At 54.0% G+C, this 134999-nt stretch overlaps 13 protein-coding genes and 1 non-coding gene across 22 annotated transcripts; 6 read left to right on the forward strand and 8 right to left on the reverse strand.

Annotated features, from left to right (window-relative positions):
• The first annotated feature begins 13055 nt into the window (after positions 1-13055).
• On the forward strand, positions 13056-19299 carry LOC114687913 (caseinolytic mitochondrial matrix peptidase proteolytic subunit). The gene is made up of 6 exons (XM_028862536.1): positions 13056-13295; positions 13393-13464; positions 14296-14392; positions 15789-15976; positions 16537-16642; positions 18992-19299. Exons 1-6 carry the CDS (start codon positions 13110-13112, stop codon positions 19159-19161), a joined length of 819 nt encoding a protein of 272 aa, XP_028718369.1. The 5' UTR covers positions 13056-13109; the 3' UTR covers positions 19162-19299.
• A 1256-nt stretch (positions 19300-20555) lies between these two features.
• Alkbh7 (alkB homolog 7) lies at positions 20556-22285 on the forward strand. The gene is given in 5 exon segments (XM_028862538.2): positions 20556-20677; positions 20680-20783; positions 21494-21667; positions 21792-21916; positions 22078-22285. Coding segments are annotated over 5 exon segments (663 nt in total). The 5' UTR covers positions 20556-20580; the 3' UTR covers positions 22241-22285.
• A 95-nt stretch (positions 22286-22380) lies between these two features.
• Positions 22381-25225, reverse strand: Pspn (persephin). Its single transcript, XM_028862539.2, is given in 3 exon segments — positions 22381-22701; positions 22704-22844; positions 22931-25225. Coding segments are annotated over 3 exon segments (471 nt in total). The 5' UTR covers positions 23088-25225; the 3' UTR covers positions 22381-22528.
• Positions 25226-25613: 388 nt separating this feature from the next.
• On the reverse strand, positions 25614-33901 carry Gtf2f1 (general transcription factor IIF subunit 1). Of its 2 annotated transcripts, none has more exons than XM_028862530.2 (13): positions 33620-33901; positions 33488-33534; positions 32430-32502; positions 30443-30636; positions 29804-29974; positions 27785-27969; positions 26860-27013; positions 26716-26774; positions 26517-26639; positions 26363-26436; positions 26153-26291; positions 25935-26025; positions 25614-25846 (listed from the first exon to the last, which is right to left on the reverse strand). In XM_028862530.2, the coding sequence occupies exons 1-13, from the start codon at positions 33629-33631 to the stop codon at positions 25642-25644; spliced, it is 1527 nt and encodes a 508-aa protein (XP_028718363.1). In that variant the 5' UTR covers positions 33632-33901; the 3' UTR covers positions 25614-25641. The 2 variants fall into 2 exon arrangements, with proteins under 2 accessions (XP_028718363.1, XP_028718362.1); XM_028862529.2 differs by having other exon boundaries at positions 26716-26777.
• A 167-nt stretch (positions 33902-34068) lies between these two features.
• LOC114687909 (adenylate kinase isoenzyme 1) lies at positions 34069-44819 on the forward strand. Of its 2 annotated transcripts, XM_028862532.2 has the most exons (6): positions 34069-34393; positions 35097-35296; positions 36433-36546; positions 42130-42324; positions 42837-42962; positions 44385-44471. In XM_028862532.2, exons 1-5 carry the CDS (start codon positions 34333-34335, stop codon positions 42903-42905), a joined length of 639 nt encoding a protein of 212 aa, XP_028718365.1. In that variant the 5' UTR covers positions 34069-34332; the 3' UTR covers positions 42906-42962; positions 44385-44471. The 2 variants fall into 2 exon arrangements, with proteins under 2 accessions (XP_028718365.1, XP_037053751.1); XM_037197856.1 differs by lacking the exon at positions 42837-42962 and having other exon boundaries at positions 44385-44819.
• Positions 43855-54601, reverse strand: LOC114687906 (KH-type splicing regulatory protein). The gene is made up of 18 exons (XM_028862527.2): positions 54206-54601; positions 52158-52254; positions 51617-51655; positions 51285-51324; positions 50086-50135; positions 49877-49948; positions 48657-48714; positions 48282-48456; positions 48092-48190; positions 47780-47878; positions 47588-47690; positions 47014-47259; positions 46779-46939; positions 46589-46698; positions 46325-46413; positions 46039-46239; positions 45892-45969; positions 43855-45797 (listed from the first exon to the last, which is right to left on the reverse strand). The coding sequence occupies exons 1-18, from the start codon at positions 54455-54457 to the stop codon at positions 45520-45522; spliced, it is 2247 nt and encodes a 748-aa protein (XP_028718360.1). The 5' UTR covers positions 54458-54601; the 3' UTR covers positions 43855-45519.
• Positions 54602-55778: 1177 nt separating this feature from the next.
• Positions 55779-64574, reverse strand: Slc25a41 (solute carrier family 25 member 41). The gene is made up of 7 exons (XM_028862531.2): positions 64510-64574; positions 62262-62417; positions 60870-61022; positions 60680-60787; positions 57588-57755; positions 56940-57087; positions 55779-56186 (listed from the first exon to the last, which is right to left on the reverse strand). Exons 1-7 carry the CDS (start codon positions 64525-64527, stop codon positions 55999-56001), a joined length of 939 nt encoding a protein of 312 aa, XP_028718364.1. The 5' UTR covers positions 64528-64574; the 3' UTR covers positions 55779-55998.
• Positions 64575-67411: 2837 nt separating this feature from the next.
• Slc25a23 (solute carrier family 25 member 23) lies at positions 67412-83919 on the reverse strand. Of its 2 annotated transcripts, XM_028862533.2 has the most exons (10): positions 83575-83913; positions 82189-82309; positions 81028-81115; positions 80014-80125; positions 77636-77794; positions 77399-77551; positions 77102-77209; positions 76501-76668; positions 70744-70894; positions 67412-69342 (listed from the first exon to the last, which is right to left on the reverse strand). In XM_028862533.2, exons 1-10 carry the CDS (start codon positions 83725-83727, stop codon positions 69158-69160), a joined length of 1398 nt encoding a protein of 465 aa, XP_028718366.1. In that variant the 5' UTR covers positions 83728-83913; the 3' UTR covers positions 67412-69157. The 2 variants fall into 2 exon arrangements, with proteins under 2 accessions (XP_028718366.1, XP_037053752.1); XM_037197857.1 differs by lacking the exons at positions 67412-69342; positions 70744-70894 and adding an exon at positions 75303-75542 and having other exon boundaries at positions 83575-83919.
• A 2391-nt stretch (positions 83920-86310) lies between these two features.
• Crb3 (crumbs cell polarity complex component 3) lies at positions 86311-90001 on the forward strand. The gene is made up of 5 exons (XM_028862535.2): positions 86311-86416; positions 86634-86819; positions 87730-87794; positions 89157-89300; positions 89696-90001. The coding sequence occupies exons 2-5, from the start codon at positions 86747-86749 to the stop codon at positions 89768-89770; spliced, it is 357 nt and encodes a 118-aa protein (XP_028718368.1). The 5' UTR covers positions 86311-86416; positions 86634-86746; the 3' UTR covers positions 89771-90001.
• A 351-nt stretch (positions 90002-90352) lies between these two features.
• On the reverse strand, positions 90353-102909 carry Dennd1c (DENN domain containing 1C). 6 transcript variants are annotated; one of them, XM_037197861.1, is made up of 23 exons: positions 102785-102909; positions 101459-101523; positions 101322-101365; positions 101153-101202; positions 99366-99485; positions 98193-98262; positions 97991-98071; positions 97832-97897; positions 97675-97728; positions 97466-97576; positions 95581-95681; positions 95273-95318; positions 95066-95143; positions 94832-94957; positions 94375-94479; positions 93863-93956; positions 93743-93783; positions 93435-93506; positions 92243-92287; positions 92047-92154; positions 91400-91467; positions 91084-91291; positions 90353-91002 (listed from the first exon to the last, which is right to left on the reverse strand). In XM_037197861.1, exons 1-23 carry the CDS (start codon positions 102799-102801, stop codon positions 90418-90420), a joined length of 2355 nt encoding a protein of 784 aa, XP_037053756.1. In that variant the 5' UTR covers positions 102802-102909; the 3' UTR covers positions 90353-90417. The 6 variants fall into 6 exon arrangements, with proteins under 6 accessions (XP_037053756.1, XP_028718373.1, XP_037053755.1 ...); XM_028862540.2 differs by having other exon boundaries at positions 95042-95143; XM_037197860.1 differs by having other exon boundaries at positions 90353-90801; positions 90838-91002; positions 94832-95143.
• A 2234-nt stretch (positions 102910-105143) lies between these two features.
• Tubb4a (tubulin beta 4A class IVa) lies at positions 105144-111662 on the reverse strand. The gene is given in 5 exon segments (XM_028862534.2): positions 105144-105458; positions 105461-106375; positions 109892-110002; positions 110141-110249; positions 111433-111662. Coding segments are annotated over 5 exon segments (1332 nt in total). The 5' UTR covers positions 111490-111662; the 3' UTR covers positions 105144-105318.
• A 7946-nt stretch (positions 111663-119608) lies between these two features.
• Positions 119609-121345, forward strand: LOC114687917 (periodic tryptophan protein 1 homolog). Its single transcript, XM_037197864.1, has one exon. It carries the CDS (start codon positions 119642-119644, stop codon positions 121145-121147), a length of 1506 nt encoding a protein of 501 aa, XP_037053759.1. The 5' UTR covers positions 119609-119641; the 3' UTR covers positions 121148-121345.
• A 3067-nt stretch (positions 121346-124412) lies between these two features.
• Positions 124413-124526, reverse strand: LOC114687919. The gene has a single exon (XR_003733728.1). It is a non-coding gene; the product is annotated as a small nucleolar RNA SNORA31 (small nucleolar RNA).
• Positions 124527-131430: 6904 nt separating this feature from the next.
• Tnfsf9 (TNF superfamily member 9) lies at positions 131431-134422 on the forward strand. The gene is made up of 3 exons (XM_028862537.2): positions 131431-132524; positions 132883-132919; positions 133678-134422. The coding sequence occupies exons 1-3, from the start codon at positions 132261-132263 to the stop codon at positions 134154-134156; spliced, it is 780 nt and encodes a 259-aa protein (XP_028718370.1). The 5' UTR covers positions 131431-132260; the 3' UTR covers positions 134157-134422.
• Positions 134423-134999: the final 577 nt, after the last annotated feature.

Below are 134999 nucleotides of genomic sequence, written 5' to 3' on the forward strand. Positions count from 1 at the left end.
CTCTGAGTTCCAGGCCAGCCAGAGGACAGAGGCCAAAGCTACACAGAGAAACCCTGTCTGGGGGGGGAGGGAACAGGCATCCTTACTTCCTCCAGACAACCTCACTGACTCAAAGAGCCTCCTCTGGGAGTCCTAAAGGCTGCCAGTGTACCCACCATCGCAGCACCATCAGAAATTAGTCTAAAAACCTGCATTGATCTCAGTTCTACAAGAAGGTGGATGAATGAATGGATACAAGCTGATCCACTTGGCCACACACAGAGACAGCCAACGGCTCAAACGGATTCCCTGTGGAGGTATGTGTCTTCATCCAGCATTTTGCAAGCCTACCCATCCCACCTTCCCAGAGCCCCTGCCCAGGCCCTCACGTATTGTAAACTCAGCCACCAGCTCCGAGTGCTGGAAATTGCTCTCACACCAATCCACCTCAGAGCTCTGGTAGGCAAAGACGCTGGCATCTTTGCTCTGCTCTGGTGCTGATGCATGTGTCCCGTTGCCTGGCAGAGGCGCGCCAGCTGAAGTGAGCGAGCCTAGGAGTGCCCAGCCCAGGCGAGGTGGGACAGAACAGCTCAGGGCCCCGGAGCAGGCTAAGAGGAAAAACCTGCTGGGCGGCTCCCCTATTGCACCAGGTAGCCTGGCAGATGTGCACGGTAGGGCACCGAGGCCGCCTGGCAGCGGCGGCGGGAGGGTGGTGCTGTTTGGTGACAATGAGAAGGGAGGAGGCCACCCAAGCTGGCACTTGAGGAGCAAGACATGAGGGGAGTGACTGCTGTAATTCTGTGGCAATAAGGGGAGAGCAGCGCCCAGTGGCAGAGCGCTCTGCTATCCCGTGCAAGGCTCCGAGGTCTACCCCAGCACCCACAGAACCAGCTGTGGTGGGGACACTTGTCATCCCAAAGCTCAGCAGGAGGGTGGGGAGCTTAAGGCTGGGCTAGGCTTTGGAGACCTGGTCTCCAAGAGAAGGTAAAAATCCCGCTGGGGCTCTGGAACACCCGGCTGCTCTTCAGAGGAGCTGGTTCAATTCCAGCACCACAACGGTGGCTCACGGCCATCCATAACTCTGGTTCCAGGGAATCCAGCTGCCTTTCTGGCCTCTGTGGGGCACCAGACATATGTGCAAACAAATGCTCGTGCACATAAGGTAAAATAGCACTTAAAAAAAAAGAGGGCCAGGGCTGGACGGACTATGTTGGGAGAGCACTGTCCTGGTGTGCAGGAAGTCCTGGGTTCCAGCCCGCTGTGGCAGGAGACGCCAGCATGCATCTGTCATCCCAGTCTTCAGGAGGTGGAGCAGGATGATTTGCAGTACAAGGCTACATAGCAAGTCTGAGGCCAGTCTGAGCTAATGAGACCTCATCTCAAAGACAGATAAACTGGGAGGTAGAGGCAGGGAGGTCTCTGTGAGTTCAAGGTCAGCCTGGTCTACAGAGTGAGTTCCCGGCAGCCTAGGCTACACAGAGAAACCCCGTCTCGAAAAAAACAAAAGAACCAACCAAATAAACAAACAAAACCACCCAATAAGTCTGCAGAAGGTCAACAGTTCCGTTTCTCAGACAGACAGACGGAGCAATGTCACATGGTGGTAAAAGTCTGAATGGGTTTAAAAAAAAAAAGGTGTTTTGAGACAGGCTGCCATGGTGCAGCTCAAGTTGGCCTGAAACTGGCAATCCTTCTGTCTCAGGTTTTTGTTTGTTTGTTTTTTGTCCCCCCCCCCTTCTACCTGCCTCACTATGTAATGCAGGATGCACTCCAAACATACCATGCCCCTGCCTCAGGCTTCCAAGTACTACCAGGGTAACAGGTTTGGACTGCCACACTCTGCCTTAAATTGTTATCTACCGGTGTGTAAGATCACTCTCTCCTCTCCTCTCCTTACCTCTCTTCCTCTCCTCCTCACCTACGGAATTTCTATGTGAGAATTCTCCACCCTGACCACGCCCCCAGACCCTCACTGGGGGATTTCTAGGCGGGGCTCCACCCTGGCCACGCCCCCAGCCCTCACTGGGATTCTGGCGGGGCTCCACCCGGCCACGCCCCCAGACCCTTCACATGGGCGATTCTAGGCGGGGCTCCACCCTGACCACGCCCCCAGACCCTCAATGGGGATTCTAGACAGACACTTTATGGCCGAGCCATGCCCAACCCGAAAACCATCAGTATTTTGCATGATTCGGCAAATAGAACAGTGCTTAGCACTCAGTAAATGTTCACTGACGGCTGAGGCTGGTTCCGTGGTCAAAGCTTGCCACACATTCACAAGGGCTGTGGTTCCATCTTTACCACAGAAGCAAAATAAAATAAAATGAATGTGATAATGCTGAAAAGAGACTAACAAATTAGTGCTACTTGGGAACGCTCTTTGCACTGGGAGGAGGAGCGGATCTCTTAGTTCTACCAGCTCTCATGACCAGAGCAAAGTAATGAGATGCTACCATTTATAAAATAATAAATTAAATAATGCAAGTGTATGGCCCACATCTATCATCCCAGCACTAAGTTGTCGGGGGTAGGAGGATCAGAAGTTCGAGGTCTGCGGCTGTGGAGACTGTCTCAAAAAATATAAAATAAAATAAAGTCGCAGTCATTGCCTTTAATCCCAGCACTTTAGGAGGCAGAGGCAGGTGGGATTTCTGTGAGTTTGAGACCAGCCTGAGACAGTTCTAGAACAGCCAGGCTACAAAGAAAACTGTCTCAAAAACAAAAACAAAAGAAACAAAAAATAAATTAATTAAAAATAAATTCAGGGCTGGAGAGATGGCTCAACGGTTAAGAGCACTGGCTGTTCTTCCAAAGGTACCATGAGCTTCCCAGCAACCACATGGTGGCTCACAACCATCTGTAAGAGATCTGGCCAGCAGGTATACATCAGGCAGAACACATACATAATAAATAAAAATAAATACTTAAAAAAATAAATTCAAATAAAAAATAAATGAAATACAATAACATAAAGTAAAATCTTAGCCTGGCATGGTAGCACATATATTTGATCTTAACACTTTGGAGGCAGAGGTAGGTGGATTTCTGTGAGTTGTTTTTTTTTGTTTTTTTTTTTTTTTTTTTTTTTTGGTCTTTCGAGACAGGGTTTCTCTGTGTAGCTTTGAGCCTTTCCTGGAACTCACTTGGTAGCCCAGGCTGGCCTCGAAACTCACAGAGAACTGCCTGCCTCTGCCTCCTGAGTGCCGGGATTAAAGGCGTGCGCCACCACCGCCCAGCTTCTGTGAGTTTTTAAAGCCGGCCTGATCTATACACAGAGTTCCAGGCTGGGCTACATAGGGAGACTGCCTCAAAAACACCATAAAAACAAAAATAGAGCTGGGATGCAGCTCAGTAGCAAGACTGTGCCTAGAATCTGCAGAGGCCCTGTGCTCCATCCCAGTACTGAAAAAAAGCATTATGCATGGGTATATGTATGCATCTGTATATATGTATGTGTGTATATGTGTATGTGTATATGTGTGCATGTTATATATGCACTGTGTATGTATGTATATGTATATGTGTGCATATGTATGTATGTGTATATATGTATGTCGTCTTAGTTAGGGTTTCCATTGCTTCAATTGTAGGTAGAGTTTGTTGGGACGACCAGCTCCCAAAATAACCACACAGAGACTTATTATTAATTATAAATGCTTGGCTGATAGCTTAGGCTTGTTGCTAACTAGCTCTTTCAACTTAAATTAATCCATATTTCTTATCTGTGCTCTACTATGTGGTGGTACCTTTTTTTCAGCATGGCAAGTTCATCTCCTGCTTCCTCTGTGTCTGGCTGGTGACTCCGCCCTCCTTCTTCCCAGGATCTGCAGTCTGGCTCTCCCACCTAAATTTTTCGTGCCTAGTTATTGACCAGTTCGCGCTTTATTAAACCAATGAGAGCAAAACATATTCACAATGTACCAAAAGGCTTATTCCACAGCATCAGGGAAACACTGTGACCAAAAAGCAAGTTGGGATGAAAGGGTTTATTCAACTGACACTTCCACATTGCTGTTCACCACTGAAGGAAGTCGGGACAAGAACTCACATGGGGAGGGGGGGGCATGCGTGGTGCATGCCTTTAATTCCAGCACTCAGGAGGCAGAGGCAGGCAGATCTCTGTGAGTTCAAGGCCAGCCTGGTCTACAGAGCAAGTTCGAGGACAGGCTCCAAAGCTCCACATTGAAACCCTGTCTCGAAAAAAAAAAAACAAAAATAAAATAAAATAAACCCTTTAAAGGGCTGGAGCGATGGCTCAGAGGTTAAGAGCCCTGGCTGTTCTTTCAGAAGTCCTGAGTTCAATTCCCAGCAACCACATGGAGACTCACAACCATCTGTAATGGGATCTGGTGCCCTCTTCTGGTGTGTGTATGCATAATAAATAAATTTAAAAAAAAAAAAAAACTCACAAGGGGCAGGAACCTGGAGGCAGGAGCTGATGCAGAGGCCATGGAGGGTGCTGCTTACTGGCTTGCTCCCCATGGCTTGCTCAGCCTGCTTTCTTATAGAACCCAGGACCACCAGCCCAGGGATGGCACCTCCCACAGTGGGATGGGCCCTCCCCATTGATGACTGATTGAGAAAGCACTTACAGCCGGATCTCATGGAGGCGATTCCTCAGCTGAGGCTCCCTCCTCTGATGACTCTAGCTTGTAAAGGTGACACAAAACCAGACAGTGCACATGTATATGCATATATGCATGCGTCTATATATTTATGAATGTATGTGAGCACATGTGTATATATGTGTATGTGTATACATGCATGTGTATATAGATATGTATACATATGCACAGTATATATATATGTGTGTACATATGTGTATGTGTGTATATGTGTTGCCTTAGTTAGGGCTTCTATTGCTGTGAAGAGACACCATGACCATGGCAACTTCTTTGTTTGTTTTGGTTTTTCAAGACAGGGTTTCTCTGTGTCGTTTTGGTGCCTGTCCTGGATCTCACTCTGTAGATCAGGCTGGCCTCGAACTCACAGAGATCTGCCTGACTCTGCCTCCCGAGTGCTGGGATTAAAGGTGTGCACCACCACTGGCCTGATGACCCTGGCAACTCTTATAAGGAAATCATTTAACTGGAGCTCGCTTACATTTCAGAGGTTCAGCCCATTATCATCATGGCAGGGAGCAAGGCGGCATGCAGGCAGATGTGGTGCTGGCTACATCTTTCTCAGAAGGCAACAGGAAGTCAACTGAGACACTGGGTGGTATCTTGAGCATAGGAAACCTCAAAGCCTGTCCGCCTAGTGACACACTTTCTCCAACAAGACCACATCTCCCAATAATGCACTCCCTATGTGCTTATGGAGGCCAATTACATTCAAACTACCACATGTGTATATGTATAAATATGTGTACACCTGTGTATGAATATATGTATATATGTATATGTGTGCATATATGTACATGTATTTATGTGTGCACATATATGTACATGTGTGCATGTGTCTGATGCTCTTTCCCTCTTGTCCCTCTGGGACCGTCTTTGTTCACACTGCCCCTCCTACCTTTTTGAACTCAGAGATCCTCCTGCCTCTGCCTCCCAAATGCTGGGATTAACGGTGTCTTCCTTATTTTTTAAACTTCAGAGTGTGTGTGTGTGTGTGTGTGTGTGTGTGTGTGTGTGTGCGTGCGCGCGCGCGTGTGTTTCTGTGATGCACCTGTGTGGGCCTGCAGAACGCATCTGGAGGTCAAAGGGCAGCTGTGTGCAGTGAGTTCTCTCCTTCCCCTTCACATGGCTTCCAGCGTCCAAACTGGGATGCTGGACTTGAGCCACAAGCACTTCCATGCCATGAGACATACGCTTGCCCCTCTGGGCTTTCACGTTACATTATTTTTTACCGTGTGTGTTGTGTGTGTGTGTGTGTGTGTGTGTGTGTGTGTGTGTGTGTGTGTGTGTGTAGGCCGGTAGGGGGGCGTCCATATCCTCTTCCATCATTCTGTCCTCCCATCCCTCCCTTCCAGAACCTGGGGCTGACGTCTCACCTGCACAGCAGGCCGTCCCCAGCAGTCCCGTCTTTTCCCACTCAGAGCTGGGGTGAGTGGCGTCTGTGGATGCAGCTGGCTTGTTTTATGAGTACCGGGATCTGAACTTTGTCCTCAAGACGACCCAACAGGGTTCTTAACCAAAGCCCTCTCTCTCCGGCTTCCCACCTTGTTTTTCTGAGACAGGGTCTGTCACTGAACCTGGTAACAGGCTGGCTGGCTAGCGAGCCCAGGATCCTCCCTGTCTCCGCCTCCCCAGTGCTGGGGGTACAGCCACCGTGCCCAACATTCACGTGGAACCCTCAGGGCAGGTACCATCTCCCAGCGATGCCCTTGTACTCCTTCCTCATCCTCTTGCCTCCACATCCCAAGTGCTGGGATGATCGGCATGTGCTAGCAGGCCCAAAAAGCCCTTCTCTTTTTTAAAATTTAATTTTATCTTAAAAAAAAAAAAAGACTCTTAAGAATATTATGGATGTGTCTGTGTGTGTCTGTGTGTGTCTGTGTATGTGCACATGAGTACACTGCCCTCAGAGGCCAGAAGGGGACATCTGATTCCCCCTGACACACACACACACACACACACCCGCAGCTGGAGTTACAGGCGACTGAGAGCTGCTGGGTTCAGTTTCCAGATCTTCTGCAAGAGCAGCCAGTGATCTTAACCACTGAGCCATCTCTCAACCCTTAGTTTATTTTTAAGCAGTTCTCTGGGCTGGAGAGATGGCTCAGCGGTTAGGAGCACTGGCTGCTCTTCCAGAGGACCTGGGTTCAATTCCAGGAACCACATGTCAGCTCACAACTGTCTGTAACTCCAGTTGCAGGGGACCCAACACCCTCACACAGACATACATGCAGGCAAAACACCAATGCACGTAAAAGTAAAATCTTAAAAAAAAAAAAAAAAAAAAAAAAAGTTCTTGCTATGTAGCCAGGCTGGCTGGAAACCGCAGTGACCTCCTACCTCATCCTCCTGGGTGCTGACCTGACAGGCAGGTGCCCTCCTGGGACTCAGACATTAGGCAAGAGAGCAGAAAGGGGGCACTGCCCAGCCATTCCTTCCCCGGGCACCAGGCAGCTTGGCTGCAATCAGGCCAACACACCCAGAACCTTTGAACTTGACCACCAGCCAGAAATCCCAGCTGGTACCAGGCGTGGTGACACACACCTGTTCCAACTCTGTAGGTGGAGGCAGGAGGATCAGGAATTCAAGGTCGTCCACAGCTAGGCAGAGTGAGGAGACCCAGCCCAGGTGGCCGGGCTCTATTCGTTTTCTTTGCTTTCCTTCTTTATTCACTAGGTGTGAATAATGCACCAGGACGCGTGTGTGGCAGCCCAAGGACAACTGGTGGAAACTGGTCCTGTCCTTCCACCTCTGAAACCTGGGACAAAAGGCTGAGGTGCCTATTTACCATATCAAAGGCGGACCTGGCCTTCAGTCTCCCAGCATCCCTCAATCCCTGCCTGTTTCAGGTAAGGCTGGCATACCTCACCCTCTACCCTGAACCCTCCTGCCCAGGGACTGGGCTGTCCTTCCCCCAGAGCCTCTCCCATAACCAGTTGAGACATTTTGGTCACCCTTGCCTTTTGGACCTTTGGCCTCCTGGCTGCTGCGCCTGGCTCCCTTCCTCCCTCCTCACCCGGCTCAGGGTCATGTCCACTCTGCAGGTGTCCACCTCCAGCTGTGCTCTCCCACACATCTACAACAAACTTTCTCCTCCGCTGTATCTAGGAGCAGCCATGTCCTTTCCTGTCCTTTTGACTTCTCCCCCCCCCCCCCTCCCTCCCCCCCCCCGTTCAGGTCTCGAGCATGAACTCGGGTCCTCAGGCTTACCAGCTGAGGCCTGTTGCCCAATCTTGGCTAGATTTGATAGGATGGTCTTCTCCAAATAACTCACAAACTGGACACACTTTAGAAGGTGATTCGATGGAACACAGTGCAACGACACACACCTGCCATCCCAGCACTTTAAGGTCATCCCAGGCTATGGAGCCCATAGCAGGCCAGTCTGAGCTACATTAGACTGTCTGCAAAGGGCATAAAAACCAAGGAGAGAGCCAGTGGTGGCACACGCCTTTAATCCCAGCACTCAGGAGGCAGAGGCAGGCGGATCTCTATGAGTTCAAGGCCAGCCTGGGCTACAGAGCAAATTCCAGGACAGGCTACACAAAGAAGCCCTGTCTCAAAAAACCAAACCAACCAAACAGAAACAAAGAACAACCAACCAAACTAGAGGGCGTGGGAGGGTCATAACCATGTGGGGTGGCCGCAGCCTCCCAGCTCCTGCACTGTCTACAACGGCCCAACCTTCTGAACAATCAATCACATGTGGTCTCTGAGTGCAAGGGGGCAGGCAGAAGAGGTCAGAAGTCAAAGTGCTGTGCAGGGCTCCACATGCCAAGTTTTAGGGGGTGGGCACCTGTGTTGTGTGGGGCTCCTGCCACGCTCCTGTGAGTGACCAGGCCAGACTGAGGTGGGGCAGTTCCCAGGTGTCCTGTGCAAGGTGAGTGACATTTGTTCACATCTCACAGAGGAAAGTTCAGGCAACAGCTTCCTTCCTTCTTTCTCTTTCTTCCTTTCCTCTCCCCCACCCTCCTGCTTCTCCTCTTGCCCAGGCTGGCCTCAAACTCACTAAGTAGCTAAGGCTGCCCCTCAGCTCCTGCCCCGCCTGCCTCCACCTCCTGAGGGTGAGGACGGCAGATCTGAGCCGCCGCCGCCACCGGCTTGCCGAGACGGCTGTCTTGCCAGGACGGCTGTTCCCACAGGGACGAGCCAATGCCACGCTGGTGCTGTTTGTTATGTAACTCTACTTTCAAAATCAAAGAGTTGGTGCTTTGACATCTGTAGATTTTAATCTGGTTTAATCTGGTTTGAATAGCCTTGACCTGGATTCCTCGGGGTTTCTCCTCCTTTCCCTGTGTGTAAATCACTCAGCTATCATGGGCTTAGTCACCAGATTCCAAAGGAAAGACAGAAGCTCCTGTCTGTCATCCTAGACCTCAGGAAAGAGGCTCTGGAATTGGAAGCCAGCCTTGGCAACAGTAAATTCCAGGCCAGCCTGGACTACAGGACACCCTGTCTTAGACAAAAATCACCAAATAAGAAAACGTCATAACCCTTTGAAGAGCAGAAGGGGATTCCGACCCCTCCACACCCCTCAGAACTTCAGCTTGTTTGGAAAGGATTATGAGGAAAAGTATGGTTACTGCATTCCAGAAAGGTCCAATGGTCTGACAAAGGCTTTTTGTTTTAAACAATTCATAAGTGAAAAGGAACAAGACCTATTGGCAGCGAGCCTGGCTTGGTGCTGTATGCCCACCACCCCAGTAGTCCTGAGGCTGAGGGAGGTGGATTGCCATGAACTCCGGGCCAGCCTGGGCTACAGAGTGAGACCTTCAGTTCACTGAGGTTTGAATAGGGACATTCGGAGAGTGCAGGGGTGATACAGCAGTTGAGAGCACTTGCTGTTCCCACTTGGGCCTGGGTTTGGTCCCCAGCACCGGCCTCAGGCGGCTCCCAACCATCTGTACTTTCAGCTCCAGGGATCTCACACACCTTTCCGCTCCTTGCACATCCCCACACCCCCAAAATTAAAAATAATAACAATAAACCTTCAAAATCAACAAGATACAGGTGTTTTGTTATTACTTTTTTTTTTTTTTTGAGACTATTTAGCCCTGGCTGTCCTTGAACTCAAGATCCTCCTGCCTCTGCCTCCTGAGTGCTGGGATTAAAGATGTGTTCCACAAATCGGGGTATGGTGGTGCACACCTTTAGTCCTAGCATTTGAAAGGCAGAGCCAGACAGATCTCCAAGTTGAGCACAGCCTGGTCTACATAAGTGAGTTCTAGGGGGGAAAAAAAGCCAGGCCATGTGGCACAGGCCTTTAATCCCAGAAGAGGCAGGCGGATCTGAGTTCAAAGCCAGTCTAGTCTACAGAGTGCGTTCCAGGACAGCCAGGGCTACACATTGAAACCCTGTCTCAACCCCACCCCACCCCCCACCTCACCCCACCCCCGCCAAAAAAAGACTCCAAAACTACACAAAGAAATCCTGTCTCGAAAAAACAAAAGGAAACAAACAAAAAAAGAAAGAAAAGAAAGAGAGAAAGGAAGAAAGAAAGAAAGAAAGAGAGAAAGGAAGAAAGAAAGAAAGAAAGAAAGAAAGAAAGAAAGAAAGAAAGAAAGAAAGAAAGAAAGAAAAAAAACGTGTAGCACCATGCCCTGGCTTGTTTTAACTGTTTTTGTTTTATTCTTTCACAATTCCATACATTTATGTGAAGTGTTTTACTCAGATCCATTCCTGTTCCTCCCAACACTCCAGCAGAGCTCCCTCAACCAGGTTAAAGGCCTGTACCACCACCGCCCGGCTTCAAGTCCTTTTTTGTAACCTACCGAGACCAGTAACTGCGGCCTGCTGGAATACTGACTGATCTCACTGCCCTGATCTTGTCCAGGCAGCCAGGGCTGCTGTGAGGTCAGGAGTGTTCATAGACATCTCCTCACAGCCCTTGTCCCACCCTCCAGCTCTTCTGTGAAGTTCCCTGAGCCTTGAGGGGCCGTGGTGCCCACTGAGGGTCGAGCCCTCGCAGCTGCTGCTTCCCTGCACTGACTTGTGAGTCCCTGAGAACACGAACATCCTGAATTGCTCACGTCCAGCAAGCAATGAGAGGCAAGTTTCTCTCCTTGCCTGTGACTTCGGAGCGTGGGCTCTGGTCCGCTCACAGCACCAAGCATGGTTCCCCTGTAGAGCAACCTTGAACCCAACCAGGAGGCTGCTGGCTGCCCCTGTAGCTCCCACGACACTGCTGCCCAGGGTCGCCATCCTGCCGCGGGGCAGAGTGGCAGCAGTCAGGGTCCACAACTGGATAAGACCACTGATGTCTTCTCTCCCGCAACGGACTGAATGTCACCTTCTGGCACTATGAGATCGGACTGGCAGGGAGGAAGCCCCAGGTCAGTTCCAGCCTGACTTCTCCATCCTGCAACTGAGTCCTGTCACCTGATTACGGTGGGCAACCAAACGCCACGGCAAGAGCCTGTGCTGTTTGGAGAGCTCTGGGAGGAAACATTTCTGGCCTTTGTGCGGAAATTTAAATGCAGGTCTCCAGTTACCAAAATGTATCTTCCTCAGGGAACAAGAGGCTGCCCAGGAAATCTTTCAGGAATCCTGGGACACACCAGAGACTCCTGTTTTACAGGCAAGGACACTGAGATTCAGGAATTCAGCAACTTGCCTCAGTCTATTATTTGCTAGCTATTTCGCCTAGAATAAATTGCTTAACATCTCTGGGCTTCATTTTTCTTTTAGTGACTTGGAGATGAAGTAGTTCCTGTTTCTTGGGGTGGCTTAGCATATTATATAAGATAATATGGGGTTGGCATGGCTCAAAGGTAGAAGCAAGGCCCCACCTAGAATCCCCAGTGAGGGGCTGGGGGCGTGGTCAGGGTAGAGCCCCACCTAGAATCCCCCAGTGAGGGTCTGGGGGCGTGGTCAGGGTGGAGCCCCGCCTAGAATCCCCCAGAGAGGGGGCTGGGGGCGCGGTTAGGGTGGAGCCCTGCCTAGAATCCCCAGTGAGGGTCTGGGGGCGTGGTCAGGGTGGAGCCCCGCCTAGAATCCCCAGTGAAGGGCTGGGGGCCTGGTCAGGGTGGAGCCCCGCCTAGAATCCCCCAGTGAGGGGCTGGGGCGCAAGGTTTGCCTTTGGGAATGGAGATGAACCACTGTGTAGAATGTCTCCCTATGAAGCTCTTGTTCTACACACATAAAAGACAAAACCAAAAAGATCAATCGTGCAACTTCCTTAAGTAATAGTTACATCAGGCAACAGTTAATTGGGAAAGTTCCAGAACGCGCCTGGGGTGGAAGCAAAGGCAGTTTCTGCACACACGATGTCTCAGCCTGATATAGGTGTGTTGTGAAAGAGCCCAGCACAGGGCAGAGGGGAGCCCCATGTAAAAGGAGGTGTGGCTACTGGAGTCAGGTGAATGCGCATAGGTGACTGACAAGGAGCCATGATGTAAGATGCTGGATGGCTCAGCCTCACCTCTTTCAAGGACTTCCCACTGAGTGAGGAAGCAGCGTGGGCACAGGCTAGGCTGGAGAACAATGGAGGTGTGGCCCTGGAGGGAGTTTATGGGACCTGACAGTCTTTCTCAAGGCGGAGGACCGTGCATCTGACTGTCCACCTACCCCCAAGTCCCACTTGGAATGGGACAATAAAGGTGGAAAGTTTCTGCACACCGATAACCCTCTCTGCCGACGCAGCGATCCAAATCAGACCAAATCAGAAAAAGCCCCGGTTTAATGGGTAAAGCACTCCTGGATGATTTCTCCAGCCACCCAGAGAGGAGATGGGGAACAGAGACCAAGAAACCTCGTGTCTGTTTTCCGGGGTGCAGTCTAAATACCCTGTGGGCGTGGCCTTGAGCATCTCTGGGGGAGGAGCTGTGTTTCGGGAGCTTGAGACCGAGCTGGGTTTCGGGAGAAAGAGGTGAGGGAGGGGAGCTGAGGTGGAGCCGCCACCAGAACAAAGGGGACGTTTCTGGAATGCTGAGTACCCTCTGAGGACGAATACTGGTCTAGCGGACATCCGGTGCCTCCGGCAAGACTCAGGCCTCCTGTTCTGGGGTCCCTCGAGGGGTCCAAGAGCCTCACTCCCTAAACTGCATTGTTTAATAAATTCTTCAGCGAACCCTGAGCTCTACTTCCGGCATAAATCCCACTCCCTTTTTTCGAGAGCGCCGATACCCGGGAGTCATGGGCGCAAAGCACCTGGGAATTGTAGTTCCGGAAGACGGACAGGCGGCGGGCCAGCACGAGCACCTGAAGATTGCTGCGGGAGCAATGGTGGCGGACAGGCGTCTCACCTAGGCCTAGCCTCACCCCGCCGTGCGCTGCTTCCACGCGTGGACGCTGGGGAACGGAGAGGCCCCGAGCAGGAACCTGAATGGGACGGAGACGTGGGCATCCCTAGTCATTCGAACGCCTACTTCCGGTGAAGACACCGCCCACAGACTTACTCCCGCCTTCTGCGGCCCCGCCCACTCAGTTCCCGGAAATGGACGAGCGGGCGCTCCCGCAAAGCACGCCGGGACTTGTAGTTCCGGAAGCCGAGTCGGGGCGCGCGGCGGCATGTGGCCCCGAGTGCTGCTGGGGGAGGCCCGGGTGGCTGCGGGCGGATATGGCGCTGTCTTGTCTCGCTTTGCCGTGCGTTTCTCCCCGCCATGTACTGCTGGGAGCGGCTCACCCCTGCAGAGGAATCTGCATGGCACTGCTACGCGAGCTTTCCCGCTCATCCCTATAGTTGTGGAACAGACGGTACGGGGGCCTGGTGGGGACATGGTGTGGAGGCTTGAAGGGCGGAGGGCGGCGTGCAAGGGTCGCTGACCTTTCACCTCCGTTCTTTCCCCACCAGGGGCGAGGCGAGCGCGCTTATGACATATACTCGAGGCTCCTGCGGGAACGCATCGTGTGCGTCATGGGCCCGGTGAGCGACCCCGGTGCGCCCTGGAGACACCTAGCTGTCTCCAGCACTTCCCCCCTTGTCAAGCTCTGTGCCCCACCCCCTTCCCCTCGTCCCTGGTGACCTCCTAGACCCTAGTCCTTGACCTTAAACATTCATTTTCATTGGGGCCAAGCTCCTGCTGTGTAGTCCAGGCCAGTTTCCACCGTGCCGTCTCAGCTTCCCAAATGTGGGGTTTCACGTGTGCATCACCACCGTCGACTGCTGTTGGCAGCCAGTCTTTGTTTTGAAGTTTTCTGAGACAGGGTCTCAGGCTGGCCTTGAATCCCTGTGTAGCTGAGGATGATATTTAGGGCTGGGATGAAGGTGTACCACCACACCAGGTTTATGCAGTGCTGGCACTGGAACTCAGTGCTAACATTCTGCTTACTGAGCCACGGCCCCGGTCAGCTCCTTGGTTTTTTGAGACCCGGTCTTTGAACCCCACCCAATCCTCTTGTCTTAGCTGTGCTACCAGCGTCCCACAAGGTCTGCGTGTGAACAGACTGACTGCTAGGTGTCACTCTGCATGACTACACCATACAGGTCTAGCAGTGCTTGAACCAGGACTTACAGCAGGTGACACTCGCACGGCTGTAGCCAACAGTCTAGGCAGTGCTTGAACTCAGATCCTCGGGCATGCTAGGTGAGCCTCTACCCGCTACACTACATCCCAGCCCTGTCCTCAGCTTATTGGCTTCCAGTGTCTGGGGCTCCCAGACCATCCCTTCCTCTGCTCAAATTCGGGTTCCTGGCTCCTTCAGCCTCCATCTAGCCCACCTTCGCCCTGGGGACAACTGTGCCCTCCCACCACAGATTGATGACAGTGTCGCCAGCCTGGTCATCGCCCAGCTGCTGTTCTTACAGTCTGAAAGCAACAAGAAACCCATTCACATGTACATCAACAGCCCAGGTGAGCAGGGCCTGGCCTGGTTGTGGGGTCGGGAATATCCCCTCTTCTGGAGAATAGATGTGAAGCAGCTTTCCGCAGAATCTAAAACTTAAAATCGCTCCAAGCATGGCAGGGTGGCACCTGCCTTTCATTCTTGCACTTGGGAAGCAGAGGCAGGCAGATCTCTGATTTCTAGGACAGCCAGGGCTACACAGAAATTTAGGATTTTTAGCCAGGTGTGGTGGTGTACACCTTTAATCCCAGCATTAAGTAGGCAGAGACAGGCAGATCTCTAGAGGCCCGCCTCGTCTACAAAGCGAGTTCTAGGACAACCAGGGCTACACAGAGAAGCCCTGTCTTGGGAAAAAACAAAGAACTAATTAACTGATTAATTGAAATCTCTCCAAAAGCGTCTGTCACTGGTGTGGAACTCTCCAAGTACGCTAGTCTAGCTGGTCAGTGAGCCCCGAGTGTCCTCCAGTCTCCACCTCCCCAGTGCAGGGGTCACAGGCATGTGCTGCTTTGTCTATTTTGGGAATCAACGTACAACTTTCACTGGGTAGCCAGATTCTCTACAGTTCTCTCACTTCGGTTGGGATGGCAGGCACGAGCTGCCACACTCTGCAGAAATAGTTGATTTTCAAGAAAAATATTAGGCCAGCGGTGGTGGCACATGCCTTTAATCCCAGCACTCAGAGTGCAGAGCCAGGCGGATCTCTGTGAGTTCAAGGCCAGCCTGGTCTACAGAGCGAGATCCAGGACAGGCACCAAAACTACACAGAGAAAAACCAAAAAAAGAAAAGAAGAACAACATAGGATGACATTTACTTACATGAGTGTGTGGGTAGATGGGCTCGTGCATGCCACTGTGCGCACACAGAGGTCAGAGGACAACCTCTGGGAGTCAGTTCTCCCTTCCATCATGTGGGTCCTGGGAATTGGACTAGGGTTCTCAGACGTGGTGAGGAGCTCTGTTACCGGCTGATCCTTCTCAACAGCCCAAGGATGGGCAGTGTTAATTAGGCTCCTCAGGCCAGGCACCTCTCACAGAATGTTCTACACGGTAGACTCATTTCTCTTCTCACCAAAGCTTCGAGTGGCAGGTAAGGATGCTTACCTCCGATCTACGCAGGGCAAGGGTGCCTTAGAAAGCAGGAGTGGCTGGCCATACATGGGGACATATGGCCTGACCAGGGTTCATAGCCAGGAGGTGACTGGCAGAGCCTTTGGTGTGTGTGTGTGTTTTGTCCCATGTACATATGTAACCATAGCTGATTCTGAAGGAAGGACTCTCCTTGTGACCTGTCTCATTCCCGTCACCCACCTACTCCTGATGGCGTTTGCACCCGTAGCTTGCTGGAACGGTACTGGGGTGGGGGAGGACCCCACTAGGCCTGACTTGCTCCACTGCCTGCAGGTGGCGTGGTGACTGCGGGCCTGGCCATCTACGACACGATGCAGTACATTCTGAACCCCATCTGCACGTGGTGTGTTGGACAGGCTGCCAGCATGGGCTCCCTGCTGCTTGCAGCTGGCAGCCCGGGCATGCGCCACTCGCTGCCCAATTCCAGAATCATGATCCACCAGCCCTCCGGAGGGGCCAGGGTGAGTATGTCCTGCAGGGATGTGGGAGGAAGTCTAGGCCACTGTTCTTTCTTTGTTGGAGACAGGGTCTCACCATGTAGCCACAGCTCACTCTGTAGACCAGGCCGGCCTCTACCCACCGAGATCTGCCTGCCTCTGCCTCCTGACTGCCACTGTTTTCATGGCTGGGAAGCTGCTCCTCAGGTGTAGAATGCCTGCTAAGCACGGAAAGACTCTGGGTTCCATCTCCAGCACCAGAGGAAAGGATAAAAAACAAAAAACAGAGCTGGGTGTGGCGGGAGAATGCCTTTAATCCCAGCACTTGGGAGGCAGAGGCAGGTGGATCTCTTGAGTTTGAGGCCAGCCTGGTCTACAGGGCGAGTTCCAGGATAGCCATTGCTGTAGAGAGAGACTCTGTCACAGAACAAAAGAAAAGTGAAATAAAGCAAAAATAGATCAACAGGATGGAAACACTCAGAAGCTGCAGGGCTGAAGCACGGGATGGCTTCCTCTAGCATCCCGTCAGGGGGACTCCAGTTCTAGGCTCCATCCTCTTCCTCAACTTACCGCTCGCTTCTCAGGGCCAAGCCACAGACATCGCTATCCAGGCGGAGGAGATCATGAAGCTGAAAAAGCAGCTATACAACATCTACGCCAAACATACCAAGCAGAGCCTGCAGGTGATCGGTGAGCACCAGCCTCACAGGGCACACTCCTGTGCGTTGGCATTGTCCTAAACCAGGGCTTCCCTACCTGGACATTCAGAGCCACATTACCGTAGTGGGCTCACCCTGGACCTGGGGTGTTGAGTAGAATCACTAACCTAAAATTCCCTGTGCCTGTGGCCCCTTCCAGTGCTGATAGCCAAGTGTCTCCAAAGGCTAGGGGTGTGGCTGGGGGAGGAGCATCTACCTAGAATCCCCAGTGAGGGGCTGGGGGCGTGGTCAGGGTGGAGCCCCGCCTAGAATCCCCCAGTGAGGGGCTGGGGGCGTGGTCACGGTGGAGCCCGGCCTAGAATCCCCAGTGAGGGGCTGGGGGCGTGGTCACGGTGGAGCCCCGCCTAGAATCCCCCAGTGAGGGCTGGGGCGTGGTCAGGGTGGGCCCGCTAGAATCCCAGTGAGGGCTGGGGGCGTGGTCAGGGTAGAGCCCCACCTAGAATCCGCCAGTGAGGGGCTGGAGGCGTGGTCGGGGTGGAGCCCCGCCTAGAATCCCCCAGTGAGGGGCTGGAGGCGTGGTCAGGGTGGAGCCCCGCCTAGAATCCCCAGTGAGGGCTGGGGGCGTGGTCAGGGTGGAGCCCGCCCAGAATCCCCAGGAGGGCTGGGGGCGTGGTCACGGTGGAGCCCCGCCTAGAATCCCCCAGTGAGGGGCTGGAGCGTGCTTTAAGTATAGATTTCTTGCCAAGTGGTGGTGGTACATGCCTTTAATATAACATGACTCCTTTTTTTTTAATAATTCATTTTATTGTTTATTGTATGTGTATGGGTGTTTCTCCAGCATGTATGTCTGTATTGCATGTGTGCCTGGTGCCTGTGAGGTCACAAGAGGGTGTCAGATCCCCTCGAACCAGAGTTATAAATATTTGTCAGTTGTGTGGGTGTTCAGGATTGGACCTGGGTCCTCTGCCAGAACAAGTTCTCTTAACCTCCGAGCCGTTTCTCCAGCCCTGGGCATAGATTTCTGGACTGGCAAAGTCCCTAGCCTATGGGCAGAATTCCCGCTGGTTAAAACCCCCTCTTCTGACCCTTGAGATCAACTCTGCAAGCTGGGTGTGGTGGCACCTACCAGTCATCCCAGCCCTGGGAGGTGGAGGCAGGAGAAGCGCGAGTTCTAGACTGATGTAGAGACTACTGCAAGATTCAGTCTCAGACCAGAATAAAGATATCAGCCACGAAGACGGGCCCAGCTGGGCCGCGCTGTTTTGACAGACGATAGTTTGGGTGGGGGGAAGGTAGCAAGGGTTACTGGTGCCGGTGGGTGCCGGTGAGTGCCGGCAGGGCTTTCCTGGTGCCTGTGGGATTTCAATTTTTAGGGAGCGTGTGCCTGCCACAGTGGACGTGTGGAAATCAGAGGACAGTTTGTAGAAATCGGTGCTCTCCTGACACCTTGTCCATCATGGTGATTGAACTCCAGGCCATTGGTGGCCAGCGCCGCCTCCTGCCAGGCAGTCTTGCCGACCCACACACCATTCCTGCATCTATCTTGGTGCTGGTCACATACGTTCAGCCTAAGATTCACCACATGGCACCACGTGACCTTTCCCTGGGTGTATTTATTGGTGTGTGTGGCATGTGCGTACTGCGACGTGTAGAGGTCAGAGGGCAACGTTCAGGAGGCAGTTCTCTTCCGCCGTGTGGGTCCTAGAACCCGAGTGTATTTGAGTAGTCTGTGAAAATAAAACCAGTGTGGCTCCCCGGTGCACCCGTCGGCCCAGCACTTGTCAGGTGCAGGCGGGAGAGTCAGGAGTCATCCCTTTGAGGCCAGCCTGGGCTACATGAGCTGGCTGAAAAAAAAGAAATGTATTTCTTACTGCTGGGGAAACTGAGACACAGAGAAGTTCCAAGCCCCACGGGGAGGAATTGTCTGAGTGAGTGAGTGTCTTATGTAACTCGGAGCCGGAACAAAAACGTCACGGGCTGGGAGCTAAAATAATAGGAATGTGTATCTGATCCTGGGAGCAGGAAGGTCAGGAGCAGCTGGTGCCTGGAAGGCGACCTCTGACCTTCAGATCCTTTGCTTTGCCGGAATTACAGGTGGTTCTGGGGATGGACCAGGGCCCAGTGTAGGCTAGACCAGTGCTCTATCAATTGAGCTCCTTTTTTTTTTTTTTTTTTAACTCCTTGGCATGTATCCCTGACTGGCCTTGAACTTTGGGTTCTCCTGCAGAAGCCTCTTTTAATAAGGGCACAGATCCCGGGGTAGGGCTTCCATCCTCACAGCTCCATAAACCATCCTGCTACTGGTGGGGACTTGAACCTGGGAATTTGGGGAAAGCCTCCCAGGTCTCTGCTCTCATCCATGTGTACTGCTTCCCCCCAGAGTCGGCCATGGAGAGGGACCGTTACATGAGCCCCATGGAGGCCCAAGAGTTCGGCATCTTGGACAAGGTCCTGGTCCACCCACCTCAGGACGGGGAGGATGAGCCAGAACTGGTACAGAAGGAGACTCCCACAGCACCGGCCGATCCTCCTGCCCCGGCGAGTACCTAGGGCCTGACCTCATCTCCAGGAGTGTGGAGACCCAGGACTGCCGAGCCCAGAGGTACCCCTGGAGAAGATGTGGATTGAGGCTGCCCTCCTGCCTGAGACACTGTGACTTTAAATTAAACCTTTATGGTCGCTGTCCCATGTCTGAGGCACCTTCGATCACCTCTCCAAGACCCCAGGCCCCTCTCACCTTGACTCCATGACAGAGCACTTCTTTTGTTTGTTTCTGAGACAGGGTTTCTCTGTGTAGTCCTGGCTGTTCTGGATCTCACTCTCTAGACCAGGCTGGACTCGAACTCAAGAGATCCGCCTGCCTCTGCCTCCTTAGTGCTGGGATTAAAGGTGTGCACCACCGTGTGTGGCTGTTAGCAAACTTTTATGCCGTATACTAGCCCAAAGCCAGCAGGTAGAACTATATGCATTTTCAATTATGTGTGGGTTTGTGCCCATGAGTGCAGTACCCGTGGTGTCCAGAAGAGGGTGTTGGGTCCCCTGGAGCTCCCCTGTGGGTGCTGGAACTTGAGAGAAGTACATCTTACCTGCTGAGCCTGTCTGCACCGCTGGAGAGTTAGGTAGTGTGGTTGGCTGGAGGGTCAACCAGGAGCAACATGGATGAGCCACCAGCGGCTTTGGACTGATCCTCAGATCCATGAGACCTGACACTTTGCCGTAGGGTTCCAAATCGGGCTGGAGCCAGAAAGAATGGTAGGGGAAATTTTGTGGATTTTATACTAAAAATGGAAGCGGAGGATCAGGTATGTAGATGTAGCTTAAAAGGAAAAACTGGAACAGTTTATTTGTGGGAGAGGGGGCAGGTCCAGTGTCCGTCCCTGTGGACGTCAGGGGACGACTTGCAGGAGTGACTTCTCTGCTTCCACTGTGTGTGTGTGTGTGTGGGTCCTGGGGATCAAACCAAAGCCACCAGGCTCGGGGGCCTTTACCTGCTGAGCCCTCTTCGCGGGCCCAGGCGTTACCAGGGTGGTGTGGGCTGTATTAATGGGTCTTCCTTGTTGGAACGTCTTGTTTTTTACTCTTTCTTTGGACGGCATCTCCTGTAGTTCAGGTTGGCCTCGAGCTCAAGTGTAGCCCAAGGCTGACCTTGAAGTTGTCGTCCGTCTCTCTCCACCAGGGTGTGCTGGATGCAAGGCCCCGGGCCTGCGCTAGCAACACCGGTTGAACCTCTAACCTTGACTTTGCCCCACGTGACCCCAAGCCTGGGTTAGCCCAGACCCAGGACCTCAGGCGCGAACCTGAGAGATCGAATCAGGACTCAGGGGCGGGGCCGACACTGGACGGGCTTGGGGCGCAGCCAATGGGATGGGCGCACTCGCGGCCAATGGCGTGCGGTGGAGGGCGGGCTCGGGGCGGGCCCCAGCCAATGGCCCGCGGGGGCGCGGCCCGTCTCCAGGCGGCCGTCTGAAGATGGCGGGCCCCGGGCGGCTGGCGTTGCGGGCGCTCTCCGGTTGCGGCTGGGTTCGCGGCTCGGACCCCGCCGTGCTCAGCCGCCTGCGTGACGAGGCCGTGTGCGGCCCGGCTTCCTGAGCCAGGCCGAGGAGGACACGCTGACCCGCGAGCTGGAGCCCCAGCTGCGGCGCCGGCGCTACGAGTACGACCACTGGGATGCGGTGAGGGGCTCAGCCGCGTCGGGGAGGGCGAGCGAGCGAGCGCGGGGCGGGGCTCGGCCCGGCTAGGGGCGGTGTGCTTTGAGCAGGGCCCCCGTGTGGATCGGGCGGCAGCGTGCGACGGGCTGCTCCGGTGTGGGACGAGGCGGGTGCTGGGCGTCTCGGGAGGGACAGAGTTCGGACGTCCTATGGGACAGGACTGACCTTGATGCCGGAGCTGGGGAGGGGGAAGGCCTGCAGCTGGGGGGTGTGGGGAGAGGGGCCTGAGCTGGGGAAGGTGAACCGGGAGGGTTGGGCTCACAGGGGGGTAGAGCGGTGCAGTATTCACTCGTGGGCTCGGAATCAGAAGGGAGGGCCTTGGTGGGCACCAAGGAATGGGCTGCAAGGGCAAGATCGCTTTAGACTTGAGGTTCTGCAGCTCAGGGTGTTGACAAAGTTAAGGGTAGAAGACTCGGGTGAGGGGGTGCCAGCAGTTGGGGTCTCACTGGGCTCGAGTGGGACTGAGTTGAGCCCAGAGACACAGACACTGAATACTGGGATGGCCAGCACCAGGGACAGGGAATTGGAGCCTGGAGACCAGATGCAGTGTTGAGACCTCGCTGAGCCGCTTAAAGTCCGAATTGTGAGTTAAAGCTGGAAAACTACTTGCCTGTGGACTCTGCCTCATTTCCCTATCCTGAAGTTCCCAGTTAAGACCTGAGCTCTCTGTGCAGGCCATCCACGGCTTCAGGGAGACGGAGAAATCCCGCTGGTCTGATGCAAGCCAGGCTATCCTGCAGCGGGTTCAGGCGGCTGCCTTTGGCCCTGACCAGACCTTGCTGTCGTTGGTCCACGTATTAGACCTGGAACCTCGGGGCTACATAAAGCCCCATGTTGACAGTGTCAAGGTGGGCAGAAGGCAGAGCCTCAGAACTCCCAGCTGGGATGTGGGTGGGCAGGAGGGCAGATCTGAGCCTGACCCACCCACACCCACACCCACACCCACACCCACACACTGTACTCCTCTTCCAGTTCTGTGGATCCACCATCGCTGGTCTTTCTCTGCTGTCCCCAAGTGTTATGAAGCTGGTGCACACTCAGAAGCCTGAGCAGTGGCTAGAACTGTTGCTGGAGCCTGGCTCCCTCTACATTCTGAGGTAATGCCTTGCCGAGAAGCCCCAAATGAGGCCAAGAGCTTATAACACCTCTTTGTGCTCTCATAGCAGAGGAAGCTGCTGCCACCACTCAGAAAAAGTATAGACATGCTGAAGGGGCAGGATCTCCCTCCACCCACCCCTCAGCCTGTCTCTTCTTGCAGGGGTTCAGCCCGATACGACTTCACCCATGAAATCCTTCGAGATGAAGAATCATTTTTTGGGGAGCACCGGGTCCCCCGGGGCCGACGCATCTCAGTGATTTGCCGCTCCCTCCCTGAGGGAGTGGGGCCAGGGAGGCCAGGAGAGCCACCCCTAGCCTGCTGACTCTACGCCTAATCTCTGGACTTGTGAATAAAGTTGGAAAAAGAATATCATGGGCATCTTCAAATTATCATCTGCCAGGGCTAGGGCCCTCAAGAGACAGCCTGGTGGCTGCTGGGGTACCCCATCACACACACTCTAAGGCCATTAGAACATTTCTTTTATTGCATTAATTGCTGATACCCAGTCCCAGGTCCCCTTCTCATCTTCACTTATGCAAGTTTCTAATAAATGTCATCTGATCCATTCAAAGCCCAGGCTGTCTCACGCTCGTGATTCCGAGGCCCAGAGCTAGCCACCACAGCCACAAGCAGCGGCTGAGAGCTGAGGCAGCTGCCGCCAACGGTGACGATCGTCGAGGAAGGTCACATCAGCGTAGCTGGTGGGCTGGCAGCAGGGCTGACCGTGGGCTCGACCCTGCCCTCGCAGCCGGGCCAGCACCAGGCTGTGCTGGGTACGGGCCTCCGGGGACAGCTGCCAGCACAGTACCGGAAGATGACCTTCTCCTCTGAGGCATAACCCAGACCCAGCTCAGCCACCGGCAGGGTCAGGCTCCACAGCTGGCATGGCCCAGCCAGGGCTCTTGGAAGGCGGACGTGGTTGTTACCTAGCACAGGGTAGAACAGAGTGTGAGGCAAAATGAGGGCTTTAAGAGAAGGAACTAGGAGTCATGAGGCGCCCAGGAATTCTTACCCTGATGGGGCTTCCAGGTCTCTCCGGTCTCTGCCATCTCCTCAGATGAGATCTCATCTTCTGCCGCTGGAGCCCCTTGAGGACCAGGGCTCCAGCCGAGGCCCAGGTACAAGAACAGCAGCAGCAGAAACACGAGCATCAGTCTCCCCGCAGCCATTGTGACAGGGAGGTCCCAGGATGCCGAGAGACCCTGGGGCCCTCAATTTATTCTCTGCCTGCCCTGGGGACTAAACTCACTGCCAGCACTCTGGCTCAGGGAAGCCACTAGGGTCCCACCCACCTTGTCCCCACTTCCTCACCCCTAAGAATTGATGGCTCACCCGCCCAGACATTCCATAGACCCATTTCTGGTTCCCCTGATTTATGAGTGTCCTACCATTAGCCAGAAGCAAGCCTAGAGCTGGCCACCAATCTGTCCCCACCCCACCTGCTTTTGGTGGGAAGTGCAGGGAGGCCGGGAGGCCTGCTGTAGGTCTTGTACTGGAGTGTGGGCCGTGTGGGGCCATAGGGACTGGAAAGGGCACATGGCAGATGGAAGAGTCAGTGGGCATCCGTCCATCTCGGCTTTAGCCAGGATTAAGACATCGTACCCCTGTCTCCGGGCCTGGCTGAGCCAGCATCAAAACAGGAAAAGGGAGCCTAGGTGATACCCAAGGGCTGGGACTCCCGTTCTTGGAAGGCCAACCTGAAAAGCCACAGCTATAGCCAATCTGGGTTTTGGTGCATCAGAGCCCAAGGGAGGCTGGGGCTTGCTGGGTCCCATCATTCCCAAGAAGGAACAGGTTCTGCCGACTTCTGAACCCATGAGACCCAGCTAGCGGACATGGTCAACAACAAACCAAGGACTTTGGAGACAGGAATAAAACTGATGTTGGGTATGGCAGTGCATGCTGCTCACTCCTGGTCACTCAGGAGGCCGGGGCAGGATTGCTGCAGGTTGTGGCCAGCACAAGCTAGAGTGAGACCGTCTCAAAACACAGTAAGTGGTGGTGAGAGCTTGGCAGGGTAAAGCCCTTGCCACACCACCTGACCTGAGAGTTGCAGAAGCCACATGGAGACCTGATTCCAGAGTTTTGCATGCGCATACACACAGACAGACATACAGACAGACACACACACACACACACAGAGCTAGAGCTGTTTGTAGGATGCTTGCTGAGCATGTTGGGAGCCCTGGGGTCCACACAAAGCACAGCATAAAATGACATGATGGTGCAGGCCTGTCATTTCAGCACTGGGGAGGCTGAGGCAGGAGCATCATTAGCTCAAGGCCAGCCTGGGCTACATGAGACTTACAAAAAGGAGAAGAAACAGCAATGACTCTCAGAACTGAAAGCAGTTGTCGAGTGCAGAATTCAGTCTGAAATAGGTCCCCGAACGTAAGGCTCTGCCCTGACTACACAGCTCTGCATACCTGCCTGCCCTGGGGTGGGTGGTGCCTTAGACCCAGGCCAAAGGGCCAGCAGAAGGTGGGGCAGGGATGCCCAGTGAGCAGGGACATTCCTAGGGATTAGCCCCTTTTCTCAGCCACTCCCCATCACCAGCCAGGGGCGGTAGGTGTGGGAGTGGGTTTTCCACTGGTGTCCAGCTGCCAGTGAGAGGAAGCCCTCCCTGCACCCAGGCTGCTCAGGACCCAGCTTTCAAGGTAGCGGCTGAGGCCAAGGACCAATCAGCCATGTCACCACCCAAGAATGTGAAGCACTCTGCCTGAGCTACGCCCGGCTGGCCTGGACAAGATATATCTCTGGGCCTGTCAGGAGATAAGGGGGACCCCAGGAATGTCCCTTGGAAATGGAAAACAGCATCCAGGTGCCAACACCACGAATAGGTTTGGATTCCAGTGGCCATGAGAGGAAGTGCCTGAGCCAAGAACCGCAAACTGGGCTGTATGCAGGGGCCATGACTGCCATCCTAGCATTTGGGACTACACAGCAGCGCCTTCTCAGCTACAAAGTAAGAGAGCCGTGCCTGTCCGCGGTGCACACCTGTGATCCTAACACTCCAGAGGTGGAGGTGGGAGGGTCAGGAGTTCGAGGCCAGCCTCAACTACAACAGTAAAGAGGACTGGCACGTAGCTCACTCAAGAGTGCTGGAGTAACAAGTCTGGGTCCCACGTTTTATCACCTGTGCTGCAGCGACAGCAGATCTCAGGCCTGCACTCCTGAAGGACTGAGAAGCCGAGCCCTCCCAGACAAGGTCTACCATAAACCCTACACAACACAATGATACAGGGTAGGCAGGTCAGGGTGGAGCCCCGCCTAGAATCCCCAGTGAGGGGCTGGGGGCGTGGTCAGGGTGGAGCCCCGCCTAGAATCCCCAGTGAGGGGCTAGGGGGCATGGTCAGGGTGGAGCCCCGCCCAGAATCCCCAGTGAGGGGCTGGGGGCTTGGTCAGGGTGGAGCCCCGCCTAGAATCCCCGGTGAGGGGCTGGGGGCGTGGTCAGGGTGGAGCCCCGCCTAGAATCCCCAGTGAGGGGCCGGGGGCGTGGTCAGGGTGGAGCCCCGCCTAGAATCCCCCAGTGAGGACCTGGGGGCGTGGTCGGAATCTGCTAGTAAAATTAAACTTGTGAAGATTGCACAGGGCACAAGCCCTGGCCATGGATTGAGCTCTGTGGCAGGAAGGCTGTATCCTATAAACAATGGAGCTTAGGGCCCTAAGAGGAAGGCCGGGGTGGCAATGAGGACTCTGGGTCAGCTCTCTATTTTATTAGCGTCACTCTTTGAGGGAGAAGTGCATCTTATCACCGATCATCTTGCGCTCAGGGTTGAGGCGCTTGAGGATCTGGGCCAGCACATTCACGGTCTGCTCGCTGCTCAGCCCTGTCTTCTTGGTCTGGAACTTTTTCAACAGGTCCTTTGTGGTCATGGGCTTGCGGGTCAGGTAGCGGCGCACAGCATCCTCTGTCACCTGGACATCACTGTGGGAGGTGGAGGGAGAGGCTCTGGTCATAAAAGAGTCCCTTGGGGCCAAGTCCCGCCTGTGGTCCTACTTGGGTCTGAACCTACCCGCTGCTGGGGGTGGACTTCCCAGACAGGCTCTGGGGCGCCGTGTCCATCCGCAGGCGCTTGGCTGCTGGAGTCTCAGCGGTCCGCTTCCCTGGTGGAGAGACTAATGTCAGGTGTGTGTGCGGGAGGGCGCAGATGGGGCATCTGGTGTAGAGGATGGATACGGGCAGGCGGACAGCGGCTCTCGGTCCCCCAGGGCGGCCCCTCCCAGCACTCACCCTGCTCCAGCTTGCTGGCTGCAGCCCGCAGAGTGGAAGAGGTGCTGGCTGCTTCCACACTGGGAGTTCCTGGCCGACTGGTGCCCTTAGAACTGCCTCCTGATGGCTTCCGCTCCCTCTTGGGGGGTGTCTTCTTCTTCTGCAGAGATTGGGATGTGAGTCTGAGGGCCGGACCACCACTCCCGTCCCAGCCGGTCGGCTCTGCCTTACCGCCATGAAGAGTGCAGAGGAGGTCTCGCTGTCAATGTCGCTGTCCTCAGAGCTGTCCGACTCATCGCTGCTGTCTGCGGGGCGGAGGAGGGGCCTAAGCAGAGACCCTAGACCCACACCACCCCCCACCCCCCGTGAGCGAGACCCCACGAACCTTTCCTGCGTTTCTTCTCCTGTGGGGTGGGGGCCTTCTTCTCCTCCTCCTCCTCCTTGTCCTCCTCAGGGGGCTTCTCCTCCTCCTCACTCTCCTCGCTGCTCTCACTCTGCTCATCCACACCTGGGGACAGTGTGAGCAGGGCTGCCCAGTGGACCCCCCACCCCCACCACACACCCGGTCCCCAACTGACACCTACCCTTGGGGCCATCCTCCTGCTGCGGCACTTTGGGCTTGCCCTCTGTCTCATCTGGGGAGCTGCTGTGGGGCAGGCAAGGGCAAACGTGAAGATGGCTGACCACAGGCCTGGCCCGCGCCCCGCCCCCTGCGCCCTGCGCCTCACCTGGAGCCGTCTGACATGTAGTCCACCTCCTGGCCCTCGAAGTCCCCGTCGTCGCTGTCCTCAAAGGCCTCGTCATCCGAGTCCTTCTTCTTCTTCTTCTTCCTGCCTGCCTTGGTCAGTGGGGCCTTCTTCTTAGCCTTGGAGGCTCTGCTGCCTGAGAAGGGAAAGAAGATTTAGGAGGGGCTCAGCCTGGATAAGCACTGCGCACAGCTGGGGGGGGCTCCACCCACTCTTCCCTGCAGGATTCTAGGCGGGGGCTCCACCCCAACCATGCCACCAGCCCGCCTTGGATCACCGTGTTGTGTGGAGTTTGGGGAAAGAGCTCTCCATCCCTGTCATCCAACTAACCCCTTTTGGATGTGTGTGTGCGTGTGCGTGTGCGTGCGTGCGAGTGCGTGTGCCTGTGTGTGTGTGTGTGTGTGTGTGTGTGTGTGTGTGTGTGTGTGAGTGTGTGTGTGTGGAGGTGGATTGAGACAGGGTTTCTCTGTGTAGCCCTGGGTGTCCTGGAACTTGCTCCGCAGACCAGCTGGCCTTAACTCAGAGATCGGCCTGCCTCTGCCTCCCAGTGCTGGGATTAAAGGTGTGCCCTTTAAGATGGGGTCCATGTAGCCAGGCAGGGCTGGCTGTGAACTCTGGATCCTCTTGCCTCGGCCTGAGATCTGGGATTGTGGCCTGTACAGCACGTGTGGTGTGTCTTTATGTGTCATGTGCCCTGACAAGGAGACCGCACCCCATGCTAGGCCAGTTCGTAGAGGAAGGAGAAGGCTAGCCCGGGCACTTATCCCTCCTGCCCCACAGCACCCCTGGAACACTCAAACTGAACCCACGGAAATTGTCACGGTGCCATTCATTTCTAGAGGGACCCCGTGTCATGAGCTTCCCTGTGGCCCTGTCCTTGAACTAGGGCCTCTGGGTCCCCGCTCACCTTCCTCGCCACTGGCATCGCTGGCATCGGAGGACATCTCCAGGTCGTCCTCCAGGTCATGGATGCGCAGCTCGCTCGGCTTCTTTCGGCTGCGCTTCTCCTTCTCCTCCTCCTCCTCGTCCTGGTCCTGGTCCTTGAGCCGCCGCTGCTGCATGATGCTGAAGTGATTCAGGACCTTGTTCCTCCTACACGAGGGGACAGTGACTGAGCACTCTGGGGCAGCACAGGAGCTGCTTGGGTGAGGAGGATGGTGGGGCATGGTGACCAGGCCACTGAAGTGGGCGTGACAGGGTGACCTCTATGGAGGAGCGACGGCAGGAAGGTCCCCCAAGGTTGTTAACATGAGCCACACAGCATGCTCCAGACAGCCCTGTCTCCACTCAGCATGCTCCAGACAACCCTGTCTCCACTCAGCATGCTCCAGGCAACCCTGTCTCCACACAGCATGCTCCAGGCAGCCCTGTCTCCACTCAGCATGCTCCAGACAGCCCTGTCTCCACTCAGCATGCTCCAGACAACCCTGTCTCCACACAGCGATGCTCCAGAGCAAGCCCTGTCTCCACTCAGCATGCTCCAGGCAGCCCAGTCTCCACTCAGCATGCTCCAGCAGCTCACAGCATGCTCCAGACCCTCTCCACTCAGCATGCTCCAGACAACCCTGTCTCCACTCAGCATGCTCCAGACAACTGTCTCCACTCAGCATGCTCCAGACAACTGTCTCCACTCAGCATGCTCCAGACAACCCTGTCTCCACACAGCATGCTCCAGACAACCCTGTCTCCACTCAGCATGCTCCAGACAACCCTGTCTCCACTCAGCATGCTCCAGACAACCTGTCTCCACTCAGCATGCTCCAGACAACTCTGTCTCCACACAGCATGCTCCAGACAACCCTGTCTCCACTCAGCATGCTCCAGACAACTCTGTCTCCACTCAGCATGCTCCAGGCAGCCCTGTCTCCACTCAGCATGCTCCAGGCAGCCCAGTCTCCACACAGCATGCTCCAGACAACTGTCTCCACTCAGCATGCTCCAGACAACCCTGTCTCCACACAGCATGCTCCAGACAACCCTGTCTCCACTCAGCATGCTCCAGGCAGCCCAGTCTCCTGGCCCACCAACCAACAACAAAAAAGAAAGGGGCAGACCAGGCAAATGAAGTCATTTCAGACCCCCAAATCTTGAAATCATACAGAGTGAGCACCGAGATGCCTCAGGTCCATGTGCAACTGAGTGCCTAGGGAGCCCCACATCTTAGCTCCTCCAACCAAGCTCCGGGTCTGTCCAGACAGATCCAGCTATCACATTGGTTAGCTAATTAATAATCCTTTATGTTTCTTTGTTTCATTTTTTGAGACAGGGTCTCTCTATATAGTCCTGGCTGTCTTGGAACTCCCTCTGTGGACCAGGCTGACCTTGAACTCACAGAGATCCTCTTGCCTCTGCCTCCTGAGTGCTGGGATTAAAGGCATGCACCACCATGCCTGACCTCAAACTTAATAAGCAGAGGCTGGACTTCAACTCCTGATCCTTTTGCTTCCTCCTTCTGGGTGCTAGGGTAACTGGTGTGCCTGTGCATCACCCCATACCACATCCCCACAATTATTTTATCTCATGAAGTACTGATAGAGCAGGAGTCCCCCTGGACAAGGCTGTTGTGGACACATCTACACATGCCTGGAATAAGCCTACACATCGGGAAGGGGCTGCTTTTGAAACCGGCCCCTTGAGAATATGCACTGGTCCAGGCTTGCAGGCAGGTACAGGCCAACCCCACACATCACATGAATGCCCGCAGCCCTTTCTGGGCACCTATGCTGGGCATCCCCAGTCCTCTGTCCCAGCTTCCCTTCCTGGCACCCATCTTGACTCTCCCTCCCAGGTTAGAACTGAAGCGGCTGCCATCGGCAGGCTGTGCCCATCGGCCCTGCCAGCCCTCACGCAGTCCCCAGGGCAGCCAGCTGCCTGTGCTGGGTGGGCTTGCTCCGAGGGTGTCCCCAGTGTGACCCCCGGGGCTCACCTCTCCCACTCCTCCTCGGCCTCCTCAGCAGTGAGTGTGCGGTGTCGGGCCAGCGGCGTGAAATTGTACCAGTTCTGCACAGGGAAGGCCTCAAAGGCGCCATCAGCACACTGTGTGAAGATGTAGTAGGCTGTGTTCTCTGTCACTCCGCCCTTCTTTATGCCCTTGAACCTGTGGAAAGCCTAGGTCAGGTCACAGCCCTACCCACAAGGCCCGCCTGCACCCCATCTACCCCTCATCAGCACCCATCTGGGCTCTCCTAGGCATGCCCGGGACAGAAAGCACCAGGCCACCATCTCCTGAGCTCGGATCATCACTCAGCCACCTTGTGGCCACCGTCCTCAACGCTACTGCCAGCATTTGGGCCATGTAGCACTGATGGCCCTGCGCCCAGCCTACAGCCCACCATAGCGACTGTGCACACAACATGGTCATTGGCTCCATCAGACTTCACCTCTACCCCAGGGTCACCCCAAGTGTACCGGCCTCACCTCCAGGCCACTCTCAGGCTGCTGAGCCAGGCCAACAACACCTAGTTGGCTCGTCTTAAGATTAAAGTTTTGAAAGAGCAGTGGTACCGGCCCCCTCCTGCTGAGAGCACACTCAGGGAAGGTGCTCCTCACCCCCAGCACCACTCACTTCCTGCCCGATTTGCCGTTGACCCGGAGCAGCCAGGGCTGGTCCTCAGGCCGGAACTCCTTCAGGACGATGCCGTACTTCTTCCGTCGTGCCTCCTCCCGGAGCTTTCGGTTGAATTCGCTGCCTGCTCCAGACTCTGGCATCTCCTCCTCCTGGTAGATCTTCTTGTTGCTCAAATCTCGCTCCAGCCGGGCCTGGGGGAGCAGCAAGGACGGCCTCTCAGCCCCCCACAGGCCCACCCTCTGTCTCCCTGTGCTGGGTTCCACTGCTCCCAGCATGAGGAGTGGGAGTTCGGATCTCCAATACCCACAAAGGAAGCTGGGCATGGCGTGTATGAGACCCAGCAAGGAGGGACAAACAGGAGGGTCCCTGGAACTCACTGGTCAACAAGCCCCAGGTTCAGTGAGATACCCTGACTCAAAACCTAATGCAGGCAGAGGGTGAAAACTGACTCCTGAAAACTGCCCTCTGACCTCCCAACTGTGACACACACACACACACACACCTGTGCCCCAACAGATGTCATCAAAATAATAGCGTGGAAAGTGACTAAAGAAGACACCCTGATGGGGCTGGAGAGATGGCTCAGTGGTTAGGAGCACTGGCTGCTCTTCCCACGAGGACCCAGGTTCAATTCCCAGCACCCACATGGCAGCTCACAATTCTCTGTGTAACTCCTGTTCCAGATGAGCCAGCACCCTCACACAGGCATAGATGAAGGCAAAAACCAATGTACATAAAATACAAATTAAAAAAAAAAAAAAAAAACACTGATGTCAACCTCTGGCCCTGACATGCGCAGCATGCCCACGAGCACATGCACACGCACACATCCCATATATCCCCATATACTGAATCCCAGAGATTCAGGATAGAGACTAAAGACAGACAGTGTCCACCTGGGGATGGCTCAGTAGCAACCCAGACAGAATGGAGACAATAACATCTTTTTTTTTTTTTTTTTTTGGTTTTTCGAGACAGGGTTTCTCTGTGCAGTTTTGCGTCGTTCCTGGAACTCGCTTTGGAGACCAGGCTGGCCTCAAACTCACAGAGATCCGCCTGGCTCTGCCTCCCGAGTGCTGGGACTAAAGGCGTGCGCCACCACCGCCCGGCTGACAATAACATCTTAACATGGCACCCAGAATAGTAGACAGTTTAAAACTTTGGCCTTTAAAATTTCCTTATTTATTGGTTTTTCGAGACAGGGTTTCTCTGTGTAGCTCTGGTGTCCTAGAATTTACTCTGTAGACTAGGCTGGCCTCAAACTCACAGAGATCCACCTGGCTCTGCTCCCGAGTACTGGTATTAAAGGCGTGCACCACTACTGCCCAGCTAAAAACTTTTAAAACTGTATTTGTTTGGGAGGTTGTACATGGACTGGCTGTTTGTGAGGTCAGAGGACAAAGCTGAAGAGTCAGATCTTTACTTGATGATCCATCTTGCTATCCCCTACTTTATCGGTTTTTAAGGCATGTTCCACGTGTCCTAGGCTTCCCTTGAGCTCTCTATGTAGCCAAGGATGGTCTTCAATTCAAGACCCTATACTGCATTCCAGTGCTGGGGTATCAGATGTGCACTACCACGCCTATAGTTTTTTTTAGACAGGATTTATGTAGCCAGGCCAGTCTGAAATATTGTTTTTCTGCCTCTGCCTCAGCCTCCAAATGGTCAGAATCACATGTCTGCTGGGTTTTAAGTGTAGCCACCAGTCAGGCACACCTTTAATCCAGCACTCAGGAGGCAGAGCCAGGTGGATCTCTGTGAGTTCCAGGCCAGCCTGGTCTACAGAAGGAGATGCACCTTCAGGACAGGCACCAAAGCTACACAGAAAAATCCTGTCTTGAAAAACCAAAAAAAAAAAAAAAAAAAAAAAAAACCAAAAAAACAAACCAAAAAAAAGTGTAGCACCATCATTTCAGGAAAGTGATTACTGCAACCACCAGCCCAGTTAGGCCCCTACCCTAGTCAGCCAGAATTACAGGCTTACCTGGTTCCAGGTAGTAAAGTTGACTTTATCAGCTGCATTAAAAGCCATTATGTTGTACTTTTTGGTTGTATTCCTGGAATGAGCAAGAGACAATTCAATCTATTGATTATTCATTCAACAAATTCATGATTACACCCTTGGTTGTAGGTGATCCTGGGAACTCATAGAAGACTCCAGAGCAGTGGTTCTCAACCTTCCCAAAGCTGCAGTTCTTTAACTCAGTTCCTCGTGCTGGGGTGACCCCCAACCATACAATTATTTTCATTGCTACTTCATTAACTGTAATTTTGCTGTTGTTATGAATTGCAAATGCCTGTGCTTTCCAATGGTCCTAGGCGACGCCTGTGAAGGGTCATTTGACCCCAAGGGGTTGAGACCTACAGTTTGAGAACCACTGCTCCAGAGTTTCCCAGTTTGTTCTCCTTCAAACCTATCAGACCCACGGGCACCAGACATGCTCACAGTGCATAGTTGTACATGCAGACAAAACATTCATACACGTAAGATAATAAATAAAACTTTAAGTGGGCCGGCCAAAGGTGCAGGGGGACCTACTGTAGAGAGGAGGGTAGGCAGGCAAGGGGTGAGGGTGGGTGGGTCTTGGTGGGTTCAAGCCCAACCTGGTCAAACCAGCTAGGACTACACAGTAAGCCTCTGTCTTCAAAATGAAGGGGGCTGGACGTGGCTCAGTGTGGGAGCGCTTGCCTCGCACCCACCCCAGATAGTCAGGAGTTGGGGGACGTGGCACTCTTGGCACAGATGTAGAAAATGGATGTAGAACACTTGTAACCAGTTTGGGATTTCTTTTCCCCCCGAGACAGGGTTTCTCTGTGTAGCCCAGGCTGTCCTGGATCTCACTCTGTAGCCCAGGCTGGCCTCGAACTCACAGAGATCCGCCTGCCCCTGCCTCCCTGTGCCGGGATTAAAGGCGTGCGCCGCCCGGCCTGAGCGTCTGGAACGGACAAAGGCTCCGGCCCTGACTGACATGCACTACCCTGCGGTCCGCGGCCCCGGCGGCCCCACCCCCGGGCCGGGAGCGCGTGCTGGGGGTGACTTACTTGGGCACTCGGACGACGTACTCGGTGACATTCTGGCTGCCGGGGCCCTGCAGAGGGAGCACGGGTCTGTGAGGCGCGGAGAGGCCGCGGGTCTGCCCTGCGACCCCCCATCCCCGCCGCATTCATACTCACTAGAGCCGCCATGGCCGTTGCTCAAGCGGTTCCGGGTCGCCCCGGCCCGGATGCTCTCCGTGGTGTCCCTCGGTCCCGGGGAAGGCACCTTGCCCGGATGTCTCGTTAATATGATCCTGGGTGTTGGATCTCCAAACCCTTAAGTCTCAGAAAACACTGGGAGAGTTTTCACAAAAAGGCAAAAACAAACCAACAAAATCCTAACTCTCTGCGCGTGCGTCACGGTTTAACCCGGAAGTAGAGCTGCCACACCGGGATGGCAGCCGCCGCAGCGCCCAGCCGAGGTCGCCTGCAGCTCCCGAGAGCGATGGAGCCGCGCTCGGCCGGCGTCCTCTTTTATGGCACCGATGATTTAATCACGGCGCGCGGGCACGCCCCTCCGTGACGTCACGGCTCAGGTCCCGCGGTGCGTCCTGGGTAGGGTGGGAACGGAGTCTTCTGGCGGGCGCGTCCTCGGCACTCTTGCGCATGCGTCGGCGGGCTCGGGAAGCGGGCGCGGAGGCCGCGTTGCCGTAGCAACCGAGGCGGGCTCCGCGGGAGGATTCCCGGGCTGCTCCCGGGCGGGGCCTGGGGTTCCGTTTCCTCTGCGCCCCGGTGCCTGGGAAATCCCGGGCATCTTGCAAAAAAATGAGCCCCTTGTGACGTAGAGTGGAGCCCGGGGGATCGGGGCCGGGCGGGGACCGGGTCCCCGCGTCCCCCGGCATGCGGGCGGGATGGGTCTGTGCGAGTCCACGCTGCCCCAGATGGGCAGAGCTCTGAGGCCGCAGGAGAAGGGTAACGTGGGTTTACTGGGCTAACGGGAGGGGGCGTGGGGCCAGGCATCCCCACTGTCGGGGTGCGCACACCAGCCCAGCACGGCGGGAACGCAGCTGCGCAGCCCCACCGTGGACGATGACGAGTAGTGGAGCCAGTCTCCGAAAATGGAAATTACGGCTTTAGAGGAAGGTCTCGGAGACAGGCGGCCCGCGGGACGCCCAGGAGTTGGTTAAGCGGAGGGCCAGGGGAGACGCAGACACTGAACCATAAACTGCTGAGCCCACAGACGTGCGTGGTAGCTGAGACATTCATTTCTTCACCATCCGGGGCCGTGCGCCCTGCCTTACAGAGGCTGGCTAGGAGGACCAAAGCGAGTTGAAAGGGAGGGAGAGCCAGGGCTGACGACGGAAGACACGGGGGTCTGAGGCAGGGAGAGGAAAGGGCAGAGGCTTTACCCCAACGTGCGGGAGGTATGACTGGAGGCACCAGCAGGCAGGAGGAACAGGACCGCACGGTGGGCGGAGCAGAGTGAGTGCGGCTGGCTGACTTTGAGGGCTTTTCCCCTTCGTTATCTGTAAAATGGGGCGGTGGAGTTACTGAGGTGCTCCAAGGAGGTCTGTGCACACGGCTCAAGAGAATCCCAGCAGTGGGATCCTTGGATGCGAGACCAGGGTACCCTAAAGACACGCACTAGGACCCACTGTGTCTTTCCTGAACCTAGATGTCCTGAAGTCCCCCCTGATCATCTTCGTGGTGGGCGGCCCTGGCTGTGGGAAAGGCACCCAGTGCAGAAACATGGCCAGCAAGTACGGCTTCTGCCACGTGGGGCTGGGCCAGCTGCTGCGGGAGGAGGCTCAGAGGAGGACCCCGCGGGGCCGCCAGATCCGGGACATCATGCAGCAGGGACGCCTGGTGCCCACGGTGAGAGTTCACGGGAGAGGAGGCAGGCCAGGACCGAGTCCCCAGGGAGCCAGGGTGTCCTGGCCGGGCCACCGCCTCGTCCTGCTCACACTCATGAGAAGGCTGTGAGGTGGGGCCGGTTAAGGGCACCTGCTGCTCCGGCCCTCGATCGATCGATCTGGGTTTGGTTCCCAGCACCCACACGGCAACTCTTTGGGCCTCTGAGGGCTCTGCATACACGCACAGTCATCCATGTAGGCAAACACTCATACAAATAAAACTTTACCCCGAAAAGGTCCCAGTGAGGGCAGTGGTGGAGGTCATTTGGTAGAGTACTCATCTAGCATGCACAGTCCTGGGCCCCATCCCCAGCACGGCAGAAACTTGGTGCATCCTGGGAAACCCAGCACTCAGGAGAAGGAGTTTGGTGGTGTCTGTGACCACATGCCAAGGACCGGAGAGACCGAACCTTGGGGAAGGCACTGGCAGCGCAGCCTGACACCCTAGTCAGTCTCTGGGGCCTCTGTGATGGAGAGAACTGACTGCTGCAGGTGCGCCTCCGGCCCCACACCTGCTGCGGCACATGCACCACCCTCCACAACTAGACAAATAATAGAGGTATAATAAACGTGTGTGTGAGTGTGTGTGTATGTGCGCACGTGTGTTTTCTTTTTTCGAGACAGGGTTTCTCTGTGTAGCCCTTGGCTGTCCTGGAACTCACTCTGTAGCCCAGGCTGGTCTAGAACTCACAGAGATCCTCCTGCCTCTGCCTCTGAGTGCACCACCACCATCCAACAAGATCGAATAAACTTTTTTAAGAGTCCAGCCTAGAGCCCCGCGGTGGCACACTCCTCTAATCGCAGATTTGGGAGGCAGAGGCAGTCGGGTCTCTGTGAGTCTGAGGCCAGCCTGGTCTATGAATTCTAAGACACTAAGAATTCTAAGGGCTGCACAGAGAGGCCCTCTTTCAAAAAAAAAAACAAAAACAAAACGAAAACGAAAAGCCTACAAGCAGAAAGGAAGTCACTGAGTCAGGCGCTGCTGGGTCCTGCTTCTGTCCCACGGGAGGTCCAAACCGAATGACCTTCTAGCACCTGGCCCTCCGGGGTGGTGGGTCCCGGGCACTGAGTCCTGAGTCAGTGCCCTTTCCTTCCCAGGGTCTCATTCTAGACATGATCAGTGACAACCTGCTGTCGCGTCCGGAGAGCCGCGGCTTCCTCATCGATGGCTTCCCCAGAGAGCTGGAACAGGCCAAAGAGTTTGAGCGGATTGTGAGTGCCCCACCCGACAGTGTCCTTGGTGTGTGTGCCTGCGTGCAGGTTCCAGACTACCCCTCTCCCAACTCCCCTTAAAGCCTTAGTGGATGATGGGTGAGAGCCTGAGCTGGGAGACCTTCCTTCCTTCAGGCCCAGGCCGGTCTCAAACTCATAACTAGGATAGGCTGACCTTGAAGTCCTAACCTTCCTGCCTCTGCCTTTGGGGTGCCAGGATGGCAGGCCTATGCCACCACACCTGGTTATGTGCCCAGGGTGGAACCCAGGGCTGCGTGCTGGGCGAGCCCTCTGCCCGCCCTGCGCCCCCGCCCCCCACCCCTACCTCGGCCTGCACATGCGCTGTAAGGATTAGAAACAGCGCTTGGAGGCACAGGCCTGTCAGCCCAGCACCGGGAGCCTGTGAGGCAGGAGGATTATGATTTCCAGGCCAGCCTGGGCTACATGTTGAGTTCAGCTGTCTCAAACAAACATTAAAAATTGAACAAAACAGGGGCTGGTGAGGAGCTCAGCGGTTAAGATCGCGGACTGTTCAGTTCCCAGCGCCCACATTGTGGCTCACAACCACCTGTAACTCCAGTTTCAGGGAATCCCATGCCCTCTTCTGTCCGCTACAGGCTTCTGTGTGTCTATGGTACACATAAACTCACCCAGGCAAAAGCTTACACACATACACACTTTTTGTTTGTTTGTTTTTCGAGACAGGCTTTCTCTGTGTACCGCTGGCTGTCCTGGAACTCGCTCTGTAGACCAGGTTGGCCTTGAACTCAGAGATCCACCTGCCTCTGCCTCCCGAGTGCTGGGATTAAAGGCGTGCGTCACCACCACCTGGCTCATACACATTAAAAAATATATTTTTTTAATATTAAAAAAAAACCAAACAAACAAAAAACTAAGGTGGGGAACCAGGGGAAGGTACTGCTGGCCTCCACACTCACAAACACGTGTACAAAAAACAGGGGTGCTGATGGTGAGAGCTGATGGAAGATTCTAGAGGGTGAGTTTATCCATGCAGTGTTGCCAATGGGCTCAGGAAGCATTCCCACCGCTGTTGCCATGGGGACGGACGTGCAGGCCTGCGTTACCAAGCCAGTGGTTTTATGAGAAGCTGGGAGCTGGGCAGCAGAAGCAGCGACTCCCCGCCCCCTTGTTTAAATATCGGTCACAAGTGCTTAAAATGTGAAACTGTGTAACCCAAAGGGAACTGTGGGCTGGGAGTCAGGGTGTCTCATGCAGACTCCAGCTCTCTACCCAAGGATGCTCTTGGTGTTGATGTCCTGCCTCCGCCTCCCAGTGCTGGGTTGACAGTGGGACAGCACTGTCCAGCTGGCTTGTGTTTGCTTTTGCTGTTTCTGGAGACAGTGCCTCTCTGTGTCGCCAGGCTGGCCTGGAAGTCCCTGCAGTCCTGTCTAGGCCCACTGAACGCTAGGGACACAGGCGTGCATCATCACAACAAGCTGTTGACTGGACAGGTAAAAGTTAATTCCTTTTTTGTTTTTAGATATTTAAATTTATGCATATAAGTGTTTTGCTTGCATGTCTGAATGTCCACCACAGATATGGCTGGCTGGCCCCCTTTGAGATTTAGGTCTGAAGATGGTGTTGGGTTCCCTGGATCTGGACTTAGAATGGTTGTGAGCCATCAGGTGAATGCTGGAATCAAACCCGGTCCTCTCCAAGAACAAGTACGCTACCACTGAGCCCTAACTATGCACTGTACATGAGTGCACTCTATAATACACACAGAATAATTTGTCTTTTTTTTTTTTTTTTTGGTTTTTCGAGAGAGGGTTTCTCTGTGTAGCTTTTCGCCTTTCCTGGAACTCACTTTGTAGACCAGGCTGGCCTCGAACTCACAGAGATCCGCCTGGCTCTGCCTCCCAAGTGCTGGGATTAAAGGCGTGCACAGCCATCGCCCAGCAAATCTTTGTCTTAAAGACTTAAGAATGAAGCCTGGTGGTGCTCTAACATCCCCTGAATCCCCTAGTGAGGGGCTGGGGGTGTGGTCAGGGTGGAGCCCCGCCTAGAATCCCCAGTGAGGGGCTGGGGGCGTGGTCAGGGTGGAGCCCTGCCTAGAATCCCCCAGTGAGGGGCTGGGGGCGTGGTCAGGGTGAAGCCCCGCCTAGAATCCCCCCCCCCTGAGAACTGGGAAATGTGCCTTAAGCATAGATTTCTTGCCAAGTGGTGGCAATGCCTTTAATCCTATCACTCGGAGGCAGAGGCAGGTGGATCTCTTGAGTTTGAGGCCAGCTCAGTCTACAAAATTGTAGGACATCCAGGGCTACACGGAGAAGACTCCCTATCTCAAAGTAAGAGAGAAAGAAGAGGGAGGAAGTAGAGATTTTGGCTGGAAAGATGGCTCAGTAGTTAAGAGTACTCAATGATCTTTTAGAGGACCTGAGCTCAGTTCCCAGCACCCACTGCAGGTGGCTCTCAACCGCCTGCAACTCCAGCTCCAGGGCACCTCACGCCTCTGGCCTCTGTGGGTTCCAGCACTCATGCACAGCACACACACATACACATGGGTTTAAACAAATATTTTAAAAAACGATGAAGAGGGACCAGTGAGATGTCTCAGCAGGGGAAGTGCTTGTCACCAAGCCTGACAATCCAAGTTCTCTCCCTGGAATCCACGTAAAGTTGGAAAACAAACTTCACCATGTTGCCATCTGACTCCCACACATGCCTCCCCCTCCTTCCAATAACAGTAAAAGGAAGGAAGGAAGGAGCGAGGGAGGGAGGGAGGGAGGGTGGGAGGGTGGGGAGGGAGGGTGGGAGGGTGGGGAGGGAGGGAGGGAGGGAGGGAGGGTGGGGAGGAAGGGAGGGAGGGAGGGAGGGAGGGAGGGAGGGAGGGAGGGAAGGAAGGAAGGAAGGAAGGAAGGAAGGAAGGAAGGAAGGAAGGAAGGAAGGAAGGAAGGAAGGAAGGAAGGAAGAAAAAGGATGAATTACCAGAACCATACATGCAGGTGCCATGACTGTCAGAAGTCTGGGCAGCAGGTGACTTCATTGCCTACAGGGAGGGGCCAGTGGAGGGACGGGGGCAGAGAGAACCTCACCCTTTTCCATATTTGTCTTACGCACTCTGCACATGCAGTGCCCACCACTGCAAATCAAGCCTTTGGTTGGGAGGAGCTGGGCTTGGAGGGCAGAGCACTGGCTTCCGATATTCCAAGCCCTGCGCTCCATCCCCAGGGCCTGTGTAGAAATAAAACCTCTGGCTGGGCGGTGGCGCACGCCTTTAATCCCAGCACTCGGGAGGCGGAGGCAGAGGCAGGCGGATGTCTGTGAGTTCGAGGCCAGCCTGGGCTACAGAGAGAGTTCCAGGAAAGGTGCAAAGCTACACAGAAAAACCCTGTCTCAAAAAGCCAAAAAAAAAAAAAAAAAAAAAAAAAAAAGGAAGTTTTGGGTTTGCCCAATAACTGGGCAAGCTTTAGTGAAACATTTCACTATTAGGATAAGAATTTGTGCCTTATCAAGCTGATGAAAGAAAATGCTGGCCGTACTTTCAGGAGGGGAGGCTAAAATCTTTTTAGATTATGGATTAGCCTATAGAAAAATGTCTGCCGTAAATCAAACAGTGAAGGGGAAGATGAATAGGAATCTCACTTACACAACTTAAGTAAAACATAGCTCTCTGAACAGATGAAGATAGGTCTCTTCTGTATCCTGGAATCTAATCAATATTTATATAAATAGTTCAGCTATCATTGGGCTTAAAAGGGCTTATTGGGAAATGTTATCATTTTTACTATTTTCTACAGAGAAAATATTTTACTGTTTAAAATAACCCTGGACTTTTGAATTATAACCTGTTTTTATGTTTAAAAAAAAGAAATAAAACAAAAAAGAAATAAACAAACAAATCCCCCCTCCCCCTGGAAAAAAAAATGAACCCCCTGGCTGGGCAGTGGTGGCACACGCCTTTAATTCCAGCACTTGGGAAGCAGAGGCAGGCAGATCTTTGTGAGTTTGAGGCCAGCCTGGTCTACAAAGCGAGTCCCAGGACAGTTAGGACTACACAGAGAAACCCTGTCTTGAAAAAAAAGACATTTCATTAGTGTCAGCTCAAGGATGTGTAGAAGATAAATCACCTTGGTGGTGTCCCTGTCCCTGTGGGAAGCAAGAAAGCAGGCCTGGGGTGCACACCTGTCATCCCAGCACTGAACTGGGGAAGTGGAGAGGATGAATGGGGTTCAGGGTCACCCTAGGTACATAGGGAGTTCAAGGGAAGCTTGAGCTTCATGAGACCCTGTCCAAAAGAAAAGAAACAAAACAAACACAAAAACCCAAACGGCTAGGTGAGGTAGCACACATTCAACCCCAGCACCTGGGGGAACAGAGGTAGGTGGATCTGAATTCGAGGAAAGCCTGGTCTCCATGGCCAGTTCCGGGGCTATATAGTGAGACCCTATCTAAAAAGAAAAAAAGCAAACTGGAATAACTCAATAAGAGGCTTTATGATATCAGCACTCAGGAGGCAGAGGCAGGAGGAATGTACATTCAGCACCAGCTTTGAGTCTATAAAATGATCCTGTCACAAAATAAGTAATTAAAGGAATAACAGTAAATGAAAAAGAACAAACCCAGTGTGGCTGTGCACGCCTGTGATTTCACCACCTGGCATTGGAAGCAGGATCAGAGGTCCATATCAGCTAGGGTGACATGAGCCCGTCTCCAAAAGCAAACCAAGTGCTAGCCTTACAAGTGTGCAGGCCTGAGTTCCATGCCCAGAGCCCACATTAAAAACCTGTGTGTGGGGCTGGAGAGATGGCTCAGAGGTTAAGAGCACTGGTTGCTCTTCCAGAGGTCCTGAGTTCAATTCCCAGCAACCATATAGTGGCTCACAACCATCAATAATGAGATCTGGTGCCCTCTTCTGGCCTGCAGGCATACTATATACATAATAAATAAATTAAAAAAAAAAAATGAGGCCAGCCTGGGCTACAGAGTGAGTTCCAGGAAAGGTGCCAAAGCTACACAGAGAAACCCTGTCTCCAAAAAAACCAAAAAAACCCCTGTGTGTGGGGCTGGAGAGGTGGCTCAGAGGTTGAGAGCACGTTCTATTCTTGCAAAGTTTTAGGCCAGTGAGACACTCATAAATCAATCAATCAATCAATCAATCAATCAATCAATCAATCAATCAAGGTTGCAGGCTGCAGAGATGGCTCAGCTCAGCAGTCAAGAGTGTTTTGGGCCAAGCATGGTGGCATTCACTTTCAACCCCAGCCCTGGGGAGGCAGAAGCAGGAAGGCTCCTGTCTCAAAAAAAGGGGGGGGGTTGTTTTTTCTCCTCCCCCCAAAACTGGGTTTCCTTGTGTAGCCCTGGTTGTCCTGGAACTCGCTCTGTAGATCAGGCTGTCCTCCAACTCAGAGATTCATGTGCCTCTGCCTCCCAGGTGCTGGGATTAAAGGTGTGTGCCACCACCGCCCCACCAAAAACGTTTTTTAAACGTGTATAGTGCTGTCTGCAGAGAACTGAAGTTCAGTTCTTAGCCTCTCTCCCTCTCCTCCCTCCAGGCTCATGGTCTCTTGGGAATCTGTGCAAGCACCCTCTCCTCACCCTGTCCTGTTGGTTACTGCCTAGGTGGGCAGGGCCCCCAACATAGTCATGGGGTTTGACTGCTCCATGGAAACGATGGTGCGGAGGGTCCTGCGCCGTGGACAGGTGGAGCACCGAGCCGATGATTCGGAGCCAGCCATCCGCAAGCGTCTGGAGACACACTACACCCTGTGTGAGCCTGTCCTGACCTTCTACCAGCAAAAGAACCTTCTGCGGAATGTGCGTGCCTGGCAGGGGGCCCCTGGGGCCAGCCTGCATCTGCCACTCACGTGCGGCGGCCCCCCCCGCCCCCCCCGTTTGTAATGAGGGAATTCTGACAGGCCTCATGCAGCCCAGGCTGGCCTAGAACTCACATAATCAACATCAGTCTTCTGGGCACTGACAGGTGTGAGCCACAGGATGCGCTCACAGTTCCCCAAAGCTACAATGGGGTGCCCAATGCTGCCACCCGAGTAGCTGTGAAGTCTGGTGCTGCCCACACGTCTGGCTCAGCACGTGCTGGGGTAGAGTTAGTGTCAGCCCAAGGGTCTATGAGATAAGGGACTGGGGAACAAGCATGGGAGACTGCCTTCTCCTGCTCCCTGGACCCATGGAGTCTCCACCGCCCCCCCCCCATACCCATTGCTGTCACCCAGGCTGCAAACCTGCTCTCACATCAGGGCTTGCCTCAAAGGGGTTATGGGAACTTACCATGGACTGCACCCTTGACCCCACGGCTTCCTCTCCCCTAGATCTTGGCTGAAGAAACCCCTGAGAGCATTTTTACCAAGTGCTGCTCAGTCATTGACAGTCTGCAGTGAGGGGCCGATGTCCGGCCTACCCCACACCCCACAGCACACAGGACCCAGGCCTGTGAGGTGAGACCTTGGTGCTAACAGGGCCCCTTTGTGGGCAGACAGGCAGCTAACACGGTCAGAGAGGAACTACCTACCTAGAGATGGTAGCTGTCACTGCGTCACGTGGACCCTGGTCATTTTTGTAGGTGCCAGGGTTTGTTTGCAGGTGGTCTGAGGGCAGCTTTGGGGAATGGGTTCTTTTGTTCCTGATGCTGTGGCCCCTCCCCGTCTGGCTGGGGTTAGAGGAGCCACTGCACCTGACTTTGGGGCCAGCTCTTTCACCTGCCATCCTCCTGGCCTTGACTTTGATCACAAAAGGTAATTTCACAGGCTGGCACTGCCTCAGGATGCCAAGCATCCCAAGTAACTTCTAGTGCCCTGGGCATCCCTCACCCAGGCTTAGCTCTACTTCAGTGTTAGCCATGCAGTTTTGACCAGTGCTGCTCGCTCACTGACAGTCTGCAGGGAGGAGGCAGGGAGCGGCCATAGGTGTGCAAGTCAAGCCCGTGCCCAATGGGATGCTTGCACAAGGCAACCTTAGTGACAAGTGCAGCCACATCCATGGGAACGTGGCCCCGGGGATCCTCCTCGGTGCCTGCTTTCCCAGCTCCCAGAGGGAGAGTGCAGACAGCTGGGCAGGCTTCCCACAAGGAAGGGGACTGAACAGCACTCCATCCTCTCTGCCCCGCTCATCCTGCTTCCTCTACAAGCACAACCCGTGTACTGAAAAGGAGGTTAGGAAAACTCGCCTGCAGACTGCCTCCTAAAAAACAAAGACAAAATCCCCGCAAGAAGCTGTTCACCTCCAGACACCACCACCAGGGTTATGTTCACAACATCTACACAGGTCATCTGCTTCAGAAGATAACTTGAAGGGTGGGAGACAGACAGACGGCAGCCAGCAAGACACGGGGAGGTTTTGTTACCATTTATTTGTGAAGTTAAAAACGAGCGATAAAAAGTAAAAACTGCCATACAATTTTTTTTTGTTTTGTTCTCATTTTTTTTCTCAGTTTATCTCATCTTTAACAGATGACAACGTACCAGGCCAGTCCTGGGGTTGGGGTGGGTATAGGGTGGAGCCAGGGAAGAGCAGGGGGGAGAGAGAGAAAGGGCAGAGAGGGGGAGACAGAGAGATGGGCAGGGCAGGAGGGGCCTGCGACACCCACACCTGGTCCAAGGAATGTTCCAACTCTAACTAAAAAAAAAAAAAAAAACACGAAAAAAAGAGATAGCAAGAGTGACTTTCTTTCCTTTTAAAAAGTTTATTTAAAAACAAGAATAGGGCCCCGGGCAGTAGGGAGGAAGTGAACCGCTTCCCTCAGAGGGTGGGCTCAGAGGCGGGGATAGAGATTTATATATTTCTATATATATATCACTTTATAGGTTTGTTCTGCTCTTTGTGATTTAATTTTTAAACTTTTTTTTTTTTTTTTTTGGCAGAGGTTAAATTCTCGCTATTTTCTAAGGCTGGCTCAACATGAAGGATCCCGATTTTGGAAGGAAAAAGATGTGAGACACAGAATGAGAGAGGGACTGCCTCAGCATGAGGGGGACCCCTCCACCCCAGGCGGCCGTTGCTCTCTCACCAAACCAATCAAATATAGAAACCAATAAAAGAAGCCCCCAAATGGAACAAAAATGGAGGGAAAATATGTTCACAGATGAAGTTCATATCCATTTGCTTCAATTGCCTGCGGAGAGGGAGAGACAGGGACAGTCATGGCAGGGGGCGGCTGGGCTGCAAGAGGCTGCCACTCAGGCAGCGGGCCAGGAGGCCGGGCCCAAGCCTGCACAGGCCAGGCAGGGGCTGTGACTGTCTGTCTTGGGGACTCCGCTGAAGTCAGACTGCTCCTTGGTGGAGGAGAAGCAGGAGGAGGAGGAAGAGGAGAAGGGGGGTCTGCAGCAGAAGAAGCCAGAGGCATGGAAGGGGCGCACAAGGAAGAAGTGCCAGGGTGGGGGAGGGGCAGAGGAGGGAGGAGGCGGCGGGCGGCTCGGCGGCGTCACAACATTCAGATCACGGTGTCCCCACAACACCCCTGTGAGGTAGGTTGGAAGGTGGCAACGATCGTCATGCCCACTTCACAGACAAGACCAGGACACAGAGGCAAGTGCACAAGAGGTGGCCTCGCCGGGCAGGGAGGGCCCAGTCCCCTCAATGGGCTCCCTTCCATCCCAGCAGAGCCAGGGCCGCCTGCAACACGCAGTTACTTGGACATGGGGGATAAAGATGGTGGTTTTAAAAAAATAAAAGAATAAAAAAGAACAAAACCCAAAATAGTGATGCTGAGAAGGGGAAAAAAAATAGACATTTTCTTCCCAAGTGGCCAGATTTTGAGCGAGCGGGTTCAGCAACCGGCGTGGCGCTCAGCGCAGTCCCCACTTCCTGCCCCCACCCGGGACACCCCAGCAGTTCAGAGTTCCACCTTTTCGGCCGGTGCCCCCAGCACCCGACAACGTTGCACCAACAGCAGCTGCCGGAGGAGCCTCTTCCGTGAGCCTCTGCACCCAGCGGGCGCTTCCCAGCGGCGGGGCTGTGGGGCTCCGGGAGACTCTGGCCACACGCCCGAGGCTGGCATCAAGGGCACACCCCGCAGGGGAAAGGGTTTCCGGCGCTACCCACTAAGGCAGGATGGACGGTGGCCGGGGGTTGGAAGGAGAAAGGAGGAGGAGGAGGGTGGCAGTTCCCACTTGCCTGCTGCTGTCCCTGCTGGGTGGGAGGTGGCTGCGGGCCACCAGGGCCTGGGGTCTGTCCGTAGTAAGCGGCCTGCTGTCTGTAATACTCCGCCCAGGCAGCACTGTAGTCGGGCTGAGAGCCAGGGGGTGCTCCAGGACCCCCACCCGTGGCCACTTGCGCTGTGGGCAGAGGACAATGAGCTGCTGCACAAGCGGCCACTCCCGCCGCCAGCAAGCCCCCCCACCCCCGACCCCCCGGCCCCCAGCAGCTTACCTTGCTTCTTGTAGTACTCCTCCCAGGCCTTGGTGTAGTCCTGCTGGGGGGGTGCTCCGGGCTGCTGGGGCTGCTGGCCTGAGGAACCGGGTGTTAGGGCGCTGACCCTGTGTGGGACACCCCACTGCTCCCTGGCACTGAACTTACCAATTTTCTTGTAATACTCTTCCCAGGCCTTGGTGTAGTCCGACTGGCCAGTGGGTGGGGGCTGGGGGGGCTCCCCCTGCGCAGGTGGGGCTGCGGGGGCTGGGGCAGGGCCTGGCACAGGACCTGGGGGTTGCTGGTAGTAGTGGGAGTAGTAGGCGGCCCAGGCAGCATTGGGGTCTGCAGCCGCTGCGGCAGCTTTGTCTACAGGAAGACATGTCGGTTGAGGGAGGGCACAGCAGTTGGCCCGGGGTCACCCCCCAACTGCCTATGTGGTGCCGACACTTACTTGGGTCGTGGGGGGCAGGCGGTTGCCACTGGGGGTAGGTATTGCCCCAGCCCTGAGGCGGGTACTGGTGAGGAGGGGGGCCACCGGCACTGCAGGAGAGGAGAGGGAGTCAGGAGAGCCGCTCAGGAGCGTGGGAATGGAAGCCCCTAGCAACATGTAGGGCTGGGCTGACACACAGGACGGAGACCCACAGACTCAACACAGCGCCTCCTGTGCTTAGGGCCGGGGCTGAGACAGACCAGCGGCAAGCCAAGGAATACTCACTGTGGGGGTGCTCCCGGGGGCCCCTGGTTGAAGGGTCCAGGGTTGAAAGGCCCCATAGGTCCAGCAGGGCCTGGTCCTCCAGGGCCCGGTCCAACTGGGCAGAGGGGACCCTGAGGGAAAAAGTGGCAGCTGCGGTGAGCTGACCAAGGGGGAGGGGCACCTTCACCAGCACCCCAGGGAACTAACTCACCTCTATCTTCTCTTCAATGAGCTGCTTTGCATGGTCAATCTGCTGGGGTGAGCCCCGGATGACGAACAACTTGAAGTTGGGGTCCCCATTGGGTGGCAGCTGCCGAGATATCTCCACAAAGGCGCCTGTCTGCTGGTTGATGGCCTTCACGTTCTCACCACCTGTGGGATCACAGCTAGTGAAGGGCTGGCAAGCGCAAAACCAGGCAGGGGAAGGGCAGAGTGAGGGGACTCACCTCGGCCAATGACCAACCCACACTTGTGGGTAGGAATGGAGAAGGTCATCTCCCCTCCAGGAGGGCCCCAGTTGCCTTGGCCTCGGCCCCGGCCCCTACCCCCAGGGGGCATGCCAGGTGCCCCTGGAGGACCTGGGGGCCCACTCCGAAGACTCTGGAGGAGGTCATTGATGATCCGGGCTGCATGCTCACACCGATCTGGGGGCCCCATGATGTGAGCAATCTTCTCGGGGCCTGTCCCGTCATCTGACATCCACACCAAGAAACAGTTACTTAAAGCAAAGCCAAGCTCCCGGACTGTGCCTCAGTTGGAGACCAGGTCCCCTGACCTGCTGCTGACATGTGGGCGGGCAAACAGGCAGCTTGTTTCCCACAACATGCCCCCACCCCCTCAGAGCGGCAGCGTGAGTGTCCTCCCACCTTTGGGGTCCACAGAACTAGCTAAGCTTGGGGAGACAATGGTTTCTAAAAAGCAACTGACAGGAACTGGCTATCAGCTTTCTGCAGGCTCTGAGGGCCTGCCAGAGGTGGGGGCAACGGCAGTGCCTGGGCCAAAGTGGCACCCGCCCCTGACCTTGCTTGAACTGGATGCGAACGCCGGCGTCATTCTGGATCTTCTTGATCATCTCTCCACTCCGGCCAATGACTACACCAACTGAATGCCGGGGTACAGGTACCTAGGAAGCCAGGAGGCACAGGGTCACCTGGTGTGCCCCTAGTTCTACCCTGTTCCTGCTGCCCATCTATCTGGAGTGCTTGCACTCACATCAATGCCTCCACCAACTCGAGATCCGTACTCATTGCGGTCCCCAAAGCCACCCTGGTCACGTTCTCGGAGGATGTCCATCACCATTTCACAGGCTTGCTGTAAACACACCACACTGGACAGTGAGCACAAGTAAGTGTACTGCCCCAGCACCCACCACCTGTGGGCATCCCCCACATTCCTGAGAGCTGTTCACCCCAGGAAAAGAGGCTGAAGGGCTAAGGAGAGGCTGCTGCTGGCAGCAGTCAGGCAAGACCCCAGGGCAGGCCTGACAGTGGAGCCTTCTGGAGACCGCGCTGCCTGGGCACTCACCTGCACTTTGTACGGGTCCCCGATGATCCGCAGTGGCTTGTCCACGTTTGTATTCTGGGAGCCATCCTGAATTAAAATCATCTTCACCCCGGCACGCTCCTGCAATGGTAAATGCCTGTCAGAAGTGGGCTCTGGCAGAGGCCCGCTGGGGACTGTGGGGACTAGTGCTCTGGCCTGTGCCGCCCCGCACCTGCAGCTGTTTGATGGTCTCCCCACCCTTGCCAATGACCAGGCCAGCCTTGCCAGCAGGGATCATGATCTCTTGCACTGTGCCATTCTGACCCCCATTGGCATTATCATGGAACTGTCCTGGGGGTCCTCCACGGCCTCTCGATACAATGTCATCTAGCATCATCTTCGCCTTCCTGAGGAGAGAAGAGGGTGACCACTCAGTGTGCATATGGCGCACACTCAGCTCAGGGGAGCTATCCTGCGGGTGCCAAGGACCTGGGGCTGTTCAGGATCGAGAGGGGTGCCAACTCATCCACCAGCTCTCAGGACACGTCAGGTAGGAGGGACACACGAGTGCCACTGACTCCCACAGGAGACCCAGCTGGGAACTTACTGGACAGACTCAGGGGCTCCAGTCAGGGACACACTGCGTTCAGGGAGGCCACCACTATCTGTAGAGAAGAAGAAAGGTTCAGTGCCCAGAGGGCTTCTGTAGGGACAGCACACTTCCAGGACAGCCGGCAACCCTCTCTGACAAATCATTTCACCCCTTGCCAGGAGACACCTGGAAGGCTGCTTTTTTTTTTTTTTTTTTTTTTTTTTTTTGGTTTTTCGAGACAGGGTTTCTCTGTGTAGTTTTGGTGCCTTTCCTGGATCTCACTCTGTAGCCCAGGCTGGCCTTGAACTCAGAGATCCGCCTGCCTCTGCCTCCAGAGTGCTGGGATTAAAGGCGTGCGCCACCACCACCTGGCTTGCTTTGTTTTTTGAGACAAGGTTTCTCTTTATAACAGTCCTGGCGGTCCTGGAACTTGCTTTGTAGACTAGGCTGGCCTCGAACTCACTGAGATCCACCTCCCAAGTGCTAGGATTAAAGCTGCCGCCACCACCCAGCTAGAAGGCTCTTTTTAAAAAACTCAATGGGGAAAGATGAAACTCAGGAGCTAGACTAACAGAACACCACACCCCCATCACCATAGCACCATGAGGTCAGGGCAAGAGGATGGTGAGGGGGAGAGGGAGATTGCGGAAATCAGTGCAGGGGCTCCCTAGCAGCACCCAGGACCCTGGCTCAAGTCTGAAGGGAGAATCCAAAGCACTCCTGTGGAAGAGTGGAGCAGATCCAGGCAGTCTCAGAGCCAGGCTGACTGCTACTCTGTTTTCTATGGCACTAATCTGCATCCCATGACACTGTAGGTGACGGCACAGAGCCTGCCACCTGGAGAGAGGAGCCTTCATGCCTAAGTCCACATTCCCCTAGGCCACCTCACAAGGTTAAGGGACATGGTCAGGGAGCAAAGATGCTCATCGCCAACTCTGATGACCTGAGTTCAATCTCTGGATCCCACCTAATGGAGGGAGCCACATAGCAGCACAGACATACAGGCCGTCACCCTGAGAGCAGCTGAGCAGAGCTGACCTCTGACCTCCACGGGTGCTGTGGCAGGTGCGCCCCCCACATAAAGAATAGATACAACACAACTAGAAAGTAGAGGAGGGCGCCAGCCACTGTGGCACCTGTTGTTGGTGGCAGTGCTGTGCACAGGTGCAGGAAGCACCCACCCAGCGGAGCCGGCTCTGCACCAGTCTCAGGCAACTTTAGATGGAGGGCCATACCTGGTGAGATCTGGACTTTGCAGCCTGAGTCCTGCTGGATTTTGTTAATCTGCTCACCACCTCTGCCAATGACTGGGTGGGAAGAAAAGAAGAAAGGTGAAGGCCGACTGAGGGGCACCCTGGCCAAGGCTCCCCACCAGCAGTCCCCTTGGACACTACCACACAGAAGCCCCTTGGCCCCTACCCTCGTGACAGGGACCCACACTCACTCAAGCCCACCATGCCGTCCGGGACCCTATACTCTTCTGTCATTGAGGTCCTGTGGGAAGAGACACTGACATCAGCCTCCAGCTGAAGAGACCCCAGCTCTCCTGGACATAAAGTCCTGGCCCTCTGAAGCCCGGGGACTTCTGCACACCCTGCTGCTAACCACCTAGGGGCAACGGCTTCAGGGCCAGAGTGAAGACTGAGGATACCTGTCGACAAGTGGCATGGGCTGTCCCATTTCCTCAGGTAGGAACGCGCACTTGAATTTGGTTTTGGAGACCGTGTTCCATGCAGCTCAGGCTGGCTTTGAACTGATCCCTTGCCTCTACTTCCCAAGTGCCAGGATGAGAGGCATCACCTTGCCTGTGGTCTTTTTGTTTGAGACAGGGTTTCTCTGTGTAGACTTGTCTGTCCTAGAGCTAACTCTGTAGACCAGGCTGGCCTCGAACTCGGAGATCTGCCTGCCTCTACTACCCAAGCGCTGGGATTAAAAGGTGTGCACCACTTGGCCTGAACAATTTCCTTTCTTTCTTTTCTTTTTAATTTTATGTGCACTGGTGTTTTGCCATGGGTGTTGGGTGCCCTGGAACTAGAATAACGACAGTTGTGAGTGGCCATTGGGTGCTGGGAATTGAACCCAAGTCCTCTGGAAGAGCAGTCAGTGCTCTAACCGCTGAGCCATCTCTCCAGCCCTGCCTGTGGGTTTTGTTTTTGTTTATTTGAGCAGGGTACTGGGAAGGGAATCCACACTGAGTGCTCTATTGGCTGAGTTACAGCTTCCCTACCTTGGACATTTCCATACCACACTGACAGTCCAGACTTCAGTAAAAAAGGGGCTCATCACAGAGTTCATCTCATTCTCCAGTCAGTGTCTACTGTATTTCAAGAAACTACAGGCTCGTTCAAAGAAAACCAGTAGCCTGTCCCAACAACCTGGTCAGATTCACCCCAGGCAACCTGAGACAGCCAGACAGCAGCAGACACCCACAGGCTCTGACTACCCATCCAGGGAGCATCTCATCAGTCCTAACCAGTGCTTCTGAGCACTCAGCCCAAGGAAGGGATGGAGAGGCAGGGCAGCGAGGAGCCACGTTTCTCCCATGGCCACAATGTCCCCAGCCTGCCAGCACCCCCTGGCTCCACAGATGCCTCCATGCCAGACCCCAAACCAGAGACAGCAGGAGGCCAGGGAACAGCTTACCTGGGGGGAGGATGGATGGGTCCCAGTTGAGAACCAATTGCTGGGGAGAGAAATTCAAAGCAAAGCCTGGCTTAGTGCCTACCTAGGCCCCACAACCCCAACCCATGATGCCCCCTGCTTACACCAGAGGCAAATGGTACCCACGGCATAGTTCTATGTCTAGATCTCATCCTGAGGGCACCATGGCCTCTCCCTATGAAAGCCCGCCTCTAGGGCTTTTATTTCAATTGCCATAGGCTGGAGGACCCTTAAACCTTCTCAGCCACTGCACACAGGCCTCCTGGACACCCAATGCTCCCAATGCCCCCGTGCCCACACACCAGCGGACTTACAGTCTCCCTGGGAAGCCAGTTTCTTGCTGTCTGGCTGGTCTGTGGATGAGAGAGACTGTCAGATGCGACACCACCCACCCGCACCGCCTCAACCCCAAAGCTGGTGCGGCATGTTCCAGGCATAGTCACCACCATCCCGCATGACAGTCGAGATGGAGGGTTAGGAGGTGCTGGTCCAGAAAGGAACTTGCCCAAGTCACTCACCACCCCAGAGTGACAAAGTTTACTTTCAATGTGACCATTAAACATCACGGATCCCTCCAGATTACAGCCCGACCTACCCAGGGGACAAGTGTCCTGCTTAGGAGCACCCTTGGCGATGCTGTGCCCTGCCTGTGTCAGTCTCCCACAGGAAGAACCTACAGCTTTCCCGTCACAATCCACCTGCCCTTCTCTCAGCTACCTGATACCTCAGAGTGGCAGATGGAACAAAAAACTGGGCGACTCCCCTGTCTTGGCGCCCCACTGGGACCAAGCGCTCCTCTCAGCCTCAGGCTTCCCTCTGGGGTCAAAGCCAGCCACCGCCACCACCAGGAGTTACCTCCATCTTCCAGCTGTCTCTTTTGGCCCCCAAAACTGAAATCGGGAGTGTTGTTATTCACGGTGGTAGCAGCATCACCTCCGATTTTGGCTGCAATCTAGGGTGAGGTAGGAAGTACAGATGAGTTACCTACCACCCCCAAGCAACCCTAAAGTTCACCCCTAGCCTTGGCCTGGAGTGGCTCCCCGATTTCAGGAGGAGTTTGGGTATCAACACTCTGGGAGCTTTTAGGAAAGTCTCCCACGTTTTCTAAGAACTGCAGGCTCCCTGTTCTCCCTTACTGGCAAGACTTGTGCTCACAGGCTATTCTAAGTGCAAAGGAAATAGCAGCTCAGGAGGACAGGATTCCTCGGTCACTTCCCACAAGTGGCCTGGGCAGCAAACAGGACTTCAACTTTCCTGTCTCTCACCTTTGACATCTTCAACAACAACAACAACAACAGAAAACAAACCTGAGATACCTCTGTCAAGCTTCTGTCTTCAAGCACCTGACATCCAGATGACCAAAACAAAAGCCCCTTTGGGACACAATGGAGTTCCAAGTGCACAGAGAGCATCTCCACATTATCCCCAAGCCAGCAAACACACACCCCCAAATCCTGAATTCCGGATCCAAACTACTTCACTATGAAAACCAAAAGTGTGCCAGGCAGTGGTGGCGCCCAACTGACAGCACCCACCTCCAGGGTGAGCTGCACCTTAATCAAGGCATTGTGGGGAATGACCAGAAAAAAGGCACGCTAAACCCACCCCACCTTGGAGGAGGGCAAAGACGACAATGGAGAGCAGTAACCCAAAGGTTCCTCCCACCTCGGGAGGAACCAGTCCTTAGCCCTGGGACAACCCCTGGGCTCCACCATCCATCGTGAGCCTGGGCCATTTAACTTTTAGAACTGACCAGTTGTGAGCAAAGCTGAGCTGGGTCACACCAGCACATGACACTTCTATATGCTGACAACAAAACAAGTCATGTTCCCAAAGGGAGACGGACAATTCTTCTGAACTAATCAAACAGTAAAGAGCAGGCTCCCGTGTCTGCCTTCCCATCTCACTCCAAGGCCCAGGCTCTCCAACAAAGGGTCCTCTCTTTACCATCCAGATCCGAGAGGAAGGGCTTCTCCCCACCCCTCACCATCTGTCCCTTCCTAGGGACAGAAATGGGATGGTTTGGAGCACCTGTCCTGATTGGAAACGGGAGTAGAGGTGTGTAAAGCAAGATCCTCTACCTATAAGGAACTTCTGGAGGGTGCAAGCATGTGCTAAGATGGGTCTCCACCTTCTAAGTATGTGCTCACTCTTGGGAACCCCCGATTCTGAGCCCTCACGTGTCTCAATAGTGGTCTCCTAGCATCCTTGAATGCAACTTCTGCAATAAGATTACAAGCTCTCATGGGTTCCAAGAAGGGGTCTCCTAGCATCCCTGACCTCAGATTCAAAGCCCTCATGAGTCCTAAGAACAGTTCCCTAACAGACTGCAAGTCTTCATGACTCCTAAGAGGGGTCCTCTACTGCAGATCCAGGAGTGGTTCTTGGGGACATCCTCATAATGCCCAAGCTCAGGTCTCTGCAAAACCAGAGGACCTCTTCAAATCAGAAGCCCACCCGGACTCTGGAGTGGTCCCCCAGAATACAGCTCTTGTTTCCTGAATGGAAATGCTGAGTGCAGGCTCGAGGGTGACTCTTGGGGACACTGACCAAGACTGCAACCTTTGTGGGTCCTAAGAGGAATCTTCCCAGGAATGGTTCCCGGGAACGCCAAGGCTGCTACCCTCCTAAGAGAGACCTGATGCAAGTTCAGGAACGGGTCTCGGAGATCCCCAAGGCTGCAATTCCTCGTGTCCTAAGCGGGATCGCCCAGTGCAAAGTCTGGTTCTCGGGGACCCCCCTCCTAGCGCACCCCTAACTCGAAGCACCCAGAGGGTCATCCTCACACCGTGGCGGCCCCAGACTCCCCGCCCAGAGCCCGCCGCCCACGTGACCCTCCCGCGACCCCGCGCGCGCCGCCGCCCCCTCCCCCGCGCGCGCACGCGCCTTCGCGGCCTCCTCACCTGGCGGGCCCGCTGCACGGCGTCGGCGAAGGCGTCCTTGCGGATCCCCGGGCCGCCACTACCGGGAGGCTGCGAGGGGCCCCCGGACGCGCCTCCTCCACCCGGGCCGCCGCCGCCGGGGCCTCCGCCGCCCCGGTCTCCCGCGCCCGGCGGGCCCGGCGGAGGGCCTCCTCCCGCACCCGCGGCTCCTCCGCCGCCTCCTGCCGGCGGCGGCGGGCCGGGCGGGGGGCCTCCGGTGCTGTAGTCCGACATGGAGCGGCGCGGACGGGCCTGGCGCGGAGGCTTCAAGCTGAGGAGGCGGCGGCGGCGGCGGCTCAACGCGGGAACAAGGCCTCGCTCCACACGGCCGCGGAGCACGATGGGAAGCCAGCGGCTGGGAAGACGACGAGGGGGGAAGAGGGGCACCACCTCCTCCCGCCGCCGGCGTGACGGACGGCGCGGGGCAGCCAGTTGGATGCGACTGTCGCTCCGCGCCGACCAATCGTGGGCCGTGGATCCGGGCGACCAGTCAGAGTGCCGCAAGACTCAGGGGGCGGGAGGCGCGGAGTGACTGACGACCATAGGGCTCAATAAACTGTGGGCTGCTGGAGCTGGGCGGGCAATTCGAAGTCACGCGAGAATACGGGAGGCCCAATGAAGCGTGAGTTCCAGATTCGCGGGGCGGCTCCAGAAAGAGAGTGACGGCTCTGACGAGTCACGTGGCTCTGGGGGCGGGGCTTAGCGAAAGCGCTCCCGGTTGAGTGGGCGGGCACTCGGCGAGGGGTCAGGAACGCCAGCCAGTGAATGCACGTAGGAGGCGGTGCTTGCCAAGATTGGCAGACATTTAGTCCAGTCCCTGAAGCGTTTTGGGGTGATGTGCTTGGATTAGGACTTGACGGCTTTTCTCAGAATCCGTGTCTCTCGATTTCTGAGCCAATGGCTGAGCGACAGGGGCAAGCGTTGGATGATTGATGCCTCCCTGGACAAATAGCAGCGACGGAAGTCATAGCGCCGTTTTGATGGGAGCGCTCTTGCATTGGGGGTGGAACCCGCTACCAGACGGCGAGAGCGGATTAGCAGGAGCCGGAGTGAATGGCAGCGGACGTGGGCGGTGGTGCCCTGCTGCGGGAATTACGCCCTGACCTCTAGATCAGCGTGCCAGCGGCCTGGCTCTGGAGGCCGTGCACGTGGCCTGCTCGATGCCTTGGGGATCTGTGTTTGTGGGGACTTGGATGGCCTGAGATTGGGTATCTTGAGTCTTCCTTCTCATCCCGAGGACCTAGCGCCTGCATCTCTTCCTACTCCTCAGACTTACTGCAAGCCTGTTTCCAACCTGGACTCAGGTCCCCACAGAGGTCCAGGCCTCCAGTTCCCAACCCAGGACCCAGAAGGGATCCCACTTACCACCCCGGACTAAAACCCTCAGCTGGAGCCAACATTCTCAGGTCCCTACAGGAACTCAAGCCCCTTGCTCCCCAGGTCCTCAGGGTGGGGTCCTCATATATGTTGAGCAAGCTCTCTAACCACTGAGATACGCCCCCAAACTCAGATTCCCCACCCTGAACCAGCTAATCCCAGATAAGAGACAGCCAAAACTATCTTTATTCTTTGTCCACACCTTCTGTTGGACCAGCCTGCAAACACCCGGCTGGAATCTCAACCCGGACTGTATCTTGCAGGAGGGAATCCGAGCACTTCTAACCCTAGTCCTGGACGGTTTTCACAAACCAAAATGGCCCTAAAGCCTGAGCCTTGGTGGGCTTTCTGAGACCCAGGGACCCTGGGTCTTCCATTCTCTTCCTGTTAGGGGCATGTCATCTGCTCAGGACTTGTACACCCAGGGTTTTCTTCATGGCTTCGTACACCAGGTAGCTGATGCCGCCTGCTGGCAACACCTTCAGCAATGTGGGCGTCATGCCTCTGTACAGCCCAGGCCAGCCCTGTTGGCTCAGTATCCGCCTGAAGACTCCCAGCATGGTGGGGTTGGCGCCTTCCACAGTGTCTGGGGATAGACAAAGACAAGTTCACTGGGTCTGATGTGAGATGCCACTGTGGTCAGTGTGGAGGATCTGGATCTCGTTTGGGATTTTGTAGAGATCATTCGGTTATTGCCATATATGTATTTTGAGACGGTCTTATGTAGTGCAGGCTGGCCTAGAATTCCATATATAGCTAAGGCTAGCTTTGAACACCTGATCCTCTTGACTCTGCCTCTTGCTGGAATTGCAGCACTACCACACCAGTTTACATGGTGCTGGGGACTGAGTCCCTGGCTTCATGGATAGGCACACAGTACATCCTAGGCTGAGCTACAGCCCCAGACACAAGGCAGCTGAGGCTAGCCTCAAACTCAATATGTCACCAAAGAATTCCTGATCTTTCTGCCTCCACCTCCCAAGTGAGGGGGTGACTGTTAATTTGAGGGCTGGGATTAGATTGGGGAGTAAGCATAAATTTTGGTGGGTTCAGTGCTTAGCAAAGGTGTTGCAGATCAGCCAGGCATTGGTGGCACATGCCTTTATTCCCAGCACTCGGGAGGCAGAGCCAGGTGGATCTCTGTGAGTTTGAGGCCAGCCTGGTCTACAGAGCGAGATCCAGGACAGGCACCAAAACAACACAGAGAAACCCTGTCTGGGAAAAACAAAACAAAGGAGAAAAAGTATTGCAGATGGGTTTATGGAGAGGTGGGAAGCTAGTGGGGGAAGATGAGAAAATTCAGAAAGCCAGTGTGAGGCAGGGAAGGGGCCAGGCTGACCTTGTGCCTGCATCCGTGTGCGCACCAAAGTCAGTGGGTAACTGGCCATCTGGCCACAGGTTGTGGACAGTGTTACAGATGACAAGCTGACCAGGCCACTGGGGTCCGTCATGTCCCTGCCCGACTTCTGCCACAAACGCCGGAGTAGCTGCAAAAGGAGGCAAGAGTGCTGTTGATAACAACTCGGAGTCTAGATGGGCATGGTGGCGCACGCCTTTTCCCACCACTGGGAGGCAGAGGCAGGAGGAAGTTTGAGGCTAGTCAGCCGAGGCTAAGTAATGAGACCGTGTTTAAAAAATAACAGTCTTGCTGGGCGGTGGTGGCGCACGCCTTTAATCCCAGTACTCCGGAGGCAGAGGCAGGCAGATCTCTGTGAGTTCAAGGCCAGCCTGGGCTACAGAGCGAGATCCAGGACAGCCAGGGCTACACAGAGAAACCCTGTGTCCAAAAACAAAAAACAAAACAATGGGCTGGAGAGATGGCTCAGCAGTAAAGAGCATTTGTTGTTCTTGCTGAAGACCCAAGTTCAGTTCCCAGCACCCAAATGCCTGCTTAAATATATCTAAAAAGCAAAATTTGAGAGAAGGAGGCAGGGAGAAAGCTATGGGCTGACCTGAAGCCAATGCTCTCTCCTCTGGGGACACACACCTCATAGACAGCCAGGTCAGTGCAAGCATAAGGTATGATGCCCAGCATATTGGGCAGATAGCCTCGGTACAGGGCTCGGGTGCCTTCCCGTTCTAAGATCTGCCTGGCACAGTCCAGAAGTCCTTTATACTGTCCGGTAAAGCGAAGGATCAGCCGAGTCTTGAGTACCTGGAGACGGGGAGAAGGTCCATTTGGTTAAATACTCTCAGGCGGGCTTGTCTCCCCAGCCTGGCATCGCTAGGTGGAGATACTGTCTAGGATCTCAGGGTTCAGTTATGCATATGTAGCATTAGATCGGCACCTATATGGGAAGAGGGAGCCTTAGAGGAGTGTGCTAGACTGGCTGTTCTCGACGTAACATAATACTGGAAGCTGTTGAGCCTTTTCAAGCAAAGTTTAAACCCAGGTGTGGTTAACACACTCTTATCCCAGCACTGGGGGGCGTGGGGGGGGGGGCTGAAACAAGAGGACTGCAAACTTCAGGCCAGCCTGGGCTACACAGCAAGACCCTTTCACAAGACAACAGGCTGAGGCTGTGGCTCATTTGGTAGAGGCTGTGCCTAGTACAAAGCCTTGAGTTTCATCCTAGCACCCCCAAAACTGGGTGTGGTGGCACACACCTGTGATCTCAGCTCTCGAAAGTAGAGACGGGACAGGAAGTTTAAAGTCATCCTGCTACACAGCGAGTTCCAGTCCATCCAGGGCTACAGTGAAACCCTGCCCCCCAACTCCTTTTTGAGACAGGGTCTCACTATGTAGTTGCTGGAACACTATGTAGACCAGGCTGGCCTTGAACTCACACAGATTCTCCTGTCTCTGCCTCCAGAGTTCTGGAATTAAAGGTGTGCACCACCACCGTACCCAACCTGGAACCTTGTCTTAAAAACAAAACAAACACTCAAGCCAGCAGGAACCAATCATGCCACACCAAGATGTCATCCAACCATAATCAATGCCCAAGACCCAACCAAATTTCCACTTTGTGTATTTGTTTGAGACTGGGTCTGAAGTAGCCCTGGCTAGCCTCTAGTTTGCTGCAAAGCTGAGGAGGATGGAGAGTTCAAGGCCAGCCTGGGCTACATTAGACTTCATTTCAAAAACAGAAGAAGAGGGCAACAAGACACCACAATGCAGTAAGGCATTTGCTGCTAAGCTTGATCCTGGGACCCACGTGGTAAGTCCAGTTCCTGGGGATGGGAGGAGCTCTTCTGACCTCTGCAGGCCCTGCATGCACACACACACACACACACACACACACACACACACACACACACACACACAAACAAAATCTTGAAAAAACAGGTGGGTAGTGGGATGTAGCTCAGTGGTTGAGTGCTTGCCTCCTATGTGCAAAAACCCTGAACTCAGTCCTCATTGGTGTTCCTGGACCCCAAGAAAAGAGGCATCACATACACACCAACACACACACACACACACACACACACACACACACACACACACGAACATACACACCAGGCATGCACATATACATCCACACACACATACATAGACAACCTGAAACACAAAAAATGTCTCCCCAAATTTTTTTGCACAGGGTCTTACTCTGTAGGTCTGGCTGTCCTAGAACTCTAGACCAAGCTGGCCCTCAACTCACAGAGATCTGCCTGCCTCTGCCTCTGGAGTGCTGAGATGAGATTAAGGACGTGGCCACCACGCCAGTCCTAAAAGTCTACTGGGGACTGTAGAGGTGGGTGGTTTGGGTGCTGCGAACCTTGAGAATCAGCGGGACACGTACATCATCACATATCTGTCACAGTTTGGGAGAAGGGACACAAAGCCACACTAAGCTGTGTCCTGCGTTGGTAGTAAAGGCAGCCTTGGGAGGGTCCTGAAGGAGCGTGTGGCCTGATGTCACACAGCAGAGCGATCCTGGCAAACTGTAGGGAGAGCTGAGGCTGACCTGACTTCCGAAAAATCCCCAGTTTCTGTAAAAAGTAGATCTGCTGGTTGCTGTGGGCACACCTGTCACCCCAGCACTCAGGAGGTGGAGGAAGGAGGATCAGAAATTTGGGGTCATTTTGGCTACATGGCATGACCAAGGTCAGCCTAGGCTACACTTTAAAAAACAAAACAAGGGGGCTGGAGAGATGGCTCAGAGGTTAAAAGCACTGGCTGTTCTTCCAGAGGTCCTGAGTTCAATTCCCAGCAACCACATGGTGGCTCACAACCATCTGTAATGAGATCTGGTGCCCTCTTCTGTGTACATAATAAATAAATCTTAAAAAAACAAAACAAAAAACAAACAAACAAACAAACAAACAAGGGGGCAAAGGACCCGGGGTTCAATTCCCAGCATACACAGGGCAGCTCACAGCTGTCTGTAACTCCTGTTCCGGGGGATCTGACACCTTGACATACATGCAAGCAAAACCCCAATGCGCAATAAATAAATAAACAAACAAATCTTTAAAAACAAAACAAAAAATCATATCGCATTCCTCTCTCTCTCTCTCTGAGTGTGTGTGTGTGTGTGTGTGTGTGTGTGTGTGTCAGAATTTGAAATCTATGTTTGTAAGTAAACATGTTAGAAGGTACATGGCAGCTCTCTGAGGTTGTCAGAGACAAGGGAGGGGACATCCGGAGTGACAGCGCAGCATGTGGCACACAGGAAGGAAGAGAAGGGGCCGAGCTGGCTCAGTGGTGAGAGCTTGGGAGGCCCCAGGTTCCATCGCCAGCATCAGAGAAAGAAAGAAGTGAAGGAGAAAGCTGGGTTTACTGTCTGTGATTCCAGCACTTGGGGGACCCAGGCAGGGCGCCGGCTGGTGTTGTAGGCTGTCCTGTGCTACAGTTTGAAAATCTCCGTCAAACAAAATCAAGCCAGGCGGCGGTGGTGCACACCTTTAATCCCAGCACTCAGGAGGCAGAGGCAGGCGGATCTCTGTGAGTTCGAGGCCAGCCTGGTCTACAGAGTGAGTTCCAGAAACCCAAAACAAAACGAGAGAGGGGGTGGGGGGCGGCAGGAGGGTGGAGGACAGTGAGGAAGGAACCAGGAAGATGAAGAGGGGAAGAGAGGAGGGAGAAGAGGTGGTGCCCCAGAACCAGCCCTGGCCACACGGGTCCTCCGGTCTTACCTCCATGGGGTTGATGAGAGTTTGGGAGATGGCCACAGCCAGGGAGCCCGAGAGCACCCGCTCCTGGAAGGGCGGGGAGCCCTGCATACCGCAGAAGAAATTCTTACACTGCAAAGGGAGGGGGTATGAGAGAAGCCGCCTGCCACTGTGCGCCGGGAGGGGAGGGCTGCCATGCACTCTGGAGGCTCACCTGCTCAAACACAGAGAACTTGATGGCATATTCCGGGGCGATCTTGAGCACGTTGATGCCATTGCCCCGCCAGAGCGAACGGACACCGCCCTCCTGAACCAGGCTCTGCAGGCCACTCAGCAGGTGCCTGAAGTTACTCTTGGAAGAGTACACCTGGGGAGGGGAGGGGTGAGCAGCCCTGAGACCCCACCAGGTATCCCCTGCCCCTCCACTGGGGGTGGGGAGGGTCTAGGCGGGGCTCCACCCTGACCACGCCCCTAGCCCCTCACTGGGGAATTCTAGGAGGGACTCCATCCTGACCACGCCCCCAGCCCCTCACTGGGCATTCTAGGTGGGGCTTCACCTCTGACCACGCCCTCAGCCCCTCACTGGGGGGTTCTAGGCGGGGCTCCACCCCAACCACGCCCCCAGCCCCTTACTGGGGATTCTAGGCGGGGCTCCACCCTGGCCACGCCCCTAGCCCCTCACTGGGGGATTCTCACCCCTGTACCGTGTATCTTACCCTCTTTTTATTTTATATTTTGACACACGGTCTTTTCACTAAAATTGTCTGAGCTGGCCTTGAAGTGGAGATCCTCCCGCTTTAGTCTCCAGAACAGCTGGCATCATAGACCTGTGCCACTGGGTAGATCCACCTGTCTAAACACATTTATCTAAAAACCCACTGTGGCCAGGTCTGGCGAGGCTGGTCTGCGATCTCAACTATTTGGGAGCCTGAGTCAGGAACATTGTAGTTTAAGTCCTTTCTGGGATACAGAGTGAGTTCAGAGCCAACCTGGGTGCTTACTGAGATGCATGAAAATAAAAAATGACAAGAGTTGGCCCAGTGGTTAGAGCATTTGGCTGGCAGCCGGAGAGACGGCTCAGGGGTCAAGAGCACTTGCTGCTTTTGCCAAGGAACCTGGTTCGATTCCCAGCACCCATGTGGAGGCTCACAACCGTCTGTAACTCCAGTTCTAGGAGGTCCACCGCCTCCTTGTGGCTCCCAGTGGCACTGCATGGGAACAAACGGGGGTAAACTCTCACACACATAAAATAAATCTGTTCTCAAAAAGAGAGAAAGGAGGGCTGGGGATGTTGCTCAGCAGTGGGTGCTCCTCTGCGTGTGTGACGCCTTGGGGTCCATCCTCAGTTCCTTCCATCCCTGCAAACACCTCAAAGACCACCCACAGCCCGCAGACCTCCAAACCTTTTACCTTGGTCTCCTGTTGTTCTCTGTGCCTGGAGTTCTCCAAACCCAGCCCCAGCATGACTCTCCTTCCTGTCCTCAGCACCAACCTTTACAAGACTTCTATGTCCAGTCCCTGGCCATCCCGAGCTCCATCGGCTCCATCTCTTCCGCCCCTCTGCGCCCATACTGTGCCCCAAAGGGCTCCAGCTCCGAGGACAAACCTGCATGTATACCCTGGCTCGGTCCAGAGGGGCTGTCCCCGTGCGAGACACTGCCCCAGCCATGGCTCCTGAGAGCAGAAACTTCCACAGGGCCCCTTTGTTTTCCTCTTCCAAGACATCCACAGGGACCATCAGCTGCTCTCCTGTGTCCAGAACCTGCAAGAACATCCGCTGCTTGGCCACACTCAGCCCTGAAGGAGCTTGCAGAGAGGCCCCTCTCGCTTTCCTTCGCTGCCTCGATGTGGACAGTTCTTTGGAGGGGCTGATTTGATGGCTTTGTTTGTTTGTTTGTTTGAGACAGGGTTTCTCTGTGTAGCCCTGGCTGTCCTGGAACTCTCTGTATAGACCAGGCTGACACCAAACTCAGAGATCTGCCTGCCTCTGTCTCCCGATTATTGGGATTAAAGGCGTGCACCACCATGCCCGACTGATTTCTTTCTTTCTTAATGATTAACTTATTTTTATTTGTGTGTGTGTGTGTGTGTGTGTGTGTGTTCGTGTGTGCATGCATATGAATGAAGGTGCCCAAGAGGGCCAGAAAAAAACCACTGGTTTCACTGGCACTGGAATTACAGACAGTTGTGGGCCTCCATGTGGGTGCTGGGGCCTGAGCTCTCGTCCTCTGCAAGAGCTCTTCACTGCTGCAGTCTGTCTTCCACCTTTGTGTGTGTGTGAGTGTGAGAGAGCATGCACAGGTGTGTGCAGTGGTGTGTGTGAGAGTATGTGTGTGATGAGTGTATCAAGGCATGAGAGCGAAAGCATGTGAGTATATGTGCAGTGGTGTGTGTGAGAGTATGTGATGTGTGTATAATGTGTGTGTGATCGTGAGAGTGAATGCATGTGAGTGCATGTACAATGGTTGTATGTGTGTGTGAGTGAGAATATGTATGTGAGTGTGTTTAAAGTGATATATGTGTGTGTGCAGTGATATGTGTATGTGAGTGTGTGTGTGCAATGATGTGTGTGCAGTGACATGTGTGTGTGCAGTGACGTGTTTGCAATATGTGTATGTGAGTGTGTGTGCAGTGATATGTGTGTGTGCAATGATGTGTGTGCAATGATGTGCGTGAGAGTGTATGAAGTGATGTGTGTGAGAGTGTGTGTGTGTTTGTGCAGTGATATGTGTGTGTGCAATGATGTGTGTGAGAGTGTGTGCAGTATGTGTGTGTGCAGTGATATGTGTGTGTGTGCAGTGATATGTGTGCAGTGATGTGTGTGAGAGTGTGTGCAGTGATGTGTTTGTGCAGTGATATGTGTGCAGTGATGTGTGTGAGAGTGTGTGCAGTGATGTGTTTGTGCAGTGATATGTGTGTGTGAATGATGTGTGTGCAGTGATGTGTGTGTGAATTTATGTAGGCCAGAAGCTCAGGTCCAGTGTCCTCCTCCACCACTGTCTACCTTATATGTGGAGGCGAGTCTTTCAAGCCCAGAGCTCACCAGTTCATCTGGTCTAGCCAGCAGCTTGTCCCCATCTCTGTCTCCACCTCTGGGCTGTTGGGGTCACAGGTGGATGTCAGGCCTGCCCAGCATTTACACAGGTTCTATTACACAGTTTCTTATGCTTATGCAGTGGAGGAAGACACTGCAATCAACTTCTGGCCTACACACATTCACACGCACATCACTGCACACACACTCACACACACATCACTGCACAGGTTCTAGTGACATTATGCTTGCCTGAGTGCCAACACTTCATCCTGAGCCAGCTGCTCAGCACCCTTCCTTCCCTCCCTCCCTCCCTCCCTCCCTCCTCCCTCCCTCCCTTCTTCCTTCCTTCCTTCCTTCCTTCCTTTATTTTGAGACAGGGTCTCATCTAGCCCAGACTGGCCTCTAACTCACTAAACAGCCAAGGATGACCTTGAACTTCTGATGTCCTGCTGCACCCTCTGAGCGCTGGGATAACGGGTGTGCACCACTCACGGTCTGTTTCAGTGTGGATTAGTCTACTCTGCGTGGGGGAGAAGGTGCTTCGTGCCATACGGGCAGCATGGCTGGGCTTCTCTTTGGTCCAGCCTGAGGTTGTGGACCACCTAGCTCCTCAGACTTACCTGCTACAATGGAGGATGTTCAGGGTTGTTTTCACCCACGTGTCCAAACACATACTCATACACATGTGTGCACCCTGGGTTCCAGGATGCAGGTGGGGGTGGGGATGGGTTGGGGGGGATCAGGGTGGAGCTTTTCTAAATAAGGCCCTGACCCTCTTAAGCAAGATCTGGACCCTCAAACAAGGCTTCTGCGTTACCTCGGGATGAACTCCCATAGCTGCCGAAGGATTAGGGCCTCGGTCTCAGTGTTCCTGGGGCGTCTATCTGGCTCCCAGCTAAGAGTGGCTTGTGAATTTAGGGGCAAGGGAGGATGAGGTCACAAGAGTGCTTGTGAGCTCACGGGCGTGATGGCCAGGCAGTGTGGTTGACCCTTGTCTCCCACAGCCCAGGAAGAGCTGGTAGGGTCCTCTGAATGGCGCCTAAACAATATTTATTATTCATTTGTTTTGTTTTGAGACAGGTCGGCATGAAGCCCAGGCTCATCTCACACTCACCAATGGATGACTTTAAATTCCTGATCCTCTTGCCTCTACCTCCCAAGGTAGGAAGCAGAATGGATTTAGTGTTGAAGGGAGACAGCTTTAGTGTGAACAGAGGGGGAGTTCTGGAGATGAATGGTGGGGATAGCTGTGTAGCACAGCAAACGAGCTCTGTGCTGCCACATCTGCGGATGATAATTTTTTTTTTTTCCTGAGACAGCATTTCTTTGTGTAGCCCTGGCTGTTCTGAAACTTGCTTTGTAGACCAGGCTGGCCATGAACTCAGAGATCTGCCTGCCTCCGCCTCCCAAATGCTGAGATTAAAGATGTGTGCCACCACTGCCCAGAATATTAAAAAGTTTTTAAAATTCTTTTTTTGGGGGTGGAGTGGGGATCAGTGAGACAGGATCTCATGTAGCCCAGGCTAGCTCCAAATTTGCTTGCAATGACTCTGAACTCCTGATCTTCTTGTCTTCACCAGTCCAAGTGCTGAGATGACATGTTTGTGCCACTTCACCCAGATTTAAAGCCCCTTTCCTCTGTGTGCATGCGTGCGTGCGTGCGTGCGTGCGTGCGTGTGTGTGTGTGTGTGTGTGTGTGTGTGTGTGTGTTTTAATTGGAGCTGAGAGATGGTTCAGTGGCTAAGAATGCATACTGCTCTTGAAGAGGATCTGGGTTCAGTTCCCAGCACCACTGTACCTCCAGCTCCAGATCAGAGGACTCTGACTGTCTCTCTCTCACACACACACCAGATACACACGACACAAATCAAATCTTTAAAATGTATTGTTTTGTGCGGCGCGCTCCTCGGTCAGCGAGGAAGAACGACCACCATGCGAGGATTCTTCTCAGAACACACTTTATTGAAGCACCTCTTGGTTAAGGGAGAGCGGGAGGTGAGGGGCCCCGAGGACTAAACTGCAGCTGCTTATATAGGGAATCAGGCAAACGTGCCGTACTGTGATTGGGTCCCGCCAGAATTCGAACACGGGGAGCCACGGGATAGGCTGAGGACATAAGGCCAATTACCATACTCGTGCATCATAGCCAAATATGGAGTTGTTTACAGCTAGGCTACCAGGAAGCCAGCGCCATCTTTGAATAGCGGCTCCCTACAGTTTTGGGGTGTGTGTGTGCGTGCGTGTGTGTGTGTGTGTGTGTGTGTGTGTGTGTGTGTATTCTGGTGCATGTGCAGAGGTCAAACGGCAGCTCTGTGGACTCCACTCCCTCCTTCCATTTGCACGGGAGTCCCAGGGATTGCATTCAGGTGGAAAGGCTTGCGTGGCAAGGGCCCCACTGAGTGTGCGTGCGTGTGAGTGCAGTGTCCTCAGAGGCCAGAAGGGGGCTTCAGATCCTAGAGCTGGAATGACAGGCGACTGGGAGTCACCATGTAGGTGTTGAGACTGCAGCTCAGGTCCTCTGCAGCAGGAGCAGTGTGGGCTCTTAACAGTGGATGAACCACTTCTGCAGCCCCTGGCTGTTTATAAATGGAGTGGAAACTGAGGTTCCGATCTCTTGGAGAAGAGGAAAGAGGAGGAGAGGGGGCAGAGGGGGCGATGGAGGGTCAGAGGAAGCGGGGAAGTGTTGTAGGATATTATTTTAAGGTGAGGTATTTTTGTTTATGCTCTGGAACATTTGTTTAATGATGCAAAGATGTGTTTGATTGAATAAAATTCACCGCGGTCAGGTGGCTGAGTCAGCAACTAGCCGACAGGAAGTGGTAGGGAGGAGCCAGATAAAAGGGGGTTTATAAGGAGGGGCAAGGAGAAGCATGAGGGCTTTTGGGGGGATGCAAGCAAGGAGAGGAGGTGAGCTACTTGCTATTCAACCTCTCTGAGGAGCAGAATTCCACCTTAGCCTTTCAATCTTGAGTTCTTTAGAGGGACAGTGATTTAGTTAAGTTCCCTTCACAGCTTTGAAAGAATCGGTGCCTGAGGGAAATTCCCTCAGGCTGAGGCTGGTAGCGATGGAGTTGTAGTTGCTGATTTGGATGACCATGGCTTAAAAGGCAGCAACAATGTGGAAAAAAAAAAAGAGCTGGGCGGTGGTGCACGCCTTAATCCCAGCACTCAGGAGGCAGAGACAGGCAGATCTCAGTGAGTTCGAGGCCAGCCTGGTCTACAACGTGAGTTTCAGGACAGGCACCAAAACTACAGAGAAATCCTGTCTGGAAAAACCAAAAAAAGAAAAGTAAAAAATAAAAATAATAAAAATAAAAAAAGAACATCAGGGAAGGAAGGAAAGGAGGGGGAGGGGATAGAGGGGAAGCTAGGGAGGAGGGGGGAGGAGAGAGGGGGGAGGAGAGAGGGAGGAAGGTGGGTAAGGGAAGAGGGAAGAGAGGATGAAGGTAGGGGAGAGAGAGGGATGGAGAGACCCATGTCTCATCTCCCTCCTTGTGAGTTCGTCGACGTCGTCCGCACACCATTTCCATAGTTTTTTTAAAAGTCACAAATCTACACTGGAGTCAGCAAAGGTGCTTTCTACCGAACCTGACCGCCAAGTTTGATCCCCGGGCCCCACGTGGTGGAAGGAGAGGGTAGACCCCCACAAGTCTCCTCTGACTTCCACATGCCCCTCCCTCAGACAAACACATTTAATTTGAAAAATTAAAAAGCAACAATGAAAGTGCTTAGAAAATTTATTTTCTTTCCCCTTGAAATGACAGGCATGGGCAGGGAGGTGGGGCTTGGTGTAGGCTGGAGGGAGAGGTGGAAGCCATGGTGGAGTCCTCCTGCCACCCAACACCCCAGTTCCCCTTTCACGGTCCTTTGATGGGGTCCCCAAAGGCTGGGGAGTTCACCAGGGTATCCCCAGTTATCCTAAGCTCAGAACCCAATGTTGAAGTGCGGAGGGTATGGGAATGTGGTGGGGAGCCAGGGGACTTTGTAGAAAAATAGACCCCCGAGTCAGTCTGGGGATGTTTGATTTTGCATACTGAATGCTGGGTTTCAGGAAGGATGCTGTATATTGGTCCTTAATTGTGACTTTCTGAGGCCCGAGCAGGGCTGGCAGTGCTGGGATGCAGAAGGTCCCCTTGGCTGTGTCCCCCGACTTCACCTGGCAGCTCCCGATCCATGAACAAGCAGACCAGGCCCTCCCAGAGGGACCTGGGCTCTGGGAGTTACTAGCCTGGAAGGTGGGCAGGGGTGTGGAAGACATTTTAGAGTGGGAAGACGGGAAGGGGGGTGATTTGGGAGGGGAGGGGAGGTGTGTCGTAGCTGAGGGGAGATCCAGCATTCCTATGGGGTGTGGTGTGGGACATATATCCCATCCCTTGCTGCTTGGTGGGGAGCCACTGGTCTGGGGTCTGGGCTTCCAGAAGGATCCCTGGATGGTGTGGTTCCATGCAGTGGGAATCAGCTCCAGGGTGTCTCTGGGATACTGGGGTGCCTGTGGGATCTGAGATGCTGCCACCGGGCGGTGGGGATCTAGACTTGGGGAGCGGTCTGAGCACTGGGGGTGCAGGAGCGCAGTGTCTGGGAGAGCTCCGCTTCCTACGGATGGTGCCCAGAGAAGGGGTGGAAGGAACCTGGGGTCTGGAATTTCACAGCTGTGGCATCTGGGATCCACCCTGGAGCTCACACCTGTGCTTCCGGGAACCAGAATCTAGTGGGTTGCGACTCTGGGATCCAGTGATGAGACTGAGGGTGGTGCTTGAAGTGTAGACCCAGCAGTCAAGGTGGAAGAGTGCGGACGGAACCCCAAGCCGAGGAACATGATTGTTTGGGGTGAGGGATCTGGGATCCAGTGACCCAGGGGCAGAGCGCCAGGATCTTGGCATTGCTCTGTCAGGACCCTGTGGCTGGGAGTTCTTGGCTTCTAGAATCCAGTGGCCGGACTATGAGGCAGGTGACAGGGTATTCATCAGCAGGTTTGGGAATCTCAGTCCTGTGCGGCAAGAGCGTCTGGTGCTGGAAGGATCTGAGGTCTGGCTATGGGGTACATGGATGTGTGCTCCCATGCTTGGGGCACTGGGCCATCTGCTGCTGCATAGGGAGGCCCAGTGGGTGGTGCAGGGAAAAGCAGGATTCAGCTCCGGGCTCCGGGATAAGGGTTCAGAGCCAGGGCGTGGATGGTTCTGCATTTCAAGCATCAGACTGCTGATGTGTGAGGCACAGCAGTTGGGGTCTGGCTGTGAAGTTGAGGATCCAGCACTGGGATCCAGTGGCCAAAGAGTGGGGTCCAGTGGTGTCAGGGTCAGGACACAGGGCCAAGGATCTGGGATTTGGGTACTGGGATCCAGCGGCTTGGGATGGGGGATTAGGATCCACCGGTCAGGCCATTAGTCTCCGGTGGTCGAGGACGTCAGCCTGGGAGATGCCGTGGTGAAGATGAAGGAATCTCGGGGTGGCAGGTTCCTGGCCCCTCACCTGGATGTGACCCCCAGAGCCTGCTTCATGTTCTCGTAGACCACGTAGGAGATGCTCACGGCTGGAATGACCTTCATGAAGTTGGGGGCAATGCCCCGGTAGAGGCCCCAGACACCCTCCTGGGATAAGATGTGTCGAAGCAGCCCCACCATGGAGACCTGTGGGCTACCCTCCATGGAGGCTGTGGGGGTGGGGCTAGGTAAGACCAAAGCTTCCCCTCTCGTTCCTCCCTCTGTCCCCACACCCAGGGCTGGGCTAGGTGGCCATTTCAAGAGGAGGTGGGGTGGGTGATACAGGAGCAGCCGGCCCTCCCACGAGACTCCGGATATCCGAGGGCCCAGGAACTATCAATCTCAGGGACCACATTTGAGGATGAATGGAAACAGCAGGTGTGTGCAGGTGTGTGTGTCTGTGTGGGAGTGTGTCTGTGTGTGGGAGTGTGTCTGTGTGTGGGAGTGTGTCTGTGTGTGGGAGTGTGTCTGTGTGTGGGAGTGTGTCTGTGTGTGGGAGTGTGTCTGAGTGAGACAAGAGGAGAGAAATCCCCACTTCCTTAAAGTTAATTTTCTCCCTCTCGTCAGGGCTAACTTCTGTTTAGGGGAGCCATCTGTGGTACCCTAGTCTAAGTCAGGTTCCTACCTATCCTCAACCCTAAATCAACCCTCAATCGTGGAATGATTTATGCAGCCTCCTTCCTCCTCCCCAGGGGATGATGAAGTTCATGCATTCATCTCATTCGCCAATCGCTTCTCCAGCAAAAATCAAGGAACACAGACTCTAAGGTTCACGTAAACAGATTCCGGGGAAAGGAACAGGGAGAAAGATACAGAGGAAAAACAACAGCGGAAAAGCTGCGGCAGGAGGATTGTCCTGAGTTCCAGCCCAGCCTGGGACATAGCAATCCTCTGTCTTGAGCTAAACTCAAGGGCTGGAGGGATGTCTCAGCGGGAAAGAGAGCTTCCTGCTCTTCCAGAGGACAGTTTCTGGCACCCATGCACGTGACCCCCTAGCTCCAGGGAGTCTGATGGGCCTTTGTGGGTGTCTGAGACACCACAGCCACACCCGCGCACACACATGCATGCATGTGTGCAGAAATAAAAACAAATCTTAAAAAAAAAAATCTTGAAATAAAAACAAAACACAGCAGCTAGGCTGTCCTTAAGGCTGGGTGTGGGCATGCACACCTTTAGGAGGCGGGGCCAGTGGCAGATCTGTGAGTTCCAGGCCAGCTAGGGTACATAGTTAGACCGTATGCCATAAAATAAGAATAAAGACACAGTCCTCCCTTGACTGGCTAATTTGGGTAATGTTCCCAGCATCCCCCATCCCTTGTTTTCATCCAGCTTTGACTAACAGCTCAGGTTACTGGCAGGCCCAGAAATGCCACAATGTTGTCTGTGGTGAAAGACTGCCTCTTTAGCATCACCATTGGGTAGACTGAAGCCCAGACAATAGGAGGGACTTACAGAGGCCACCCACCCACCCACCCACCCACAGGAACCCAGCCCAGACTCTGCCTACACAGACTTAGGTAGGACCCAAGTGGCAGGCTTTCCTACCCCAGCCTCCCGTCCAGGCCTCTCACCTTGGGCCTGCATTCGGGTCCGGACCAGTGCCAGGGGGTAACTGGCAATCTGGCCACAGGTGCTGGAGATGGTGCCGCAGGCCAGCAGCACAAGAATGCCTGGGTTTGCCGATTCGTGGCTGTACTGCTGAAGCCAGCGATTCTTCAGGGTCTAGAAGAGAAAGGAGCAGGTGGGTTCAGAGCTGCAGACGGGAAGGCCCTGCTGTCAGACCTTGTTACCAGCTCTGGATACCACCGTTGCTGGTACTGGATTAGATGATGAGGTTTGTCTTCCCCACTGGGGCAGTGCCACCCTCTGACTAGGGGATTCTAGGCGGGGCTCTACCCTGACCACGCCCCCAGCCCCTCACTGGGGATTCTAGGCGGGGCTCCACCCTGACCACGCCCCCAGCCCTCACTGGGGATTCTAGGCGGGGCTCCACCCTGACCACGCCCCCAGCCCCTCACTGGGGGATTCTAGGCGGGGCTCTGCCCTGACCACGCCCCCAGCCCCTCACTGGGGGACTCTAGGCGGGCCTCCACCCTGACCATGCCCCCAGCCCCTCACTGGGGATTCTAGGCGGGGCTCCACCATGACCACGCCCCCAGACCCTCACTGGGGATTCTAGGCGGGGCTCTACCCTGACCACGCCCCCAGCCCCTCACTGGGGGATTCTTTTTTTCTTTTAAATAATTTTAAATAATTTATTTTTATTTTATATACTCTGGTGTATTGCCTGCATGAATGAGGGCATTGGATCCCCTGGGAGAGGAGTTACAGACAGTTGTGAACTGCCATGTGGGTGCTGGGAGTTGAACCAGGGTCCTCTGGAAGAGTAGCACTGCTCTTAACCATGGCTGGGGGATTCTAATGGTCACTACTTGAGCTATATCCCTTGCCCTTAAACTTTTTATTTTTCAAGACAGGGTTTCTCTGTGTAGCTTTGCGCCTTTCCTGGATCTCTCTCTGTAGTCTCTGTAGACCAGGCTGGCCTCGAACTCACAAAGATCCACCTGCCTCTGCCTCCCGAGTGCTGAAGGCTGTGCTGCGTGTCTCACAGGTCTGTCTGCACTGCCACCACCTGGCTTCATTTTGAATTTTTTAAAATTTATTTTTATTTTGCCGGGGGGGGGGTGTGTGTGGGGGGGGTGGGGGGGTGGTGGTCGGTGGCTCGGCGGCGGGCGGCGGCGGCGGCGGCAGGCGGCGGCGGCGCACGCCTTTAATCCCAACACTCGGGAGGCAGAGGCAGGCAGATTTCTGTGAGTTCGAGGCCAGCCTGGGCTACCAAGTGAGTTCCAGGAAAAGTGCAAAGCTACACAGAGAAACCCTGTCTCCAAAAACCAAAAAAAGATAAAAAATAAATAAAAATAAATAAATAAATTATTTTTATTTTATGTGCGTTGTTTTGCTTTCATGTATATCTGAGGGTGTTAGGTCCCCTGGAACTGAACTAACAGACAGTTGTGAGCTGTCATGTGGGCCTGGGAATGGAACCCAGGTTCTCTGGAAAGGCAGTCAGTACTCTGAACCACTGAGCCATCTCTCCAGCCCCCGTTTTGGATTTTTAAAGACAATCTCGCAGTGCCCATACAGGTCTCAAACTCACTAAGTAGCTGAGAATGAACCTGAACTCCTGGTCCTCCTGCCTCTACCCCTCCATGATGGGGTGAAAGGGGTGTGTGCCACCTGGTTTATGAGGTACTGGGGATGGACTCCCGAGCTTTGTGCATGCTAGGAGAGTGTTCAACCCCCTGAGCTTCATCCCTCTGAAGAGAAATTAAAGCCCTCATCGCTGTGTCTTAGGGCACATTAGCTGATGAGATTAATGAAGATGACTGGAGTGGGCGGAGCCACAGCTCCTTATATGAAGGGGAGGGACATAAAGGAGAGTCAAGGGACACCAGACACAGAAATGGGACTGATGACTCCACAGCACAGAAGGAATGCTTTAGGAATTGCAGTGACCATCTGTGAATCTAGCTGCCCAAGAGACTGAGGCAGGAGGATTGATTATGCCCAGGAGCTTGTGATTAGCCTAGGCAACAAAGTGAGACACTTGTCTATAAGAAAAATAACTAAAATTTAAAATAAAGGAGGGGCTGGGCAGATGGCTCTGAGGGCAAAGAGATTGCTTCATGAGCAAGAGGACCTGGGTTCAGATCCCAGGGTGCACAAAGGAGCCACATGAGGCTTCGCAGACCTGTAAATAATGCAGCTCTGGGGAGGCAGAGACCAGAGGCTCTCTGTGGCGGGCACCTAGTCAGCCTAGGCATGCCGGTGAGCACCAGAGTCAGTGAGAGACCCTGCCTCCCTCCGATCTCCGGCTCCCTCATTTACACAGGAGCTGCAACCTCAGAATATTTCAACCAACAGAAGATGCCGACTCATATGGTTCCTATGTGGCAGATGAGAAACTGAGGGGGAAGGGAGCCATGTGCCCAAAACTCTGGAATTTTCTGGAACCGTCTTCCAAGATCTTCCTCTCCCCCCTTCTTCCGTTTTCCCTTTTACTTTTTGGGCATATGTGTGTGCTTGTGTATGTGCATGTGTGTGTGCAGGGGTGCACATGAGGACATGTGGGGGCCAGAGGCTGACATAGGTTCGTCACTCAGACCCTCTCACCTTATCTTTGGAGACAGGGTTTCTCACTGAACCCGAAGCTCATTGCATGGCCAATCAGTGAGCTCCAGGATCCTCCCGTCCTGGGGTCCCAGAGGCTCTTCCTGAAGTTTTACTTACGTTCTGGATCAGAACTCACATCCTCTTCCTTGTATGGCAGGCACATTACCAACTCAGCCAGCTCCCTAACTCCCCAACTTCCTTTTTTGAGACAGTGTCTTTCTGTAGCTCTGGTTGGCCTGGAACTTGCTACACAAACCAGACTGGACTCAAAGTCATGGAGATCCTCTTGCCTCTGTTTCCCAAGTGCTGGGATTAAAGGCGTGCGCCACTGTCGCCGCCAGCCCCCCTTTTAATTAATTAATTAATTTTTATTTTATGTGTCTGGGTGTTTTGCTTCCATGTACGTCTGCATACCATAAGCATGCAGTACCTATGGGGGCTAGAAGAGGGCATCTGATCCCCTGGAACTGGAGTTACAGGTGGTTGAGAGCCACTATGTGGGTGCTGAGACTATGTTTTTAATGAGTTATTAAGAACTCTTATGGGCTGGTGAGATGGCTCAGTGATAAGGTGCTTGCAACCAGGCCTGATGACGGTGTTTGATCACTGGAACCCACATAGTGAAAAGAAAGGACCAACTCCTGTGGTACCCTCTGACCTCCACACACACGCTGCGGCACATGGACACACACACAGAGATTAACATAAAATAAAGAGCTGTTCTGGGCTAGCGAGATGGCTCAGTTGGCAAACTTCTTGCCATGCATGAGTTTGATCCCCAGTACCCATGTCAAAGGCCAGGAATGGTTGTATATGCCTATAACCACATTGTCGGGGAGGCAGAGATATTTGGCTCACTAATGAACCCCTCTAGCCTCCTTGATGAACCTCAGGTTCCAGTGAGAGATCCCATGTCAAAAAACAAGGTAGACAGTACCTGAAATATGACCCCTGATGTTGTCTTCTGGCTTTCACACACACACACACACACACACACACACACACACACACACACACACACACACTAGGTGTCCTGTTGCTGGGGATAGTGGTACATGCCTGTAGTGTTAGTACTCAGGAGGCTGAGGCAGGGGGATTACCATGCATTCAGGCCTTCACAGGATGCACTATGTGTGAGCCCCCATCTTTAAAAACAAAAGAGCTGCTGGGCGGTGGTGGCACACACCTTTAAACCAGTGCTAGAGAGGCAGAGGCAGGAGGATCTCTGTGAGTTCAGGCTAGCCTGGTCTACAGAATGAGTTCCAGGACAGGCTCCAAAGATACACAGAGAAACCCTGTCTTGAAAACAAACAAACAAACAAACAAACAAACAAAACAGTAAAAAGAAAAAAGCTGTGCTGCAGTTGGTGGAACACTTGCCTAACACACATGAAGCCCTGGGTTCCACTCAGCACCACATTAACTTGGCCTGGTAGTGTAGACCTGTCATCTCTGCACTCAGGAGTATAGTTAGGAGGGTCAGAAGTTCAAAGCCATCCTCAGCTACGTAGCAAGTTTGAGGCCAACCAAGGCTACATAAGACCCCGTCTTAAGAAAAAAGAAAAAGAAGAGGGGTACTGAAGAGATGGCTCAGTGGTCATTCTTGGCACTGGCTACTCTTGAAGAGGATCCAGTTTTAATACCCAGCACCCACGTGGTGGCTCACAACCATCTGTAACTCCAGTTCCTGGGTGATCTGACACCCTCTTCTGGCCTCCAGGGCACCACATGCAATGTGCAGGCAGGCAGACACCCATACACCATGACATTTGAAAATAACAAATAATTGAAGAATAAAGGAAGGAAGAGAATGTGTTGGCCTGGAGACCAGGCCGGAACCCACACATGCTTTGGGGAAGATGGGCGTCTGAGGCTTGTTTTACACTGTGTTCACACTCAGGAGTAAGGGCCCCGATTCCTACAAAGCTAAACCTTCTGTAACCCCAGGAGGCAAATGTGAACCCCTAGGTTTCATCTGCAGCACCATAGGGGGGAAATGGTTTTATTATTATTGTTGTTTTGAGAAAGGACATTACTTTGTGACCCAGGCTGTCCTTGTGTTCACAAAGATCCATCTGTCCCTGCTCCCAAGGCATGGGATTAAAGGCATGCATCACCATGCCTAGTTGCTGTGGTAATCCTCCTCCTGCATCAGCCTTCTGAGTGTTGGATGACAGGCACCAGTCTCCATTTCTGGCTAAATTTATGAAAATATATTTTTTTTTATTTATGTGTGCCTATGTGAGTGTATGTGCACTGTGAGAGTGCAGTACTTCTAGAGGCCAGAAGAGGGCATAGAATTCCCTGGAGCTGGATTTATAGGGTGCTGTTAAACCTGATGTTGGTGTTGGGAACTAAATTCAGGTCCTCTGCCAAAGCAACAAGCTCTCTTAATGGTTGAGCTATCTCTTTAGTCCCATTTTTCTATTTGGTTGTTGTTGATCTCTTTTAATTTTTGTTTTTCTTTTTTCTTTCTTTCTTTAATAATTTATTTTTATTTTATATGCATTAGGGTTTTGTATGCATGTATGTCTGTGTGAGAGAATCAGATCTTAGAGTTACCTTTAGCTGTTATGTGGGTGCTTGGAATTGAACCCAGGTCCTCTGGAAGAGCAATTAGTATTCTTAACACCCCCCACCCCCTGGCATCCAAGGTTTCTCTGTGTAACAGCACTGGCTGACCTGGAACTCACTCTGCAGACCAGGCTGGCCTTGAACTGGTAGAAATGCGCTGCCTCTGCCTCCCAGTGCTGGGATTAAAGGCGTGCACCACCAGGCCCAGCTTAAATTTTGTTTTTCAAGACAGTGTCTCTTCACATAACTAGGCTGTCTTGGAACTGACTACCTAGTGCAGGCCAGTCTTGAACTCCAGATCCTCCGACCTCACTCTCCTAAGTTCTGGGACATCAAGTGTGCGCCATCACGTGGAACTGGGAACAAGGTTTTTGCATCAATGAGTGACAGAAGAAGGGTGGTACAACGTCCAGAGGGACCCTCCAGGGTTCCAAGACACCCCCCTACCTCCCCCACCCCTGTTTTCAAGTCCACGATTGCCCTTCCTAGCTATGAGAAGTCTACTGGATTAGCATGGAGTGTCCTAGGCCAGATCCCAGAAGGAGAAAGAAGAGAGGGAAGGACAGTAGTTATCCACAGACCTCGTAGACGGCTAGATCGATTCCAGCATAGGGGATGATGCCCAGCACGTTAGGCAGGTAGCCACGGTAGAAGGCGCGGGGCCCTTCACGCTCCAGGATCCGCTGAGCGCAGTCCAGGAGCCCTTTGTACTGGCCAGTTCTGCGTAGAGTCAGCCTTGTCTTCAGTACCTGGGTGAGAACTCTGTCAACCCCTTGAAAAACTGCTTCCAAAAATCATCATGCTCAGGAGTGATGTCATCTAGAAGTGGCTACTCCTGAAAGCAGATGTCTTGAGGACCCAGCTAGGGCTGAGTAGGTAGAGTGACCACTTAGTGTACACAAAGGTCTGATTTCCATCCCCAGCACCAGTATGGTGGCTCAGGCCGGCATCCTTACACTTGGCAGGCCTATCCATAAATGGCCAGTTACTATGACTACCAAGTCTCTCGGAGTTACATCTCAAATTGAGATACCCAGACAAGCTAGACAGGAAACGGCTCCTGGTCCCAAGTCAGGCAGTTAGGGTTCCAGTTAGCTCCACACACAGTGTGGAGCAGGAATGAAGCAGTATGGTAGGCCCCCACTCCCCATGCTTGGTCTTTCCCCGCCCCCTCCTTCTCACCTCCATGGGATAGATGATGGTTTGAGCTGTGGCCCCGGCCAGGGAGCCAGCCACGAAGCGTTCCTGAACGTGCAGCGTCTCTTGCTGCCCCCGGATGGCCCGCTTGATCTGAGGGTGGAACACGGGGGTGGTGTGGGGTGCACAGGAACCTTGGGGATTCCTGAGCTATTCGTGCATTCCACTGTTCTCCAGCTGGCACGGAGCTGGCCAATAGGGGGCGTGGCGCAAGCCAGGCCCTTGATCCCTTGTGCTTAGTTTCTGCTTCCCGAGGCTGAATAGACTCTCTCCTGAACCAACCTGTTCGTAAGCCATGAACTTGATGGCCGATTCAGGGGCAATCTTGAGCACGTTGATGCCGTTGCCCCTCCAGAGGGACAAGATGCCCCCTTCTTGAACCATGTTTCGCAGGCCCCCTAGGATGTTGAGCCGGTTGGACTTAGAGGCGTGGACCTGAGTGGGGAGAGAAGGTGAACTGGCGGTGCCCTCTTACTTCCGGGACCTGGATGATGGGGTGGATCCCTTTGGTCCTCTCACCTGCATGAAGACCTTGAGACGGTCCAGAGGAGCTGTGCCTGTCCGCGACACAGCCCCCGCCACGGCACCAGCCACCAGCTGCTTCCACCACATGCCCGTAAGTTTCTCCTGCTTGGAGAACTCATCGGGCACCGTCAGGCATTCGCCAATGTCCAGGACCTGAGGATGGGGGTTGCAGGTGTCATGTCCCAGCAGAAGTGGGGGGATGTACCTGGGTCCTAAGTGGGGAAGGCTCATTGATGAATTCCAGGACACCCCAGAGTTAACCAAAGGACCTTGCTTGGAGAGCCTAGCAGATCCCTTTTGGATCCTGCCACGTGCCGCGAAAACACCCAACTAGCAGTCCGCTATGACACCCAAGGATTCCTCTGAGAGATCAACACCGAGTTCCACTGCCGCAGTGGTTCTCGACCTTCCTAACGCCGCGACCCTTTAATACAGTTCTTCACATTGTGGTGGAGAACACAACTATTTCCCTAAGCACACAATTATTTCCGCTGCTAATGCGTAACTGTAATTTTGCTACTGTTATGAATTGTAATGTAAATACCTGTGTCTTCCGAATGGTCTTAGGTGACCTCTCTGAAAGGGCTGTTTGACCCCCAAAGGGGTCGCAACCCATGGGTTGAGAACCACTGCACTAAAGGCTCCATTAAGTCCCCCAAATAATTCAGTCCACTGACTCCCACAAAAGAGCCCACTGAGGGGTCTGTGAGAAGGCTCATTAGGTCAAGGTATGTGTGGCCAAGTCTGAAGACATGAGTTCATTCTCTGGGACCTATGTGATAGAAGGAGAAAACAGACTTCCCCAAAGTTGTCTTCTGACCACACATGTGCCCCTCACACAACATAAGTAATGGTTAAAAGCAGAATCCAGCTGGGTGGAGGTGGCACACACCTTGGATCCCAGCACTCAGGAGGCAGAGAGGCAGGGGGATCTCTGTGAGCTCAAGGCCAGTCTGGTCTACAGAGCGAGTTTCAGGACAGCCAGGGCTACACAGAGAAACCCTGTCTTGAAAAGCAAAGCAAAACAACAACAACAACAACAACAAAAGAAAGAAAAAGAAAAAGAAAGGGGCCACTGAATTTCACCAGAGGATCCCCTGATCCCACCAAAGGAGCTACCGATTCTTACCAAAAGATCCACTGAGTCCCACCAAAGGATCTATTGAATCCTACTGAAGAATCTACCAGATCCCACCACAGGATCCACTGATCCCACCAAAAGAGCCACTGAGTCCTACCAAAGGATCTGCTCTCACAGTAATCTCCTCCATGGGGAGGCCTCTCCTAGAAGTCTTCCATAAGCCCCCCCCCATTCCCCTAGGAGTCTTTCCTTAGATGTCCTCCCCCAAGAGTGCTCTCCCAGGAATCCTCCAAGAGTCTTCCCCAAAAAACTTTCCCCTAGAAACCCTTTCCCAGGAGTCCTCCCGAGGAGTGCTCTCCATCCTAGAGTCCAGCATAGACTTCCCAACTGTGCATCTTTGGGGATGGACATCTCTGGATCCCCAAGAGGACTGTAATACGGCTATTTCCTCAGCACGGCATCATCACCCCGTTGCCATTTTAAGGCAGTGATTACCTTGGCCTGGTAGCCATGGCAACGAACCGAGCAGAGCAAGCCGGTGATAACTGGGTCTGTGATAATGGAGCCATTGCACCCCCTGCTAGGGAGAGGACAGTCACTGTCCCACCCCAGCTGCAAGGAATCCTGGGAAACATGAACTATATAGGAAGCAGAAGGCTAACTGAAAGATTCCACGGTGCGTTTTCCACAGAGTCCCCATGCAGTGATGGGGTGGGACTCGGGCAGTGGTGCAGCTGCTGTTTGGGGGTCACCCAGGTCCTGTAAATGACCCCTCACTGTGCTCTGTCATGAAGCTCAAACTCACGGGCTTAGCAGATCAGACCTCGGTGGGATCCTTCCTGTCACCTCACCCGGGGTGAACAGACGCTGGTTCACACCTCCTCCGGACAAGCCAATGCAAGGAGGATCCTTAGTGATCCCCACCTTGGGGACCTCCCTCCCCACCCCCAGTGGACTCCTCTGGACCCTCCAAAGACAGTGTCCGCCTACATCTTCCCCTCAGCCGCAGCGTGAGCCTTAGAGCAGGCGACGAGCACCCGGCAGGCAGCTGGCAGTTGTGTGGGTCGAGCGTGGGAACACCATTTGGTGTATTTTTCTCCCCCATAACTCCAGTTCCTACCAACTGGCCCTGGAGTCTGAGCAGATAGCGGAGCTGTCCATTGGGGTTACCAGGCTCCTGAACCCAAGATGTAGGGATAAAGGAACAGAGCTCCCAGAGTCCTGGCCCAGCCCTTCTGAGCCCCAGGGAAGTTGGAGCTAGCCTCCACCTAGTAGGCGGCCCCCAACTTACCGTAGAATGCTTCCAGAAATATAGGACATCCTCCACATTCTCCAGGGAGTGCAGCAGAAAGTGGTCTCGCCATTCCTGCCAGTCAATGGTCATGGTGCCATCGCGGTCCATGCTGGAGGTGGGGTGGGCACAGGCTCAGTGTGTGGACTGGCGGGGTGGGTGCTACTAGCCTTCATAGATTTGGGGAGCACAGTGTGCATTGCCTCTCTGCAGCACTGGTTTATTTATTTATTTATTTTTTGAGATAGGGTCTCACTCTATAGTCCAGACTGGCTTGGATTTCATAGCAATCCTCCTGCCTGTGTACCTGAGGCTAGAACAACACCCCATGCCTGCATTTTTTTTTTTAAGACAGAATCTTACCCTGGAGACCAGGCTGGCCTCAAACTCATGGCGATCCTCCTGCCTTAGCTTTCTGAGTGTTGATATGACAGCGCACACACATGAGCTCGCATGTCCCATGGCTTGCACAAAGAGGTCAGGGGACAACTTGCTGGGTTAATGCTCTCCTTCCATCACGTGAGTATTGGGGCCCCACCTGTCCTCATCAGGCTTGTGGGGCAAGTGCCCTTACCTACTGAGCCATCTTGCCAGATTCACATGCCTGGCTTTGGGGAGTTATTTATAAGGGAAGTCTCAGTCTGAAGTCCAAGTTGGCCTCAAACTCATGGCAACCGTCCTGCCGTGGCCTCCCAAGTGCTGGGAGGACAGGTTCAGGCCCCAGGTGTGATCTAGTCACATTGTCTGTCTGACTTGCCTGTGTAAATCCTTCAGACCAACCCTATGTTGGTTGCTGTAGTACCCACCAGGCCTTTTCAGGGCCCGACAGGGACTTCAGTCCACTGGCCTAAGATCTGTTTGACTCCAAAGTCCAACTTTTCATCTTTGCCCTCCCTGGAACAGGGTCTGGGGCTCAGAGGACGGAACTGTCTGGCAGGGGAGGGGAGAGGGTGGGGGTGAGGAGGGAGTGGGGGTGAGGCCAGGTCTCAAGGGCCTGAGACTCCAGTAACCCACCTGTGTAGAATTTTCTCTGCCTGCTCCAGCGAGATGGAGATGCCCAGTGCTCGGAAGCTCTGCTGAATCTCAGAGACATCAATGTGACCTGGAAAGGGTGCCCCAGGAGACGCCCAAACCAAGACTGGACCCGGGTGGGAGATCCAGAAGCCCTTGTGTGTGTGTGTGTGTGTGTGTGTGTGTGTGTGTGTGTGTGTGTGTCAGAGATCAATGGTCATGTCTTCCTCAGTCTCTCTTCATACTCCTTTTGAGACAAGGTCTCTCACTGAATCTGGCTAGGGGTCACTGACTCAGCTAGGCCAGCTGGACAGTGAGCCCCAAGATCCTCCAGTCTCCACCTCACCACCCCACCCAGCTTTTTAACATGGGTGCTGGGGACTGAACTCAGGTCCTTGTGTTTGCAGAGTAGACACTGACTGAGTCAGCCCCTCAGCCTCAGGGGAGAGGTTTTCATACAGGTTGTGGGGGCTTCTCAGAGCTGGAACTGGGCAGTACTGGGCAGTCCTCCATTCCATGAATGAGTTCAGGGGTGATTGCAGAAGTGCCTATGCTAGAAAAGACTAAAGCAATATTTGCTTATTTATTCATTTTTCAGTTCTCCCTGCCCAGCATAGGTTCTAGGGATTGAACTCAGGACCTTGTGGGTTTTTTTTTTTTTTTTTTGCACTGGTGTTCCGTCTGCATGTGTGTCTGTGAGGGTGTAAGATGTCCTGGAACAGGGGTTACAGACAGTTGAGCTGCCATGTGGGTGGTAGGAATTGAACCCAGGTCTTCTGGAAGAGCAGCCAATGCTCTCAACCTCTGAGCCATCTCTCCAGCCTGACCTTGTGGTTTTGGGAAAGTACTTTACCCTCTGAGCCATGTCTCCAACCTTAAGGCAATACTTAAGGAACCTAGAAGACACTTGATCAAGGGGCTGTCCCTGGATCCCAGCCCCTGAAGCTATTATACTGTGCAAAAAGAAACATCTGAGGGTAGAGACGGGGGTCCTCCGCTAAAAGGGAACAGGAGGTGGAATGGGCTGGTTTGGGCTCAGATCACCTAGTTGGGGCTGAGAAGAACTCCCGAAATAGCCCATGAGTCAGAGGCAGCCCTCCCCTTCTCCCCAGCGCTGCGGGTTCTAACCCATCTGCCCATCCCCCAGCCTGGAGCCCATCTCACCATCCTGGTTCCGGTCAAGGCTGTGAAACATGAGCAGAAGCCGCTGCTCCCGTTCCTGCAGGTAGCGAGTGAATTCCTCCAGGCTGAGGCCACCATCTGGATCCCCCTCAGAGGAGATGCCCTGGAAGAGAGAAAAGGGGACACAGGGGACTCAGCACACTGTACCCCCACAGTGTGTGTGTTATAATATGCCTTATGCCTCAGGAACCCAGAGCCCCAGCACCTCAATGAAAGGGGACAGGGGCCATCACCCCAGCTCCTCAATCTTTTCAGATTTCAAGATGCCCCAAGCCACAATAAGGGTCTGGTTGCTGCCCAGTTTTCCTGGTAGGCAGACTGAGACGCTTCCAAGTCACAGAAGCGGTTCAAGGTCATAGAACTGTGAAGTGGCAACCTTGAGCACATTTTTTTTGCTTTTAGACAGGGTCTCACATAGCCCAGGCTAGCCTCATTCTCTCTGTATTGGAGAATGACCTTGAACTCTGATTCTTCTGCACCACTCTGTCTCCCAAACCTCCCACTTAGCTTTTTCTTATACAACCCGTTTCCTTGGCAGGCTGGAGGTGGAGGGTGTCCCGTTAGAAACAGTCCTGGTTCCTATAGGGCCCAACATGTCAAAGCCAATAGATACGGGGCCTCTATATTCCCACCAGAGAAGTGGGACCTCAGACTCAAGGTCAACAAAGATGCAACAGGTCTGATTCGGGGACATCTAGGGGCTCAGGTGTGAGGGATACCTGTGACACAAGGGGGAAGGGCCACCTCCCATGCTGGGGCTGAAACCCAGGACCTTTACACATGCTAGAAAAGCGCTTTACCACAGAGCTGCACCCAGGCTCAAATTCCCTCCTAGATAGATCGGACCCCAGTAGAGGCAGGGTGGCCTCAGACGGACTGAATCTCTGGCTGGAGCAGCCTGGGGCAACCAGCCAGGTCCCGGAAAGCGCCGGCGGGGAATGTAAATAAGAAACTAGGGTAGCTGGCTAGGGGCTCAGTGGGTGCCCCAGCAGGGTGGGGAAGTTGTGTTCACCGCAGGTGGGAGCAGGTCACCCCTGGATCACGCGGAGAACAGCGGAGGGCGTGTCTCCGGGCAGTGGACGGGAAAGCCTCCCGCTGTACGGTCCGTTCTCCAGCAAGCAAGAGCCTGGGGGTGGGGTGGGGGTGGGGGCACTGGGTCCTGGCAGCCGTAGGCGCTGCAGGCCCAGGGCCTTGGCAGTCTTGTCTCGCGACGCCGTTAGGCCAGACGCGAGTGGGCAGGGGATAGAAGGGAGGTGACAGGTGGTGGGTCCAGCCAACAGGTAGCGTGCGGCTGCTGCAGCCGCCGCGTTCCGGGGCACGGGTTACGGCGCGGGCGGGCCCTGCAGCGGTGGTCACTGCCCGTGGTACCTGCTGTGCACGGTCGGGATCGCCCCCTCCCAGCCTGGCCAGCCCCTGGCGCAACTCATGCACGTCCACGCGGCCGTCCTTGTTGCTGTCCAGCTCCTCGAACAGGCGACCCCAGCGCTGCCGCCGCTCCGCGTCGCCAGAGCCCCCCCGCATGGCGCCCGCCCGGGGGGGAGGGGAGGCCCCGCAGCGATGGCCTCGGCGGGGGCTTTCCGGCTCCCCCTCCCCCCCCGGGGCCCCCACAGGGTCAGCTCCCGCGACCACCCGCACCGCAGCCTCTGCGCTGCGGGGCCGAGCTCCGGCACTTGCTGGAAGTGATAAATGCTAGTCGTCCCCGCCCGCTCCAGAACTTGCGTCTCCTCCTCCGACCCGCATTACTGGGGGGAGGGGGCCGGGGGCGGAGCAGGGGGCGTGGGGAAGGATTCGAGGAGGCTCTGGTATTGCACATCTGACAGTGCCCGCATTCCTGGGGCGGCAGAAAGGCAACCGTCTAGGTACTCTGCTTGCCTCAGTTTACCCCTTTTCCTTAAATGGTTTTGGCAGGGACCTGTCAGGGACTGGATTTTGTAATCTCGTTCCTTTCGACCTCCCTCTCCTACGGACCCTTATCAGGAATTCAAGTTTTTGCCTCTCCCAGGCTTACGCAAGAACTCGGAACCAGTATAAGCGTTTCTTTTGCCCGCCCGCTCTCGTCAGATTCCCCAATCGATGACGGAAACAGAAGACCAACAAAGGGGAGAGCTCCCTCCCCAACACTTCATCCCGCCCGCGCGCCTCCATTTCTCGGTGACACTCCAAGAGAGAAACGCAAGGTCAACGCGCGGCGCGGCTGCAAAGTCAAATCCCTATTGGTCAGAGCCGCCTGAGCTGCGCCCGTCCGCTCCACGTAGGCGGGGCTTCCCGATTGACCCACCGCGGCCTCCAGCCCCGCAGCCCGCAGCCCGCCAGGCGTTCTTAAAGGGGCTGCGCCCCCATCTAGACTCGCAGAAGGCTGCTCTTTGCAGACCTGCCTGGGCAGGGAGTCCCGGGCCAGAGTCTCCGACGCCACTGAGGATAAAGATCAGGAGGTGGCCGGGCGCTGGAGGCGGGGCCTCAGCCAGGGACCGTGGTTGCACCTGCTGAAGTCCCTCCCAACAAGTTTCGGGTGCAGTTTCTGGTCTCACCGTCAGGGGGAAGGGAGCCCGCTTGACCGCGAATAATAAATAATAGCTAACGTTGAATGCGCTGCGCATGCCAACCTTCCACTCGCTGCTCAGCACCGTCCCTGCCCAAACCCTGTGAGGTGGGCAGGTGGCACTCGTTTTTCCCACGCTACAGAGAAGGAAAGAAGAAGTTAAAATTCCCAGCCGGGATTCCCACTTAGGGCCAGAGCAGAGATTTAAACAGATTTTAAACCACCACTCCTAGAAGGGACGAAGCCTCTTTTATTTATTCTTTAGGGTTTTTGCTTGTTTTGTTTTTGTTTTTCAGACACGGTCTCGCTATGTAGCCCTGGAAGTCTCTATGTAAACCAGGCTGATCTGGAACTTGCAGAGATCCACCTGCTTCTGCTCTGTTTAAAAAGTGTACCTCGCCGGGCATTGGTGGCGCACGCCTCTGATCCCAGCACTTGGGAGGCAGAGCCAGGTGGATCTCTGTGAATTCGAGGCCAGCCTGGTCTCCAAAGCGAGTTCCAGGAAACCAGGAAAGGCGCAAAGCTACACAGAGAAACCCTGTCTCCAAAAAACAAAAACCAAAAACAAAAAAAACAAAACAAACAAACAAAAACAAACAAAAAAAACAAAAAAAAAAAGTGCACCTCTACAGTGGGTGTCGTAGGGCTTTGTTACGTACTAGAGGAGCACTCTGGCCAGTGGACCCCAGCTTCAGCTCTATGACCATTTGTTGTTTTACTCTTGTTTTGAGTCAGAGCCTCATTCTGTAGGCCTAGAGCGTGCAGCAGCTCTGCTGCTTCAGATTCCCAATTGCTGGGATGTAATCGTGTGCCGCCATATCCTGTTCATGACTACCTTTTACCCAAAAATACGCCCAGAGGTTATGTGGTTCCCACGCAGGCTGTGCCCATACATGTGTGGTGAGTGGGTGAGAGTCCCACACAACCCCCCCCCAGCTACCAGATGTTTCCACGCACAGGTGTGTCTTTGCGTGCCATGGGGACGTAGGTGTTTTCTCGGACACTTCCCTGACAGGTGGACCTCATACACAATAAGCCAGTGTGTGGAGCCCCCTCTGCGGATGTCCTTCAGGGTGGCTGTAAGGCCTTCAAGAGCCAAATTCTGCAAGGTGCTCTTTGTCCAGGTGTCTTTGCCGTGCAGGTGTGACTCGAAGCAGGGGTTTATACATTGCATCCAGGTCCGCATGTGTCTCTCGACAGAACTAGTCCCACACAGGTTGGCTGGCCGACTGAGCATCGCCAGGTCTGACTTCAGGTGCGAATTCTTCAGCGTTAGGCATCGGAGCCCGCCCCTTACAGGTGTGTATCTTCCTGGCGTGTCGCCACGCCCCCTGCGTCTGCATCCCTGCGCTACCGAGGAACCCCGAGGTGCTGTCCTTACACCTGCTCGCTTCCGCCTCTCGCGCGGCTCCCGGTCGCCATCGGGTTCCCGTTACAGGTGCTCCGGCGGCGCGGCCCCGCCCCCTCGGCCCCGCCCCTCTCAGCCAGGCTCAGGTGCACAAGCCGGAAGTGCGCTCCCTGCCTAGGTGGGTGACTAAACTTTCCGGGTCACGTGAGCGGGCGGGGCGGGTGGGATCCGGAGCGACAGGGTGAAGGACAGCGATTCGGGGTTCCAGCCGGGGACCCGGGATTGGGAACCTGCGCCAAGTCCCTCTCGGACGCCTGGGCCAGGTAGGGAGGCAGGGCGCGCAGCCTGGCCTGTCCCCACCTCCTCCTTCGCTTTCCCTGGCTCAGGAACGCCGCCCGAGAGTTAATCTTTAATCTCTGACCCTTGGCGCCGAGGGCGGGGAGCGCACTCCCAGCTTGGTCGCCTGTCGCTGGGGCCTGAGCCCAGCTCGGTCCAGCCCCCAACCCCAGGCTGCGGCCTCTCCTTTGGTCTGGTCCCCAGGTGCCGAGTCGCAGGTGCCGAGTCGCAGGTGCCGTCCTCGACCCAAGATGCGGTAGGAATTGGAGCCCTGGGGAAGTCCTGCCCTTGGCGCCACCAACTCGTCGCCCAAACTCATGGCGACTCCAGGCCTGGGGCTGCTCTTGGCATTTGGCCTGCCGATGCTGCCCGCCAGATGGAGTCAAGCAAGTAGGTACCGTCCCGGGCGGCGCTGGGGTGGGAGGAGGGGTCCCGGGTAGAGCTCAGAAGGGCCGGGCATTTGCTACCCGGAGAGGGTGAAAGGTCTGAGGAATGGGCTTGGAATGTGTTTGGGGACCGGGTCCAAAAGCGTCAGGCCTGAACCACAAGTTAGTTTAGTCCACCTCGGAACTTTTCTCCCCCACCCCCTTTTTTTGAGTTGCTGGGGCTCGAACCCACGGTTTCTTGCACGTTGGGCAAGCACTTTACCATCAAGCAGACCCCGCACCCGCAGCCCAGAATTCCTGAGTCCTTAAGTCTTGTGGAATTTGGGAGCTGGGGGTTGCTGGGCAGAGCCCGGAGGTGGAGGAGGGGAGGAGAGTCAGGGCACCTGAGTCTGCATAGTTGAGAGTCTTAAGCAGCCAGGGGACCTGGAGGAGGCCTGAAGGCCAGCTGACAGGGCTGGCCCTTCGTAGGTGTGGACCCAGGCAGACCTTCCCTCTGTCTCTCTGGTTCCAGTTTCGGGAGCCTGGGGGTGGGGGGGCTGTGTGAGTCACTCACTCCAGGGAAAGACTGAGCCCCGCCCAGGTCCTTCAGAGCCCTGGGCCAGAGTGATGGGGGTGGTGGTGGGGACACTGTTCTGGAAGCCATCTAGTCTAATGGTCTGGCTAACCGTGGTGACCTTGGCCAGCTTATTTTCTGCTGGGCTGAGGGTGGCTGGAGGAACCAATGCCACACCTGCGGGTGGAGTGGGTGGCCTGGCTGTACCAGCAGTCTCTATTCCAACTGGAGACTTGGAAGGAGTTTACAAGGTCTGGCCGAGTGGTGTGTGTGTGTGTGTGTGTGTGTGTGTGTGTGTGTGTGTGTGTGTGTGATTAATGAAGAGCCTGGCATGGATTTGTTTTCTCTTTCTGTCCCACAGCCCCAGCACCAGATCCTTCCAATAGCACAACTCCATTCCCAGACCCTGGTTCCAGTGGGGGCCTGGTGAGTTGGGAGGGTGCAAGCAGCTAGGGCAGGTGTGTGAGAGACCAGAACACTGGCAATGTAGAGAGACATTATTATTGTTAAGGCTTACACATTCTAGGCATGTCTCCAACCAGGTTACTCCCGGCCCTAGCCCTGGATTTCCTTCCTTCCTTCCTTCCTTCCTTCCTTCCTTCCTTCCTTCCTTCCTTCCTTCCTTTTCTTCTTCTTCTTCTTCTTCTTCTTCTTCTTCTTCTTCTTCTTCTTCTTCTTCTTCTTCCTCTTTTAAGTGGGGTCTGGTGTAGCTCAGGCTGGCCTCCAAGTTCCTCTGTAGCCACATGACCTTGAATTCCAGATCCTTCTGCCTTTACCTCCTCATTGCTGAGTTGACGTGTGCACCATCATGCTGGGTCTGTGGGGTGCTGGGAGTCAAAACCAGGGTCTTATACATTCCAGGCAAGCACTCTACCCACGAAATTGGACCACTTAGAGTCCCAGACAGAGTGCTGGGTGGTGGTGGCCCAGGCCTTCAATCTCAGCACACAGGAGACAGATGCAGGAGGATCTCTGTGAGTTAGAGGCCAACTTGGTCTACAGAGTGAGTTCCAGGACGTCAGAGCTGTTACACATAGAAACCCTGTTTTACAAACAAACAAACAAACAAACAAACAAACAAACAAACAAAGTCCCAGACAGAGGTATCAAGACCTCTCCGTGTAAGGATGAACAAGAATATTGCGTCCTGCTGGGTGTGGTGGCCCACACACTCTGGAGAGACAGGCAGGTGGAGCTCTGAGTTCAAAGCCAGCCTGGTCTACATAGAGAGTTCCTGTACTGTGTCTTGCCTGGTGGGCATGGTGATACGCACTTGTCATCCCAGCTCTTAGGAGGCTGAGGCAGGAGGATTGCCACAATTCAAGGCCAGCCTGGGGTAGATGAGACCTATCAAAAGGCCATAAAAGGGCAGGGTGTGGTGACACAAGCCTGTTGTCCCAGAGCTGGCATTGTGGAAGAGGAGGAGGCAGGAAGCTCAGAGTTATTTTTAGCTATATATATAGCAAGGTCGAGGCCAGCCTGGGTCACCTGAGACTCTGAAGAAACAGACAGAGAACACAAAAGAAAGGAAAGAAGGGAGGACAAGACAATTATATCTGTCCAGAAGCCAAGCACTCACATGTAGCCCAGATCAGGCAGGTGTGAAGGGGACAGGGACAGAGGTACCAGTGTGGGAGGTGCTGGGGCGCTGTTTCTAGGTCTGAGCAAAGCCTTGGAACCCCAGAAAGCAGAAAGCACCCTGCCAGGTGACTTAGGTGTGTCGGGGGGGGGGGGGCGTAGGGTCCACATGCAGTTAGTCACGCCTGTCCCCTCTCCCGCTCTCTGCAGTCCCCAGAGGGCCTCGTGGCCATCATCGTGGTCTTTTCCATCCTGGGAGCCATCCTCCTAGCGGTGGGACTATTCCTGCTGATGCGGAAACTTCGAGAAAAGCGCCAGACGGAGGGCACCTACCGGCCCAGCAGCGAGGAGCAGGTGGGTGCCCGTGCTCCGCCACCCCCCAACCTCAAGCTGCCCCCAGAAGAGCGGCTCATCTGAACGCCGGGGTGTCGGCCATAGGCTGCCGCCGCCGCCGCCACCGCCGCCACCGCCACCGCCACCACCCAGGACTGCCTTGGCACACCCGGCCCACAGCAGCCATCTCGGAGACATGCCAGCCTCTGGTGGCTCAGGAGGACTTGGGGTGGGGAACCCTGGGAGCGCCCGGCTGGTGGGCAATGCAGCATGCTGCCTCTGCTTGGCTCTGCATGAAGCTGGGGGTGCCAGGCCCGGGGATCTCACCTCCTCACCGTTTACCTCACGTGATCTTGCCTCTGCTGTGTCTCCTACCATGACTGCAGGCCCAACAAACTTCCTGTCCTTTCTTTCAGTTTTCCCACGCAGCAGCGGAGGCCCGGGCCCCCCAGGACTCCAAGGAGCCAGTGCGGGGCTGCCTGCCCATCTAGCTCCTTCCCTCCTTCCCTGTCAGCCGTCTTCCCTACCTTGCTGTGTGACCTTGGGGGAAGGCAGCACCCTCTCTGAGCGGTCAGACTCACCCAATGCTTAAGAATAGAAGGGAAGAAAGTTCTTCAAAGACCTTGACTTTGAGGGCAAAGGAGAATTGGGGCTGCTCACTTTTTATATATTTATATGAAATTAATAGTAAGGTATAATAAAGGTTTCTTTTTTTTTCTTTTCTTTCTTTTCTTTTTTTTTTTTTTTTTGGTTTTTCGAGACAGGGTTTGCCTGTGTAGCTTTGTGCCTTTCTCGCTTTGTAGACCAGGCTGGCCTCGAACTCACAGAGATCCGCCTGGCTCTGCCTCCCGAGTGCGGGGTTAAAGGCGTGTGCGCCACCACCACCCGGCTCTATTTTTTTTTAAAGCTTGTGGGAATATCAGCTTAGATGAGTTCGGTTTGAATTGTAAGCTCTTCAGGATCCTAACAGACTGGAAATGGCGGGGAAGGGCCTTCAGATGAACCTTAAAGGTGGTTAGAGGTCGCTTCTGGTGGTGGGTGAGGTAGGTTTCTGAGCTGACAGAGGCCCCAGATAAATTTGCCAAGGGAAAAAAAATCAGCTTTATTGAGAGCTGGGGTCCCCTCCACACCCCGGCTCTTAGTTTTCAAAACACTTTTTCAGGTCAGCAACGCGAGGCTGCCTGGCGGCGGGCCCTTGCGGGTTGCTGACTCCTCGCTCCTTGAGGGGTGGCACTCGAGCCTGATGCCGCAGGACCTGGGGAGGCTGCTTTCTGGGGATCTCTGGAGAATTGGAGTGTGAGGGAGACCGAATGGATTGTAATGTTCCAACAGTGTCACAGCTGAGCTTTGTGGGGGCAAGAAGTTGGGGGCTCTTTGGCGGGCTGGGCTGAGTGGGCACTGGGGGGAGCCTGGAGCAAGGGCTTTGTGGGACTCTAGGATCCGGCTCGGTGGGAGCAGAGAGCTCGGGGTCCCCTTGGCAGCTGGGGTCTGCTGAAGTGGCTGAAGATGCTTGCGGAGAGATGTCTGAGGGCGGAGAGATGTCTGAGGGCGGAGAGATGTCTGAGGGCGGCTGCGAACAGTTCATGGAGCAGCTTGCAACCTCTGAAGATGGAGTGCCCTGCAGAGCCGCCAGGTCCCCTGGCAAGGACCAGGGCTGGGGTTCCGGGGATCGCTCATGCTCATCCTCTTCCAGTTGCCATGGTGACCTCGCTGGGATGTCAGGCTGGGCAGAGGTGGGGGGCAGAGGTCAGGTGAGCATGGGACTGACAGGTTGGGAGGGCACCGGGAGGGTCTTGGGTCTTACCAGACTGAAGCAGCTCTCCGACGCCCCCTGCTGGCAGCAGTTCAAGCTCTGGCTGGCCCTCAGCCGGCCGCCACTCTTGGTTTCCACGCTCAGACTGTCGAGAATCTCGCTCAACAGATCCAGTTCTCCTCCGGACCCCAGAAAGCTGCCGTCTAGCGTTTCCTCTGCCCAGGGACTCTGGGTGTCCTCGGGGCTCAAGGCAGGGCTCCTGGAATGAGGATGGACACCCTGAACTTCATTGGGCTGCACCAGGGTCTGGAGGCACCCTCCTCATCAGTCCCCTGTACCTCCAACCTTGACCTGCTTCATTTCTTACCTCTCGCCAAGGGGTTCAGAAGGTCCCTCTTCTCGCCTGAGTCTCCTGCTAGGGCGGAGGGGCCTGTTCTGAAAAAGATAAGGGAGGAAGAATGGGGAGGGGCCCAGGAACTGCAGAATTCAGGGCTGGGGCTTTCCAGCTTGAATTGGAAAGAGCTAGGCATGTTGCTGCGCGTCTGTCCTCTTAGTCTGCAGCCTGAGGCAGGAGCATCATTGCAAGTTTGAGCCCTGACTGGCTACATAGGGAGACTCCTCTAAAAACAGAACAAGGGCTGGGGTGAATCTCTGAGTTTGAGACGAGTGTGGTCTACAAACAAACAAACCCCCAAACCAGGGAGCTGAGAGAATGCAACTCAGTTGGTAGAGGTTCGCCTAACATGCACAGGGTTTGATCTCTAGTTTAAACTGGATGTGGCGGATCAGGAGTTCAAAGTCATACTTGGCTGTATAGTGAGTTTGAGACTAGCCTGAGCTACGCTGGAGCCTCAACAAAGGGAAATGGTTTGGTGGAGCCTGGGTATGAGTGGGGGATGTGGGGAGAATCCGTGTGTGCGTCTGTGGTGTGTGTGTGTGTGTGATGGGGGAGAGCAGACGTCCTCACTCTGTGCGTGCATGTGTGCATGCAGTGGTGGAGATGCGCATCCTCACCTGCCCAAAGTGCTGGCTGATAGGCAGGCGCTGTTGTAGGCGATCTGAGCGGCTGGTGAGGCTTGGGGTTCTCAGGGAGCCCCCCCTCTGCAGGCCAGAGTCTCCGTCCTGTGAAGGGATGCACATGTGGGCCCGGGTACCATCCCCACTCCCCTGAATTCCCTGTGGGTGGGGAGCTCACCCTGGGTCTTCTCACCTTAGTCATAAGCAGGTTCTGCATTCCCTTGAAGCCGCTCTTCGCCTAGGATGATGACCCGATACGTTAGACCTGACACAGGCAGACAGACTGGGCTTCCCAGGATGGCTGTTTCCTGCCGTCCACCCATCCTTGTGTCTTCCAAGCTATGTCTGTACCTTTGACTAATGCACAATGTTCCTGGAGGGAGTCACCCTGCCATCAACCAAAGGTTTGACCATCGTGTGTCAGGGTTAAAATCAAATGGATGGGAGACACTGCCAGCCGCCGCCATGAGTACCAACATGTAAGATACTGGTCAGCCACGAGCCATGTGGCAAGGTATAGATTTATAGAGAAGGGTTAATTTAAGATATAAGAACTAGATAACAAGAAGCCTGCTACGGCCATACAGTTCATAAGAAAAAAAAAATCAAATGGATGGATCTGAACTGTAAAAGCAGGTCTGAGGGAAATTTTGAGTTCCAGAATGCCCCTCCCTCCCCCTGAAAAAAAAATCAAGAATGGAAGCTAAGTAACAAAGGTAGTGAAATGATCTGGCTGTTGGTGTGTGTGTGTGTGTATGTGTGTGTGTGTGTGTGTGTGTGTGTGTGTTTTATTGGGAGGAGAGGGAACATGAGTCATGGTACAACTATGGAGGACAGTATACAACTCAGGTGTCAGTTCTCTGTGGATTCTAGGGAAGCCCTAAAGTTTACCAGCCCTAAAGTTTATTATTAAAATTTTTCTATTTATTTATTTTTTGAGACAGGGTTTTTCTGTGTAGCCCTGGAACTAGCTCTATAGACCAGGCTGGCCTCGAACTCATAGAGATCTGCCTGCCTCTGCCTCCGAGTGCTGGGATTAAAGGCGTGCGCCATCACTGCTGGGCTAACACAACCAACTTCTACAAGTTGTCCTCTGCCCTCCACACATGCACGATGGCACAAACAAATACCCAAGTTTATTGGGTGTGGTGGGGCGTGACAATTCCAGCATTCAGGAGGCAGTGGCAGGTGGCTCTCTGTAAGTTCAAAGCCAGCCAGGGCCACATAGTGAGACCCTCTCTCTAAAACAAACTCCAAAGTGGAAAGTACCTAAGAATGCCAACCTGTTTTCTACATGCACACACACATGTACAACACAGGGGCTCCCTCTGTCCCTTCCCCGTGGTCACCCTAGCCAAGAGGAGCTACCACCCAGCTGCTCTCACCGATCGGTACATGTTCCTGACGGCTGGTCGGGTTTTGGCCTTCATTGAATGCAAGAGGGCGTCACCACCTTTCTGTAGGGGGTTGGGGGAGAAAGCACCAAAGGGGAGAGCCTTGGGCCCCTGAGGTCACCAGGGCTGGACCCCACACTCCACTTCCCACCTCCGGATGTCTTCTGCTGGGCAACCCTGCCCCCCTGTGCCTCCACCCGGCGGGGGGGGGGGTTAACCAAGCCTCTTCCTGGGGCCTGTGGTGAGAGAAGGAGCTGATAAAGTTGGTTACGGACAGGAACAGGGATGGCTGTTGTTACCTTAAGACTATCTACCCAGAGCTGGTAGGATCGGAGGGCGCCTGGAGAGACGGAGAGAACTGTGAGTGCCAGGCAGGCCTAAGCCTGGGGAGTTGATGGGGTGAGAGCCCCAGGGCTTACCTGAGGAAGCCCCACAGCAGGCAATGATCTCTTGCTCGAATTGGTCTGAGAAGCCTTCCCCAGCATTGAGTTTCTCCAGTCGGGTTTCGATGAACTTGGGATAGGGAGGGAGGGTCAGACACAAGCCCTAGGAAGTGCCTGTTGCTCCCTGAAGATGTGGAAGGCAGCCCGGCCAGGTCCCTCCCGAGGCCCCAGGAATCAGGAAACCTAAAGACTAGGCATCCAACTTGGCCCCTGAAGTCAAGATCTGTCCCCAAGTCCATCCTCGCCCCTCCCTCTAGGCCCCTCCCTCTAGGCCCCGCCCTCTAGGCCCCGCCCTCAGGGACGCACAGCCCAGCCTTATTCCTCACGGTAGGCCAGGCCCCCAGGGACCAGCTGCCCGTCTTCACCCGGCCCCTAGGCCCCGCCCCCAGGGTCTGCAGCCCGCCCTTTCCCCTAAGCCCCGCCCTCAGGGATACGCCCCCCTGTTCCTTACCCTAGGTCCCGCCCTCAGCCCCCCATTGGGAGCTCACCTGCTTGAACAGCTGCAGGTGTACCGCCCTCTTGTGGAAGGTCTGCAGCGGCGACCCCGGCTTCTGAGCCAAGAAAGCCTCTTCACTGAAGGTCACCGGCTGACCCTGGAAGAAGGATTCTTTCCAGAGCTGCCCGCGGCTCTTCTGTCTCCCACCGTCTCCTTTTCAACCTCATAATACACCTAGCAAGCACTGGCTGGGCGCCAACTGTGTACTCATGGGGCACCGCATCCTCTTCTGTAATGTGGCTATCAGCATTAAATAATGTTGATAGTGTGGGAGGCTGAGGCAGGAGGATTGCTGCTGGGTGGGCTCCAGGGCAGCCTGGGCTGCATTGAGTTTGAGGCCTGCCTAGGCTACATGAGACCGTAAGCCACCGGGTGCTCTTAATGTTGTGACTTTCCCAGGGTCCTTCAAGAGGCCTGTCCTTGGGCATCTCCCCTCTTCACTTGCTCACCGGGATGCAGACCAGTGCGTCGCGGTACCCTCCGAAGAGCAGGGCCTGGGCTTTTAGGAAGAGTCGGGACACTCCTTCCCCGGGGCTCAGCGCCACCTTCCTCAGTCGAAGCCTCAGCAGGGATACCTGGCAACACAGGAGAGACTCTGAGATGGGCAGAGATGGAGGCTCCACCTTGAGGAGCAGGGCGTGGGGGGCGGCGGCACTAACAACGTCCGGGGGCAGCGCTTGTACGTCGTCAAAGGGCGTCTCCAGCGTGTTAGAGTCGGCGTTCAACACCACGACATCTTCCAGTGCCTTCTCCCGAACTCTCTGCCGGAGGAGACAGATGCGGGCTGTCGTCATTCAGAGCCCCACACAGAGCAGGGGCTCCGAGGAACTGGAGGGAGAGGAGGGAATCCCCCCCACCCCAGCCCCAGCCTTGGGTGTTTCAGCACTCACCTCAGCGAGACTAGCGTGGACTCCGATGAGGTAGGGCATGGGCGCGCTGTGGAGGGGACGGGAGGGAGGTACATGCCTTAAATTCCCAAGCCTTTCGCCTATGATTGCCTTATGCAGCCCAGGCTAGCCTGGAACTCTTTATTTTCTTATTTAACTTTTTGTGATAGGACCTCAATGTAGACCAGGCTGGCCTGGAACACAAAGAGATCCTCTTGCCTCTGTCTCCCAAGTGCTAAGATTAAAGGTTAGCAACACTCTAGGCTTTCCCTGGCCTAATGTTCCTCAGCCCTCACCCCCTCTTTTCTCACCAGCAGTAATCCAGCAGGTGTGGGGGCAGCGTGGGAATCAGGACGTGCTCCCAGTGCATGGGGTAGAGCAAAGCACAGGACGCGTGAACACAGGCTGTCAGCTGGGGGTGAGAAGGAGGGAGGTGGTGGGATTAGGCCTTAGACTCCCCCACCACCTGGGTTGCTGAGATGGGTGGGCGCTTCGACCTCCCCCATCTGTCCTGTCTCCTCCATCCATTGCTGGGGAGCTGGGCGGAACTCAGATCCTCTAAGGAAGAAGAGACCAAAGATTTTGGGCAGTTACAGCTCCATGTGCTCAGATAAAAAATAACTCTAAGTTTCATGCAGGTTCTGTAATCCCGGCACTCAGGAGTCGGAGCAGGGGGATTGAGGTGAGTTTGAGACCAGGCTCAGCTACAGAGCGAGTTCTAGGTCAGTGTGGACTGGAGTGGGACTGTCTCAAAAACAAAATAAAACAAACAAATACCCCAACAGAACAGGGTGGGTGTGAGGGCTCAGAGAGTAAAGGATCCTGTGGCCAAGTCTGAGGACCTGAGTTCGATTCCCAGGGTCCCATATGGCAGAAGGAGAGAACCAACTCTGACCTCCACACTCAGGCTGTGGAACAGAGGCCCCTGACAAGCAAAATCGGTAAGATGTAATTTCACGAAGGAAACAACAAAAGAAACAAGCAAGCCCTCCAAACAGAACCAGTACCAAGGATGCGGCCCTGCAATGAAAGCTTGCCTACCCTGTGCAAAGCCCTGGGTCTCAACCCCAGAACCATAAGAACATAAAACCATAAAAAACTAAAAACCGAGCCGGGCGTTGGTGGCGCACGCCTTTAATCCCAGCACTTGGGAGGCAGAGCCAGGCGGATCTCTATGAGTTCGAGGCCAGCCTGGTCTACGGAGCGAGTTCTAGGAAAGGCGCAAAGCTACACAGAGAAACCTTGTCTCGAAAAGAAAAACAACAACAACAACAACAAAAAAAAACAAAACAAAACTAAAAACCAGCTAGGTGGTGCTGACACAGGCCTTTAATCCCAGCACTCAGGAAGGCAGACAGGTGGATATCTGTGAGTCCCTGGTCTATGGAGAGAGTCCCAGGACAGCTAGGGCTACACAGTGAGACCCTGTCTTGAAAAAAACAATACAAAACGCTGAACACACAGGAACACACTTGAGGGGCAGGAGAGGCAGCTCAGTGGTTAAAGCACCCTCCACTCTTGCTCAGGAACCCGTTCTCAGCAACCACAAGGTTATTCCCAACGGCCTCTAACTCCAGTGCCAGGGGATCTTCTTCCGGCCTCTTCCAGCACCACAGACAGACATACACATTAAAAAAAAAATCTTAAAAAATAATGTAAAACATAAAAGCAGAGCAGGAAATAAAAAAAAAAGGTTCGGCACCTTTTCTCGCCGAACCATATCACTGGCTCTAGAATTTTTTTAAACGTCCTTATTCATTCATTCATTCATTCATTCATTCATTCATTTGTTTACTGAGACCTGGGTCTCATGTATCAGGCTAGCCTCAAGCTAGGTATTTCAGGGTGACCTTGAACTTCTGATTCTCCTGCTTCAGGCAGAGATTACAGGTGTGTTGCACCATGCCTGGCGGCCTGGTTGATGCCAGCTTAGGAATGGAACCCAGGGCTTCATGCTTGCTAGGCGAGCGCACTTTACCCACTGAGCCAAGGCCCCATCTTTGGAGAAGGGGCGGGGCGGGGGCGTCGGAGCTAGCCCAGGTCTGGTCCTCAGTGGATGCGCCTGTCCTAGATCACACTACCAATGAGGAGGAGCCACTGTGGAGCCTCCTCAGATTGTCCCCACAGGGGTGGGGCTGAATGAAGGGGTGTTAGAGTCAACCCTGGGGTCCCATGGGGGCGGAGAGCCCTCCTCACCGTGCTGAGCTTGCTGGCCGTGAGCAAGACCCTCCTCTCAGCCAGCAGCGCCGCGAAGAGCCCCACGATGTTCTCATCCCTCACAGCGACCACCAGCTCCGTGAGATTCCTCTGGGGGATGGAGAGGCACAGCGGCTGGGCGGGGGGCGAACAGCCGAGATTCGCCGTCCCAGTCCCACCTTTCCCCCTTCCCTCTGCGTTCTCCTTACGTTCTCAGGAATAGACGGCAGGCCGGCAGAATCCGGGTCCACAGAACAAGAAAGCTGGTGGGGGCATGGGGAGCAGATTCAACCAGTCTGCACTGGTGATGGTGGCCTCAGCTACGGCTCGGGGGTAGGGTGAGGGTAGGGGGGCGGCTCCACTCACCAGCTTGCTATTCCCCAGGGCAGGAGGCAGGATCCCACACTGGCTCCAGACGGCCAAGCTGCTGCCCTGGGGGACAGGAGTAACTGTGTGGTGCCCCGGCTGGGCTCGCAGCCTCCGCCGCCAGCAAGAAGCCAGAGCCCCAAGCCTGGGGCTACTCACCATCTCTGGTTCCCCTGAAAACCCCGGTCCAGGAAGAGGGTGTTGCTGCAAGTTCTGTAGGAGTTCTTCAGCTTCGGTGACCTGAGGGTCGATTTGGGGTTCTGAGGGTCTCCTCTCAGGCTGTGGGATCCTGAGAACTGCCTCAGCTAGGGTGAGGTGACGCAAGGGCCGGGGTGGGAACTGAGGGCGAGGCTGCTCTCACTTGGTTCTGGGCTAGGAGGTCCCCCACAGTATTGAGGATCTTGTAGAACACTTCAAACCAGGGAAGGTGGCTGGAGAGAGAGAAGGCGGGGAGGGGTCAGGGTCTAGAAAGTGCCCCCGAGGGACCCCGTAATCTTACAAATTTATTGTTTGAGAATTTCATGTGTGCATGAAATCTACCCCCATCAAATGTTACTGGACTGGACATTGTTAATATATATAATGGAGTTTTTATCTGAATCTGTCATATGTTAATGGACTAGGCATCGTTAATGTAATCTTGACTGTATATATTGTATATACTTACTGGATATAATTTTTCTTGTATTAGTTATAAGCTTTCTTTAATTTTAGACAAAAAGAGAGGAAATGTGGTGGTATTGTGTTCCCCAAAATATTGTGTACCTTAATAAACTTAATAAACTTATTCACCCCCATCAAACCCACCCCCATCAAATTCTCCACCCCCATCAAGTCCACCCCCATCTCCACCCCTTTAGTATTCCCCCCAACATTCCCCTTTCAACTTCAGGCAATGTTGTCTTTAAAACCTATTCAGTCAGCCAAGTGTAGTGGCGCACGCCTTTGATCCCAGCTCTCAGGAGTCAGAGGCAGGAGGATCTCTGGGAATTTGAGGCCAGCCTGGTCTATATAATGAGTTCCAGGCCAGCCAGGACTGCATAGTGAGACCCTGTCTCAACCCCCTGCCTCTTCCTCCCTCCAACAACAACGACAACAAAAAGCCTCACTGAGTCCACTTAGTGTTATCTATAAGTACACGGGTGTAGAGCCGTCCACTGGAGACTGCAAGCCTCCCAGGAGAAGAATGCTCTCTACCGCAGGACTTCACCAGCCCTGCCCCCCATGCTGGGGTCTGGGCTGGCTTGAAGGCTTGCAGGTCTTGTGCCTCTGTGCGTTCATGAGCGTGGGTTCTGTACTGTCCAGGAGACACTGTTTCACTCTGGTCCTTCTGGCCTTTATGGTCTCTCTGCCCTCACTTCCGAAATGGTCCCTCAGCCTTGTGTGGAGGGTGGGGATACACACGTCCCGTTTGGGGCTGGACACTCTATGGTCCCTGTACTCTGACCAGTCGTGGGTTTCCGTGTCCGTCACGAGGCCTAGTGTTTGTTCCCATCTGTCCCCACTCGGTCCCCAAGGTCCCCATGTCACCCACCTGAGGATGCAGAGGCAGCTGCACGCACCAGCCCGCAGGCGGCAGAAGCCAAATCTGCGGTTGCCCAGCAGGTCAGTGAGGGCGAAGGTGAAGTGCTGGACAGCAGGGTTGGGCAGCTCCCTGGAGGGGAAAGACTCCGGTGGAGACTGGGCATTTCTCGCCCGACCGACTTCCCCGCTCTTCAGTCCTCCTGTCCCACTCTGCAGACGGCCCGTGAACGCACGGCTTCCTTGTTCGCTTGACGTCTGACCTCTGTTATTTTGTGGGTCCCCTCCAGTCAGGAACTCTGAGTCCTAGAGGCTGTTCTCATAGCTCCATCACTAAGATGTGTGCCCTGTAAGACTGAAGACCTCAGATGGCTCAGGGGTTAAGAGCACCGCCTGCTCTTCCAGAGGTCCTGAGTTCAATTCCCAGCACCCACATGGTGGCTCACAACCATCTGTAATGAGATCTGGCACCCTCTTCTGTGTACATAATAAATAAATAAATCTAAAATTAAGGAAAAAAAGGCTAAAGACCTCAGTTCTAGCCCCTATGCCCATCTTTGAAAAGAAAGAAAATCTGGAGGCCAGGGAGGCGGCTTGTCAGGAAAAGGGGCTTGTCACGTAAGCCTGGTGGCGAGGAGCCACATGGTGGAGGGAGAGAACCAATTCCACAGAGTTATCCTTTGACCTGGGACTCCTGTGGTGCAGGCACACACCCCCCACCACACACACACACACCACACACACACACACACACACACACACACCACACACACACACAGTAATAATAGAATAAAATAAAATCTGGTGTACTGGTGAACACTTATAACCCCGGAGCCAGGGAGGTAAATCATGAAAGCCCTGGGAGCCGATGGCTAGCCTGTCAAGCTTCCTTGAAGACCTCCAAGCCAGTGAGAGGCCCTGTGTCGAAAATCAAGGTGTATAGGGGCTGGAGAGACAGCCCGATGGTTAGAGCGCCAGCCGCTCTCCCAGAGTTTGCTTCCCAGACCCACATGGTGGCTCACAATATCTTTTTTTTTTTTTTTCTGAGACAGGGTTTCTCTGTGTAGCTTTGCGCCTTTCCTTGAACTCACTCTGTAGACCAGACTGGCCTTGAACTCACAGAGATCCACCTGCCTCTGCCTCCCAAGTGCTGGGATTAAAGACGTGTGCCACCACTGCCTGGCCAGGCTCACAATGTCTTAACTCCAGTTCCAGGGGATCTGATGCCCTCTTTTGACCTCCCTGGGCACCAGGCATGCATGTGGCGCACAGACAAGCATGCAGGCAGAAACACAGGAAAGAAACCTAAACACAAAACCAAACCAAACCAGTGTGGGGCTGGTGAGATGGCTCACATTAAAAAAAAGGGAAAGATGGCCATGTGGTGGTGGCAGTGGCAGTAGCAGTGGTGGAGGCATACACCTTTAATCCCAGAGGCTGAGGCAGGCAGATCTCTGAGTTCAAGGTCAACCTGGTTTACATAGTGAGTTCCAGAACAGCCAGGGCTATGTAGAGAGACCCTGTCTCAAAATAAGTAAATAAATAAATAAATAAATAAAAATTAAAAAAAGAAAAGTGTGGCCGGCTTCTGGGAAACGACATGGGATCTGCCTCTGGCCTCCATATGCTGGCGCACACCCACGAACACACACTTATGCTGACACCGAGTCCCCTCTGAGGGACCACCTGGCTTCAGTTCTTGGGTCTCTGGGTCCCTGTGCCTATAATTCTTTAGTTGTCAGGGTCCTTCTTGGGGTCCCCAAGAGCCTGGGAGTCCCCACCTCTCCGCCCCTTCCATACCTTTCTACGTCGAAAGGGAAACAGAACTTGGGCACCATCTGCATGGCCTCCTGGAGAGGGGAAGGAGCATTAACACAGGGCTCATGTCAGCCTCACCCCTCGGTTCAGGGTTCAAGGCCCACCCCTCTGTTGGGCCAGTCCTAGGGTGACAAAGATGCTTTGGGAATACCTGTTCCCGGAAGTCCGGCGGGAACTGCCGCAGGATCTGGGGATCTGCAGGGAGAGCAGCCTCCTGAGCTCGCATCCGTATCCTCAGGGCCTGAGGTCCTCCTTCCCATCCTTCCAGCCCCAGCCCTCTCAACTTACCCTCCTCCAGGGAGTGGGGGCGGCCGGCTTCGAAGAACCAGTCAAACACAGCAGAGGGCTGTTTTCTGTGGGCGTGAGGGGGCTTTACCCGGAGGGAGGGGTTCTGATTCTCGCATCGATGCCTCTCTGTGTGTTCCCTGTTCTGAACATGTGTGTGTAACTAGGTGTGTCAGTGTGGGCACCCTGAGGGCTGGGGCTAAGTGTGAATGCGGCTGAAGGATGTTGGGGGTAGGTAGAGAGGAGAAGGAAAAAGAGAGGAAGCCAGCATGGTGGCCATACCTTTAAGCCCAGGCAGATCTCTGTGGGTTCAAGGCCCGCCTGGTCTATATATGAGTTCCAGGTCAATCAGGGCTACATACTGAGACCCTGTCTCCAAAGAGAGAACTAGAGGCAGAGACAGAGAGAGCAGGGTAAGAGAAAGGAGAGAGAGAGAGAGACTGAGGAGAGAGAGAGAGAGAGAGAGAGAGAGAGAGAGAGAGAGAGAGAGAGAGAAAGAGAGAAAGAGAGAAAAAAGAAGCAAGAGAGATGGAGGAGGGACACCAGTGCCTGGCCTGTGATGGTGTGTCTGAGTGTAAAAAAGCACGTGTGTGTGTGTGTGTGTGTGTGTGGTGCACACTTGTGATTCTGTCTGGTGTCTGTCCCTTAAATCTGCGGGGTAGAACTGCAGGCTGAGGTGTGTGCCCGGTGTCCTGTCTCTTTTCTCTCTGTGCCTTTGAGAATTTTTAAGGCTTGTCCTTGTGTTTCTGAAGGAGATTTTGTGAGGGAGGTCCACACTCCGCCGCAGAGAAAGGAGAGCAAGGGGCCCTGGCACTGACCTGTAAGCCCCGCACCTCCCCTTCCCTGTGCCCGCCTGCCGGCCGCATCTTGAAGAAGATGCTGGGGCCCCAGTTGTCAGAGGCCAACGACACTCTTTCCCATCCTGTTACACCCAGACATGGGCTCCTCCAGCACCTCATCGTCATGTGAACACAAGGCACCCATGAGCCCCCCACTAAAGTTGACATACGGTCTCCCACCATACCCTCTCACACCCATCCCCTCCGGAAACCACCTTCCTAAAACAACGCCCTTACTGGGGCCTCACGCTCCTAAAATCCCTGTCCTCATCACACAGCTCTGGAGGCAGGAAAATTGAAGAGGAATCATGTGCGGCCTGAACAGGTGCCTGAGGGTCCACCCCTGTGGGTGGGTGGCTGTGCCTCTTGGACCCTCCCCTGCCGAAGCCTCAGCTACCATGGATTTTTTTGTTTTTTGTGTCCCCCCCCCCCCCCCCCGTCTGAGGCCTGGCAATCTTGCAGGTGCAGGATAGAGGGAAGCAGCTCTTACTTCTCTGTGGATCCCATGGTCTCCGCAGGGCTGGCCCAGCGGGGCCCTTTCCCCCAGGCTCCTGGGGCCGGGGGAGCCTGTGCTTGCTTGGGGCTGGGCCCCTGATCTGCTCAGCTTCCTGTGTGGCTGAGAGAGGAAGTTTAACAGGGTGACGTTCCAGACGAGGGAGGCCCCCGCCCCCACCCGCTGTGAGCAACTCCGAAGTCCTGGGTTCCTAGCCTAGGTGGGGACAGGGTGGGTGAGAAGCAGGGCCAGGCTGGGAGGTCCCCATGGTCACAGCCGGATCCTTTCTTTCTGAGTCCCCTGAAAATCTGTGAAGACCACCCAGGTAATTTCCTGTTGTTTCATTTCTGGGGGGGCCGCTACCCTGAAGGACAAAAGAGAGCCACAGAGGGTGATGGCTGGGGTCATGCAGGAGTCCTGACGGAGATGCACAGAGGTCCAGACCCAGGTACGGTGATGCATGCGCATGTGCACATACACACAACACATACACATAAATGCACACCCCATCATACACACACGCACCTCTCACACATACACACCTCATATACATACCTTATATGTACACACATATACATGCCTCCCCCTGCCCCCCACACCCTCATACATACACCTCACTGAGAGGGGTCACAGAACTGATGAAAACAGGCCTGGGTGTTACCAAACTTAAGAGTCTCTGTCTGCACCCCAAGATGTTAAGTTTAGAACACTGGAGGTATGGCTCAGTAGTTAAGAGTAAGGACTGCTCTTGCACAAGACATGGGTTCTCTGCACTCACATGGGTGGCTCACAACCTCAGTTCCAGGGGATGTGACGCCTCTGGCTTTCACAAACCCATATACATAATTACAAATAAAATCAACATCATATTTTAAAAAAATATTTAAAAAAAATGATTAAAGAAAAGTAAAGTGTGGCTACCCATCCGTGAGAAACCAATTAAAACACCCCAGTTAGCTACATCTTTAATCCCAGCACTCAGGAGGCAGAGGCAGGCAGAGCTCAGTGACTTTGGGGCCAGCCTGGACTGCATAGTGAGTTCCAGGACAGCCAGGGATATATAGTGAGACCCTGACTCAAGAACACTAAAAACCCAAGCCAAACCAAATACAGAAGAAGAGATGTATTCCGTGTGGCCACATTGGGAGGAGACACAAATCCAGGGACCTCTCAGGCCCACCTTCCCAATGTGGCCACACTGAACAAGTCCTATTTGACTTCTTAGGGTACAGACTGTCGTCCCAACTTTAGCAAGGAGAACAGAGAGTAGACACCATGTTCCTGGTGTACAAAGGACTTATCCTATATCTCGGGGTTGGTCTGGTCTAGCCTGGTCTGTTTGGCTCTGCAATCCCTGTACCCCACCACCCCAAGATCTGGACTTTGTTAAGTTTCAAAGCCAGGACAAATGGCTGAGGTGCCGAGTTAACATATCAGAGTGGACCTGGCCTTCAGGTTCTCCCGGCGTCCCTCAGTCCCTACCTGTTATAGGTAGACATGTATGGCTGGCACACCCTGCCCTCTACCCTGAACTCTCGAGCACAGGGGCTGGGCTGCCCTTCCCCCAGAGCCCCGTCCCTATACAATCCAGACATTTTGGTTACACACCCTTCTTTTGGACCTATGGCCCCCTGGCTGCAGCACCTGGCTTCCCTTCTCCCTTCCCCTTCCTGTCTCCTCACGTGACCCAGCTCAGTCTGGTCATGTCCACTCTGGACTCTGACTGTGCCCTCCCACACATCTACGACAAACCTTCGCCTCCGCCGCTTAGGAGCAGCGGGTCCTTTCCCGCCCCTTTTATTTTTTCTATTCATTCAGTCTTCAGCAGCCCCTTCTCCCCTGTGGGCCACTCCCCTCCCTGGCTGCCCTCCGAGAAGAAAATAAATGGAACAGAAAGCCATATCAAAGCAATGACTCTTTTATTGATGGGGGGGGCGTGGTCAGAGCAGGGTGGGGTGGGCAGCGGGGAGGAGCTCTCTCACCCCAGGCCACGGGCCTCTCTTTCCTCTCCCTCTTCCCTGGGAAAGCCAAGCTGGTGGCAGCAAAACTAAGGCACAAGGGCAGGAACACACTGGGACTCTCGGGGGCCAGAGTGAGGGTGCTGGCTGGGTCGGGAGTGGGGAGCTGTGAGGTCAAGGGTAAGGTGAGAGGTGAAGGGGGCTGGAGGCATGGGTTAAAATGTAAATCAAGATCTAGAGAGACCTCTGGGGATGTCAGAGGTGGGGAATGAATGGTTCAGGAGCGCAGGGGAAGGGATGTGGGATAAAGACACGGTTTTTAAGACCCAAGGAGATGAAGAGTGTGTGTGGGGGCTTATGGGTGTTAGAAGAGGGTTGGAGAGAAGGTGGGGTTCGGGGATTAAAGGTGAAGTTAAGTAGAAGCAACCTGGGCTCTGGGCTTGGACAGTGCTAGCAGGGCCGGTGATGATGCTCTCGGGGTCCAAGGTGGGGAGGCAGCTGCAGGCAGATGTGGAGTGTTCAGGGTCAAAGCTTTGCTGGTGTGCCCCAGGGTCAGGGTGATGGGCAGGAGGCCTAGGCCACCTCCTCTTCGGCCTCCTCCTCGAACTCGCCCTCCTCAGCCGTGGCGTCCTGGTACTGCTGGTACTCGGACACCAGGTCGTTCATGTTGCTCTCGGCCTCGGTGAACTCCATCTCGTCCATGCCTTCGCCGTGTACCAGTGCAGAAAGGCCTTGCGGCGGAACATGGCGGTGAACTGCTCCGAGATGCGCTTGAACAGCTCCTGGATGGCGGTGCTGTTGCCGATGAAGGTGGCTGCCATCTTCAGGCCGCGGGGCGGGATGTCACACACGGCCGTCTTGACGTTGTTGGGGATCCACTCCACGAAGTAGCTGCTGTTTTTGCTCTGCACACTCAGCATCTGCTCGTCCACCTCCTTCATGGACATCCGTCCCCGGAAGACAGCGGCCACGGTCAGGTAGCGGCCGTGTCTCGGGTCACACGCGGCCATCATGTTCTTAGCATCGAACATCTGCTGAGTCAGCTCAGGAACGGTGAGGGCCCGGTACTGCTGGCTGCCCCGGCTGGTCAAGGGTGCGAATCCGGGCATGAAGAAGTGGAGACGAGGGAAGGGTACCATGTTCACCGCCAGCTTGCGAAGATCCGCATTGAGCTGGCCCGGGAAGCGCAGGCAGGTGGTCACCCCACTCATGGTGGCCGACACCAGGTGGTTGAGGTCCCCGTAGGTGGGGGTGGTGAGCTTGAGCGTGCGGAAGCAGATGTCGTACAGGGCTTCGTTGTCGATGCAGTAGGTCTCGTCGGTGTTCTCCACCAGCTGGTGCACAGACAGAGTGGCGTTGTAGGGCTCCACCACCGTGTCCGACACCTTGGGCGATGGCACCACGCTGAACGTGTTCATGATCCTGTCTGGGAACTCCTCCCGGATCTTGCTGATGAGCAGGGTCCCCATGCCCGAGCCGGTGCCACCACCCAGCGAGTGCGTCAGCTGGAAGCCCTGGAGGCAGTCACAGCTTTCCGCCTCTTTGCGCACTACGTCCAGGACCGCATCCACCAACTCCGCGCCCTCCGTGTAGTGACCCTTGGCCCAGTTGTTGCCGGCTCCGGATTGACCTGGGGAAGAGACAGGCTTGGATTCGCAGGTACGGGGAAGGGTGGACCCTCCAAACCGTCAGCGCTGAACCCTAGCGTCTGACTCATTAGACAATCAAGTGACAGGAGTCCCCGGCCAGGCTCGGAGGGTAGAGCCCTGCCCACGAGGCCCTGGGTCCTCCTGCGTTCCCTCCTCACCAGGGCGGAAGCCAGATGTGCTAGCCTCACCTGTCATTCCAGCACTCAGGAGGTGGCAGCAGGAGGATCAGGCATGCAAGACTAGCCACAGCTACATAGTGAGTTGAGGCCAGCCTGGGCTACATGAGACCCTGTCTCAGAAATTAATAAATGACACCGAGAAGGCTGGAAGAATAACGTTAACATTATTGTTATTTTAATTATTGAATTTACTTTTGGGGGCTGTGGTGGTTAATTTAATTTTATTTATTTTTACTTTATTATTATTATTATTATTTTATTTGATAGCTGTATAGCTTTGGAGCCTATCTTGGAATTAGCTCTGTAGACCAGGCTGGCTCAGGTGGTTGTGAGCCACCTGATGTGGGTGCTGGGAACCCTTGGGTCATTTGGAAAACAGCAGTGCTCTTAACCACTGGTCGTCTTTCTACCACTACCCCCCAAACTGTTTTTCTTAGATGGTTTTAATTTATTTATTTATTTATTTATTTAAGACAGGGTTTCTCTGTGTAGCCCCGGCTGTCCTGGAACTCACTCTGTAGACCAGGCTGGCCTTGAACTCACAGAGATCCTTCTGCCTCTGCCTCCGAGCGCTGGGATTAAAGTCATGCGCCACTACTACCCGGCTATTTTATTTTTTATATAGATTCTCATCATGTGGCCCTGGCTGCTCATGGGCTCTGGCTGTCTGCCTGCTAAGGGCTTTGATGACTGCCATGCCAGGCTTGGATTATTTGTTTATTTAATAACAGGGTCTCAAACCCCATGTGTAGCCAAGGATATCCCTGAACTCCTGACCCTCCTGCTCCACTGAGCGCTGAGATGTTGACAGATATCAGGAAGCCCAGTTTCGATGGTGCTGGCTGCGGATCCAGGGCTTTGTGCATGCCTGGTGAGTGCTCACCGGGCCCAGTTCCCTCCGGCCTCTGCCTCCATCTGTGCCCCCCACTCCCTCTGCCCCAGCCACACAGGCCTCCTGGTGGCTCCTTTGTCACACTAGGCTCCAGATTTACTTTTCGGCCAAGACATAAAATTTATACACATTTGTGGGGGGGGCACACTGTATTTTGATGTAGGGCTATACTGTCCAATGTTTGAATTAGGATAAAGATAACCGCTTCCTCAAATGGACATCACTGTTTTATTTATCCTACAAACATTTAAAATCTTTCCCCTCAGCTGCTTGAGATTCTGAATATTGTCACTGTCTGCAGTAACTGTACTGTGTAATAACACAGCAAACTATTATTAACAACAGTCACTTAATATTATAGGCATAAATAGTAACTGATACTTTATTATCAAACAATCATTATTATTAAGATGTAATTAATTTTACTATATAGTTATCTTTCAAATTTTATTTTATTCTTTTATTTACTTAATTTCTCCTCCCCCGTTCCTCCCCCCCAGACAGGGTCTCACTATGCAGCCCTGGCTGTCTTCGAACTCTCTGTAGACCAGGCTGGCCTCAAACTCAGATCCTCTAGCCCTGCCTCTCAAGGGCTGGGATTAAATGTGTGCACCACCATGCCCAGCTTATTTTATTCGTATTTTTTATGTGGGTGAATGTTTTGCCTGCATGTTTGTCTGTGCGCCATGAGTGCAGTGCCCTCAGAGGCCAGAGTTGGAGATGATTGAAGGGTCACCAGGGTCCTAGGGGACAAACAGGGTCCCCTGCTAGAGCAGAGTGCTGTCGACGGTTAAGTCATCTCTCCAGCGCCGATTATTACGTCCTACAATAATTATTATATTTAACTGTAAGTGTTTTAGTTTAGCACACCTTCATCCAGAAGCTAGAAGGCTCCTACAAAAAGCTCAATAAAACCATACCCCCTAAGCTTGAAAAACCTCTGTTCCTCCCTGACACGGCTGCGGCCTTTCACGTCTGTGCTCCCTGCAGCAGCCAGAGGGCGCCCGTGAGCTGAGTCCGTCCCAGCTGTCCCTCCCCCACTCCACTTCCTCCCCACCCTGTAGCCCTCAAGTCCGCTCGCCCTGCCCTGTTCCCTCCTGCCTCGACCTCCATCTCTCCTCATTCTCTCTGCTAGAGTCACGCGGGCCTCCTGGATGCTCCTTCATCAGCTCTGGGACCTTTGCACCAGTGCCTGGAATTCCTTCTCTACCTGTATTCACACGGCCCCTCCCTCACCTCTAGCAGGCCTGGGCTCCACGTCACCTGTGTGTGTGTGTGTGTGTGTGTGTGTGTCTGTGCCTGTGCCTGTGTGTGTGTACATGTGCACATGCAGGCGTGCATGGGCTGTGCCCGTGTATGCACACGTGTAGAAGGCCAGTGTCTGGTGTCTTCCTCTATCTCTCTCCACCTTATTCATTCATTCATTCATTCATTCATTCATTCATTATTTATTTATTTATTTTATTATTAAGGCAGGGTCTCTCACATGGCTAGACTGGCTTGCCAGCGAGCTCCAGGGTTTCACCCGTCACTGTTCTCTCCAGAGCTAGCATTACAGACATGAGTTCTCGTGCTTGTATTTTCAAATGGGTGCTTGGGATTTGAACTCACATCTTCATGCTCGCACACTGAGCACTTGACCAATTGAGTCATCTCCCCAAGCCTCCTTTTAACCTTTTCCTTTCTTTCTTTTCTCTCTGCCTTCCTTTCTTATTTCCTCCTCCTCTCTGCCTCTCTCTGGGACACACACACTCTGTGTGCATGCTCTTGGGCCCACCTCACATTTTTGTATCTTTCTCTCCTCAGCCATTTCCGGAGGACCTTTACGCACCGTACCCACACCGGCACACAGTTATCTTCCACAAACTTTGTATCCACCAGAGAGGGAAACTCCCTTGCCCAGGGTCGCTGGCTGGGGCTGCAGTAGGGAACAGCTGCCTCCTTGCCCCTGCTCTGCCCTGCTGCCATCCCGTGGAGCTGACATTCTAAGGACGACTGGAGATGGATTGCTGAGCACCAGCCCTGTGGTCGTGGACTGACTCCTCTCCTAACTGGAAGATGAGCTCAGAGCCCTTCTAGAAAAGTATGGTGTCTACACAGAACCTGCTCACATCCTTTCTACGTACACCATCTCCAGAGGGCTGGGGCTCAGTCACTACAGTGCTCCTCTGGCATGCAGGAAGCCCTGGGCTCCATCCCCAGCAGCACAGAAACCCACCTGCCATCCCAGAACTGGGAAGGCAGCAGCAGGAGAATCAGGAATTCATGGTCATCTTAAGCCGTGTAAGCTAGTTCAAGGCCAGCCTCAGCTCTATGGCGAGTTGGAGGCTGCCCTGTCCTCTGAGTCTGCAGCAATCACCGTGGGCTCTTTGGTGCTAATTAGAAATGAAAACAAACGTGTGTGCCCACACCGGAGAGGGACTCACCAAACACAAAGTTGTCTGGCCGGAAGATCTGGCCGAAAGGCCCAGAGCGGACGGAGTCCATGGTGCCGGGTTCCAGGTCAACCAGCACGGCTCTGGGAACATAATTTCCACCTGTGGAGACGGCAGATGGATGGAGGCTGGGGTGAGCGCCAGGCCCAGCAGGCTCCTGGGCACATCCTGTCCCTTCCTGCCAGCCCCCCCCTCCCTGCCCCCGCAGAAGGTGTCCACTCCACTGGCTACCCTCCCTACCTGTGGCCTCATTGTAGTAGACATTGATTCTTTCCAGCTGGAGGTCACTATCCCCATGATAGGTCCCGGTGGGGTCGATGCCGTGTTCGTCACTGATAACTTCCCAGAACTAGAGAGAGACGTGTGACGGCAGAGTTGAATAGATTTTCCTCTTGTTATTGTTTAAAAACAGTTTATTTCATGTGGGTGAGCCTCACGCCACATGCTTGAGTGGAGGCCAGAGGACAGCTTGCCCGAGGCCGTTCTTCCTTCCCAGCACATGGAGATCAAACTTGGGTTGCTGAGCTTGGCAATCAGCACTGGAGGAGCCATGTGGCCTGCCCTACTGTCTGTTTGTTTGATGTGGGGATGGGTCACGGGAAGGGTTGGGTAGCTGTTTTGGATTTGCTGTTTTTTTTTTTTTTTAATCGTTGTTTATTATTTTTTAGGCAGGGTCTCCTATAGCCCAGGCTAGCCTGAAAGTCACTAGATAGCCTAGGATGATATTGAACTCCTGTCTCCATCTCCCTAGTGGCTGGGGTGACAGGTATGTACTACGACACCTGGGCAAAGGCTCTACCCACTGAGCGACACCGCCCCTACTTATTTATTTGTTAACACAGGGTTCCACATAGCCCAGGCTGTACCACAACACCTGGGCAAAGGCTCTACCCACTGAGCGACACCGCCCCTATTTATTTATTTATTTATTTATTTATTTATTTATTTATTTACTTACTTATTTATTTATTTGTTAACACAGAGTCTCACATAGCCCAGGCTGACCTCCGACTTACTGTATATGGGAGGCTGTTTTTGGGCTCTCCTGCCTCTATCTCCCAAGTGCTAAGGCTGGGGCGCAATGACAGCCGGGAAGGACGGGCTGAGAGATGCTGTGTCTGGAACACCCTTAAAGCCACCTCTGCAGTTACTGACTGCTCTCCTGCTAGGTGACTGGGGAACTCAAAGCCACAGCTAGCATGAGCCAGCAAGAAGTGGGGGGTAGGGACAGGATGGGCCCCGCCAGAGCCTCTCGGTGCCACCCATCCCGGCGGCAGCCTGGGGAGGAGGGGCCGTGCCTCTTTGTGCCGGCAGCTGAGGGTGACAGTGGCCCAGCTGTGAGGCCAGCTGTGGCCAAGGGACACAAGGCCAGGCCCTGCCCCCATCACCGGCCCCTTTGTTCCCGGCCTGGCTCTGCCTTGGCTCCCCTCCCCCACCACCCTGGGATGCAGACTTCCTGGGTGAGTCTTAGGGGAGCCAGAGACCCCTCTCTGCGCCCGTCCCGTCGCCACCCCTCCCTCAGCCCCGCGCACCTTGGCCCCGATCTGGTTGCCGCACTGCCCGGCTTGCAGGTGCACGATCTCTCGCATGGCGGTGGTGCTGCTGCTGGTAGCAGCTGATGGACTGGTGTCGACGACGGGCCGCTGTGGCTCTGGCTCTGGAGACTGGGTGAGGTGGCGGCTGCGGAGCTGTCTCTGCGCCCCCGGGCGCCTCTATATCAGCGGAGCCGTAACCGCGTCACCGCCCGGGTCACCCGCAAGCTCCGCCTCCTGGGCCCGCCTGGGATGCTCGCAGTGAAGGATGGAGGGAGGATAGGGGGAGTATGGAAGGAGGGGCCTGGGGATGCAGGAATCTCCCCCGGTAAACCCCTTCTCTGAGGAGGCCTCAGGGTCCACTCCAGCTTCCGGGTGCCATCAGCGATTCTCGTTCCTCTCCACTTGGGTTTCATAGAGACTGCTTGGAGAGGTGCCCCGGGGTCTTATAAACACCACCTAGGACAGCGCCCCCACCCCAGCCCCTCCTCGGGGTCTGCTGCTTCTCCCCTCTCCACTCCAGCCGCCCCCTCCTTCCTCAGAACCTTTGTATAGACAGGGAAGGTGGTGGCTCTGAGCCCCAGGATCTCCAGAGGTTTGGTGGCAGGTGTGTGGGGGAGATACTACTGGTTCCTGGGGGTCTCTTCTGGAACCTTCTACAGTTTTCCCTCCGTGTTTGCAAAGGATGCTTGTGCAGGCTGGGGACTGTTCTGAGGATCCATGGAAGGCCCTAGAACTCCCTTGGGTCTCTTGAAAGATGGATATCACCCCCAGGAGGGCTTGGAGACTAATATAAGAGGCCTAAGACTCACAGCTGGACCCCACAAATAAAAGGGTGCTTCCTCCACATCAACATGTCTTTGCTTCAGTGTTGATAATTATTCCTTTAATTACAGGGTTTCCTATGTAGCTCAGGCTGGCTGGAACTCACTGTGTAGCCCAGGCTGGCCTTGAACTCATGAACTTTCTGCCTTCAGCCTTTGGAATCAACAGCATACCTAGCCTTGAAGTGACATCTAAAACATCTGTGAGTTCACGAGTTTGTCCCAGCACATTTGGAAATCAGAGGGCGGCCATTTATCTTCTGCCTGGTTCCAGACAGGGCCTTTCTTCTTGTTGGCCATGGACGCCCAGATTCTAGGGCTCTTCTGCTTTCTCCTCCTACCCTCTGTAAGGTCTCTGGGGTTACACATGCTCCCTGCTGTGTTCCTGGCTTTTATGTAGGTTTGAGGGATTTGAACTCAGGTCCTCAGGCTTGTGAAAGTGCTTTCACCCATCCAGCCCCCTCTCCCTTCTGAGGTAGGGTTTCACGAAGCCCAAGTTGGCCTTCCTCTTGATTAGCAGCCAAGGGTGACCTTGAACTCCTGATCCTTCTACCTCTGGAGTGCGGGAGTGCTGGGATGTCAGGCGTGCACTGCCATGGCCTGGGTTTATTTGGCGTTGGGCATGGGACTTGGCCTCAGGCATGCCGGGCGAGAGTCCGGCCCCCCATGCTCTTTCTCCCTCACTGCAGACCCAACTGTGATATCGCCAGCTGGCCGAAGACTGCAGCTTCTTCCCCTCCTGCCCTCCCTCCCTCCCTCCTGCCCTCCCCTCCCCCTCCCTTCCTTCCTTTAGTCAGACCTTTTTCTCCCAGATCCACCACCACCTCCCCAACCCTCCCAACTTCAAGTCTTCCTGCTTTTTATTTTATTTATTTATTATTTATTTTTTATGTGCATGGGCGTTTTGCCTGCATCTATGTCTGTATATTACGTACATGCAGTGCCAGTAAAGGCCAGAGAGGACATCAGATCCGTTCTGATCCCCTAGGACTGGAGTTACAGACAGTTGTGAGCTGTCATGTAGGTGCTGGGAATCGAACCTGGGTCCTTTGGCAGTCAGTGCTTTTAACCACTGAACCATCTCTATAGCCGCTCCCAGACACTTTTAATTAATTAGCTTTCTTCCTTGACTGTTTATCCCCCACCCACCCGCTCTTTTCTCCCTTCCACTCCTGTCAACACCTGCCCCCTCCTTTCTACATTTCCCTGTCCAACATTTGTCTTGCCACCCAGTGAGATTCACCTGGGTTGTGTGTGTGGCCTTTGGATTTAGCCGTTTGATCCTGGTGTGCATCGATGGGTAGACACTGGAGACAATGATTCCCTCTCCTCCAGAAGCCATCAGAAGCCCATGGTTCAGCAGCCTTGAGCACCCATGAGCTGCTTTTACCACTGTTCCCCGCAGAGAGGAGCTTCTCTGGTCCAGGGTGGGGGTAGCATCTGTCTGGGGGTATAAACACAAACTTTTAGAAGTCAGTCAACTTAGGAAAACAACAGTAATAGGTCCCCCTCCCCTGCCCCTCTCCGGCTCCCAGCTCCCTATGAGCTCCCCAGCTGTGAGATTTTAAACAGTTTGGGATTAAAATTCTGAAATATAAAGCAGTAAAACTGCCTAGAACCCTTGATGAGGGGTCGGGGTCATGTCAGGGTGGAGCCCTGCCTAGAATCCCCCAGTGAGGTACAGCTCATGGGTAGAACCCTGCTTGGAATGTGCATGGCCCTCGGTTCCATCTCCAGTACTGCATAAAAAGGCAAGGCGTGAGCCAGGTGTGGGGTGCACACCTGTAGCTCAGCACTTGGAGGCAGAGGCACGTGGATTTCTGAGTTCAAGGCCAGCCTGGTCTACAGAGAGAGTTCCAGGAAAGCCACGGCTACACAGAAAAACCCGTCTCAAAAACAAAACAAAAAAACCCCACAACAATAACAACAACAAACAAACAAAAGTTAGGAGCGATTTACACTAAATTCAACAGCCACAGTGCATTATGGGTATCTGTTTAGGTTTTAATGCAGTGACTGGAGATGCCAGCACATGCCATTTTTGGAGACAAGAAACAGAGGCTCAAGGAGGGTGGAGCAGCTTGCTGCAGTGTGGTGACATTGTTGGTGCTGGGAAAAGGCCATGAACCAGAACATCCCAAGCCCAGGCTCTTATCACTGTGCGACTCCAGCTACTCTGTTGCTTGGTATTAGACAAAACAAAACAAGCTGGCGGCCACCTGGCTCGTCTCTCAAGAATACAATGTTGCTGGGGTCCAACACCATCCCGTAACCTGCAGCAGGGCCTCCGCCCGTGCCTGTCACATGTCTGCCCCCCCCCCCAAGAGCTGGGTGCGCACTGCTGACTCAGCCCTGGATCTGTGCTGTCTTTGTAAGGGGTGGGGATCTGACTCTAAGGGGTGACTGCAGCAATGCTCTGTCCCCCACATCCCACTCATGGCCTCTCCCCGGAGCATCCTGCCAGTTCCTCACCCCGATCCTAGGCTACAACATAGCTTCTCTGTGTTTCTCTGTGTCCTGGTGGTACTCAGTCCAGTGTGTGGCCCTGGCTTGGCTCTAGTCCTCTGCAGCTGTGGGGCCCGGAGATGCAGGGTTCTGGAGATGATTGTTGTGTGGGGTGTGGGGCAGGGATACTAAGTCCAACCCAAGCCATGCCTGGCACTGCAGAGTGTGTGTATGCACATGGGGGTGTACAGGGGAGGTGTTAGGGCCACACTGTGGAGTGTGTGTGTGTGTGTGTGTGTGTGTGTGTGTGTGTGTAAAGGGGAAGGTGTTAGCAGGGCCACACTTGGGTTGTGTGTGTGTGTGTGTGTGTGTGTGTGTGTGTGTGTAAAGGGGAAGGTGTTAGGCAGGGCCACACTCTGGAGTGTGTGTGTGTGTGTGTGTGTGTGTGTGTGTGTGTGTGTGTGTGTGTGTGTGTAAAGGGGAAGGTGTTAGGCAGGGCCACACTCTGGAGTGTGTGTGTGTGTGTGTGTGTAAAGGGGAAGGTGTTAGGCAGGGACGTGGGTGTGTGGTGTGTGTGTGTGTGTGTGTGTGTAAAGGGGAAGGTGTTAGCCAGGGCCACACTGTGGAGTGTGTGTGTGTGTGTGTGTGTGTAAGGGAGGGTTAGGCAGGGCCACACTCTGGAGTGTGTGTGTGTGTGTGTGTGTGTGTGTGTGTGTGTAAAGGGGAAGGTGTTAGGCAGGGCCACACTCTGGAGTGTGTGTGTGTGTGTGTGTGTGTGTGTGTGTAAAGGGGAAGGTGTTAGGCAGGGCCACACTCTGGAGTGTGTGTGTGTGTGTGTGTGTGTGGACAGGGGAGGTCTTAGGCAGGGCCACACTGTGGAGTGTGTGTGTGTGTGTGTGTGTGTGTGTGTAAAGGGGAAGGTGTTAGGCAGGGCCACACTCTGGAGTGTGTGTGTGTGTGTGTGGTGTGTGTGTGTGTGTGTGTAAAGGGGAAGGTGTTAGGCAGGGCCACACTCTGGAGTGTGTGTGTGTGTGTGTGTGTGTGGTGTAAAGGGGAAGGTGTTAGGCAGGGCCACACTCTGGAGTGGTGTGTGTGTTGTGTGGGGGGGGGGGGGGGGGGGGGGGGGGGGGGGGGGGGGGGGGGGGGGGGTGTGTGTGTGGTGGGGGGGGTGAGGGGGCCACAGGGGGTGTGTGTGGGGGTGTGTGTGTGTGTGTGTGTGTGTAAAGGGGAAGGTGTTAGCCAGGGCCACACTGTGGAGTGTGTGTGTGTGTGTGTGTGTGTAAAGGGAAGGCGTTAGGCAGGGCCACACTCTGGAGTGTGTGTGTGTGTGTGTGTGTAAAGGGAAGGCGTTAGGCAGGGCCACACTGGAGTGGTGTGGTGGGGGGGCAGGGAGGTCCACAACTGTGTGTGTGTGGTGTGTGTGTGTGTATTTGTGTGTGTGTGTGTGTGTGTGTGTATTTGTGTGTGTGTGTGTGTGTGTGTGTGTGTGTGTGGACAGGGGAGGTCTTAGGCAGGGCCATTGCTAAGCTGGGACAATCCCTTGACATAGTAATTTGGTTTTGCAGCTCCAGCGATTTGTTTTAGATTCCTGCCCTTTTCACCCTCATCCGATTCAGACGTCCAGAAGGCCAGCTCCAGCACGTACCATGGCTGTTCCTCAGTCCTGTGACTTAGAGCCTCCCCTCCAGGTTCTAAGGGGAGCCGGACTGTGCCACGTGTCCCTGGTCTCTCCTCAGAGCCTCACTGTTTTGTTGTCTGTCTGTAGAATTAATAACTCTTAATGACTCTCTCACACAGAAAGAACAACCCACCCCCAAACTCTGTCCTGGTTTTATGTCTGCTACTGCAAGAAAATACCCTGGCAAACAACAGCTTATAGGAGAGAGGCGTTAGCATTTAGGGATCTGTACTGGTTGCCCTCAAAGTCCTGACAGGGTCTGTCCTCAGCTGCAGCCACTAAGAGCGCCCGTGCACGGTCACTATGTTTCCTTATAAAAGGCGGGCCTTGCCCACCTCCCGTCTCTTTCTCTTCCTTCATTCTCATCCCTGGGGACCCGTCTCTGCCCCTTCTCTCCCTTCCCCTCAATAAACCTCCCACGTGGGCCCTGTTGTATGGAGTGACTCCTTTCAACAGTTTTTAAAAATACAACAAAAGGGACTTATTTTGGCTTAGAATTCCAGGTTACAGTTCAACCGTTGTGGAGAAATCAAGACAGGAGCTGGTCATGTGACACCCACAGTCACCAGCAGAGAAACGAGTGCCTGCTTGCTGGTTCTCTGCTCCACTTCTTTACTCTGACACCGGTCAGGACCCCTGCCTAGGGAGTGGTGCTGCCCACCATGGGCGGGGGCTTCCCACATCTGTTCATGCAATTGAGACAATCTCTCACTGAGACTCTCTTCCCAGGTGACTTTACCTCGTGCCGCCGAATTGAAAATGAGTGCTAATCGCCACAGACTGGAAGGAGACGACATATTGCCTGGCTTGGCCTGGGCTGTTTGGAGTCGAAGGATTCTCAGCGGTGAGGAGGGAGGCAGTGCTGAGCTGTGCCTGCCTCTTCAGTCGCTCCCCGCAACACCAGCAGGCTGCATGTAAAGCCGTGGTTCCACTGCTCTGGCCACGGAGGAGGTGGCTTGAGTGGGTGCTCACCCACACGGTGGCATTGCCAGTGTGGCCAAGGAGGGGCTGGCCATGCCACTAAAGATGCCGGTGCTGCTTATCACAGGCCAGGACAGACCAGGGCTTACTTCACAGACCTTTATGAGGGCCAACCAATAGCTGCAGGCATGGGAGGCGGGTCAAATCTCCAGCTTGCTCCTCCCTTCATACGGAAAAGGAGGAGCCCTGGCTCCACCCCCAACATTGCAGAAACTGAGCTGGTGACTCACACCTGTCACCTCAGCACTCTAAGGTGGAGGCAGGAGGATCAGGAGTTCAAGGTCCTCCTCAGCTACATGGTGAGTTTGAGGCCAGCCTGGGCTACAGACTCAGTCCTTGAAAAAAAAAAAAAAAAGCTTGCCAGGTATGGTGGCGCACGCCTTTAAACCCAGAATTTGAGAGGCAGAGGCAGGCAGATCTCTGAGTTCAAGGCCAGCCTGGTCTACTTAGAGGTTTCCAGGCTAGCCCAGGCTGCATAGTGAGACCCTATCTCATAGCCTCTAAAAAATTTATGCATGTATGTTTCTGGATTGTTCCGGTACATGCTTGGGGTCATATATGGGATCAGTGCATGTGTCTGAGCCTCGATCTGTGTCCAACAGTTTGGTATTATTGTGAAAGTTGTATGTGAGTGGGGGATGGGGTCTGTCACCTCCTGACATCACCAAGCAAGTCAGGCAGGGAAGGGGTTGTCAAATTGGTGCCAGTTCTCTGTTAGGGTGGCCCGTACCAAAGGCCTCCCTAGATCTCCCCTCCTCTCTTGAGCCAACTTGCCTGCTTCCTCCCTCCCTCCCTCCCTCCCTCCCTCCCTCCCTCCTCTCCCTCCCTCCTCCCCTCCTCCCCTCCTCTCCCTTCCTCTCCCTTCCTCTCCCCTCCTCTCCCTTCCTCTCCCCTCCATTTCCTTTCCCACCCCTACCTTTCATTTAGCCCATGCTGGCCTTGAACTCCTGATCTGTGTTCTGGGATGACAGAGGGGCTACACACAGTTTGTGCCGTGCCGGGGATGGAACTTTGGGCTTCATACAAGCTAGGCAAGCCCTCTGGCAGCTAAGCTGTGTCTCCAGCCCCTTGAGTCTCCCCAGTGTGCCACTCACTGAAGTCTGGTAGAGCCAGGCAGCTGGACGCAGCATCCACAGCCCCTGACGCCCTTCCTGGCCTTGGGGATAAGGGGACAGATAACGCTACTTTCCCAAGAAGGGTGCTTTGGTCACCATCAGTGTCCCCTGTCTGTATGTGTGGAGGGGGTGGTGGCCGCTGTGTTAGACACTGGTCTAGTCCCTGGGACAGAGCACCGGACAGAAGCAGTTGAAGGAGGGAAGGTTTGCTTTGGCTCACAGTCTAGTGCATCATGGTTTTCTTCTTCTTCTGGCTGTTTTGAGACAGGGTTTCTCTGTGTAGACTTAGCTGTCCTGGAACTCACTCTGTAGACCAGGCTGGCCTCCATCTCACAGAGATCTGCCTGCCTCTGCGTCCTAATCAAAGGCATGTGCCACTACCACCTGGGTATGATCTTCTTATTCAGTCCTGGAACACACCCGCCTGGGTGAACTTTTCAGTAATGTAACCAGGTAGAGGGGACATCAATGGGCAAAACCAAAACCAAACAAAACAAACAAAATTACCCAGCCAGGTGTGGTGGCACACACCTTTAATCTTAGCTTTTGGGAAGCAGAGGCAGGTGAATCCTTTGAGTTTGAGGCTAACCTGATCTACAAAGTGAGTTCCAGGACAGCCAGGGCTATGTAGTGAGATCATGCCTCAAAACAATCAATGGATCTGGAGAGACAGCTCAGCAGTTAAGAGCATGTATTCTTTTTTTTTTTTTTTTTTTTTTTTTTTGGTTTTTTGAGACGGCTTCTCTGTGTAGCTTTGTGCCTTTCCTGGAGCTCACTTGGTAGCCCAGGCTGGCCTTGAACTCACAGAGATCCGCCTGGCTCTGCCTCCCGAGTGCTGGGATTAAAGGCGTGCGCCACCACCGCCCGGCCAAGAGCATGTATTCTTACAGAGGACCAGGGTTCAGTTTACCGAGTCCACATGTGGCTCACAGCTGTGTGTAACTCCAGTTCCCCGGGATCTGCTGCCCTCTTCTGGCCTCCATGGGCACTGCACACAAGTCATGCACAGACATACATGCAGGCAAAACACAAATACATAAGTAGTTAAAAATGATAACTCAGGGAGTGACGCCACGTGGGCGCCCGCGCCTGCGCGCTGCCCCTCCCGCGGAGCTCAGCCTAGTCTCTCCCGGCGACCGGCCTCAGACGCGTTGTCGCCGAGGATCATGAACCGCAGCCGCCAAGTGACCTGCGTGGCCTGGGTCCGCCGCGGCGTGGCCAAAGAGACGCCGGACAAGGTAGAGCTAAGTAAAGAGGAAGTAAAGCGCCTCATCGCTGAAGCAAAGGAAAAATTACAAGAAGAAGGTGGCAGTGAGGAAGAGGAGTCAGGGAGTCCTTCAGAAGACGGCATTAGGAGTGCCCGTACCCACCAGGCACGGCCTAGGGAGCCCCTGGAGGATGGCGACCCACAGGATGACCGTACACTAGATGATGATGAGCTGGCTGAGTATGACTTGGACAATTATGACGAAGAGGACAACCCAGATGCCGAGACTATTGGTGAATCTCTGTTGGGTCTTACGGTCTATGGCAGTAATGATCAAGATCCATATGTCACCCTGAAAGATACGGAACAATATGAGCATGAAGATTTCCTGATTAAGCCCACTGACAACTTCATCATCTGTGGCCGTGCTGAACAGGAGCAATGCAATTTAGAGGTTCATGTGTACAATCAAGAAGAGGAGTCTTTCTACGTGCACCATGACATTCTCCTGTCCGCATACCCTCTGAGTGTGGAATGGCTGAATTTTGATCCTAGCCCAGATGCTTCCTCTGGAAATTACATTGCAGTGGGAAACATGACTCCTGTTATCGAGGTGTGGGACCTGGATATAGTGGACTCTCTAGAGCCAGTCTTCACATTGGGAAGTAAGCTTTCAAAGAAGAAGAAGAAGAAAGGGAAGAAGAGTTCCTCAGCAGAAGGACATTCTGATGCTGTCCTTGACCTTTCCTGGAATAAGACAATCAGAAACGTGCTGGCCAGTGCGTCAGCAGACAGCGCCGTCATTCTCTGGGATATGTCTGTGGGGAAGCCAGCAGCCAGGCTGACTGCGCACACAGACAAGGTCCAGACTCTGCAGTTTCATCCATCTGAAGCACAAACTCTGATTTCCGGGTCATACGATAAGTCAGTGGCTCTGTATGATTGCCGAAATCCAAACCAGAACCATCGCCTGTGGCGGTTCAGTGGGCAGATCGAGAGAGTCACCTGGAACCACTTCTCACCCTGTCATTTTTTGGCCAGTACAGATGACGGCTTTGTGTATAATCTGGATGCACGTTCAGATAAGCCAATTTTTACACTTAATGCACACAACGATGAAATCTCTGGTCTTGATCTGAGCAGTCAGATCAAGGGCTGCCTCGTGACTGCTTCAGCAGACAAATATGTGAAGATCTGGGACATCCTAGGAGACAGGCCAAGTCTCATTCATTCTAGAGACATGAAAATGGGAGTTCTCTTTTGTTCCTCATGTTGTCCTGATTTGCCATTTGTTTATGCCTTTGGAGGTCAGAAAGAAGGGCTTCGAGTTTGGGACATAAGCACTGTCTCTTCAGTGAACGAAGCATTTGGAAGACGGGAGAGACTAGTTATTGGCAGCTCAAAAGGCTTGTCTGTCGGGGGGCCTTGCGGGGGTGGGAGCCCACAGACACCAATGGAGTCCTGACAGAAATCAGTCTCCTGGGATGCTTACAATGAACTCGGGGTTTTGAGAAGCTGGCCTAAAAATGTCCCATGTGTACCTGCAGCCACACAATGGAAACAATTCAGTTCCTGTTGCCGTTCCTCTGCAGCTTTGGTGGCAGTCCATCCACGGCCTTTGTGTCTGCCTTCAACTGGGTGTTGTACAGGTCTTGCATTTCTTGAAAATAAAAGTTTTTTAAAAATGAAAAAAAAATGATAACTCAGAAAAGAAAGAGAAACAGAAACAATTAAACTGAGGCTTAGTTTGGTGAACCAATGAGTTTATTAGGGTTTCTCGGTGTCCTACTTAGGGTTTCTATTGCTGGGATGAGACACCATGATCAAAGCAAGTTAGAGAGGAAAGGGTTTCTTTGGTTTACACTTCCAGATCACAGTCCATCCTTGAAGGAAGTCAGAACAGGGACTAAAGCAGGGTAGGAACCAGAGGCAGGAGTTGATGCAGAGGCCATGAAGGGTGCTGCTTACTGGCTTGTTCTCCATGGCTTGCTCTGGCTGCTTTCTTATAGAACCCAGGACCAGCAGCCCAGGGATGGCACCACCCACAGTGGGCTGGGTCCTCCCCATCAATCACTAATTAAGAAAATGTCCTAAAGGCTTGCTTGCTGCTAGATCTTACGGAGGCATTTCCTCAGCTGAGGCTCTCTCCTCTCAGGTGACTCTAGCTTGTGTCAAGTTGACTTACTTGGGAAAGGGGTTACTTAAGGCAGTGTGGGTGACTCAGACAGAATGAAGTGCCTCCATCAGACTGGCCTGTGGGCAAGCCTGGGAGGCAGTTTCTTGATTGCTGATGGATGTGGGAGGGTCCAGCCCACTGTGAGCAGTGCCATCCCTGGGCAGGTGGTCCTGGACTTCAGAAAGGCAGGCTGAGTCCTCAGGGGAAGTGAATATTTTCGTTTACTCTGTGGTCTTTGCTTCAGTTTCTGCTTCCAGGTTCCTCCCAATTCGTCCCTGAATGGTGGACCATGAGCTGTAAGATGAAAATGCTTTCCTCCCCAAGCTGCCATTGGTCAAACAGGCTAGATCCGATATGCAATACAGTCTAGGAGACAGACACACACCCGTGCATGCCAGCACGGTGGGCACCTGTGCGGAGACCCTTTCTCCCACAGGGATGGACAGGCACACAGTCCAAGTGCACACGCGGGGGGGGGGGGGTGGGCAGGGAGCCTCCTCCTCTCCATCACCGCTTTAGATTTGGGGATCAGGAAATAGAGCTCAAGGCTGGGCCATGTCCAGATGTGGTGATCTTCTGAACTGGTGGTTAAAGAAATGCCTCAGTGGCTGAGAGCTTGCTGCTCTTGCAGGGGACCAGAGTTCAGTGCCCAGCGCTCAACCCCAGCTCACAGTCACCATTAGCTCCAGGTGGTCTGACCCCCTCTTCTGGCATCTCCGAACCCTCACAGCATCCACTCACAGACAACACGTACACACATATAAAAACAAACTAAATCTTACAGTGAATAAGATGGGGCGGGTGTGTCCAGCAGCTGGAAGGAGAGCTTGCAAGGCACAGGAGGAGGAGGAGGGGCGGAAGACTGCCCTGTGGTTAGCCGGTTCCAGGTGGATTTAGGAGTGAGACTTCTCTAAAGAAAGGCGGGCAGGGAAACAGGCCTTTCTCACCTAGGTGGTTAGAGTTGGGCGTTACCACACAACCCCACCAGATGGCTGTGGATGGACCTAGAAGAAAGGCAGGTGGAGGGGTTGGGGATTTAGCTCAGTGGTAGAGCGCTTGCATAGTAAGCGCAAGGCCTTGGGTTCGATCCTCAGCTCCAAAAAGAAAAAAGAAAAAAGAAAAAAAAAAAAAAAAAGGCAGGTGGACTAGGGAGAATGATGTGAATGTGGGAAGGACGAGGGCGGGGCCTGGCATGCTGGTAGAGAAGTCGGTGAAGCCTCAAGCCTTGGGGTAATGACCCGAAGAAACCTGCCTTTGGAGATTGGCAGGGAAGTGGGCGGGACGGGGGAGCTGAACAGGGTCTGCTTGGGAAGCTAACGGGGGGGGGAGGGGGAAGTGGGCGGGGCTAGGAGGGTGAACGACGTGGGAATCCAGAACTCCGAGCAAGTGGATGGCTGGAGAAGTGGGCGGGGCGTAGAGAGAATGACAGGGCCGCTGGGAGGGACTGAGAAAGCAAGCAGGCAAGGCCAGAGAGGAGAATGAAGGTCCAGAGAAAACGACATTTGGGAAGTTGACATTTGGGAAGTGGGCGGGCTTAGGGAGAACGACAGAGCAGGTAGGAGGAACTAACTGACGTAGCCTGGGAAAAGGTAGTGGGAGGGACCTTAGGGAGAATGGTAGGGAAGTGAAAGGTGCCAAGAGAATGGGCAGGGACCCGGAGTTGAACATCTGGGAAGTGGGCGGGGCCTAGGGAGAATGCCGGGAATTGTCCGGCCTTGGAAACCGGAGTCCACTCTAAAGTGGCACCCATGGGCTCTGGCCACTTTTGTGCTGCGAAGCTGGCCCTGTTGGAGCGACAGGGACCCGCCTCTCCTCCTACAACACCCTCATTGACAGCATCCTAGGGTCATCCATGCGTCTCCGGGGTCCGGTGCTCGGGCGGGGGTCCTCTTGACTTACAGGTTCTGGTGTCACATCCTTCCAAGGACCCCCAGTAAGGATACTGAACGGACCATGAGCAACCTGTGCAACCCGTGAGGCTGCCGTCCGCCAGGGGGCGCGCGTGTCCCGCTCTGGGAGCTGAACAAGGAGGGGGTTCTGGTCTTCAGACGAGGGGCCTGGATGTTTTACTGGAATACTGGTTTTGTTTGTTTGCTTGTATTTAATTTTTTAAAAGATAGGATGTCTCACTGGTCTGGGGCCTCAGCTTTTGTCTAGAGTGGCTTGCCAGTGCGTTTCAGGAATCCTCCAGTGTCCACCTTTGCAGAGCTGAGATTACAAGCATTTGCCTTTAAAAAGCAAAACAAAAACAAAAACGGGGTGGGGCGGGGCTTGGGATCAAACTCAGGCCCTCACGCTTATGTGACTGAGCTATGTCCCCAGCGCTTGAAACGTTTTAAACTTTATTTGTATTCATGTGTGTGTGTGTGTCTCAGGGTGAGTGCAGTGCCTACGGAGGTCAGAACAGTGTGTCAGATCCAAGGGGATCTGGAGTTACAGGAGGTAGTAAGCCACCAAGTGGGTGGTGGGGACTTAACCCCTGTCCTCTGAGAGAGCAGGAGTCGGTGTGCTCTTTTTATTATTTATTTTATTTTAATTTATTTTTTATCTTCACACATGTACTCCCTAATTCAATTTGGACTGCCACAAAGACGGGCAGGAAGCACAGGGAGCATTTTCTTTTGCATCCTAGTGTGGGTGTGCTCTTAACCGCTGAGCCATCAATCAAGACCTCTTTTCTTTCATGTCCGTCTGTCTCTCTCCTTCTCTCTTTCTTTGTGAGACAGTCTGTCTCTGAAGCCTATACTAGCCTGAAACCATGTAGCTTAGGCTAGCCTCAAACTTGGGACAAGTCTTTCCATCGGTTCCCAAACGTTCAGATGACAGGTAGGAGCCACACCCCTCACCTGTCCTAACCTCAGTGTGTTTGATAATACTCTTTGTCTGTGTGTGTGTGTGTGTGTGTGTGTGTGTGTGTGTGTGTGTGAGCGTGTGTGAGCGACTGTGGGGTATTTGTGGTTGATGTGAGTGTCTGTTCTATATCCTGACCGTGGGTGTCATTTGTGTCCCTGTGTCTAACTGTGGCTGTCCAATGGCTGTTTCCCCTGGCAGTGCTGGAGAGTCCCTTCCAGGTGGTGGCCAGGCTGGGATTCCCTTCCTACCCAGTTTAGCTGATTTCCCATCACTGAGCTAGCTCTCGCCTCTCTGAGGGGTCCCCAGCCTGCCCAGCACCCACCCCCATCTTTCTCAGGGAAACACCTATTGCTGACGCCGAATTTTCCCTTCTTCCAGACAGTTGTGGCCGCTTTTTCTTTCTTAGTGGGTGCCTAGTTGACCACAGGTTGTTGACGGTTAAAAGGAAGAAGGAGGAGGAGGGGTGGAGGGAAGGAGGAGGAGGGGTGGAGGGAGGGAGGAGGGGAAGAGGAGAAGGAGGAACCCAAACAAAACTCTGTACATATGGAAATGCGAGCTGGGGCCTCACCATGGTCTCCAGTGTCTGCAGACGTCAGGGTGTGCACAGTGGCATTGTAGATGCCTCTCCACACCGTGCAAGCAGCGTCCTGAGAAGCCTTTTGTTTGCTCAGCCCCAGAGAGCCTTGTCAAGGTGGTTCAAAGACATGAGCTAACTGTTTCTGCTGCCGCGCGCGCGTGACTGCTGAACTCATCTCACCAACACTGATTTGACCAATTCCCTTCTGAAGACTGGAGAGATCATTTCTGTTCTATGCACTTTTTGCTGCTTCTGAGATTTTTCCCCCCATTGGTTGGTTGAAGGTCTCCTGTAGCCCAGGCTGGCCTCCGACTGGACTTGTCGCCAAGGACGATCTCGAACTCCTGATCCTTCTGCCTCCACCTCCAGAGGGCTGGCTCTGTGTAGTTCACTCCAAACAGGTCTTCCTGTCTGCAGGCAGGGGCTGTGTATTGGATTTCCATGGTTCACATTCCACATGTAGTCACAGACACGCTAGGCTGTCGGTGGCAAGGTCGGCTGTACGTTCTGAGTGCCTGCTGTATATTTGGCAACGTTCGAGCTCCTTCACTGTGGCCATCTTGCTTTTTGAGATAGTTAATGGGTGTTAATTTCATTTCACAGGTGGGGAAACTGAGGCACCAAGAGCTGAAGGAATTTGCTTCTACAAATTCCAGGTGGGGCTGGAATTTGAATCTACTCTATGTGGCTTACATGTGTGTGGGGTCCTGCCCCACCTGGAACTTAGGTCCCCCGAGAAGGGAGACCTGGAACCGAGGCAAGGTAAGTGCTCTGCTCTGCTCGCCTCTTCCCTAGCCTCCTTTTTTCCCCCCAGGGAGACAATCAGACGCAGGAGGGAGCCAAGTCAGGCAAGAACTCAGTTATTTACAAACAACAAGCTCCTTTTAAAGCATAAAGAAAACAAGGGGGGGGGGACAAATACCCCATTGGGTCTATCAGCTTAAAGGCTACCCAATCACACGCCTAGTCTACAGAATTTACAGTGTTGTCTATGAGAGAATCATGTACTGACATCATCTTTCTTGACCTGAAGCTCCAACCATATTTTTTTTGTAAACAACTTGGGCTGACTTCCTTCGCACCATTTGTATCTACTATCTGCGTAAACAGCTTGAGCTAACTTCCTTTTGGAATCACCTTTGTAGCTCATGTGTGCCCACACATGTGCCCACCACTGGAAGCCTGGCTGGTGGAGTGCGCTGTAAGTTCAGCGCCAGCGCACAGGAGGTTGAGGAAGCAGAATGGGCTGTCTGAGGCTGCCCTGGGCTGGCAGTAATTCCTTGACTCAACCAGGTAAAGCACAACAGTAAGAAGCTGACTCTCACTGAGCATGGTGGCAGCTGGCACCTGTTATCCTAGCCATTTGGGACACTGAGGCAGAGGGACAGCATACACCTAGGACTTGGAAGCCAGCCTGAGCCATTTAGGGAGACCCTGTGTCAAAAACCAAAGCAGAATGAATAAAAAGTTGACACTAAGTTGCGTATCTTAGTGCACACTTGCCCCAGGTTCTTAGGGGCTGAGACATGAAGATTGCACTTTGGCAGAGATATGTCTAGAATCCATCTAGAATCCCCAGTGATGGGCTGTGGGCGTGGTCGGGGTGGAGCTTTTGACTCTGGGTGACAGTGGGAGAAATGGGATTCTGCATTGAAAACCTTCCGACAGGAAACCTTTGTTTTTCTTCTCATATCCTGGGGGACTAGTCTTTTCAGCAGACCTCAGAGGTGGAAGAAGGGGCTCTAGGCCGGGATGGGGGTGTGGTGGTGGGCGGGGTGTGGTGTGGTGGTGGGGAGGGTGTGCCCTCCCCCACAGGTGAGCACAGCAGAGGTGTGACTATACCACAGAGGGCCGCAGCAGGAAGGTAAAACTCAGATTGGCACGATGGGTGGAGCTTCCTGCCTCAGAGTGACACAGCGCTTCAGGATGGCCCCCTGGGCTGCAGGTTCGACTCCCCCCTAGGCTAGGCACATGGTCTGCTTTCCCAGGAGCGGAGGTCCAGAGCTCTGTGAAGGCACACAGCTCAGAGCAGTCCCTGGGTCTGGTGGCCAACTGGCTTCATATTTTAGAGTGGATCTCTGGACCTGCATGGTGTGTGGGTTGACACCCTCTTAGGCGGGGAATCTTTTTCATTTAAGTTGATGGTGACCCCAGCCTGTCATTCCAACACTTGGGAGGAACAGGAAGTAGTTCAAGGTTATCCTTGGTTTGGAGGTGAGTTGGAAGAGGAAGGGGGTCAATGAGAGTGAGAGGGAGATCAGAGGAGATCAGAGGGGGTGGGTGGAGGGATGGCTCCATGGTTGACAGTGCTTACTGCTTTTTAGAAGACCTGGGTCCTGTTCCTTGCACCCATATGGTGGCTCACAACCATCCTTAACTACAGTTCCAGGGGATGTGACCCCATATTTCCATGGGCACCAGGCCGGCATGTTGGTGCATGTGCATGTGTGCAGGCAAAACGCTCATATATTTAAAATAAAATACATAAATATAAAAGCACTGAAACAGAAGCCATCAAATTAAAAATGTGAGGTAATGGGTGAATATGAAATCAAAGTAAATTATATACAGGAATGAAAATGTCTGGATGGGACATTTAGCTTGTTACATATAGCTAATATATATTCATAAAATAATGAAAAACTGACAACTCTCCTTTGCTAAGAATGTATTCTGTGCTCAGCACCACACACAGCAATTTCCTCAGCATCCTGAGAGATTTCCCATTGTCTACCACCTTCTTGTGGTGCTGGGATTGAATCCACATGAGTGCTTGCCGGATTCTCAGGCCCTGCAACTTCATGTAGTACCTGAGTGTGATGTGTTTAAGCTGACAGGAACCACAGTGCATCTAGCATTGCAAGGCTCATGCTGTTTGCTGCAGCAGACTCTGGAGCTGCACCTGCTTCAACCACAGTCTTGCAGAATCAGCACCAGGCCTCCTCCATACACCTCCTTCTTTCCCTTTTATCCACCCACACAGCCACCCACACATCTATTTATCCATCCATCCATCCATCCATCCATCCATCCATCCATCCATCCGTCTATCCCTCTATCAGTCCATCCACCCACATATCCATCAATCCATCTACTCATCTATCCACCCACCCTCCCACCCACCCATCCACCCATCCATCAACCCAACCATCCATCAATCCATCCACCCACATATCCATCCAACCATCCATCCATTCATCCATCCATCATTCACTCACTCACATTTCCATCAATGCACCTACTCATCCATCCATCCATGCATGCATGCATGCATGCATCCATCCATCCATCCACCCACCCACCCACATTCACTCACCCATCCCTGTTACTTCCTTTCCTCTTTCCTATCCTTCTTTCATTTCTTCCTCCCATAAATATCATGGAGAGCCTTCTTGCTCCATGTGCTGTGTGTACCTGGGAATACAGTAGATTGAGATGCTGCTGAGGATGCCACACATCAGCAGGGGTAGGAGGCAGTGATAAGTAAGGAAATTAATTAATAAACAGAGGCAGTCATGGTGGATGGGAGAGATGGCAATCATAAAGTTCCCATGGAGCTGGGAGTGATAACACACACTTGTCATCTGGCATACACTCTTAGGAGGCTAAAAAAAGATGGTCAGGGCAACAGGGTAAACACATGTTAAAACAAAAATGAAGAGCTCGTTGGGGTGGTGTAACATAGCCCTTTGAGGGTGGGGTTCTGTCATGTGCGTTACTGGAGCTCCAGATGCTTCCCTCACAACTGGATGACAGCTTAGGCAATGCTTGGCTGTGGGCTGTGGTTTTAATTGTGAACAGATTGGCCCGGGGCCTGGGAGCTTGGCCGATGCTGTTCAGGAGTTGTTGAGATGTTAAGTCTTCCTTCTTTGAAGTCAGTTCTCTGGAGCAGTCTTTTGGTTTTTGGATCCTAGTGGGGTAGGAGAAGGGCTGGACAGCAGTGTGTGTGTGTGTGTGTGTGTGTGTGTGTGTGTGTGTGTGTGTGTGTGTAGTTCAATATTCAGGTTTAACTCATTTTGGTACTTGCCTAGCATTCATGAAGCCCTGGGTTCCATCCCCAGCACCTTCACACACCAGGCATGGTGGCACAGACCCGTCTGTCGCTAGCTCTCTGGAGGTGGAGGCAGGAGAATCAGAAGTTTATCCCTGACTTCATAGGGAGTTTCAGGCTAGCCTCGATTGCATGAAATCCCGTGTCAAAAACAAGCAATTTCAATATTGAAATTTTCTTTCCTTTTTTTTTTTTGGTGGCTGGGGGTGGTGGGGCTGCTTTTCATTATATAACCCTGGCTGGTCCTCCTTCTATTATATAGTCCAGGCTTGCCTGGAACTCACAGAAATCTATCTGCTTTTACCTTCTAAGTGCCAAGCATGCTTCATTTTGTTTTGTTTTTGAGATAATATCTTTCCAGGTAGGGCAGGCTGGTTTTGAACCTCCAACCTTCCAGCCTTGGCTTCCTGAAGGCTGGGCTCAGAGGTGCACACCACTAAGCACATCTTGTTCTAAAGTGTATGAACTTTCTCCCCCCCCCCCCCCCGTGTGTGTGTGTGTGTGTGTGTGTGTGTGTGTGTGTGTGTGTGTTCTGTCCGGAAACTCCACCAAATTTCCAATCTCCCTGGGAGAATAAAGGCCCTTTTGGCTCTGCAGGAGAGAAAGGTGAGTGGAGTTAGTTTTAGCTGAGTCAGGATGGTGATTCCAGTTCCTTGGTGACAGATCTGTGGTGTGGAAGCCTTCACACAGTGGTTTGGAAGACATTATGGTCAGAGATAGTGAAGGTCTCTATCGGTCATTTTTACTCACTGTGACGACAACATATAAACGGGGGTGAGACGATATCCTCACTTCGCAGCAGAGGCGGGAAGGGGGGTATTCCAGGCAGAGAGGGGTTCCCTATGTGCAAGAGTCACGTAGGTGTGGCCTGGTTCTGAGCAGGGTGGGTATCCAGCAGACTGAGGTGGTAAGGTGATTGTGTGTATGAGGGCCAAAGCTTTCACAGCTGAATCACTTCGGGTGACCGGCAGCCACGGTCCGCTGGCCAGCAGGGTGGAGCCTCCAATTTCCCCAAGGTACAAATGTTTCGCGGCTTGTTAACTTACTCCTTTCTCCTCAGCTGAGTTTCTCCGTAATTCCCCAGGGAAGCTGACGCAGGATCAAATGGAAGGAAGGAGTGGATGGTGTTCCCAGGGAGGGCCCAGTGGACCTTCACCTTCTCCCACGGTGGGATAAGAAGCTCAGCGGGGTCTCTCCCCAGTATGAAGTGCTCTGGGTTCCTTCCCAAACACCGAAGAAACAGGGTGCGAGGGCGCATGCCTGTGCCCGCATCCGGCCGCTCCATCATCCTAGACTGCCTGGTGCGTTTGAGGATGGCCGGAGCTGCACCAGACCCCTGTGCCAAACAAAAACTTTCCTGCAGGTGGGGGCTGAGGTCAACAGTCTGGGTCCTGTTGGTTTGGGTACATTAGGGCTTCACATTTTTACAATTACCTTTTTTTCTGTTCTTTCTTTTTTTTTTTTTTTTTTTTTTTTTTTTTTTTTTTTTTTTTTTTTCCTGAGGCAGGGTTTCTCTGTGTAGCCCAGGCTGTCCTGGCACTTACTCTGTAGACCAGGCTGGACTCAAACTCAAGAGATCCATCTGCCTCTGCCTTCCAAATGCTGGGATTAGAGGCGTGCGCCACCACTGGTCCGGCAAAATTACATGTTCTTATCATGTGCATGCAGCGGTCACAGGACATCTTCAGGACAGTCCTGTACGGGTCAGTTCTCTCGCCCCACCAAGTGGGTCCTGGGGAAGGAACTCAGGTCACCAGTTCCCTCCCCGCTTGTCTTCTCACCAGATAAGACATTGAGGAGTCTGTCCCCAGGGTTTGCCCAGCGCTAATCACCTCTCATTTCCTCTTTTGGGGGGCCTTTCTGATGTTCCTGTCTCCCCTCCGCCTCCACTTCAGGAAAGAGCACCCAAAGAACGGGAAATTGAAATTGTGTCTGTGGCCTGGGGGGATTTCTCTATCTGGACTCTCCAGCCTTCTGCTTCTGGGGTCCTAAGAGGCTCCTGACAGGAAGCCCCAAGAAGGTGGGTGGGGAAAGGCTAGGAAAGGCCTGGGGGTCCCGGGGAAGAAGAGGCTGGGTGCGGGTGCTCAGCAGGGCTCTTTGGTTCTTCTGCGGGGTGGGAAGACCATGAGTCTTAGATGTCCCCAGAGTCCTCTGAAAGAGCCCTGAATTTAGGGGAACCCTGGGGGCATCCCAAGGATGGGGAGCTAGGGGCTAGAAGAAAGGGGCAAGAGAGACAGGAGGAGAGACAGAGGTTTGAGAGTAAGAGACAGAAAAACGGAACTAAAGGGCCAGAGGCTGAGAGAATCAAGGATCTTCAGGCAGGGCAGTCCTCTTCTGAGCAATCCCCGTTTGCGCGCCTCCCGAACCCAAACCTCAGGACAGGGAAAAGGAGGGAGACAGACTGTGGATCCAGGAGAGGCCAGGGAGGGAGTGGACCCCGACATCACATGGTCCCCATCATATAAACAACTGTTTAATGTGTCAGTTTTAAACACACAGTTTTAAACACACACACCGAGGAGGAGGAGGAGGAGAAGGAGAAGGAGAAGAAGGCGGCATAGTGCTTGGACACCGGGGAGGGACTAGAGAGGAGGAGGGGAGAAAGTTAGTTCCCGGAGTCACTGGGCGGAGCGAGGAGCCCGGGAACCCCGCGCGTGCGTGTTCCACATCCTCCCCGGCAAAGCGATCACTAGCCAGCCTATAAAGTGCCATCACTAGCCAGCCTATAAAGTGCGGGCGCAGGCGAGAGACAAGAACTGCCTGACAGTGGCTATGGACCAGAGCACACTGGATGCGGAGGACTCGGTGGAGGCCAGGCATCCCTCAGATACTATGCGCCCCATGAATGCCACGCTCCACGCAGTTGCTGCGCATCCCGCGGTTGCTGAGCTCCCTCGGATGCTGCGTTCCTTGCAGACACCATGCGCCCAGCGGATGGTGAACACCCTGAGGATGCTGCGGGCCCCACGATTAATGTTCAGGACCCCGAGGCACGTGCGTGGCCGCCCGCCCCGCACTCGTATTCCCGCTGCCAGCTGCTCTACGGGCTAGGCGCCTTGGTGGTGGTGCTGCTGGTCAGTGGCCTGATCGCTTTCTTCACCCTCATCTTGACCACCCAAGAGAAGACTCCAAACCAGACAGGCACCCATGTTCACCAAACTGGCTGCCCCAACACTACAGGGCAGGTGAGGCACGTCCTTTCCCTGGGGGACCCTTTCTTCTAAAAGCATCCCTCTGCACCGATCTGGGGAAAACACCCCACCTCCGCGCCCAGCGCTACCGCGCTTGCAGCACCCCTCCTCCATCTCGCACTCAGAGGAGACTCCTTTGCGTCTTTAACCCCCTGGACGTCCTATGTAGATATCGGACCCGAGGGAGCACTGCCGAGGGAGCACCGCATTTCCCTACTGTCCCTCTAGGTCCCTGAGGCTTTCCTCCATCCAAAGTTGAAGCGCACCCCAGTGTGCGCTGGGCCCTATGAATTCCCACCTTCCCCTTTAGGATGTAGGGGAGCCTTTAGTTTTATTCTTTTTTTCTTCCCAGGGGTCTCCGGTGTTCGCCAAGCTACAGGCTAAAAACCGTGAGTGCGCCTGATGTATTCCCAGCGGGCCCTGCATCTGCTCTGTTCCTGTCCCTCACCTCTTCAGTCTCTCCCACTGTCGTCAGCCTTGTGACCTCATCTGGGTCCTCTGAGAATTGGTACTTCTCACCCCCAGCCTGGCTCTAGGAGATCTCCCTCCCTCCCTTTCTTTTGGGTAGCCCAGGCTTCCCTCAAATCCATTTTGTAGCTGAGGCTGGCCATCCTCCTAGCCGGATGAACCCAGGGCTTCAGGGGAGCACTCTGTCTGCCGAGCCCCAGCCCCAGCCCTCCCCGCTCGTCTAAGCTCTAGCTGATCTTCCCCCTCTGTTGACCCTCCTGCATTCTTCCCTTCCTCTCCCCGTTTTGCTCATCCCTCTTCCTCTTCCCCTGATCTCTCCCCCTTTCTCCTTTCCCCCTCTCACCCTCCTCCACTCTCTCTCAACACTCCCCCTAGCAGTAAGTAATCTTCCCACCCCTGCAGCTCTCCTTACTCACCTCCTCCCTGGAGCTCACCTTATCTCTACCTCTCTTCCCATCACCTCTTCCTTATTTCACACGCACTTTCTTGGACTGTGTCCATTCTAGGTGGCTTCTCTCCCTCCCTCCCTCCTCCCTCCCTCCCTCCTCCCTCCCTCCCTCCCTCCCTCCTCCCTCCCTCCCTTTCCTCCTGTCTGTCTCCTCCTCCCACCCACCCCCACCCCCATGGTAGCACCTCTCCACACCCCACTACCCTCTCAGCAACTCTGTTCTTTTTCTAGAAGCATTGCTGGACAATGTGACCCTGAGTTGGCACAGCCAAAATGGAGCCGGGAGCTCGTACCTGTCCCAGGGTCTGAGTTACGACAAGGAGCAACGCGAGCTGGTGGTGGACGAGGCTGGGCTCTACTTTGTGGTCTTACAGCTGAAGCTCAGTCCCGTGTCCAAAAACATGGAGCACCAGGTGCGGGGCCAGGTCTCTCTTCTTCTGCAGCTGGACCCCCAGGTAGATGACCTTGGCAGCTTGGCCCTGACTGTGGACCTGTTCCCTTGCTCCGTGGAGGCCAGCTTAGTGGAGGGTTCCTGGAGTGGCCTGATACCCCTGAAGGCTGGCCACCGCCTCAGTGTGAATCTGAGGGCCTATCTACACGGGGCCCGGGAGGCATACAAGGACTGGCAGCTCTCTCAGACTAACTTCACCAGCTTCGTCCTCTTCCTCGTGGGACCCGACGCCCCACGGGAATTGCCCGCCACACAATAGCAGCCCATGGGTGCTGCCGGCCACCCTTCTTGTGACCCTTGGTTGCTGAGACCCCACGCTGCTATCTCTCATGGGGCTTGAGCAGGGGTCCCCTCTTCCAGGACTCTCCCCATTCCCTGTCCTTGACTGGACTCCGTATTTATTGTGAGCATAGCTCAGATAACACTTTATATAATTCACCGGACAGCATTAGAAACATGCTGGTGCTATCAAGAAGCCAGGCATTGAAAACCCCAAAGGAACTCTTTATTTATATTAATTAATATGTGAGAAATAAATATATTTGTAAATAAGTCTTTATTTTTTTATTATTTTCCATGTTTAATTTTAAGTTTTCATGTTTATAGATAGGCTGCTCATTCATGAATATGTCTGTGTATGTGCGATGCACATGGTATGCATGTGTAGGGAGAAGAAAGGTTGACACAAAGCGTCTTCTACACTCACTCTCCACCTTGGTGTTTTTTTTTTGTTATTGTTTTGTTTTTTTGAGACAGGGTTTCTCTCTGTCATTTTGGTACCTGTCCTGGATCTCGCTCTGTGAACCAGGCTGGCCTTGAACTCACAGAGATCCGCCTGCCTCTGCCTCCCAAGTGCTGGGATTAAAGGCTGCCCTGCCGCCGCCGCCGCACCACCACCACCACCGGCTCCACCTTGGTTTTTGAGGCAGGGTCTCTCACTGAACCTGGAATTCACTGTTTCTGCAAGGCAGTCTGGCAATCAAACCCTAGGAATCCTGTCTCCATCCCTGGGCATTGCCTCCAACGCCCTTGGGATTAAGGGCACTACTATACCTGTGGCTTTTATGTGTGTGCTAAGCATCCAAATTCAGGTCCTTAAAAT

This window comes from Peromyscus leucopus, chromosome 22, assembly GCF_004664715.2.
Source record: "Peromyscus leucopus breed LL Stock chromosome 22, UCI_PerLeu_2.1, whole genome shotgun sequence".
Lineage (NCBI taxonomy): Eukaryota > Metazoa > Chordata > Mammalia > Rodentia > Cricetidae > Peromyscus > Peromyscus leucopus.

Coding starts and splice junctions, on each gene's coding strand:
- LOC114687913 (XM_028862536.1), top strand. CDS start 13,110: ATGTGGCCCCGAGTGCTGCTGGGGGAGGCCCGGGTGGCTGCGGGCGGA. Junction 14,393..15,788: donor CATGTACATCAACAGCCCAG/GTGAGCAGGGCC, acceptor CACTGCCTGCAG/GTGGCGTGGTGACTGCGGGC. Junction 16,643..18,991: donor GCAGAGCCTGCAGGTGATCG/GTGAGCACCAGC, acceptor GCTTCCCCCCAG/AGTCGGCCATGGAGAGGGAC.
- Gtf2f1 (XM_028862529.2), bottom strand. Junction 26,437..26,516: donor GGAGAAGAAACGCAGGAAAG/GTTCGTGGGGTC, acceptor TCCGCCCCGCAG/ACAGCAGCGATGAGTCGGAC. Junction 26,026..26,152: donor AGCCAGCAAGCTGGAGCAGG/GTGAGTGCTGGG, acceptor TCTCTCCACCAG/GGAAGCGGACCGCTGAGACT.
- LOC114687909 (XM_037197856.1), top strand. CDS start 34,333: ATGGGTCTGTGCGAGTCCACGCTGCCCCAGATGGGCAGAGCTCTGAGG. Junction 34,394..35,096: donor TCTGAGGCCGCAGGAGAAGG/GTAACGTGGGTT, acceptor TCCTGAACCTAG/ATGTCCTGAAGTCCCCCCTG. Junction 42,325..44,384: donor AAAAGAACCTTCTGCGGAAT/GTGCGTGCCTGG, acceptor TTTTTTTGGCAG/AGGTTAAATTCTCGCTATTT.
- LOC114687906 (XM_028862527.2), bottom strand. CDS start 54,457: ATGTCGGACTACAGCACCGGAGGCCCCCCGCCCGGCCCGCCGCCGCCG. Junction 48,457..48,656: donor GGAGCCCCTGAGTCTGTCCA/GTAAGTTCCCAG, acceptor TTCTCTCCTCAG/GAAGGCGAAGATGATGCTAG. Junction 47,260..47,587: donor TCGCATCCAGTTCAAGCAAG/GTCAGGGGCGGG, acceptor TGTGGATGTCAG/ATGACGGGACAGGCCCCGAG.
- Slc25a41 (XM_028862531.2), bottom strand. Junction 61,023..62,261: donor GAGCCAGGGTATACATGCAG/GTTTGTCCTCGG, acceptor TCCCCTCCCCAG/GTGTACTCTTCCAAGAGTAA. Junction 60,788..60,869: donor AGTTCTCTGTGTTTGAGCAG/GTGAGCCTCCAG, acceptor CTCCCTTTGCAG/TGTAAGAATTTCTTCTGCGG.
- Slc25a23 (XM_028862533.2), bottom strand. CDS start 83,727: ATGCGGGGGGGCTCTGGCGACGCGGAGCGGCGGCAGCGCTGGGGTCGC. Junction 76,669..77,101: donor CCATCATCTATCCCATGGAG/GTGAGAAGGAGG, acceptor GTTCTCACCCAG/GTACTGAAGACAAGGCTGAC. Junction 69,343..70,743: donor GACCCGAATGCAGGCCCAAG/GTGAGAGGCCTG, acceptor CCACCCCCACAG/CCTCCATGGAGGGTAGCCCA.
- Crb3 (XM_028862535.2), top strand. CDS start 86,747: ATGGCGACTCCAGGCCTGGGGCTGCTCTTGGCATTTGGCCTGCCGATG. Junction 86,820..87,729: donor CGCCAGATGGAGTCAAGCAA/GTAGGTACCGTC, acceptor TCTGTCCCACAG/CCCCAGCACCAGATCCTTCC. Junction 89,301..89,695: donor GGCCCAGCAGCGAGGAGCAG/GTGGGTGCCCGT, acceptor CCTTTCTTTCAG/TTTTCCCACGCAGCAGCGGA.
- Dennd1c (XM_037197859.1), bottom strand. Junction 99,486..101,152: donor TTCCCTTTCGACGTAGAAAG/GTATGGAAGGGG, acceptor TTTCCCCTCCAG/GGAGCTGCCCAACCCTGCTG. Junction 92,288..93,434: donor TCAGGAACATGTACCGATCG/GTGAGAGCAGCT, acceptor TCATCATCCTAG/GCGAAGAGCGGCTTCAAGGG.
- LOC114687917 (XM_037197864.1), top strand. CDS start 119,642: ATGAACCGCAGCCGCCAAGTGACCTGCGTGGCCTGGGTCCGCCGCGGC.
- Tnfsf9 (XM_028862537.2), top strand. CDS start 132,261: ATGCGCCCAGCGGATGGTGAACACCCTGAGGATGCTGCGGGCCCCACG. Junction 132,525..132,882: donor GCCCCAACACTACAGGGCAG/GTGAGGCACGTC, acceptor TTTTCTTCCCAG/GGGTCTCCGGTGTTCGCCAA. Junction 132,920..133,677: donor CAAGCTACAGGCTAAAAACC/GTGAGTGCGCCT, acceptor TTCTTTTTCTAG/AAGCATTGCTGGACAATGTG.